We start from the raw sequence: 139,071 nt of genomic DNA on the forward strand, positions 1-139,071 counted from the left end.
TTGCTAATGTGGCATTAAGTATGTGCTATGCCAAAGGCTCCACATGTTCCTAGAGGAAATGTGCAAAGAGCAGTGGGACAGTTGAGAGACTTGCAGCTGCTGGAACCCCTTTAATCCTCTGCTGAGCAGGCCATGGGGATGCAGTCAGGCTGCACTTGACAGCGTGCACTGCTCAGGGACGGGCCCCAGCCATGCTGCGCTGGGGACTGTGCAGCAGGATGCACTGCGTGGTACTTGAGAGCACTTGTGCTAGTACTTGTATGCATGTCACATTCGTTTTCAGGGCTTGGTTGAGGATTGTTTATTTTTACCAAAGGAAGGGTCAATTTAAATGTAAATCACAGTCACTCTGCCCAAGGGATGTGGAGTGCTGTAGCAGTGACCTCGGAAGATTGCTTTTTGGTTTCTGATACTTTAATACAACAATCTAGCATAGCTGCAGATTCAGACTCAAGAAAATATGTAAAGACTGAAGCACAGACAGACCAAACTCCCAACTGAATTTGCACTTGTAACCCTCCTATTTTCCCTAACTCACCAATGACGGAAAAAGGATGGTATCCACCCTCCTGATTTTTCCTTTCTCCTCCTGCCATTGATCCATACAACCTTTCTTTTTTTCTCATTTCCTTTCACTCCCATCCCTCTGTCAGTCTACCAGAAAATTTGTGACAATTTTAAACTTGGATCCAATCTAACATTTAGTTCTTTCCCCATCTTGCCTTGTGCTGTGCAGCTCCATTCCTCCCATATGTAAATAAACACTTGCCCAGTTGTTACCAGGGGCCTCAGACAAGAATGCACCCAAGGACACAGTTCTCGCAACTGTGACTGGTACGTCCTGAAGGAGTACAGATAAACCAGCAGAAGCCAGTTGAAACCAAGATAAGGAACTAGACAGCTTTTGCAAACAAAGAGGTGAGTCAAGCCAAGACCATATATGGAAGAGGAGCTCAAAGTTCATGGAAAGACACTAAGAGGCACCTCTTAAGCAACCACTAGGGACCACCAGAGGCCCCATAGAAGCCCCTCGGAGACTCAGGACTCCATGCATAATGACTATGCAAATATGATAATTAGTTCCAGGAAATAGAATGAATATGTATAATCATTCCAGGAAATTTAATGCATATGTATGTAACGGAGCAATATGAACTTTGGCTGATGCAACATACGGCATGCACGTTGGGTGGAGCGATCCCCCGTGAATCCGGCGCTGTAATAAAGAGAATGCCTGCTTCTTAATGCTACATTGGTGTTAAGGAGTTTTACTCCCGATTTCAGTGACACAGTTATCAAAATTTCTAGGAAAGCTTGTGCATCCTCAGTTGTGTTTCAGGCACTGAACTCTAGCTGTTCATCTGCACAGATATGCCCTGCTGCTGGAGCTCACTATTTTTCAAGAATGCTACATTTGCATCCATATTACAGTGGTTACTGGGCATTAAATCTGTTTGTGGGGCTTGAAGTTCTAGGTTCTGAGGGTTTTGTGGATTGGGGTTTTTCCTTTTTTTGCAAAAGCTTCTGGGACTGGCTGACAGTGACAAATACATTGTGGTTTTGTGCAAAAACATGTTGAGCTTGCAGCATGACTTCATCTAGACAGAGACTATACAATATAATGTCTCAAGTCAATACACTATGTAATTTAGTCATATAAATCTATCACTGATTTGAGATGTCACAAGCAGGAGGCAAGGGAATGAATGAACAGTACCAAGAGCATAGTCGGCCAGTGGGGGAACTGCAGTGAGCCACCAGGCCTGCCACCCTTCATTCCATACATACAGTAAATACCTTAATTTCCTTCACCTGAATAGTCCTTCTTCCAACAGTTAAAAGAATGATCCAAGTCAACTTGGCACAGGCCCTTGACAGATTCACTGGGTGCTAGTGACTTTCCAGGTACTTCAGCAGCCTTCATTTAACCCCAGCTTTCCTCCATAGCGCATGCGGTAATCTTCATCTAAATGTCATGTTGCTAGCTCCCTATGCCGTGATCACAAGCCTCCGTCGGATTCTCTCCCGGAGACTCAATTTGCCATTAGCAATGAGTAAATCTGAAAAAAGGCTTCTGTATTTATTTCCAGTTATTGTGCGTGACTGCTAGGCAAGTACTAATGCTGTCTGTACTATACTGTAACTGTACTACTATCATGGACTCCGGAATTCTTCCTCTATTCTTGCTTTAGCATCAGACAAGTAGCAGAAATGTATTTTTCAGTCACTGTTTCACTGACGCAGTGCTCCTGCCTTTGCGGGAGCAAAGATCTTAGGTGGGGCAAGATCTGAATAGCCACAACCTGATGTACTGTAGTCTCTAATTCGGAGACTTTCATAATGAAAACCAGGTCAAAACTAAAAAGTGTCAGCAGGATCGGAGCAAGCTATTCCACACTACGAGAACAGATGAAAAAAAGGATTTCTTTAAAAGCCATGCATTTTTTTGTGGGTCATATAGTTCACACGTACAGAAGTATCTGCTGGTTGTTTGAGGGGTGTCATACAACTGTCTGATCTTCGCTGCGGAGCCAGTGAGACATGAAAGCAACTTTAGGGATCCCCTTTGAAGGGCAGAGGTGCCCTGCGGGCTCCAAAGCCACTTACCAGTGTGCATGGCTGAACTTGTCTCCTTCCGGGGCACTTTTAGAAATATTTACTTGCTTGCTTCGGCTGCTGTAGCACCTCTGCCAGGCAAAGAGGGCAGGGTGTTTGGCTGGGTACCGCGCATTGGTGAAAAATTAGGTTAAATACAACTTAAAGGGATTAAGCAAGAAGCCGGGGAGCCGGCCCCGACGTGGAGGGGCCGTGTGAGGCACCATGACCGCCCCTCCCCGCCTCGGCGGGGGGGTTGAACTACAACTCCCGTCGTGCTCCGCCGGGAGCGTGGCGGGAACAACCTCTGCGCTGATTGGTTCCTCCCTCCCGCCAGTCAGCTGTGCCGCTGGAGCGGGGACGCGCTCTCCGCGCGTGAGGCGGGCTAGCGGCGTTGCGGGAACCATGGAGCAGGAGCGGGGGGAGGTGAGAGGCGCCGCGCCGGGGCCGGGGCCGGGGCCGGGGCCGGAGCCGGAGCCGGGCCAAGGAAAGGCTGCCGGTCCCGCAGCTGCGGTGCGGCCTGCCGGGTGCTGGGGGAAGCCCTGGAGCAGCGGGCGGGGAGGCCTGGGCCACGCGGTACCCTGAGGGAGGGGGCGAGGCCTGGGCCGTGGTGGCGGGGTAACGGCTGCCCGGAGCCGGGGCGAGCAGGCCTCCTTTTCCTCCTCCTCCTCCTCCTCCTCGTGGCCGCCGTATTGTTGTGGTAACCGGCGTGGCTCTTCGCCCCGCCCCCGCCTTCGCGCTGCCTGGGGCCGGGCTGCTGCTGGGGGCGGGAGGAGCGGGGCCTGTCCGACCCCGGGCAGGACCGGCCTCTGCGCCTGCCTCCCCTCTCTGAGGAGATGGGATTACGGGTGGTGCTGTCCTCGCCTGTCGGCCCTGGGAGTCTGTAAGACGCCTGCAAGTTCTCAGTCACGTTTTGTGGAAGAGTAACGATCCAGAGATACTCGTTTCTTATGAGCTAAATGAAGGTGAGCACCCAGAAAGGGGCAAGATAGAGACGAATGTGCTCTCTGAGAGAGTCCAGTCCCCTTTAGACATCAGGAACACCACCTGAGGATGCGGACCTGCAGGAAAGCAGCCCTGACGTTCAGGGAACAACCTAGGCAGCTTGGGTTTGTTTTTTGTGAAAGCAAAGGAGGATGTGGGGAGACAGCAGTGAGTGAAGTCTGTTATCTTCCTGTTTATGTCTCTGTAATACTATGCAGGAGCCATGAACTGGTGGGAATTTAGCACTGAAAAGGGATGGATTTGCTGCTGATCCTTAGTTGCTGCCTACTTGGATGAACAGCTGTCTCCTGGTGCCTCACCTTGCTGCTGTAATCCATCTTTCTCTTCCCTCACTCCCTGTGCTGATGCTGACTTCTTGCTGCTCTTTCCTGAACTGCTAACACCTTTTGCCAGCTTCTTTTGCCCTTATTTGGAGCCCAGTTCAGGATTCTTCTAGTCTGAAAAATAGTCACCGGACTTCTGAGCCTTTTGGTCAATCGCTGCCTCTCTGCTCTCTTGCTGTAACAGGGTGGGACTTGTCCTTGGATTGGATCGATTAGTATGAAGAGCTTGTGAAGATGTGTAGGTGCAGACAGATCTGGTTATAGGAAAAGACTGTTAACAAAAGTTGTTCTGTCTTCCTGCTGATACAGCTTCTGAACTTAGGTCAGTTCTGGACTAAGTCATTTCCCTAGCACACGAACTTTGGAGAAAGTCGGGTTTGTTTTGTTGACACCCAAGCTGAACTGGTTTTGTGGGCTACAGTCGCCAGAGTTTGAAGCTTTGTCTTCTGTGCTGGAAGCTTGTGGTGACCTTAGCTGTTATTGTTGATGGTGTCTGCACTGCTGTGTTGCTTTTGGGAGAGGCAGTGCCTGGAAGGGCATAGTCTCATCTGTTCCTCAAGCCTTTTTCCATGTAGCTGCAGCTGTGTTTGTTTGCCCCGTAAAAGCAAAATGCATCATGTGAAATACCTGTAAAGGAACCTGTGTGAGGGGAAATAACTTCCCTGCTATGGATTCAGACTCTTGCATCTGAGTTTGTTACATGGACTCCTCGCTCACCAAGGTCTGTCCCTGGTCCAGGGGGTCCTGGCAGCGAAGGCAGGCTTGTTGTGGGGTGTAAAATGCGTGTTTTAAAGCAGACTGGTTCTTTTGCTAGTTGGTGTCTCCCTTCTGCCACAAGACTTCACCTTTGGAGCGGATGGAGGAGGAAGACGATGACGATGAGGATGACAACTTGGACATCTTTGGAGGTTACGACAGCTTCCGGGGCTACAACAGCAGCATGGGCAGTGACAGCAGTTCATGCCTGGATGAGTCTAGTGATGACGAGGTGGTGGACCGGGAAGCTGGAGAGCTTCCAACCTCCCCTCTGCACCAGCACCCTCCATCCACAGGCCGGCTAACAGAGGACAGTGGCTCTGAGCCAGGTACTGTGCTGCCTTCCCACTCCTAAAGCATATGTGTGATAGAGAGGAAAAGGACTGGAATTTTTGCTGGGGGAAGCCAAAGGGCATGTGACTGCATCTTGACTATGGTTTGGGAGCAGAACTGGGTTGAAGCTGCATTTTCTGGGTTACCCGGGGGAACTGCTAGGTGCAAAGAGGGTTACCTGGGCTTAGTCTACTAGATCAGACTACTGGTCTTTGTAGTTCATCAGCCCTGCCAGCTGCTCACATATTTTTGTGCCTTCCCTCTTCTGCCAGCTGTATGTGAGATGTGTGGGATCGTGGGCACCAGGGAGGCTTTCTTCTCCAAGACCAAACGCTTCTGCAGTGTCTCCTGCTCCAGAAGCTACTCTTCAAACTCCAAGAAGGCCAGCATCCTGGCCAGGCTGCAGGTGAGTCAAAATCTTTCCTTTTTTCCTGGGAATGGAAAGGGATGTGCCTGTGCACAGCAGAGGTGCTTGCTGTCTAGCCAGATAGCTGACAGCCATTACCAGTGGCTTGTTATTCTGGCCTGTGATCCCCAAAGAAAACGTGCCAGCTGAAAAGTGGCACTTCTTAGAAGGAAGGGCACAGTTTTGTTTTACCTGCTGTTTCTTCTTGTTTCTTTGAGCATTAGTAAAAATTGTAATGATCTTAAAATCATCCCAAGATAGAGGTTTACCCCCTGCTGGCCAGCTGCAGGGCCTGGCTTCCTTTTCCCTCCTTTGCCTCGTGGTTCTAATTTTCCTTCTTTTGTAGGGGAAGCCACCAACAAAGAAAGCTAAAGTCCTGCACAAGGCAGCCTGGTCTGCCAAGATTGGGGCCTTCCTCCATTCGCAGGGCACAGGGCAGCTGGCAGATGGGACGCTGACAGGCCAGGATGGTGAGTGTAGGCAATGCAGGAGGAGATGCACTCTAAGAGCTGCAAAAACAGGGACTCCTTGAGGGCTGCAAATTCTGCAGTCCTTTCCCTCCCCTCTGCATACAGCCTTATGCCAAAACCATTTGTGTGGATCACTCTGATGCAGGGCATGTCCCCATTCCCTCTCCCTGCCTGTGCTAACAGAGCATTAGTGGGTTGCTGCCCATTCACTGTTGCAGCCCCATCCTTGCTCGTTGCGTTTCCTTGACCAGAGCTTGTCCTGGTGTGTTAGCTCTGTAGTCGCAGTCCCATGAGATGTTGGCGCCTGCTGGCAAAGCTGATTTAAAGGTGTGCCACTGCACCCCACCGTTCACTGCCCCATTGCCTGTGGGGGAGTTGTTATTAACCAGTCATTCACTGGTCAGCTTTATAGACCCTGTGTTGCTACAGCTCAAAGAGTAGCAAACCGCCACCTTGGTAAAAGAGAGTCCCTGGGCTGGCAGCAGGGACTGCTCCCTGGGCTGACTTTGCAGCTGGAGCAAAGCTGTGGCCTTGAGTCAGAAATGTCTGTGGGAATAATATCAGAGTGCTTCACTGCAATTTCCCCAGCACCCTCTGGGGAAGCAAGCACTGCTGATGTGGCTCTGCAGTGAAGGCACTGAGAAGCAAAGCTGCAGAGTGGTTTAGAGCAGACAGGATGCGGTTCCTACTCTCCCTAGAGTACTTCAGCCCTGGACTGGATTCTGACCCCTTTTATTATCCTCCCAGAAGAGCAAGAGATGGCAGGGATTAATAATTACTTTGACCTCTGTAGGGGCTGGTCCCCATGGGTTTGTGGGATCTAGTTCCCCTCCAGAGAAAATACACTGGAATCCAGAGCCCCTGTGTGCTGGGGCAGAGCGCTCTGCTCCCAGAGCAGCGCCCCCAGTGTGGTCGTAAGCCTCAGTCCATGTGCTCAGTGCCTCTCCTACAACCCCCTCACCTGATGTTCTTCTCTCATGTCCGCTCACAGCACTCGTCCTGGGCTTTGACTGGGGAAAGTACCTGCAAGAGCATGGCTTTAAGGCAGCTCCCGTCAGCTGCTTCAAACACGTGAGTCCTCCTTCCTCACTGTGCCTTGCATTGTGCATGGGATATGTATGTATGGGGCTCTCCTGTCCTCCTCCTGTGACAAGTGGTGGGGAGAGACTGGGGAAGCTAGTTATTGGGCCCCAGCTGATGCAAGGAAGGAAGCTGGCGGCTCTTCCCAGCTGAGGATGGGGATCCCACAGAGGGCTCATGAGTTTTGGAGAGGAAGCAGACAGGGACTTGACAGAAGCACTGCCAGTGGCGATGGGTCAGTGCTGGCTGGGGACAGAACCAGTTCTGGTGCCTGGGGGGGGGCGTGTCAGGTAGCAGAAAGCTCCCAACTGCCTTTGCATGTTGTGTGGGTGGGGACACCCCAGGGTGATGTGCAGGGAGGAACTCAGCTCATCTGGACCTGGCAGCAGCTGCCCCTCCAACATGTCCATTTGCTGTCACATTGATTTACAATCCTTGTGGGCCAAGTGGCCAAGGCAATTCAATGGAAGAATGGTGATTTCTAGGTATTATAGCAGCCTGTCCTCTCTGCATATTAAAACTCACTTCTCCCACTCCTTTTGAGTTGCAATCTGTGATAGTATTGACAAAACTTGTGCATCTTGAGGATATGTCAGGAAAACATGGCAGTTTTCCTGATGATTAAGGACTTGGATACTGTAGAGGAATGGCAACAGCTACTTTGGGATAATAGGACAGTTGGCAGTGAAGTGTTGCTATACAGTTTTCTGGCTTTTGGGATCCTACACTAACACTCCTCTGAGATGACCGGGACAGTTCAGTTGTGTTTCAGGCTGTCTGCAGATTCAGAAAGGGTAAGGCATACAAACTTGGTGAAAGCATAGCTGCCTAAAACGTGGCTTTGAAAGCTAGAACAAAGGTCTGAGCCCTGCTCTGACTGTGAATGCCTCCCTCCCTTCATGGCTGCCTCAATTCTTCAGGTGCCACTCTTTGATCAGTGGGACGATGTGGTGAAAGGTATGAAAGTAGAAGTGCTGAACAGTGACGCTGTGCTCCCCAGTCGAGTATATTGGATTGCCTCCGTCATCCAGACTGCAGGTATGCCTCCAATATAGCTCCTGGTGGCCAGGACAGCTAACTTCGAAGAGAAGCTTTAGAGAGCTGAGTATAGCTGGTCAGGCAAAATATTAGCTCTTTGAAGCTCTGCAGCTGCTGAGAAGTCTTGGAGCTGGAAATATCATGGTTTGGGGTGGGAGTAAACCAGCATCTGGATGTTTTTCCAGTTGCTGGGCTCTTTGTGGGGATGACTTTGCCTCCAGGAGAAGGGTTGGAGAAGCCCTGATAAACTATGCAAAGCTAAAAGCCATGTTGTAGGGAATAAGCCTGTGGTACCCAATGGGGAGGGGAGAAATGCTTGGTGTTTAATGCCTTTCTCTGGTTGTCTGCTCTGTCCTGGCAGGGTACAGGGCCCTTCTGCGATATGAGGGCTTTGAGAACGATGGTGGCCACGATTTCTGGTGCAATTTGGGCACAGTGGATATTCATCCCATTGGCTGGTGTGCCATCAACAGCAAAATCCTGGTGCCACCACAGAGTGAGTGTGGGATGAGAGAGGTCAGCATGTATCTCGGTGTGGAGAAACCTTGGTTTATCTCTAGTACAGTGGGGCAGACATTCCCATCATATGTGGGACTGCAGCTCCATCTGTGCTCTGAGTTATAAGAGGCTTTAGTCTTCCGGGAAGCAGGGGAAATTCTGCTGCATCTCCTTGTGACTGTCCCAAAGGGTGCTGGATGCAGAGCTGGTGTCAGGCCTGTGGACAGAGGCTGATGCAGGTTCCTCCTGACCAACACAGCGGCCAGACAGCCTTTGGGGGAACTCCATGGCCCTACATCCTGGGCAGTTGTCTCTGGGAGTACATTAGCCACAGTCCCTGCTCAGTGAGCAGGAGAGGGATGCTAATTTAGCAGGATTCTGGCAACACTGAGATTTGTTAGGTATAACTTGTGTGTTTTTCTGTAATACCACTTCCACATCTCGATCAGTGGAGTTGGATGTCTGCTTGGCACAGTCGGTTCTGTAACAATGGTCCCTTACAGCCTGTTGCTGGGGCCAGCTCACAGAATCTGTCTGCCTGAGAGCCAGGTACGGGGTCTGAATGTGAAGAAGGCCTTTTAATGCAGATGGACTCTCTTCAGAGAGGAAGAAATGTCTAGTACAGTGCTGAAACTCTGATTGCCATAAAGATGCACTTTTTATGCTGTGCCTGTATAGGTATCCATGCCAAGTACACTGACTGGAGGGGTTACCTCATGAAAAAGCTGGTGGGAGCCAGGACCATCCCTGTGGATTTCCACATCAAGGTAAATGCAGAAGGCTGTTTTGTGTGGAAACAAAGCCAGGAGATGTGTGGAACATCTCTCCTCATTCTGATCTGCGCAACTCCTGGACAGGAGAGCAGTTGCAGGGAAGGATGGGGGGCAGTGAGTGCTTGGCTGTGCTCAGAATACGTCTGTCACAATGCTGTGGGTAATGGCACAGTCCCCCGGCCCTGTTAGCACACCAGTTTCCCCTTTGGGTCATAGAAGGGTGTAAAAGCTGTTGTCACATAGTTGCTGCAAAATACTGGGGATAAATTTTCTTTTGCTGAAGGTAGAGGCCAAGGAAGCTCCACCTGGTGTTATTCTGCCGTGTTTCAGGGCTATGCAAGTCAAAAAACCTTTCCTTCAGCCCTGGTAAGAGAGCAGCCTGCTAGGGAATGAGGGGCACAGGCTCCCTCAAAGTGCACAGAAACAGTTGTGCAAGTGGCCCTGGAAGCTTTGCAGCTCTTGTGGTTGTTTCATGTAGTCTGCACTGAGGTTAGACATTCTCCAGGCAGAAGTGGGAGGAGAGATTCTCCCCTGGCTGGCAGCTTCGGCGAACTGCAGATAAGGAAGATGATCCCAGAGCTGGCAGGCAAGAAGACAGGTGATGGGATTTGTCTCTGTGCAGGGTAACTGGTAACTCTGAGCTTGGTGTAGTTTGTGCTTCCTTTGTTGCTTCTCAGGAAGTTGGGAGGTTTTTAGGAGCTGTTTGTTCCTAAGCCGCACTGCGTACCTGAGAGCTCCCATCATGGCAGGGAAGTGCTAGAGGGAGACTGATGTTGTCAGTATCTTTCTTCTTCGAACTTCCTCACTCCCACCTGATGAAAAACAGGAGGTGGAAGAGGGGAACCTTCCCTTAAAGACTTTTCTGGACTCAAATGTGGGCCTATTCATGTGTCCATTGAATCCATTTTGAGCTGTGGTTCTCAGTGCCTCCACAGCATTCTGGGATCTCCAGTGCCAAAATGTCAGGTGTTCTATAAATGCCTTTGAGTATTTATGGATCAGTAGGCCTATGCTATATTAATAAACCAAAGGTCTCCAAAAATCTGTCAGAAGGCAGCCAGTGACTTTATGTGCTTGGGCCTTTAGGTCAGTCTGTAGAGCAGCTTTGGCATTGGAGGTGGAGTGGCAGATAGGATTATCTTCTTGTTCAACACTTGATCACAGTGAAAAGGTGAAAGCAAGGGCCTGACCTCTTTTAAAGACTACTGAAAATCCCGTTGCCCGTTGGGAAACTAGATCTCTCTGACCACTGCCAATGTTAAAACTCTTACGGCTGCTTTCATGACTGAAAAAGGCACCTAATTCCCCACCCAGTTCCTGCTAAACAGAAATGATGCTTATGACTTCTTCAGATGAGCTATTCATCACTTCTCACCTTCCAGAACATTTACTCAGGGCATTGGCCAAGCATAGCTGCTGCGCAAGAATGGGGAGAGCTGTTGTGAAGCCGTAGGACAGGGGAGACTTGGGGTGCAAGTGTCCAGCCGTGCTGTTGTGCGTGGGGCTAGCAGTTCCCCATCCCCTTGATGAGTCTGCTTCCATACATCTTTTCCCAGAGGTGTCTCCCAGTCAGCTTTGGGCAGTGCAGGAAGTCAGTCAGGATGTCTGTGGGGAAAGCTGCACTCTGAGGTGTTTGGAGGAAGAAGACACCAGGGGTGATTGATCTCCCCTCCTTTGTTGATTGTTGCCAGATGGCGGAGAGCATGAAATACTCGTTCCGGCAAGGCATGCGGGTGGAGGTGGTGGACAAGAACCACGTGTCCCGGACACGCATGGCAGTGGTGGACACAGTGATCGGGGGCCGACTGAGGCTCCTCTACGAGGACGGTGACAGCGATGACGACTTCTGGTGCCACATGTGGAGCCCTCTCATCCATCCTGTGGGCTGGTCACGGAGGGTGGGCCACAGCATGAAGAAGACAGGTAGGGACCAGGCCACCACAGGCATCTCCTGGTTTGCTATGAGCTGCCTGGTCCCTGCTGTTGGCACCAGTCTTGACATGCTGGGAGCCAGGCAGTTACTTTGGGACCAGATGGATAAGGTCTGCACAGCCACACATTTGCCACTTTATCCCCTGGATAGACAAAAGCTGAGCAGTTCATTGTCACAGGTTTGGACACAGAGATTGTAGGGTTTCTCACCTGAAGCAGGTAGTCTGTCCCTGCAGTGTGAGAGTGCATAGTCTGCAACATCAGATGTTTATGGTCTTTTTAAGAAAATTCATGCTGGTTTCTGTAAGATTGGATACCACCAGGTTGTGTTTTTCTGAGATTTTTGTCTGGACTTAACACAAGAATTCTTGCTTAGCTTAGCTTAGTCTGCCAGAAAAAGCAAGACTTGAGCTCTGGAGCTGCTCACCTTGTTGATCCTTTTTGTTTTGTCTCTCCTGCTTCCTTGCTGCCTCTCCCTGGTGATTACAACTGCATATAGTGGTGTTATCACTGGTGCTCAGGAAGATCAGCCATCTTTTTCTCAGCAAGCTCTGCCTCCCAGCCCATGTTATGGGAAGCTGTAGATGGACTGACCTGCTTGTTCTTTTTATCACTCTTACCATGGTCTCTGATCTAGCTTTTATAGCTGTCAAACTCTCACCAGATAAATAATAGTCAGGATATTTTCTTACTGCAGTTGCTTCAGGTTTCTCACCTCTTTCTTCTGTTCCTCACAGAAGAAAAGCGCAGTGACATGGCGAACCATCCGACTTTCCGGAAGATTTACTGCGATGCTGTCCCCTATCTCTTCAAGAAGGTAGGACAACCCTCCCTTTCTGTGGCCACAGCAAAGGAAGCAATGATACCACTTCCTCCTTGGGTATATGATGCTCTGTGGGTTGTTGAGGGTGACTTGCTTGTCCCCCTTACAGCTATGGGGCAGTGAGGTAATTGCGGTGTGAAGGCTGAGATTTGGCAGGGTAAGAGAAAATAGAAAGATGGAAGAACCAAAAGACAATACCAGACTGAGGGACTCAACTGGAGGGTGAGCAGTTGCTTGGAGCTCTGAGTGGGTGAGGGAAGATGGTTGCATGGGAGAGACCAGTTCCAACAAGGGGTTGGATCATATTGGTAAGCATTAAGATTGGGAGGAGGTTTGCTTTGCTGTGGAGCAGAGACTGGGTGCTGGGCCTAGCTCTGTGACTGGCCAAGGCCTTGGCAGGGGCTGGCTAGCACAGAGACAGCATTGGGCTGGTTCTCTCTTTGTATTTCTTGTTTTTTTTGTTCTTTCTCTCCCTTTCCAGCTTGGGCTGAGCCAACTAAAGAAGCTCTAATCCTATTTACGCTTGGGGCGGTTGGTGTCAGGATGGGACTTTCCCATAGCACATGATATGCCTATGGTCTCCCTTAGGTACGGGCTGTCTATGCTGAAGGCGGATGGTTTGAGGAAGGCATGAAACTGGAGGCCATTGACCCCCTCAATCTGGGCAACATTTGTGTGGCCACTGTTTGTAAGGTAAGGTTGATTGGGGGCAGGGAAGGGGCTCTGCTGTGTTTACCTGAGACATCCCAGCCTCTCCTCAGACCTTTGCAAACAGACAAGACTGGGTAGGAGTTCCTCTGAGAGAGGAGAGGGCTGTAAAGAGGGGCTATCAGACAGAGGTAGGCAGCAGGTGTGTGGACGAGACTGGGGTGTTAGCTCAGTGGTCTGACAGGCTGATGAGACCAGCAGTTGTCCATGCATGCCTCAGAGGACAACATGAAGATGAACATGTTTGGCCTGCAAGCTACCTCTCCAGCATGTGGTTGGCAACCACCTCTCCCTCACCCTTGGACACTCAGTAGGAAAGATCTGCTCTCACAGGAGACTTATGGCAATTCCTGGAGGGCCTAAAGAGAGGCCTCTGCAGTTCTGCCTTGAGAAGAGAAAGGACTGGGGGAAGGTTTGTGAAGTGAGCTTTGTGTGGGGAGTGGTGTGTAAGTTAATGGGCGGCATTCCTCTGTGTGGGAAGCTGAGGATGGGTGCCTCTTCTGCTGTATTTGCTCATGAGGTGGTGATGAGCTCTGCTCCTGTGCTAGTGTAGGGAGTAAATGGTTCAGCCAGCTTTTCTCAATGAGATGCTTTGCATGTCTTGAAGTGTAGTATTGCTGTGAGCTTTTTCTGCTCCCTCAAGAAGCTGTCTGCTCTTGTAGAGCCCACAACAGAGGACTCTGATGCACAAGGTTTGGCAAGGGGATGCTAGGAAAGTCCTTTGTCCAGAAAACGTTTTCTTCAGCTGCTGCTCTGAAATGTGAAGGTGTTAGGACAGTCATGCCTATCACGTTTGATAGGCACCAATTACCAGTGAGTGGCAGGGTGGGACAAGTCCTGATGCAGTTGAAAGTGGTGCCCTTCCTTTCAGCCCTCTAACAAACCCATCACCTGGCTGGTGTAGAGGGACTCTGGGCTGCCAGTAGAGTCCCTCTCTGAGAGAGGACAGAGCTCCTGACCATTTATATCTTCCTTCTTTTTACAAGATCATTGATGTTAGTCCCAGTCCTGCAGGAACAGCTGCTTTGGGGATTAGCTTGTGCTGACTAACATACCACAAGAAGCTGCTACACATCCTGGTGCATATAATATTGCTTTGTACTACCTAGGGGCAATTGTGATCCAGCCATGGGGACTCTTGGGGGATCCTTTGAGAAGAGAGGCTTTAGAGCAAGCTAAGCTCTACTCGTGCCCTTTCACTTCTGTCACAGGTCCTCTTGGATGGGTATCTTATGATCAGCATTGATGGAGCCACATCTGCAGATGGCTCTGACTGGTTCTGCTACCATGCCTCTTCGCATGCCATCTTCCCCGTCAACTTCTGCCAGAAGAACAGCATCGATCTGACCCCTCCAAAAGGTGAGGTTTGGACCTGTCTGCCCTCAGGAATAAACCTGCACACAGAAGCCACTGGGCTGTGCTTTTCTGAGAGGTGTCAGGTTTGGATGAACCAGAACCACAATGTCCCAACCTGCCTGTTTTTTTGGGAGATAGAGCTGGTTCAGAAGGCCAGTCCACTTGAGCTTGGCCTATATACCAAATCTTGGTACTCAGTGGAAGGAAGTAACATCTCCAGAGGGCATTAATGACCTGTGGGCTAGCTCCTGGAGGATGAGCAGGACAAATGTACGGTCCCCAAATTTAAGGACAAAGAGGGTGGGAAGGGTTAAGCAGAGCCATTGCTGCATGACTTCATTTTACAAATGGCAGGAGTCACCTCTGTTCTTGTATGAATAAATGTGAGACTGACTTATTCCTGAAAAATCTGGAGTTACAGTCAGTTTAGGAGCTTTTTTACTGTCTTATCTGACCGTCCAAAAAGGTTTGCTCTGACTTTCTGTGTGACAGCATTTTCAGTCAAGTATTCTCCTGCTCTTCTGCTTTCCTTTTGATGTTTCTGCTGGTGGGAGAAAGAGTGTTCTTAGTGGTGTGTTTTTCACATACTTCTTGTCTGTCTCTTCCTTCCCTTTCTCGGGGGCCTGGATATATGATGAATGTGGGTATTCAGTGTTTGCAGCTTGTGCTTTTCTCAGTTTTCCCACTGGGTGGGGGTGCTGGACTTCCATGGAATCTGTGCAGTAGATTTATGTTCAACATCAGGCTGTATGTGCTGATTAATTAAATGCTTGCAAGTGGTTGCTGTGTTTCCTTCCTGCCCGTTCTGTCTTTTCCTCCACTTTTCTGCCCAGTGACTGCATTTTTCCCTCTGACCATTTCTTCCTGCTGCAGGGCAAGATGCAAAGACCTTCAGCTGGGAAAGTTACCTGGAAAGGACAAAGTCAAGACCTGTTCCAGCACGGCTCTTCAACACGGTGAGTGGTGCCTGAGAGAAGAGATATGCAGGGATGCCTGCAATCAGCAAGGAGAAGCACAGGAGGTCTGGGTGTTTCTCCTGGGCTCCTCTGTGCCAGCAGTCAGCACTTCTGAGGAGAGTCCAAGGCAGAGAAGTGTGTACTGTCTTTATTAAAGTTTTTGTTTGGCTGGTTGTGACGAGCAGGGTCATCCATTCATGGGCGTAACAGTGTGTTGGTTGCTCTGAGGGTAACTTGCCATTCTCTAGTATTTCTAAGAGCTCTAGGCTACTGGTGGGTTCTGCGCCACTTTTTTCCTTTTGGAAATGCAGCTGACACTTGGGTAGAGGAGGTCTGCTTTGCATCAGCAAAACTGTGCTGCAGCACTCAGGCCGGTGCCTCTTTTTCTGACTTCCTGGCACTGTCTCAGGTTAGGGGTTTGATCAGATGTCCTTTAACTGCTGCAATGCTGCTCCTTCTAGTTTAGGCTCTCGTTTCTCAACACTGCGCTGAGATTCACTAAGGACACGGCTGGCCTTGGATCTGTTCATATGCTCACTTCTGCTATAAAACTGGATGGGGGAGTTGAAGTCCCTAGCATTGCTTGGATGTGGGCTTGTTCTTTCTCTACTTGCTTTAGACTGGAGGCAAGTCTGTAGCTGTTCTAGGGCACTGGTGTCTGGTTGGGGGCTTGGACTGGATGCGATTGCCTTGGGTGTTCTGTTTTATTTTTTTTCTGCGCCCAGGACTGCCCAAACCACGGCTTCAAGGCGGGCATGAAAGTGGAAGCAGTGGACTTGATGGAGCCCCGGCTCATCTGCGTGGCCACAGTGAAGCGTGTGGTTCACCGTCTCCTCAGCATTCATTTTGATGGCTGGGACAGCGAATATGACCAGTGGGTGGACTGCGAGTCTCCAGACATTTATCCTGTGGGGTGGTGTGAGCTGACGGGTTACCAGCTTCAACCACCTGTTTCTGCAGGTGAGTGAAGGCTTGACTATGGTTTCCTACACCTCAAGCCTAGAGGCAAAGGTTTCCTTCCTCCTACTCTGTGAGTTGCTCCTGCTTTTCGGAGCCTTGTGGAGAGGAGAAGCTCACCTCTTTTATCTGTGCTGGCTACTGCAAGTCCTTCTCTGATGCCACGCAGCCTAGCAGCTGGCAGAGAAGAATCTGTGGTGGGGAGAAGACAGCCTGAGGCTTTGGTTTCCCTCTGTTTCCCCACCTGCATGCCAACAGAGAATTGCTCCTGCTGAAGTTGGGTAGGAGTTCCAGGTGGTCCTATCCCTGTGCAGCCTCCCTTTTATTGAGCATACCTACAACCTCAGCCAGCTAGCAGGGGCAGCTCTGCCCCCACTCCCTTTTCTCTGTCCATCAATTCTCTGACTAAGTCTGTAAAGGTAAGAGCATCCCTCTCAAGAGTTTATTACTTCCCTTGTCATGTAGGGGGCCACTGCCTAACCTTCGCAGATGTTTTTCTTCTTGTCCCAAACTACAAAACTTGTCTCTTTGCTGCCCCTGCCAAATCTCTGTTGGGCCTCTCTCCCCTATGTTGCCCCAGCCTGCTGCCCTGGGCCCTCACCTGGAAGCAGAGCACAGCCACAGCACTAGGGCCCTGCCTTCCCCTCAGCTGGTTGTCTTGGGGAGAGGGCGTTGGCTCGGGGGGAACGGGTATATCTTGTTTCTCGCTTATGTCACTTCATCCCAGTTACCTACTGGTTATGGGACTTGGCTTTCGTTTCCCTCTCGTCTCCATGACAGAGCCCACAGCTCCAGTGAAGGCCAAGGAGGTGCCCAAGAAGAAGAAGAAACCCTATGGAAAGAAGAGTGAGTGATGTTTGATTAGCGCCCTCCCGCTCGCTCGCAGGCTGGGCCCAGTTAGAGGAACCCTGTCCATGTCCTGTCAGAGCAGGAGAGAGAGGCCTTGTCTTGCTGTGGATGCCCTCAGCCAGCTGTGGGTTTGATAACACAGCTTCGTCCTTCTTAGTTTCCCCCATTGCCTAGGAGAGCTGAGAGCTGTTTGTGTGGGAAGGATCTGTTTTGTAGTCTGTTTTCTGTCAGCTGAGGTGTAGATGGAGCTTGCTTCCAGGCATGAGGTGTGCTGCTTTCCCAACCATGTCCATGGTCAGAGGGAGATTCTTTGCCATAGCTGCCGGGTAGCTAGAGAACAGCCTTGGCCGCTTTGTGCTGAGGGAAAGAAGGTCTTAAGATGGCTGAAGATGCTGGTGGTGGGGCTGGATGATGTTATTGTTCCATTTGTTGTTGTTGTTGTTGTCGTCACTGTTGTCATATTTGGGGTTAGCTGTGGCAAATCATGTGTAGACAGGCAAGAAATTCCTTGCCAGGGGTTAGAGAGGAAAAGACATCTAAAGACATTCAACCAAAATAAAGTCTGTTATCTAAAAATGAAAATAATATTGCTTACAGTATCCATGCCTTGGAGCCACCATGCCCATTTCCTAGGGCTAGGCCAGACAGGTAAGCAAAGCTATTAACAGACTCCAGCAGGACCTGCTCCTTGGAAGTTAAGCACATGCTGAAGTACCTTGCCTTTAATGAGGGAGAAGACGAAGGAGCATATTTTGAGATGATGAATGTAGAGGTTTTTCTTCATTAGACCATTTTTTTTGAGTAACAAGTTGGCAGATAATGACGATGCAGTTGGCTGGTCAGTCATGCTGGCCTCTGGTTTCTCAGTGGAGCAGGGTTGCTGATTTTTTCTAGGGAAAAGAAACACGCTTTTCCCCATACTCTGTTATCTTTTTGTTAAGGAAAAAAGATACCTGCTAAAACCCGCACCATCAAGCAGACAATCAAGAAGCCTCCTGGCCCCAAGACAAAACGAGAAGCGAAAGCTGCCAGCAAGGCTTTGCCGGAGCCAGCCCCCGATGAGAGTAAGGGAGCGAGCGACTCTACCCTGCAAGCACATACAGCTCTCCCACGTGTGCCTGCACACCACCAGCCATCTTGAGGCCTGTGCTGCCTCTTAGCAGCTAAGTCATGGGTGCCCCCAGGCAGGGAAAGGCAGCATGCTGACAGCTATGCCATGTCCTTCTCCACTTTTCCAAAGGCAGGGACTCTTTGCTGCCTTGGCTGAGGAGAGAGTGGATGAAAGCCTTCACCTGCTCTCCTTGGGGTGTTTTGCCTCCTAGGAGGTTCAATGGCACCAGTATAGCTAGATGCCTTGGCACTGCTGATGCCTGCTGAGGGCCTGGCTGCCCTACTGAGCAGTCTGTGCCTATGCAAGGTCAATTAGGGAGGAGAGACAACATGGAGGTGTCAGAAGATGTGCTGTCCCATCCCAGTTCCTATAGGGGCTGTCACAGCGTGTGAGCACAGCCCACCGCGCTGAGCACTGAGGGAGGCAGTGACCAGAAAAGCATTTGGCAGCTGGGTCACTTGCCAAACCTGGGAGGTAGTGGGGAGGAGTGAGGTGCTTCACATGCATGTGGACAGAGCCTCATGAGGGTCCAAGTTGCTCATAGAGGTTTAATTTCCCCTGTGTGGACCCATGCAGGTATGGAATGGACCACACTGGCATTTCCTCCCTCAGCCCTAGGAGAGGTCATTTTGGGGAGCTGAATGCTGCCAGAGTTCAGTCCCATCCTGATTGCTGCTGTGACCACCAACTGGTTTGTTCCAACAGGACGGGGCTGCTTTCTCTAAGGGATCTGCAAGAAATAGCCTGGAAACTAGAGGCATTTGAGTATCTGTATGAACAGAACTGGTGCTAGGGTGCTGCAGATAAAGCATGGCAGCATGGGTTGATTTGTCTCTCTTTCTATCTTTTGCTAGTCATTGCTGTACAGGTGAAAGAGGAAACCATCGACCCCTCCATGGCAGAGTTTGGAGCCTCAGAGCTTCCCATTCCTGTCAGCAGCATAAAGCAGGAGGTCACAGACTGAACCTGGAGCGTCCCCCAGCTGTCCTCAGCAGCCTGGGCTTCACCTTGTGGCTCTTTGGGGAAGGCCTTGACAAAGCGGAGCAGGAGACCAAAAGGGCCCTCCCTTGTCAAGGCAGATCACCTTGCAACATCGCAGCTCTGCTTTCTTGGTGTGCAAGAGGATTTCCCCTAGACTTGTAATTTTAAGCCCTGGGAAATGGACTCCAGAAAGGCAGCAGGCTTACTGACAAACATGACTGGAGCGACTGCTGAGGTGGTGTTTGCCTGGTTCCGAAGGTGTATTTCAGAGCGGGAGACCCCTGTGGGGCTGCCACAGCACGGAGGGGCAGTTTGGGATGTCAGCTGTGGCTGGAGGTGGTGAGCTGCAATCTTGAGAAGCTGTGTGCAAGTCCTGTGAGTCAGGAAATCAGCTGCTGTCATCAAAGGACATCTGTGCTGTGCCCCCTGCTCTAGGCCATGCAACCTCTGAGAGAGCTGGGATAGGAAGAACAAAAGGAGGTGAAAAACAAAGAAAAAGAAAGGATGATGCCTCTTGGGGGAGTGAGAGACTTTTTTGATTAACATAATTTCTTGCTGTTGACCCCAGAACTGCAGAGCACATGATGCACAGTTTGAATTTTTTCTTTTATAGCAGGCCCTCTGTAAGTTTGACCAATGATCTGTACCCTAAAGCCCTGTGGATTAAACTGAGGAAGAGGCCAAAGGCTTGTATATTGCTTTCTGGGTCAGCAGAATACCAGGATTAGCCAAGATGGGGAGAAGAGGGCTGAAAGTGAAGACGTTAGAGAGTGAGTGTCAGAGTGCCATTGAGCTCAGGTACAGGATGGCAAGACAGGGCACAAGTCTCAGTCCAGAGTCTGTCCAGGTGAGCAAAGAATGTCATGTTTCCTGAATCTCCCTAAAACCCATCTCTGATCCTGACTGAGCTTCTTCTGGTTACCATCCTCTCCCCCCATATATGTTTCCTCCTGCTGCGTAGGTGAGAAAGTGCTGTGCCTGCCCAAGCCACATCTGGACACTGGCTGGCTGTTGCAGAAGTGCCTCGTGGAAGCCCCCAGGAAAACACCATCTCTGAGCAGGGGGATTGCCACAAAGTGTCTGCCTTTGGCCATCCTCCCCTCACAAATTTCCAGGCAAGAATGACAGCTGGCCCAGGAAGCTCAGGTCCTGGCAGTTGCTGGCAGAGGCTGAGCTTGCTGCTTCCTGCAGGAAACCAGTTTAAACTGTTATGGCCCCAGAGTGGGGGAGACTGGAGGTAGAACCTGGTTGTGTGGTTGCCACAGCAAAGGGTCATGCATAAGTGCCCCCACTACTGAGACCAGCCACCATGCAAGATGTCCCTAGTCCCTGCGTTTTTTCTCAAAGGAGATGGAAGAGAAAGGGGGAAAAGAAAGAAAAAAGCCAGGTCAGTCAAAAAGGAAGGAATGGATATTTATTGGAGATGTGTACACAAACATACAAATAGGGCAAGAGGCTTCTCCAAGGGGAAGTCATGATAAATTCTTGAAGCTAAAAATAAAAAATAGCACCAGTGCCCAAAGGACATGTATTTCTGTTTGAAAGTTCTTCTGGAAGTTAGTGTAGGGTAGGAAAAGAAAAAGGGGGAAGAAAAATACTTTGATATAGATCTTGTATATATTCTTTTATATGCACTCTGACATTCTATTATATTATATGCATTCATATACAATTCATTTACACAGTTTACTTCCCCAACTTCATTATTCTTTCCCCCTGGAAAAGAGAGAGGAGAGCAGGGTCGTATCACTGACACGTCACTGAGGTGAGCTATTCTTGGGCTGTCTGGCTAGTGCCTTCCCTGAGCTCTCAGCAGCTGGGGGCTTTGAGGGCCCTCAGCGCCTGCAGCTCTGCACCCACACCTGGAAGGGGTGCGTGGAGCAGGTACAGCGCATGGGCTGAGAGGGGTCCTGAGGACAGGGGGGACCCCGTGATCCTGCAGCATGGGGCCCTTGCATAGGAAAACAGAGGGGTGTTTGTCTGTGCTGGATGATTAGCTGTGGAAACAGCATTTGAAGAGTGGGAACGGTGTTTGCAAGAACTGGAGTGCCTGGGAGAAGGTATCTCCAAGTGGAAAAAGAAACCTCCTGGTCCCTGATGCACAGATTGGCTGCAATGTATGGTAGTAATGAAAAAAGCAGGGCCAGAGAGTCAAGAACTTAAAGCAGCCTAAGTGATTTCTGATAGCGAAAAACTTGCTTTTTCAGCCCTGTTGGCCAAGGAGGGTCCCGGAGTAAAGACTCAGGAGGTTGGTTCCCCCTGTTCTCTTGGGGATGTTACTAACGTACAGCAACTGAGCGAGATGAATAGTACCAGTACTGGTGGGGGAGCTGCAATGAAAACAGAGAGGCCCCCTGGGAGTAGATCCTGGTGCTTCAGTGAGTATTTTGCAGGAAGGATGGGTATGTAGAGAGGCAGCTCTCCTGCAGCGGAGAGGAGCATACCGCTGTCAAGGCTGCACCATGCTATGGGCTTGATTGTTTTCTGCGTTCAGCATCATGAACACAGCACCAGGGAGAAAACGGGACTCAATGCAGCCTGTTTCTTAAAGGAAGTGGCCTTGTTTGGGGATCTAGCTAATACTTGTTTGTGGAGAGGAAACAGAAACAGAGACCCATAATCATTTTAGCTGCACCGTGGCATCTGCAATAAAAGCCTCTGAAGTGATACCCCTCAGGGAGAGCAGCCAGATAGCTTCCCTTCCTTCTAGGCAAGTCACAGCACTTTTTTTTAATTAATGGGGACTGATCCAAAACCTTGGAAACAAAGGAAGTATCCAAGTAATGCCCAGAAAGGACTGTTACCCACAGCTTGTAACCTGGGGCCTCAGGGGGTGCTAGTGCAGCTGCCTGGTGCGTGTCAGTAAAAGCACTTGGAAAGACATCCCTCTGACTGGCCATTTCCGAGGTGCAGGCTCGTGACAAAAGTCAGAGACACCTATCTGCAGTCAGAGAGAGGGAAGCAGGGCCTTTGCAGGAGGCTGTGAACGCACTGGGAGCATCACCAAGCTGGAGGGAAAGGGTGGAAAGGCGATGGTGAGCTGTGGTTCGGGTAGGCACACGGTGCTGGGCAACGCTCACAGAGAAGGTGCAGGTGGGGAGCTAGGAGCCCAGATGCCGTAGCTGCTCTGGAGGCTGGAGGGAAGGCAGGAATGAGCCTGCAGCAAAGGAATGCGACTTTTAGAGGTAATTGGACAAGAAGAACAAGTTACCTGTCATTACACAGCATACGGCTTTCCACACTGCTGTGGTGGCCCATCGAGGCCACCAGCAGTTTCAAAGGCCGTGGGGAGCCAGGCTAGGTCTGCAGAGACAGTCCGTGGGGTCCTGGCCCCACGAGGTGCCACGCCAGGGGCACAGGTATTGATGCGAGGGGGCTCCGGATGCGAAGAGGTGGCCCCGAGGCAGGGACTGAAGCAGCGCTGGCGACTGGGGTGGGTGGGGTGAGAGGGCGGTGGCAACGTTTTTTAACAGTCCTGTGAGGACACCCTGTACATGCAGGTATGCGTCATACAGAGGAGCAGCAACGTAGGCGGGCTGGGGAAGCTTGAGAGTTGTTTTTGAACAGTCACCGTGTGCGTCTGACCCACGGTGGGTGCGCTGAAGCCCTGGGAAGGCAATGGAGGAAGGGGGGAATTATGCGGGCAGTGCGGTTTTTTTGAAGCCTGAGCTGAGGGCTTTGCTGCGCGTTCATGTCTGCTCAGCAGCACTGTAAGCTCTGACTATCGCCAGCATCCAAGAGCTGTCTTGGGGCGGGAGGATCCTGTTGGTGGGTTTAGGACAAAACTGTAGCTCTTCTCTCTCTCTCTCTCTCTCTCTCCCCAGACAGGCCACCGGAGTTCAGGACAGAAATGAGAAGGGTCAGTGTGGCAGAAGTGATGCAAACCAGTTAGTCTTTTAACTCTCCTGTGAGAGGCTCCTGTGGGCTTTCTCCAGGTGAGAAAGTGCCCTGCCCGTGGGTGCTGCAGCCAGGCCCTGGCCAGCTGCAGTGCAAGGGCCTCCTCAAAGCCTGCGAGAAAACGGTGGCTACCCTTGGCAACCCGTTTGTAACGGAAAGGCTGCCCAAGGCCACGCTCTCTGCTCAGGTTTCTAGGTGAGAGCCTGTAGTGTAAAAAATAGGCTGAACAATGACGAAACAGTAGTTGAAGAATGGGGACAGTTTTGTCAAGTCAGCTCTGTGGGAACCACCAGCCGAGGGCTCATCCCTGCACTGCCCTGGGCCTAGGAGGTGCCTAAAAGGGGCCTGGCAGGGGCAGTGGAGCTTGGGACACGAGGATGGAGGTGGCAGACAGCCGAGGAGCAGTCAGTGCAGGGAAGTGGCTTCTCCAACAGGAGTGACGATAAATTCCTGAAGCTAAATAATAAATAACAGCACCAGTCCCAAAGGACACACCTTTTTTGGTTGAAACTTCTTCTAGAAGGTAGTGTAGAGAAGAAGTGAATAGAAAAAGGGAAAGAAAAATACTTCCATTTAGAATTTTGTATATATTCTTTTATCTGCACTTTTATATTCTGTTACATTAGTAAAAAGTAAACTGTATAAATGATTTTTATATAAACTTATATAAACTCTCTTATTCCCTTTCCTCCCAGCAGATGGAGAGAAGTGTCTCTCCTTCCAAAAATATCTGCATGAGGTACTTGTGTCTGGTTTTGCCTGAGGCATGTAGTAAGGCTTGCCTGCATGCCTGCCTGTGCCCGCTTGCCAGCTCTCTGGTCTGAGTAACAAGCCTGCAATAGATGCTTTAGGGCATTTCTCTCTTTCCTTCCCTCTGTGATTTCACCTTTCTGCATGCTTGTGATAAGGCCAGCTGTCTTCGTGGCACATTACCTTTCAAAGGACTTCAGCCTTTCTTCTGCTGTTCTTTGCTACATCTGTTCCACACCCCTTGTGCTTATTTAATGGCTGAGTGTTTACCTTCAAAGTCTTCCCAATTTGAGCAAAATGCTGATTTTTGACTTAAAAAAAGGAATCCTCTTGTGTTCCCCCTGAGAAAGGGGAAAGGAGAGCGCAGCTAACAGAGGCAGCGAACAGACGCAGCAGTTTGTGCAGCAGTTTGTGCAGCAGGGCACACAAAGGCACCTTCGTTTCTGTTCCCTGTGGTGTACGCTTCCTCAAGTATGGTCGTGACACACCGCAGAGCACATTCCCCAGTGGCTGTTGGAGTTGCTGTGTCAGAGGCTGCGACCCAGACCGACCCTCTGACAGCTGATGCAGCTCTCCAGGTCTCAGGCTGCAGGGAGTGCTTGGGGCCTCTCCGGGAGGCCTGGGCTGGCAGCCAGCTCTCCTGCAGGAGGTGTGCTGCTGTTGACGAGCTGTGTCGTCAGGTAAGGGAGTTACGGGAGGAGGTCAGTAGGCTGCGCAGCATCCGAGAAGCAGAGCAAGAGATAGACAGGGTATTCTCGGAGACTGTACGGCTCCAGGAGTCCCAACCCCCCACAGCAGCAGAGTTGCCGGAGGGCTCTGTGCCATGTGAAACGGTACATCATGACACCGTAGAAGAAGGCTGGAAACTGGTCACTGCTCGTGGGAGGAGAAAGGCTCCTACTCCTCCCAAAGACTTGCAGCTGAAGAACAGGTTTAGTGCCCTCCAGGATGAGGAGGAGATGGGCATGGCTGCAAGGGAAGTACCTGGGACAACAGACCCTGTGCCCTGCCGGAGCGCCCGGAAGAAGTGGTGGGCGATTGTTGTGGGGGACTCCCTGCTGCAGGGGACGGAGGCATCTATCTGCTGACCTGACCTCGGGTCTAGAGAGGTTTGTGGCCTGCCAGGGGCTCGCGTGCGAGACGTCATGGAAAGGCTGCCAAGGCTTGTCCATGCTTCGGACTATTACCCACTGCTGCTCTTCCATGTGGGCTCTAATGACACCAAGGGCAAACTGGAGACCATCAAGCAGGATTTCAGAGCTCTGGGGATGGTGGTCAAGGGTCTGGGAGCCCAGGTCATCTTCTCTTCAATCCTGCCAGTGAGGGGGATGGATGAGAGGAGGAGGAGACAGACTTTCCAGGTTAACGACTGGCTGCGCCGCTGGTGTTGGCCACAGGGTTTTGGTTTCTACGACCATGGGACCCTGTTTGAAGATCGACAACTGCTGGGGAGAGATGGGATCCGCCTCACTAAGCGGGGCACACGTGTCTGCCAACAGGTTGGCCAACCTGGTAAGGAGGGCTTTAAACTAGGAAAGATGGGGGAAGGGGAGAGTTATAGTGACAGGGTAGTTGGCAAAAGACAGCTCAAGTCAGGACGCCTCCAGCAGGTGAATGCAGCCAGGGAAGTGCGCATGGGATGTGGCTATGGAGGACCCTCTTGTATCCCTCCTGGGAAACCTGCATGCTCGATCGCCTCCCTGAAATGCCTGTACACCAATGCACGCAGCTTGGGGAACAAACAGGAAGAACTAGAGATGTGTGTGCGGTCGCAGGGCCACGATCTCATTGCCATTACAGAGACATGGTGGGATAGCTCGCATGACTGGAGTGCTGTCATGGATGGCTACGTGCTTTTTAGGAAAGACAGGCCAGGAAAGCGAGGTGGTGGAGTTGCTCTTTATGTGAGGGAGCAACTGGAATGTATTGAGCTGTGCCTAGGGGTGGATGAAGAGCGAGTCGAGAGCTTATGGGTAAGGATCAAAGGGCAGGCTAGCATGGGTGACACTGTTGTGGGTGTTTACTACAGGCCACCTGATCAGGAAGAGGAAGTCTACAGCCAGCTGAAAGTAGCCTCACGATCCCAGGCCCTGGTTCTCATGGGGGACTTCAACCACCCCGATATCTGCTGGAAAGACAACACAGCTAGGCACAAACAGTCCCAGAGGTTCCTGCAGAGCATTGGTGACAACTTCTTGACCCAGGTGGTGGAGGAGCCAACAAGGAGAGGTGTGCTGCTGGACCTCGTACTAACAAACAAAGAAGGACTGGTGGAAGATGTGAAGGTCGGGGGCTGCCTTGGCTGCAGTGACCATGAGATGGTGGAGTTCAGGATCCTGCGAGGAGGAGGCAGGGCACCAAGTAGGATCGCAACCCTGGACTTCAGGAGAGCAAACTTTGGCCTCTTCAGGGACCTACTTGGAGGAATCCCATGGGTGAGGGCCCTAGAAGGAAGGGGGGTCCAAGAGAGCTGGTTAATATTCAAACATCACTTCCTCCAGGCTCAAGAGCGGTGCATCCCTAGGAGTAGGAAGTCAAGCAAAGGAGGTAGGAGACCTGTATGGATGAGCAAGGAGCTCCTGGCAAAACTCAACCAGAAGAAGGAAGTATAAAGTTGAAAGGGGGACAGGCCACTTGGGAGGAATATAGGAACGTTGTCAGAGTATGCAGGGATGTGACGAGGAAGACTAAGGCCCGTTTGGAATTAAATCTGGCAAGAGATGTCAAGGACAACAAGAAGGGCTTCTTCAAATACATCAGTAGCAAGAGGAAGACTGGGGAGAATGTGGGCCCTTTGCTGAATGGGGTGGGTGCCCTGGTGACGAAGGATGCAGAGAAGGCAGAGTTACTGAATGCCTTCTTTGCTTCAGTCTTTACTGCTCAGGCCAGCCCTCAGGAACCCCAGACCCTGGAGGCAAGAGGGAAAGTCTGGAGAAAGGAAGACTTTCCCTTGGTGGAGGAGGAGTGGGTTAGAGATCATTTAAGCAAACTTGACACCCACAAATCCATGGGCCCTGATGGGATGCACCCACGAGTGCTGAGGGAGCTGGCGGACATTATTGCTAAGCCACTCTCCATCATCTTTGAAAGGTCGTGGAGAACAGGAGAGGTGCCTGAAGATTGGAAGAAAGCCAATGTCACCCCAGTCTTCAAAAAGGGCAAGAAGGAGCACCCAGGGAACTACAGGCCAGTCAGCCTCACCTCCATCCCTGGAAAGGTGATGGAGCAGCTCATCCTAGAGGCCATCTCCAAGCATGTGGAGGACAAGAAAGTGATCAGGAGTAGTCAGCATGGCTTCACCAAGGGGAAATCATGCTTAACCAATCTGATAGCCTTCTATGATGGAATGACTGGCTGGGTAGATGAGGGGAAAGCAGTGGATGTTGTCTACCTTGACTTCAGCAAGGCTTTTTGACACTGTCTCCCATAACATCCTCATAGACAAGCTCAGGAAGTGTGGTTTAGATGAGTGGCCAGTGAGGTGGATTGAGAACCGGCTGAATGGCAGAGCTCAGAGAGTTGTGATCAGCGGTGCAGAGTCTAGCTGGAGGCCTGTAGCTAGCGGTGTCCCCCAGGGGTCAGTACTGGCTCCAGTCTTGTTCAACTTCTTCATCAATGACCTGGATGAAGGGACAGAGTGCACCCTCAGCAAGTTTGCCGACGATACAAAACTGGGAGGAGTGGCTGATACACCAGAGGGCTGTGCTGCCATTCAGAGAGACCTGGACAGGCTGGAGAGGTGGGCAGAGAGGAACCTCATGAAGTTCAACAAAGGCAAGTGCAGGGTTCTGCACCTGGGGAGGAATAACCCCATGCAGCAGTACAGGTTGGGGGTTGACCTGCTGGAAAGCAGCTCTGCTGAGAAGGACCTGGGAGTGCTGGTGGACACCAAGTTAAGCATGAGGCAGCAATGTGCACTTGTGGCCAAGAAGGCCAATGGTATCCTGGGGTGCATCAGGAAGGGTGTTGCCAGCAGGTCGAGGGAGGTGATTCTCCCCCTCTACTCAGCCCTGGTGAGGCCACACCTGGAGTACTGCGTCCAGTTCTGGGCTCCCCAGTACAAGAGGGACGAGGCACTACTGGAGCAAGTCCAGCGAAGGGCCACAAAGATGATTAGGGGACTGGGGTATCTCTCTTATGAGGAAAGGCTGAGAGAGCTGGGCCTGTTTAGCATGGAGAAGAGAAGGCTGAGAGGAGATCTTATCAACGTGTACAAGTATCTGAAGGGAGGGTGTCGAGAGGATGGAGCCAGACTCTTTTCAGTGGTGCCCAGCGACAGGACGCGAGGCAATGGGCACAAACTGAAACACAGACACTTCCATCTGAACATGAGGAAAAACTTTTTCACTGTGAGGGTGACAGAGCACTGGAACAGGTTGCCCAGAGAGGTTGTGGAGTCTCCTTCTCTGGAGATATTCAAAAGCTGCCTGGACGCGATCCTGTGCAACGTGCTCCAGGTGACCCTGCTTGAACAGGGGGGTTGGACTAGATGATCTCCAGAGGTCCCTTCCAACCTCAACCATTCTGTGATTCTGTGAAATGCAAACCTGGCAGCCCTGCGATGCTATGGAGAGTAGGTTGGGCACATCACTTAGGAGTGGGATGTGGGAACAACTAATCTAATCTTGCAGAAAAACAGAAAGTTCTTTATCTGCTTTTGTTTTAATTCTTAATAGCTTCTGAGAATTCAGGAAATGTTTTCTCTGGTGATTATTTTTAAGTTTTGAGCCAGTGCAGGATATTATGTCAGTGCTTTTTGCAGTCCTCTTCAGGGCTCTTCAATGTTTTCTGAAGCTGCTAAAGCACAAACATCAATATCCCTAAAAGCAATTTAAAGAAAAACCTGCTGTGGATTACACCTGTCCTACAAAGGTGAAGAAAAAAACCCACACAGTTGGGCATTACACTTGTCCTGTGTGGATGGAGAAACCTTGTGAAAATAATTATCTTTTTGTCTGACTCAGTTTGAGTCACTAGATGAAGCGTGTTGCAAATACTACCAAAACTTCTGACCTACTTCTTTCCAGGTTATTGCGCCTCTGTCTTGTCCTGCACGAACAAGACCTAGGTCCCAGATCCTTGGTCAGGACAAATCAGCATCGGTCCAGTTGTGCCAGGCTCTCTCCTTTGCACCTTGTACAATATCTGGGAGGCTGTGGCGGAGACAAGTCCAGGAAAATTGCTCTCACTAAATTGCTTCCTGGTAGGCATGGCCCCGTTGCATCTTGCGCTCTTTTCCTAAGCTTTGCTCTTCTTGGAGCCCCTGGCTGATGATTTTCCCAATCTCTTTTGCTTGCTGGGCTTGCTCGCAGCCGTGGCCTTGTCAGGACTGGCTCCTGTGGCCTTGTCCCGGCCCCAGCCAGGGCAGGTTTGGAAGATGGTGGAAAACTTCACCTTCTGGCCCCGAGCTTTGGCAGGGGACCCGCAGGTGGCCCCCACACGGAGATTGAGTTTGTCGATCCACCTGGAAAGGTGGCAGGAAATCAGAGAAAGGAACAGGAAGGTGTGAAGGCAGAGGTGAAACTTTGTGCCTGTGACCTGGTGCGGGCTGGGGCTGGATCCAGCTGTGCTATGACCTCTCATCAGTGTTAAGGGGAGTCCGTGCTGGACCCGTAGCCCTGGGGCTGACAAAGGAGCAGGTGGCCCATGCAGGGCATGGGGAGGTCTGCCCCACGTGCGGACCACCAGAAGGCTCTCGTGTCTGGGCATGGCCCAGAGTGAACACAAGGGCACAGAGCCGTTGTCCTTCTTGAGCTGACACCTCCCATTTAAAACCACAGAGAGGTTTTGGTCAGCCAGGACCAATGGGGGGTCTCTGGTCCAACCCCTGCTCAGAGAAGGGCTCACTTCAAAGCCAGATGAGGTTGCTCAGGGCTTTGGCCAGGTGAGTTTTGAGTGTCTCCAAGGATGCAGATCCCACAGCTGCTCTGGGCCATTGAGCCAGTGTGTGACCACCCTCCCAGGGAAGGTTTTTTTCCTTATTTCCTTATATCTTTATCCTTCCCTATTTCCCATGGGCCCCATGGGCCCTGACACCTCACAGAGCTCACCTGTGCAGTGGAAGGAGCTGGCAGTCGCAGTGGAAAGGGATGTCTCTCAGGTTGAGGATTTCCAGCCCTGTGAAGCTGTGCATGTCAGGGATATGGCTCATTTTGTTGTTCTCCAGGTAGAGACTTTTGATCTTGGGCCCAAGGCCAGCAAAAGCACCTGAGGAAATCTGCAATGAAGCAAGGGTAAGTCAAAGGTAGTCCCTGTGGGAGCAGGTGAGCAAATCTGTGCACATGCACTGCTAATCCCTACAGCCTGGGGAGACTGTGAAAGCCTGTGCTGGGTCTGGGGGTCCCGTGAAAAGGCTGTTTTGAATAGCAGTATGTGGGCTTAATACACTGAAAGGAAGGGATGGTTTGATTAACTTAACCAGTTTCGGTCACATTTTGGGAATCACTACAGTGATCCCTTGGTGATGTAAAAGGGGCCTGGTCCTTAAGAGGATGGTGATAATATCAGTTTCTTGAGAGGAAGGAGAAATTCAGGATAATAGCAGTGAAGAGTCCTGGATAATAGGTGACAAGAGAAGGAGGCATATGGCCAGGCAAGTGGGAAGGGGATTCTTTGGGGAAGAGGGGCTGCGGGCATGATCTCAAGTCCATTTGTTTGTTTTCATTAAGGAACTGTGGACAGAGAGGCAAGGGATGTGGGAGGACCCATGACTGCCCAGGTGGCCAGGCGGAGGAAGAGAGACCATCTCTGGAGAGCTGAGCGTTGGACCAAGACAACATTCAGGCTGAGCTCAAGGCAGCATCTCCTCTTGGCTGGACTGTGGAGCATCTCCCAAAGTGAACAGTGGCATTTTGGGGATGTCCACAGGGCAGAAGCTCCTAGAGGGGGCCTGGCCCTGCAGGGAGGGATGAGATGGGACCCCATGGCAATCTCTAACTGCATCAGCTTTATGGGGCCGACCTGGCCCCTTTCTTTAGGGTTCCCCCCTCTCATGCACACCTGCTCCAGGCCCATGTTGTCCAGGTAGAGGTGCTGCAGGGTGCTGGCCACTGGCAGGAAGGCACCAATCCCCATGGACTTGATGGGGTTCTTGGACAGCTTCAGCTCACTGAGGGCAGGCAGGCCCCGGAGAGACCCTGTGGGCACTTCCCCCAGGCGGTTTTCATCTAGGTACAGTTTCTCCAACATCTTGGTGTGACTCAGGGCTGCGGGGGATATGCTGCTGATGGCATTGCCTGTCAGGTAGAGCCAGCGCAGCTTCTCCAGCCCCGCTAGGTCGCCCTCAGACAGTTGCCCGATGGCATTGTGCTGCAGGTGGAGGGAGAAGAGGCTGGGAAGGAGCCTGAAGGTGCCCCGGGGTACCCGGGTGAAGCTGTTGTGGTCCAGGTACAGGTAGGCAAGCTGTGGAACACCGTCAAAGGCAGCGGCCTCCAAGGCAGAGAGGTTGTTGTCGGAGAGGTAGAGGTAGACCAACTTCTCCAGGCCCTGGAGTGCACCGGGCTGCAGCATGGCAATTTTGCAGCTCTGCAGGTGGAGTGAGACCAGGCCCTTCAAACCGGGGAAGGAGCCCCGGGGCACAGCCCGGAAGTTGTTTCGGCGCAGGTCAAGGAGCTGGGTGTTGCTGGAAAAGCCCTGGGGGATCTCCCGGAGGTTTCTGTTCTCGCAGTTGCCATGCTGGAAATCCAGGGAGCAGGCGCAGTTCTCTGGGCACTTTCTTCTTGCAGCCTTCTTCGGCTGCCCTGCAGGAGGACCAGGGCTGGGGGATGGCTGGGCCCCTATTGGGTGATCTCCGCACCTCATATCGAGGGGCCTGAGCAACTCCAGCTGCTGTCCCCGGAGTGCAGGGGGGCCAGCGCACACTGCCTCCACGTGAACCCGTGCCCTCCTCATCCACTCCCGAAAGGGGCACAGGTGGCAGGAGCAGAGCAGGGGGTTCCCAGCCAACCTGATTTTTGCTACGCTGCCTGGTCCGGCCAGCGGCTGGAGCCCCTGCAGCTGGTTGTTGCGGAGGTCCAGCATGCGCAGCTGGGGGCTCTTCACGAAGGCTTCATGTGAAATGTCCTGGAGGGCTGCGTTATCCAAGAAGAGGTGCTTCAATGAAGCCATGTCAATGGCCTCTTCAGTGATATAGGTGATGGGGTTGTGGCCCAGATCAAGCCGTGTTGTCCCAGACAGCCTTGACAGAGCCTCGCTGGGCAGTGCCTGCAGTTCGTTGTGGTCCAGGCTCAGCCTCCTCAGGGTAGGCAAGCCAGCGAAGGCCTCGTTGCCCAAGACATGAAGGGCGTTATGGGACAGGCGGAGCCACTTGATCACCTGCAGGCCCTGGAAGACCATATCTGGGAGATAGACCAGGGCATTCTCACCGAGGTTGAGGAAGTTGAGGAATCCCAGTTGGCTGAAAGCACCCAGCTGGATCTCCTCAATGCGATTCTTCTCCAGGATGAGCTGCTGGAGGGAAGACAGCCCATCCAGAGACTCCTGGTAGATGAAGGCTATACTGTTGGAGGCCAGGTTGAGGTAGACCAGTCTTCCCAGTCCCCGGAAAGCTCCTTCCTTGATGCTCTCCACCTTGCAGTGCTGCAGATTTAAGTGTGTGAGGTAGGGGATATTGAGGAAAGCTCCTGCAGGGATGACCTTGAAGCTGTTGCCCCGGAGATCCAACTTTTTGGTGATCTGTAGGTAACACAAGTGTGGATTTATTCCAGAGCTAAAATCCCAACCTTCCCCCACTTCATTTCCTGTCCCCAACTGGCCTAACATCTTGGCTCTGGGCTCATTATGGCAGTATCAGTGTGGTCCCTACACCCTGCTGTCCTAGGCTTATTTTATCATCCACCTCATAACAGCAGGGTTAAGTTAGGGCCGTGATGTCCCACGACATGGAAAGTGGTGAGTTGTCTTTTTGGTTCAGCTGAATTATGTGCCTGTTGCCAGCATTTTATGAGCCTGGTCCTGGCTGAACCTGGCTGGTCTCATGCCCTCCATCTCCCTAGCCCTGCATGTGTCAAATGCAGAGCGCGAGGTGAGGAGGCTTGCCAGGTACCCCAATACTCTGGGATAAGGACCACGGTGGCATGTGGTGTGATTGCCCAGAGGCTGCATGTGCCTCCGTCCTCCCCCCTGCCTTCGCCAGCCGACCTGCGGGATGGTGCTGGGTATCCCCGTGAGGTTCCTGTTTAGGCACAGGACGTGGGTCCTGATGTTGTCACAGACGCAAGCTGGAGGGCAGCGGTTGGCAGCTGTTTCCCGGAGCACGAGCATGGCTGTGAGCAGGAGGATGCCCAGGGAAAGCCACATCGCAGATATCACCTATGGCCAGAGGAGATGTGCCGTGAGGCAGGACACATGAGGGGGAAGGATCCCTCCTGACAGCAGTGAAATCTGTGCAGGTCTGTTATTTGCCAAATCCTACAGCAGCAGGCCTAGGGGGCACTAGCAGGGCATGGTTTCAACCAAACAAAAGAAAGTACTTTTTACATTGCTGGCGACCGGAAACTTCTGGACTTTGCTGTCCCAGGAGGCAGTGGAGGCAGCCAGTGTCAGTAGGATCAAAAGGGACTGGATAAACTCATGAGCAAAGGGCCATGCTATTAAAGGGAAGAGGCAGGGATGTCTCTGCCATTCCTAGCCCTGTGGTTGCTGGTGGGGCACCGGGCAGGGACTGCAGAGTGAAGCCAGGCTCACACGCTCTCCCAAAATAGCATCAGCTAGTGCCACTGTGGGTCACCGAGTGCTGGGACATGCGGATAATTACTCGGAGCCATGGGGCAGCTCTGATAGCCTGTTGTTCTAGAACTGTGTTTTTATGGATAATAAATGAGAAAGAAAGCAGAAGAAAGAGGAAATAAATATTTAGTGTCAAAATCTAAGCTTTATCTTGAAGATCGCTGATAGCAGGTCCCCTTTTGGAAAGAGGTTTTGCCTAGGTTGTTTAGATTCACTTAAGGAGGGGATCAGCACGAGCCCAGGGTCAGTGGTGGGGAAGGGGCTTGGAGCAGAGCCCCTCTTTCTTCCTTGTCACTAGCATAAAATTCTCTTGATCTGTACGCGATAACAATATTATTAACACAACTTGATCTTGTTCTTTGTAAGGCAAGCAGGTTCATGATTTGTAATCAAGCTGGCTTTCTGAGCTTCAGCCCTTCTCTTAATTGTAAATCTCCCCTCTCCCACATCCCCTGGTCACCTCACTCCCTCGGGGCTGGCTGCAAGCCAAGCCGGACATACGCTGCTGGCAGGCTGCATGCAGACTGTGCTAAGCTAATGCCAAAATTACCTTAAGCTATTCAGACTGTTTTGGACTAATGGTATCCACTGTTAAACTGACTAAAGCAAATTGAGTCTATGCAGGAAGGACGAGGTTGGTTTTGGCTAGGCTGAGTTTGAGGTGGCAGCAAGCCCCCCCCCCCCCCCCCCCCCCCCCAGGAGGAGGTGCCGGAGAGGGGCTGAGGCTGCAGCAGTGCGAGGCTGGAGGTGACACTGGGAAGCGTGGCCATGGCCAAGGCCCCCCAGGTATGGGGTGCAGCAGCAGCAGGGCCTGGCATAGCTAAAAGCCACCAAAGTGGGGGTCGCATGCCCCAGCTGCCCTGGCCACATGCCCCTGGCTCTGTCCTCCCACTGCATTTGACGGGCTGCACCGACACAGAGCCAGCGGTGTGTGGCCACCGGTGAGTGTCGCCGGACTGGTCCCCACGGCTTGACCTGCGTCCCAGCTGCTGCTGCCACCCGCCATGCACCCACCGCCCCCTCCCACTCACCTGGGGCTGGGGGTACATCATCCCCAGGAGGCGGCAAAGAGAGAGCAGAGAGCTGCCCCACTGTCCAGCGGCTGCCAGGCTCCTGCGACCTCCCCCGTGCCTGCACTGGTATTTACTTTTCCATGAAGAAGTGAGAGCTGAATGGGCCGTTGTGCCGCTTTCACAGCAGTGCTCCCTGGATGGAGCCAGCAAAAGGGGGAGGAGGAGGCTGGGGGAAAGGAAGGGACAAGCCCCTTGGGGAGAGGGCAGCCACCCCGTGGGTACATCCTGCTGGTCTGATGGAGGGGACCTGCGCCCCCAGAGCAGCCAGCGTGGCATGCTGCAGTGCCAGCCCAGGGAGCGGATATCGGATTTAAGCTCACCATTTTTTGCGCCCTGCCTTTTCTTTCCTGTCTGCATAATTCACAGGAAATATAACTGTCCAGTGCCGAAAGTCAACATCCATCCAACAGTGCAATTGCTGCAGTAAGGCTGAGCAAAAGAAGTGATGCGTCTCACAAGCCTCGGACGTTGCTACCTCACATCCCCTCCTAAATAGTAGCACACAGCATCTGCAATCAGTGTGGGCAACTGGCTGTGCAGGCACACATCCATTCTACATTTACACTCTCTAGTTTTCCTAATTTTGTTTATTTGCTTGTTTCAAAGAGGCTAAGGGTGGTAGTGCATGCGTGAAATGTCATTTCCTTGCAGAATGCAGCGGGGGCCTTTGTTTTCCTCTCTGGCTCTGTTATTTCATTTTTTTCAGCGATGTATTTCATTCTCCTGGGGAACGTGAGCAGATCTGCAGCCTGAAAAAAAACTGCAAAGGATTTGATATTAATATCTCTGTCCCCCTTCAAACCCTTCATCTAGTTGGGGGGAAGAGAAAAGAAACCCTAAATCTGAGCTGAACAGCAGCAGCTTGCTCTCCCTGCAGCTCAGGAACAAACTCTCCAGTGGGGACAGTCTTCACTGCAATCCCTCTAGGAGGTTTAGCTCCACTAATCCCAATGCTAGGTATGGGTACAACACCCACCTGATGCTGCCTGGTGTCTCTGAAAGGATGCAAGAAACGCACAGTGGCAGCTGCCCCGCATAACCCACTTGAAGGGGCTGCACTCTCCGTTTGCTGGCATTTGCCCTGGGCAAATAGCTGCTCCTGTCTGCCTGGCAGTGAGCTGGAACGAGTGCCTGGGAGGCCTGGAGCCGGGTCTGCCCAGGGAAGAGGTGGTGGGTCAGAGGCAGGAGGAATTTTCCACCTCCTCTTCTCTGGCCAGCACTTTTCTGTTGCAATGGTGTGAACAGGCATGTGTCAACCCAGGCTGGGGGAGGGAGACACAGCTCAACCTGTGCAGCCAGCAGACGTGCACTGCCCTGGCTGTGGGCCTGCCACTTTCCTGCTACTCCTCCTGCCAGCGCTGGTCCCGTCCCAGTGCGCCTGCAAGGGATGAACCCTCCTGCCAGGGGCTGTGAGCTGCTCGCTCCCGACTGCTGGAGGGCCAGAGTCTCCCCAGCCCTGGCTTCAGGCGGATGTCCCCTCTGTCCCATCCCCACAGGCTCAGCCAGGCTTCCAGGAGTGCAGGCTCCAGGGATGGGGAGCGATTATTGCCCCTGTGATGCAGGTGATGTTTCCAGTCCTGGTGAGACATCCCAGGAGCTGCTGATGGGCGAGGGGAGAGTGTCCCAGTTGTGCAGGCCTGGAAGGAGAATTGGGGCACAATGGTGGCCTGGTCTCGCCATCTGACCTTACAGATATGGCGGGCAACTCATAGGCACCTGCTTTGACATTTGACATCAGTCCTGGGAGCTCGCTGCCTGCATCAAATCACTGAGACCTCTTTTTTGGGGTCGTGGCCAGCTGGCTGACCACATTTGGTGCTGAGGTTGGGGGCAAACCAAGGAGCTGTGTTAGGCAACAGCTCGATGGCATGGCTTCTGGCCAACTCAGCGAGACCGAAGCAGCAAGGGGAAGTGCAGTGGAAGGGAGCCAGGCGCTTGTGGCCATGCCCAAGCCTCATGTCTCTCCCGGTGCCCTTCACTTTCTCCCTGTTCATCTGCATCCTTTCTCACCGCACACAATAGGAGGAAGCCACTGGCTCAGGCTCTGCTTCCTCGTGGGCTGCACCAGAGTGGAGGGGAGGAAAACTGCAGTGCACCATCGCCGAACTCATTAGGAGAAGGGCGAAGGCATGCTGTGAGCACCAACCAAACCCAGACTGCTCCCATAGCAGGTAAAGCTTGGGCACCAGCCAGCAGTGGTGCCCCTTATGGTGCTGCTTGGGAGGGCAACAGGCAGCAAGTCAGGATTTGGGGGAGACGTGATGGGCCCTGGGAAATACCTGCTGCAAGAGGGTTTTGTCAGAGGCAGTGATGGCAAACGCAGCAAGGGAGAAGCAGGAGTTGCATCCACTGACCAAGAGAGTTGGCAGAAGTCAGCAAGGCTGGGGAAAGGGTTGTGGGGTTGCTGCCCACCTTCTGGTCCTGAGGAATGGGAGAAACAAGAGCCAGAAAGGGCAGGGATTTGTTAACACATAAGCTGTAGTGTGGGGAATGGAGTGTGCGGGGTGGACTATGGATTGCCATCAGTGCTGGTTTCCTTTGGGTATGATCCTTTTTATTTATTTTTTAATTGCCTCCTGAAAAAAACAGAGCATAAAGGCAAAAGTGGTCTTTGCACTACAGTGAAGCACTGCAGGCTGTATGTCACAGGGCAAAGCCCGGGGAATCAGGCTCCCAGCATGCCCTGACATCGGGGCGCACCCTCCAGCTCTGCCTCTGGTGGCCCCTCTGAGGCAGGGGCCTTGTGCCCTGGTCTCCTTTCCCTTCAGGTGGCCAAAACCAGGGAGCAGTAAAGGGATTCCCGCAGTGGAAAGAAAGACATGGAGAATGCGTTCCTAGCACCCTCCTTTTGGAGAGCCTGGGGTTATGTTTCTCCACGGTGCTAAAAGGAGTGTGGGATGGTGCTGTCAGTGGTCTGATGGGGAGTGCCTTCCTGGGCCTCCTGCTGCTGGTGCAGGGCAAACAGCCCCAGTGATGAATGCTGCTCACTCGCTCCTTCTCCCCAGCCCTGAGTGTTGGATGAGCTGCCAGAGCGAGCTGGAGTGTTTGTCCAGCTGTGGGGATGGATCAAATGGGAACGAGGCGGGGAGAGGCAGCTGCCTGCGCAGCACATCCTGCCAGCCACATTGCTAGTTCAGGGTTTTCCTCCAAGTCCTTTTTTTTTTTTTTTCCAAGAGGGAACCAAAGGAGGAAGTGGAGGCTGAGCCGATCTGGGCTGCTCCAGCTGCACAAGGTGGGGACATGGTTGGGGGTGATGGGAGGCAGTGCAGGCAGGGGCCGGACCATGGCCAGTGGGAGGAGGGAGCACGCCAGAGGCCAAAGCACTGCTGATGTCCATTGTCCAGCAATGCCCGCAGGGCGGGAGCTGCTCTGGGAGCGGGGTGGTTGAAGCAGCCCAAGTCCAGTGAGAAGGAGGTGCTTTACAGGCACAACAGCTGACAGCATGAAGTCCTGGCCAGGAAAGAGTATATTTATTTGCTGCTATGGAGAAAGCAAAAATGAAGGCTGTGGGTTTGGGGATTAAGCGCAATCTGGCGCTGTCATGCATTGGGTGGGGGGGGGGGGGAATGGACTGGACTGGACAAGCTCTTCCCTGTGCCCAGCTCTGACCAGGTGCTGTGGGCTGTTTCGCTGCATGTTTTGGGTTGCAGCTGAAGGCCCTGTGCTGGCGCTCTGGCTCGCGATCCTTGCCCTGCCTCTGCTCTGCACCTCGCCAGCTCCCGGTGCCAACATGGCCTTGTGTCCCTCGAACTGCTCCTGCGCTGCCTTGCAGCAGTTTGTCAGCTGCGCCAATGCCAGCCTGGCGTGGCTGCCTGTGGGCCTCCCCCACGCCGCCGTGGAGCTCGACTTGCAGCACAACCTCTTCCCCACCCTTGAGGCCGGCTTCTTCCCTGACCTGCCAGCCCTCACCACCCTCTACCTGGGGAGCAGCAGGGTGGAGTGGCTGGAGACCGGTGCTTTCGGGGGGCTGGGGAGCCTGTATCACCGCCACCTGGACCACAACCTCCTGCGGGCTGTCCCCACGGGCGCCTTCACCAACCTGAGCAGCCTCATCTTTCTGCACCTGGAGCACAACCAGATCGCTCACCTCCTGCCAGGTACCCCCGCAGCCGCCGCGTTGGCAATGGGACATGCCAGCCTTGTCGCTCAGCCCCTTCCCCAACACAGGACCTCTTGGGAAGCTGCCAGCGGCTCCACGTGCAGCCAAACCAGCCTCTGCACTGAGAAAAAAACATGGGGTGAGTGGCTTGGGGGCGGAGAGGGCTCAGAGGCTGGTCCAAATAAGCCTCCCTCCCCCCCGGTCTCTCCAGGCACCTTCTCCTCCCTGAAGCACCTCCTCTGCTGGACCTGAGCCACAACGAGCTGCAGGAGCTCTCAGACCAGGCGCTCGGCAGCCTGCTGCGGCTCTGGCACCTGCACCTCAGTGCAAACCGCCTGGCCAACCTCTCTGGGCAGGCGCTGCCACGTGGGCTGCGCACCCTGTGACTCGACGGCAACCAGCTGGTGAGTGTGCCCTGGGCCGTGCGCGGCGCCCTGCTGCTGGCCACCCTCCACCTGAGCAGCAACCCCATCCGCCAGCTGACATCGTTGTCGTTCAGGAGGGGGCCGCGGGCCCTTGGCAAGCTCTTCCTCGATGGCATGGCCCTGGAGAGGGTGATGGCACTGGCGTTCAGCCGGCTGCACCAGCTGGAGGTGCTGAGCCTCAGGGACAACGGCCTGGAGATGCTGCCCTTGCTGGTGTCGCTGTGGGCCCTGTCAGGGCTCTACCTGATGGGCAACAAGTGGTGCTGCGACTGCAGCCTGGTCTGGCTCTGGACGTGGCAGAGGAAGCGGCCGCGGGGCGAGCGGGGCCCCGCTGCCTGCAGCTCTCCTGGGGCACTGCTAGGGCAGCTGCTGGCGGACGTGGAGGTACGGCTCCGGCCAGGGCTCCGTGGTTTGCGCCTGGGCAGGTGTCCCCGGCGAGAGCGGGGGCAGCTCCCATACACCCTCGTGGGGAGCCACCCCGAGGGCAAGCTGTCACCACCCTGTTCAACCTCAGCTCAGAAAATGGCTTTTTAACCCCTGGCACGGGTCCTGAGGGCCCGGGGAGGTGACACGCGAGCAGGGGAGAAGGGGGAGTGAGCAAGGCTCAGAGGCTGCCTCCACTGCTGGGGCCCTGGCAGGGGTCAGGGGAAAAGGCAGCCCATGCAGCCGTGTGCTTGTTCCTTTTCTTTTTGCCCCATGCTTTCGCATCTGCTCATTCCTTCCCTTCCTGCCTTTCCTCTTCCCCATTTCCTTCCTTCATCCTCATCAGCGTCATTACTGGCTGATGCTGTGGCAACAAAAACTAAAGGTGTGGGGAGGTGCTGAGTACTGGGGCTGCCATCACACAGAGAGAGGCTGAGGCGTTGCTCGGGGCTGAGGTCCCCCCCAGACCGCTGCCTGCAGATGTGCTGGCAAAGGGGGCCGTGTGGGGAGGGTGCGTGACCGTGGCGGTGGCACGGCTCTGTCACAGGGCCTGACACAGACCTGTGACACCTTCTCTCACCATTCCCCTCTCCTTTTATTTTTTCCAGTTGCAGAAGCTGACTTGCCCACCTTTTGGCACAAGCTCCACCATCACCAACCCCACGGAGGGCAGCAGACCCATGGCCACACCAACAGCAAGAGGCAAGCCTCTTCCCAGCATGGTGACCACCATCACTGCCACTATCACAGCCCTGGCCACCATCAGGACCACCCTGCTCCCCACTGCCCGGCCACTCACGACCTCACAGGGCCATGCGCCCGAGAGCCCTGATCCCTGCCTGGCCGATGGCATCAGCGGCCTTCACGTCAGCACTGGGAGTGACACGTCCCTGACTGTGGCCTGGGCTTTTTCAGGGGACCACAAGGAGTTTGAGGTGCGGTACCAGGCCTCCGGGGCACCCGAGCAGGCGCTGCAGGTGATCGGGAGCCCACCGGAGCTGCAGCTCCACAGCCTCCACCCAGGCACTGAGTACCGCATCTGCATTGTCCCCTGGAGCAGAGGGCTGTTGGCGTGCTTGAGCCCAGCGCCTGGGCAGTGCACCATGGGGCACACCGCTGACACTGCCTGGCCTGTGGGCACCTGGCCGGTGCCAGGCCCCTGGGCTCTGGGCATCGGCACCACCGCCACCCTCCTCGTCCTAGCGGGCCTGGCCATCAGGCCATGCTGCGGCTGCAGAGGCAGCCAGTCTCTTTCCAGAGGTACTACAACGATGATGAGCCGCCCCTGCACCACAGGGGCACTGAGCTATCAGCTGCCTGCAGTGAGGATGACGACCGCCATGGCTATGTGCTGGCTGCCAGCCAGCAGCCCAAAGAATCGTTGGATTGCACTTGCTCCCCACCACCAAGGAGCCCCATGACACCCACATATGTGCCCCTATGAGTCTCACCCTGTTGCTGAGGTTTTCCTCACCCTCCAGAGGTTCAGATCTCTCTTTGTGATGCACATGAAAACTGAAGTTGCCAGACTGGCGGATGAAGGCTCAGTCAGTGCACAGCCTCATGATTGCTCATCAGAAATGAGGAATTTTCCCAGCCTCCCTGCAGGCAATTTTTTTGTTTGTTTCTTTACCCATAAATGTACTTACCTGCTTTGGCATCTTCCAAAGATGTGGGAAGGGAGTAGTTTTTTGCTCTCTCTGGTCAAGCACAGGACATGAGGTGAGCACACTTCAACGTGGATGGTTTTAATCCACCAAAGGCTACCTCTACCAGGCCAATGCACCTGAGGAGCTACAACAGCTAGAGGAAGGCCAGGTGGCAGCTGTCAGAAGGAAAACACTGACACAGAGGATGTGTTTCTGTCCTCCCCCTATCACTCCTCCTCTCCTTGCAATCAAGCCCTCATTGCCCATCCAAGGAGCAGGCCCTAACCTCAGGCTACCACTACAGTGCAAGCGGCAGCCTGCCATTTCAGCCTTGTTAGGCAGAGGGAGGCTGGTGTCAGCAGGGGGACATCAATCCTAGTAGCTGGCTCTGAAGAAGCAGAGCAGAGCTCTGAAGAAGCTCAGTGTGAGCTCTAGGATCCCTTGGGAGAGATTGGCCAGATGCCTTCAGGCAGCACAAGGACTAGTGCTGGCCTGTGGCCCCCAAGCTGGTCATCTGAGGGTTGACGCCTTCACAGCCAGCTTAGTTAGCTGCTCTTGCAGTGGCAGCAAGACACGGTCCAGCTCCAGAGCTACTCAGGTGTACCCAAAGGGTGACCCTGGGCAAAGGGGACTGGTCCCTATAGGCATCATCCTGCAGCAATTGCCCAGAAGTACAAACCATGGGAGCCTCGCTGCCAGGGAAGCCTGCCGGGCAGCGGGTGACTGCTAGGGCCCTGTGGCACGTTCCTGTTTCTAAGCAGTTTTTCAGCTTTTTCAAGTCCATTAAGTGCTTTGGGGGCACTGGGATTACACCCCAGGACAAGAGGCAAGAGGCTATGTAATTACCTTCCAAAACCAATAAAAGCCATCCAGTATTTCTGAAGTGCCCAATGCAGATAATTTCAGATGCCTTCTGTTCTGCACAACCCCTTTTACAGGAGGAAATGGAGCAGGAATGACTCCCCCAAAACAGCAAGACAAAATACATAGAAAGTGAGAGGCATAAACAGCTCATTTTCATTCTTAATTTCCATTAAAGGAAATACCTTTGCTTTCCATTAAAGAAACCATTTTACCTTTGCCTGCAAGAAGACCTGTCCTCTTCTATTTTCTCATCGCTTGCTCCCACTGAAGTGATTCACTGCTCATAGATTCCCCCAAAGACTGCTAGACACTAATATAGTATCTCTTTCTCTTTACTACCACTGCTTTGCTGGACTAATAAAGTTCAAATTAAAAATACTTCCTGCAGTAGTGGTGCTCTTGGGGTGAATTGGTTGCACAAGACAAGCTGAACCAACACTGGAATGAACCTGCAGTCCTTCAGTGCAACACTAGGAATTTATCATCCTTTAGGAGCAATTCCTAATACAAACTAAAGTTAGAAATTCTCATTCTCTTTTTTGCTGAGACAGAAGACATAAGCCCACTGCAAGGGAGTTCAGTCTCCATGTCCTACCTAGAGGCAAATCTGTTGTCTGCACACTGTCACTTCCAGACACCAAATGGAGTGGGGCAAAGTAGGGAAGGAAGGACCCTTAGGAGAAAGAATTGGCGGGAGGGCAATTGACAAAAATAACTGTGACATAGGAATATGACCCACTGCAGATAAGTCACCCCTTAGGGTTGACTCCCTGCCTTGGTTTATACACCTCTACACTACATCATGTCCTTTTTCTCCATGACCATCCCCTCTGGGGAAGGGGCAATAAGAGTAGCAAGAGGCCAGGGAGCTTCAAGGAAAGCTATACCAGGCTCAAGATTTAAGGAAAATACAGATCCTTTTGTCTTGATTTTCCCCCTCAAGCTTATGGCAACACTTAACACACTTGCTTCTGTAACACACTGCTGAAGAATAGGGACAGGATTAGGCAAAGGAGGCAGGGCTCAGTCCGAGAGCAGGGGCTGAACGCAGTGACCAAAGCACTTTCCGTAGGTGTAGGTACCTTTACTTCAGTTGATTTTACCAGTTTAGAAACAGGATTTCTAGCTTCCGTCACAGAAATTGTGAGAAAATGGACTTTGTCCTTAGCCTTAGGACAGCCTTTGTTACAAGGGGACACTGCTCCTATATGAAGGGCAGCTCTTCCCTGAGAAGCAAAGAGACATTGCTTTCCAGAGATTGCTGGATCATAGCCACTCACAACTTCCTATACCCTCCCCCTTCTACCCCATGGTTGCCTTGAACAGGCCCACAACCTGGAAGAATTTAAGCAGAGATTATATGTAAGTAGGTCTTGCACATACCATACAGTTTATTTAATACAGAGACCCAAATTCTTTCTTCTGTCAATGCTGCCTGCAAACTTTGAGCAAACACCAGTGTTTCCTGCACTTAGGGTCAGCATGTGTACCCTCGCCAGCTGTGGCACATGCTGCCTCTCACAATGAAGGGACAACTAGCTCTCTCTCATAGAGGCCACTGGGTGCTAGCCCTATTTATGCTGCACATCAGTTTTAAGGTCTGGTAAGAGAAGATGAACAACCTCCTCTAACCAAAAATAGAGGGGAAGACCAGTATTAGTTCAAGGACAAACTCTTTGTTACCTGAAGAGAAACAGATGTATGGATTCTCAGAGGCTTGAAACTGTACATGAAAGAAGTGGGAACAGGACCAGCCTATGAATCACCTTCTTGTGTGCTTGTAAGTCATGCAGGTAGGTGCCATCAATACATGTGCAGGCACACAAACAGTACTCTGTGTACAGAGATCTAGAGGCATCAGCTACTCCTTCAGTGCAAGAAAAGGTGCAGTTCTACCCGAGGACAATCAGCACAGCCCTAATTCTTTGTGCTCTTACAGGTGCTTGGCTTTCAAATACGTGAACAGCCCACACAGTCACACTGTTTTATCAGAGGGGGAACAGAAGGGAGGAGAAAGGGAACACATTCCACAGGGATTTCATGGATTGTATTCACTTCCAAACCAAGCCTATTTTAATTAGGAAGAGAGGGGTAAGGGAGAAGGAAAGGAAGGGAAGAGGGAAACACCACAGGCACTAGGCAAAAAAAAAATAAAAATCATTACAATAAAAATATGCTTGCTCCCTTAAGCAATGGCCACCGGAGTCAGCTACACTACACGGATATCCAAACCACAGCAGCAGGGGAGTAGTACACTAAAATAGAAATAGGCCACACTGTGCCTTGAACAAATGGACTTGAAAACAAGAAACAAAGGGGAGCACACCTTGCCCTTCTGACTCAGCAGCAGCAGAAGGGGATCAAGCACTCCCCTGGCCTGGAGAAGCAGCAGCAGCATTGTAGCCTCCCTCCTGCACAGTGCAGAAGAGCATCAGGCAGGAGCCACAGTCCAGTAAAATAAAATGGATAACTTGGTTGATCCTGAGGACAGCGTTCCTGGACCCGATGTTAGTCTTGGCATACCCTTGCCAATGCTACAGAAGTGGAGGAGGACTCTTCTTTTTGATTCATGCAGAGCTCAGAACAGCACAGACTTATTCTAGCACAAGCACCTGCCCTGCAGACAAGAGAATCATTTCACAGAGAGAATTAAAAAAAAAAAACAGTAGGATTTGTCCAAGTTTATGAAAGCAAAATGAAGGACAGACCTCCTGTAAGGGAGGGGGAAGTTTAAAAAAAAAAGAAGAAAAAAAAAGACAGTATGTCTGCATGGGCTCTAGGATTCTCTCCCACCAAGCAGCTCCGAGTTCCCTGCTGACGACAGTCCAATGAGGAGGGAAGGGCACAGAAGCACATCTGTTACAGCTGATGGAGGGTTTGTAAGAGCATGTGGCGGGCAAAAGAACAGGAGTCAAGAGCACGGTTTGGTCTGTGGAAAGAGGAGAAATATTTAGTTTTAAAATACTGAATATAGGAACTGCTTTGCAACTGACTTTGAATGACCAAATAAACACTATTTCAAATGCACTAAGGTTGCATGCCCAAAAGCTTACATTTTTTTGCTTCAGTTATCTCTTCTTAAACCACTTCCTGATCTCTAGTACTGATCTGTACAGAGCTCACAGTGGAGAATAACACCCCCGTTGCAGAGTAGGAGCCAAAAAGACAACAGCCAGCAATCAGAAAATTTATTTCCACAGGTACAAAAAAACTCAGCTGGCAGAATCAGATTGTTCATCTCTGCAATCTGGTGTCTCAATCTGGGTAGCAGGAAGCAGCAGCAGTGGAACCCCACTTCCCTCTCTCCCCCAAGGGATGGAAGTTTCCATATGCATTATCTGTTTAGGGCCCCAAAACAGAAAGGATGAGTACTCAATTCTTTCCTCCTTTCCTTGCCAAACCATCTGCTATCTGTGACCAGAACAGTGGCTTTGGCATTCCTTGATTCATAGGGCTTTTTCAAGTCTTTGAAGAGAAGCAATATAACCTCCCACCCCCTTAAATCAAGTAACAGCTGAATGGTTTTGCTCAGCTGCCTTTCAGGGTGCCTTAGAAATAGTCCACAGAACCTGCAGACCATCAGCTGAAAGTGCCTGGCACAGAGACTGCAATAGCAAGATCTACCTTACACAGAGTACCCTGCCCTTGAAACTGGATGATTGAACTACACAATCACAGAAGGATTAATGGGGGGCTAAATGCCTCTAGCATTCCTATCACTTCCTAGAAATGTATTTTTCCCCTGTTTCCACAGGCTAATCATTTGATAAGCCTTACTGAAACTTCCAGCATTTTGTATCCATTAGGGAAACTTCCTCAAAGAAAACTGAATCCAATTTTACCTCTCTCTCAGCCCCAAATGAGAATAGAGACTTTAGCAAATAATAATAGTGAGATCTATTTGATTGGTGAAAGAAGAGGGAAGCTGAAATAAAGATTGGAATCTCTCTAGGTGAGAGAGAAAAAAAAATTCATTTCTGGATTTATAGGATATAGCCAACAGCTTAGCAGAGGCTCCTTGTATACTACAGTTTATCAGAACCACATTCTGGAGAAGAGTTAACCACTTTTATTTCCACAAGAGCCATTCAGCGATCTCCCACTGAAGAACATACAGGACAATTACAATCTGCATTTTATCTTTAAAGTGTCTGGGTGAGGTATTTCAGTCATCATTTTTTGGGAGACCCAGCCCTGTTTGTATTGAGTAGGCCAATTTTGTCGAGGCAGCTCCATATTAAGTCTGTTTGGCCCTGTTTCTGGAAATAGCAAACCTGAACTGCTGACACTGATCACAGCCGAGCTCCCTCAGCCTCCATTGCAGCTCAAACACCAAGAATCTCCCCCACTTGCTGTAGAGTTAGACTGCCTGCCACTCTGTGGTACAGGCTGGTGAAAGTGATGCAATCCAAGCCAAAAGCAAAAGAGTACAGTCCAGTCACAAGAGGGCGGGCAGGCAGGCATCCAGATACATGCAGTGTGCTCGCCTAACGAATTATGGAGAAAGCCCATGTGGACTCACAGCACCCTCTTGTGTCCAAAAGAAAACCGGCACAGACTTCAGCAGAATAAGATGGATGCTGCTTACAGTCCACAGCCCTGTTTTTATTAATTAATAGTAATTAAAAAATCCCACTACCCAACACCATCAAACTGCCACAGTGCAAGCCCCTTGCAGCAGGAGACAGCAGAGCTCTAGCCTAGGCAGCTAGAACTTTACAGCTCCGAAGTCCAAAGGAGGTAATTGTGATCCTAAAGGAAAAGCTAGAAAACGCTGCCATGGAAATGCATGCTGTTTAGCTGCAAATAAAGGGCTCACAGGCTTGACAGACCAGGAGTAGACACATTGCAGAAACTGACCCAGAAGAGCTTGGCAGGTTACTAGGTTTACAAGTTAGGTTTGGTTTAAGGTTAGGATGTGATTTTGTTTGGAGTCAGTTCTGAACAAAAACAAGTTGGGGTGCAGATTAGTCCAGAACTTTAAGGAAGCCAATTTAATTGGACTTTGTGGTTATTGAACTGATCTTGTTCTGTTCTCCAGGCACTTGTAAAGGATTTAACATTTGTTCCCCCTGTTCCCTTAGGGAAAGGGTTTTTAAGAAACATATTACACACACAACCTTTTTTCCCATGAAACACAGAAGTACATTGCTTATATGTCCTGTACAGCATGGTGAAGTCAACACTACATAAGTTCTTATTATAACATCACACACTGTCTACCTTGCAACAGAGGGGTTTGCAGATCAAAGCTTTGGCTCTGAAAATTTCATAGCGTAAGTGACATTCTGCAGATTTGGCATTAGCACCCTTACATGCTGAAGGAAGGCAGACAAATTGCTTCTGACTGTGAGAGTCTCTTGGCTCTTGCAGTTCTTACATGATCTCCAAGAGACCTCACTTACACTTTCAGGAACAGGCTTTCCCCTCTTCCTGCATTTGTAACAAAATGCTGGCTATGGATTCAATGGAATTTTTGTTGATGACTTCAGCAGGACCAGAGTTTTACTCTGTTATCATTTTGTCTACATAAAGCATCACTTACAGATGAAGAACATTTACTGGTATTTTGCAGACCGACAGCCTGGGAGAGGCCTGCAGGGAACATACAGGGAAAGGGAGGCGGTGTCTGTTGCAAGCAAGTTTGTTTAGAAGGACATATCAAGCTGAGTTATGAGGCTGCTCTAGACACCAGGATGTGATATAAACAGTCAGAAGGGTCAAACGCATGGAACCAAAGCCCCCTGATTCTGTATCCCCAAGTTCAGATGATTTAAATCCTCTGTTTGGCTGGCATCAGATGGACACTAAGTGATACTTGTTTTGATCAAGCTGTCCGTCTGTACATTTAGTGCCTGATGGGAGAAGCAAGCCATCATCTTCTCTTATTTTAGGGCTGGTACTGAACTCTGACACTGCAGGCATCTGTTTGATTGACAGACAAGGTCACAGGCACAGGTAGCAGTGCAAGAAACAGAAATCCAAAGATCTGTTTGAACAGCTTCACATGGCACCTCCCAATACTTCTTGCTTAAACCTATGAAGGCCAAGTGGGAAGTGTATCTACTTAGCGGGAAGTGTATCTACTTAGCGGGAAGTGTATCTACTTAGCGGGAAGTGTATCTACTTAGCGGGAAGTGTATCTACTTAGCGGGAAGTGTATCTACTTAGCTGTTAAAGCACACGTTCACCGGCTTGTATACTGCTTAATTCTTAGTCTGATCAAGCCAAGAAGAGGATACACGAGTACACAGGCCATCCAGACTGAAACTGTTCCACCGTTAGGGCCTTTAGGTTAGTGCTTGCACATGTGTAAAGGAAGGTAGTTATATGGTTTTATTTTCAAAAGCTGATACTAGCATGGCTGTTTGCTGGATATGTACCACTACTATATCAGCTTTGACAACCTCAACTGCACCAACATTTGCAAAAACACCTCTCCCCTTTCACAGCTCTACTGGGATTGGAAGCAAGCCAGTTAAGAGGAGCATGACTACTGGTATTTGACTACATCCCTCTTGCCCATGTTTCATACCAGTCACAAGTACTTGATGTCTCTGCCTTTCATCAGCACAAGCTCCCAAGCTTTCACATATTCCCTATATCATAGAAATCAGGAAGGCTGTTCAGTGTTACAGAACGTAACAAGTCAGGTGAAGCTCTGCTGACCTTCATACACAGCAGGGCCATTTGGAGGGCTTGGTTAGATCCAGTGTACTCATAGTTCACTCAAGCAGTAAAGGAAACCTGCTGGGTTTCTAGCAAGTTCAAAACACTCTGCTGTAACTGGCAGCAGCAGTCTGTGCTTCAGAGCCAGTTAGTTTTGAGCTGTTTTTTTCCCACCATTTCTTCAAGATTCAAGACTTTTTATTCTAAACCTTACAAACTTTTCAGAACAAATATTTATTGCGCTTTAACAGAACAGGCTGCATGTAGCTATTAACCCTCAAACCATTTCACTAGCTCCCATGGAGAGGGCTGCATAGCAAGTACAATACTCACTTTGTCACAAAAGCTGAAAGAACTGGGGCCAAGGATTTGGGGAAGTAATCCTGTTGGACCATATGGTTCAAGGTCATAAGAATACCATAAAGGCTTGGGACAGCTTTGATCTTCTCTTCACTCTGAGAAGAGGAAAAGACAGAAGACAGACATCAAGACAAGTCACAATCACTATTTTATCTAATCCACTACAACTCACAGAGGCAATGACTTCTGTTGAAAGAAGCACTCCCATCCACAGTAGGAGAGAAAGCTCCCTGTTGTATTAAGTGCCCTGTTCCTTAGGAGAAAAGTAACCAACCCTGTGGCCTTGTAGCACCAGCATCTCAAAACCAGGAGTAATCAGGAATATTCTAGTATGTGTCAATTAGGACTTAGTCAGAAGCAATGGGGAAGGGAAGTAACGGACGTGCATCAAACAGGGAAACAGCCATACCTTCTCAAAGGCCCCCTGTTCAAGTGTTCTCCTAGGGAATCCAACACTACTTCAATTTATCAAAAACTGAGTGCTTTAGTTACACATTTTACCTTGTACTACTATAATTTTTACACCATCTCCAGTTCTTCAGCATGCTTCCTCCAGAATGTGATGCATTACCAGGACTGGTAGCACAACTGATGTATCAGGTAAAGTTAGTCATTTCTATTGCTGTTCCCCTGCTTACATGATGACTTCTTCTTGTGCCTAAGATGACGCTAATCTATGTGCCCCAACTCTTAAACCATTTTTAGTTATTTCTCCACTACCATCCCAACTAAAGCCCTTCATCCTGTAGATAGGATCTAGAACTGTTCCGAGAGTGTGACCTTGTATTTGATGTTGCTAAGAATATCTGTTGTTTTTGTGCCTCCAGATATGTTGGACAGAAAATTATGGACGCTGCTCCCTCTCCACACATGCCTAATTCATCAGTGGACTCCTTCTACACCACAAACAGCCTGTTGGCTGATCCTCAGAGGCATTATCATCAATACCACTTCATGGTTTGAAAGGGTTCCTGTGGAGTACGCATCTGTGCTTTAGACCTCATGGCGCATATTTAGCGGTTTTTGTATGGGATAAGAGGTAGGTGGTAGTCCCTAAAATAAGTATTCTGCAGAACAGAAAGCTATCTTGGGTTCTGTGGATCTGTCTGAGAAGTGGGATGCTTAGGATTTGGTCCTACGTCCAACAACACAGGGACAGGATAAATCGATTTTTAGAAAATTCAGATACATCCAGCATGTCACAGCTGTCTGCCTTCCAAGTTGGATATTACCATAAGGTGATCCACAAACTCAATTAAAAGCAGGCACCTATAATATAGACTATATTCTGTGGTGTCTTGGAACTGGCTTGGTACAAGCTTCCATTCTCAGTTTCTAGGTTGAAGTGGTGAGAAATATTGACCCTTGCACCACAAATGCACAAAAGCACTCCTTTAGTTTGTGGACAGAGCTTCTCCCTCTTCTCAGTCATCTCAATGGAAGCAAAGCAACAGGTATTCTAATGCAATTAGCAGGTTTCCTACTGACCCTCCCATCCTTTCTCATTGAGAAGTTTTCTTCCATGTCACTACTCATTTGTCACTAGTAGTTTGCAAAGATACTTCAATGGATGAAGTTGAATGCTTCTGATCAAATGCGAGTGGTTGGATATTTGTTTCTGACCCTTGCTACTAGAGGATGTCCTAAAGGATCAAGTTAATAACAAATACTATATATTAGACTCCTGAACACAGCTTTTTACAGGCATCTGTAAGACCTCATAGTCCAGCAGCAGCTCAGTTTCCTTGCATGACCATCCCTACCTTCAGAGGATGACTTTGAGAATGCAGAGTACATTAAGTAGAACAGAGGCAAAGAGCTGACACCTATTTCATCCTAGTGTGATCTTGCAATCTGCAATTTCTGCTGGACCCGCAGACCTCCATTGTCCCTGGGCATCAGGCACACATAGGCACCCAGCTGCTTCCATGGCAATGTAATTACCCACAACCCAGCCAGTCTGGTCTTCAGCCTAACCAGAGCATAACTTAGCTCTTTCCTGCTTCCTCACCTTAAGCAGTCCCATGTGGATCAAGAGGCTTGTGATGAATGCATCAGAATTAAATGTGGCAGAAGTGAAGGCTTTTTTCATCAAGGCATCTAAAAAGAAGTAAACATATCATGTTAAGCACAATATTCTCCTGCTTGCTCTATTTCTCAGCAAGTACAGTCTGATTTGTAATTTCAGGTCCCTCAGGTGACACTATGGAGCTAACTACAGAAAGAGGTCTTGTTACAGATTTTAAGATCAAAACTGATCCACACAGGATCTCATGGAGTATCAGCTGCTAAGGGATATTACCTCTCAAAACTACTTTAACACCCCAGATGTCTCTGCAGAGGCTGGCTGTAACCTCTAACACACAGACAGATGAAGCCTTAAATGTAAGGACTGTATTTTATACAAAGGCCTACAGGAAGAGCCTCACCCATTGCCTAGCTTCAGATGTAATTTGACCTCAGTCCTATGCACCACAAAATGCCTTAATGCATTTGAACATACATACATACGTATGTATGTATGTGTATATATGTGTGTGTGTATATATATATATATATATATATATATATATGGCATGCATGCACACACTGGATGAGCTAATATCCTAGCAGGGCAGCAAGAGTTGGAGCCTTGCAATTTTAAGGCCAGCAAGAATTTACCTTTCATTTGAAACCAAAAGGAATGAGAATATAATGAGAAAGCTTGTTCACTTGTTTTCAGGGCTCCCTCACAACTAACTGCTGCAAACTATGGCAAACCTGTGCTTAAACCCCTTGCGTCCACAAGAAAGGCAAGGCACCCATTCTGACCCTTGACCATTCTGGTTTCTTGGAACGAGCAGAACTCACTGTGGTGGCTGTAGAACCACTGTCAGACATTAACTGGAGACTTCATTACCAATTGATACCTTTCTCAGAGAAAAGTAACTAATTGCCAGGTACTCTCTTTCCTAGGAAGAGAGAGTGGTAAGGAATAGCTATCAAGATAAATACATGCACAAGCACACTTAAGTCAACAGGACTATCCTGTGCTGCATCTTTTGTTGAAGTTGGAGACTACTCATAATGGGCATTAGCCAAGTCCAACAGCAGTTCCTGAAATGCCAGCTGACTATTTTTGGCTAAGTTGGCTCCATAAGCAAGTACAGTGAACTGTGTACTTTATTACTGATTCACAGATAACAGCTAACATAGCTCAGAATACATAGACGTGATGAAACTAATAAATTGCTAACTAGGAAACTGCACATTTGTTTGCAATAAATCACACCAAATGGTCTTAAAAATAATTGATCCAGTTCTTTCGCACTGCTTTGCTAGGTAGCTTGTGCATGAGAGAACAGTTCTGTTGGGGGATTTGAAAGAGATGAGACAAAGTCCTTCTCCTTAAGGAGTGGCCAGATGCCAAGTAGATGCTTGAAAGCTCCTGTTTCCAAATGAGAAAGTGAAGTGATAATGTTAATCTATGCAGAAGTCAGACCTAACTCAAGTCACTGCACTACAATATAGTGAGGAACAGTCCCTTGCCTGTACATTGGCTTCTGTGCCTTGTCTCATGTCGTAATGCAATCTTCACTCCCTGAACTAAACAGGCATCGCACTGATAAGAAGGGACACTAAATAAGAGGTCCCTCTTTACAGTTTCTCAGTACTAAACCGGAGAGGCTACTTTCTGCAAAATACTTTTTTTCTTTTTCCCCTTCCAATAAGCAGCCTTGAGAAAGTAACTGACCTTGGAGCACAGTGCTCCTGGCTATTGACAGCACAGCATCAGAGATGCAAGTAGGGACAGCACAGTTCCAGTAAGACAGCAACTACACGGGATATTGAGCTTCAAGCTTTGGAAGTACCAGATCTGCTAATTTCAGAATGAGTCCCTATTTTTACTCCACACAATAGCTTCTCACTGCCTCATATTTTATCATCTTGGGTTTCCTGCATCCTGTCAATAACAAGACAGCCAAATGACCTGGTCCACCAGGGGCCTGACCACAGGGGTGTTCTCCTACATTGCCCTGGGTGCCCTGATACTGGAGCATGTCACACCATGAAATGAAGAGAGACCCAGTCACCTGTTGTTTCATGCACTGCTGTTTTCACTGGGGCTTCATCTTTGAAGACTGAAGATATCCTTAGGAGAGTTGTAACTACTTTCTCTACATCAGATGCATCTGTCTGAAAGACAAGGAAAATCGTGAGCCGTTCAGCTCATTGCTAGGCAGACACAGGTAACAGGCTTCTGTTATGGCAGTGACAACGATCACAGTCTCCAGCAGACTGACGTCAGCATTGTCTTGGCCATAGCACAAGGCATAAGAAATACTACAATACACAGCTACTCTGTGGAGAGCCTTTGGTGCCAGCATAAGCATCAGCTCAATCACTTGCTTCCTAGGTTCCTTAGAAGGAAAGAAAGCAAATCCAGGTCTTCAGACAGAAAGGAATCACACCTCTGGGGATCAAGTGACCCTCACAGAGAATCAAGTACTGAAAACCACTGGCTCACCTACCTGCTGAGCTATCAGCACAGAACACTTCGGTCCTAACCGCAGCAGCTTCTCCGGTGATGGGAAAGCAAGGAATGTGGCAACATCCACAGGAGGAGATGGCACTGGAGTTGAATCCTGAAACAGACAAAATCCATCTCAAGTTTACTCTTGGAAATAAGCAAATAAATTGGTACAGCAAAGGCACAAAGGACTGACTTGTGGGGGTGCAATAAGGTCAGGATTTGTCCCATCTGAAAACTGTTTGTGGTTGCGATGAGCCCAGAATTGGCATAAACATGATATGATAAAACAACTGCATGGCATTGCACGTACAAGGTTCCCACCATTTTCCAGAGCTGGGGAGACATTTTCTAACTGTGTTTGTTACAATTGCCACTCAGCTTTTCTCTCCATGCATGTGTGCGCATGCACACATTAAACATGTTTCCAAGTCATCTGCTTTCTTTTGTTATTTCCTGCGTTTTATCTCCCTGCCTGCTACCAAAAAGCCAGCCCACAGAAGAATATGAACTCCTGCCAGAATTCAAGTTCAGACTCACTCCAGATCTTATTTCCTCATATGGAGGAGAATAAAGGAGGAAACAGGACAACATCCCAAAGTAAGCTTACCTGTGAATCAAGTATCTTCTTAGGAGTCATTGACTCCTTTTCTCCCTGTCCTCTCTCCTTCAACTGCTGCTGTTCCTCCTCCTCTTCCTCCTCCTCTTCTTCTTCTTCCTCCTCCTCTTCTTCTTCATCCTCCTCCTCTTCTTCTTCATCCCCTTCATCATCACTATGATTTGAGAATTTTTATGTAAAGTAGGCCCTCATTACATGCTCACAACTCTAATACACAGGAATTCAGAAACATTTTTTCAGGAGCACAGAAAAGCAACCTCCCAAGTGTTACTGGAAGAAGCATATCTCAGGGACCCACTGGCCTACAATAAATTATGAAGTCACTCAGACTTAGGTCACCCAGTTGAGACATTGGCAAGCAAAGAGCCCGAAGTGCAGTCTATAACTAACACTAAGACAAGGCCACAGATTAAAATGAGGTACAACACTCTGTTTTTCGTTATGGAATCCTCCATATCACACAGGCAGACCAACATCCATCTGCAATGTTACAGTTTTCATTTTAGATCAGATAGGTGAATGAAAGCATCAATAGTTGTGGGAAAACTTCTGGTGCCTTGCCTACCTCAAAGATCCCAGGACAGCTGCCATATTGAAGCCTTCAAGGATCTCCTGGAGTTGCTCACATCCTTCTTCTCCAAGACAGTTACCTAGGTTATTGTAGAAAGCGAACAGATTTAAGATACACACAAGTTTGCTCTTAGGGTCTCTACTATAGATTCTTGTCCACCTTTTATTTCTGGAAATTGAACAATTGTCAGCCATTTCTACACAACATTTTAGAGGCAGCAGTGCAGACTTCAGTTTTCATAATCAAACAGCTGTTAGACAATTTTTAGCAACATTACACAAGGACTGGAGACAGACAAAAACTGTAATTGGTCAGAGCATCTTTGAGAGACATCCTGCTAGTTCTGTAAACAGCTCTTGTTCTCAATGATTCTGAAACAAGTACATGTGGCACAGTACCATTGAAATAAAGTGACCTAAGGTGTGAATGGCAAAAGTCAATACTGGTCAAAGATTCCCACTCTACTGCAGAGGTGTGCAAGGAGGCTTTTATTTACAAGTATGAAATATCTGAGATCACACTGAACCATTAAAAGTTTTTTTGGGGGGGGAAACAGATATGGGTATCAGTCCAATCTTTCCACCTTATGAGATGTATTGAAACTGCTTAGCTTTAACCATTGACCAGGTTTGTGGCTTAAGACTTTCGAGATCTAAGTTGTTTCCTGCCCCAAGGTCATCTGAGTTCAGCTATTCTCAGACACCGTTTTTCACACGCTGACAATTGCAAGACTAGAACACATGATACTGTCATTCTTCCTAAAGGTTTCTAGTTAGGGTCAGGCTAGATGTGCTTTGATTTAACAAACTTACATACCATTGAGATCCAACTTCTCCAACTCTGACTTGTCTTCAATAGCCTCAGCAACAGTCAAAGCAGCATCTCGTTTGATCTCACAAAAGGACAGATTCAGTTCCTAAGAAGCAGAAGAGCATTCATCTGCAGAATTCCTATAACATTTACCACCCCATTAGCTTCATGTGCTCACAAGCTTTCTGTAAAGATTTTCATTTGAAGGGGCTCTTAGCAAAAAAGTATTTTTAATGGGGGGGAAGCTTGACAGATACTTACTTCTACTCATATACCTAAAAGGGGTAATTTGAAACATACCATCATGAGGAGCAGCATTACTGAAGTTAACCCCTTTAGAACAGCCGCCACAGAGAACATTGACTGCTCATCTAAAGCCTGGAGTATCTGCTACCTTTTATCAGCTAACTGGAGATCTTCACATATCTAAGAGGCACAAGACACTGCACATTTTAAAAACCAAGGGAAAGAAATTCTGGAAGTGCTTACAGGCAGGAAGGAGCTGTAGCTCCTCAGGGCTCCTGTCACACCACTGCAGCATGAGATAGGCTACCCTGGGATTCAGCAGCATGTCCAGACTGCTGAGTTCAACAGTGACAGCCCTATTGGTTTCTTCCTCTCCAAAACGAGGGATTTTTGTTTCCTAGCAACCTCTATACCAGCACAGCCCTGCCACTAGCCACGTGACTACTTCAGAATTCACATACTGGTAAGTTTTGCTGAAGAAGGACAGGATAGCACATTTGCCTTTCAACACCTATTGTGCAAGTTTAGGCCTCCAAAAGACGGGCTATGAGTGAAATTATTCCTGATAAACATGGCCAGCAGAGGAAAAAATATGGACAGACTAGTAAGAGTAAAGTTATTCAACTGCCAGCCACCATCCCCCTGCATCCTGCATTGTACTTTATCAATTCACTCCTGAGAAGAGATTTAATATTAACAACAGAAGGGAGGTAGTCCTTGAACAGAATGAATTAGCTATTATTGCTTAATGCCACCCTCCCTTAACTACCTTTGCTCTGGAAAAAAAGATTTAATTTCTGGGTGTTCATCTCAACACTCCTGTTAGAATCTTATTTAAGAGGAAGTTTTCCTGGAAGATTCAGAAACAAGTCTCAGTGGAACCAGTAAAAGTCTAAGCAAGGGATCCTGCACTGCTCACCACAAAGCAGCTATTTCTTTCCATACCAGATTCATACACAAGTAAATAATGTTAACACTCAGATGGATTTTTGTTTGACTGTAAGCTTGCAAGAGTAGGAACCATGCATGTTCAGGATGAATTCTGATGCAGTTATGATCCATGACTGGTGTTTCTAGAGATCATAGTTTACTTATATTACTGATTGGATTTAGGCCCAACTTGAACGTTGCCAAATGCCAGTCTTATGCAAATACTGGTTCAGGAGGCTGCGGTACTTCCAAGCAGCTAGAAATATTTGGACCTTTGATACAAGCTCTAACAAAAACACATTAAACATATGAGCTCTGAAGTGTTAAACAGACTACAGGCCATTCATGAACACCTCAGACCCCCCTCTCATAACCCTCTGAGAGGCTCTAAAGGCAGATACTTCCATTATCAGACTCCTGAACAGCACTTGTTGAGCAGAATCAGCAGCTTTAAAAACCCCACATGGAAACTAAACAGATCACTGGTACAACTCAACTTGGAGTACTCTTACCTGGATGTAGATTCCAGTGATCTACAACATAGTTTATTGCTTTGAGTTGTGCAGACAAAGCCTGCACTCAGGTGAACCCCATTTGAAAATGATCAATAGCGGTAGAAGAATGTACAAAAAAAACACGGAATGGGTGAAAAAGCGTTCTCAAAAGAGATTCAAAGCTGAACAGCAGAAGGCAATACCTTTAATTTATGAAGCCCTTCTTTGACAGCTTCAGCAATAGCAACAGCACCCTTTGAACGCACCAGGCAGTCTCCAAAGTTGATCACTTCAATCTGCCGAAGAGCCTTCAGAGTCTGCAAGACAGCACAAATTTGAGAGTACAGACATGCAAGTAAATCAGTGTCAAATCACTCCTGGAAGGTCATCTTTCCTCTATTCCTCCGCCTCAGTGCGGCATGTGGCTCCATGAACCCAGAGGTGCTGACACTAACTACATCTGAGGAAGCTGGGAGGGAGAAGACAAAAACCCAAAGCAGCCATGTGTAACTACTCACCTCTGCCATGGCCACAGCTCCTTTCTCTGTGAACGTGTTGTCATTCAAGTTTATAACCTTAAGCAGTGGGTTAACAGAAAAGGCCTGGGCCAGCGCTGTGATGCCAGGATGATTGATTCCATTCTGTGGCATATGGACCTCTTCTAGAGTCCCAATGATCTGGCAAAGGACACAGATGAAAAACTGTTAGGAGACATACTTCAACTCAAGAATACAGTGCCCCACTCTTCATGATTTGCTCACAATTGTTTTCTTGCAACTCAAGTCGATGAGCTCTTCTGCATAGAATTATTCATCAGTAATCATGTCACAAATCTAAGTGAAATTGCAGGCTTGTGGCCAGTGACAGATTAACAAAAAGCCTCTGATTCCAAGAGTCGTGGATAGCATCCCCTAGTGTCTCTGCTCTAGATTCCTTTAAAACAAGGGTTCTCTATCTGTGGTTCAACCCTGAAACAGACCAAGCAGTGTCATTTGATATGATATTCTTCTACTTAAGGTCTGCATTTTGCCTTGACTGCAGAAGCAGACATGGGGTGGGGGGAAGGGAAGGGGAGCAGAAATCAAGATGAGAACTCTTGGGGGGCTTGATAGCATGTCACACAACACAGTAAAGAATCCCATCTTGGTAGTGCCATTCAGTCCAAATTTCTCATTAATTATCTTTTTATGTACCTTTCAAGTATTTAAGTAGTCTTATTTTTGCCATCATTACTGATTAGTCAAGACTGCATCCATACAGCTCTTCACAAAAAGAAAAATCTGTAATCTTGCAATATCTTTGCTAATACATTTGACAATATGCATTATAATTCAGAAATTATTTTCCACAGCAAGAGAGGAATGAAAGAGTGGGTGGCCCCAACCACACTGAATTCTGCTCCTCCAAATAAGAATGTAGTTTGATCAGCAAGAGCTGGCAAAAGCTAGGAACCATCTAACAGCCTTCACAGGATGTTCCTAGAGAAAACACTAGGTGGCTTTTGCCAGATGATTGAACAAGTAGATAGAGAAACACTCAAGAGGTCACCTGGTACACCTACTCCAGTGCCAGATTACCTCCATTAGCACAGACAGGAGGAGAAATATGACCAATATTAAATTACTCAGGAGGTGCCTGTTTCTTCCTCAAGTAGCTACTTCACACAGCAACTAGTTATGTGTTTGAGAACAGGTCACCGAAACATTCAGTCATCAATTCTAATTGCACTTGTAGAAGACTCCAATAGGAGTCTTCATAAAAGGGGGCCCAGCTGCACACTTAAATCTCCAACCTACGACAGCAAACAGCATCATGACATTAGTGAACTGATGGCCAGCACTGTCTCCAAGTTGGAGCGCTATATGTGCATTCCTTCAGCATCTGCACTTAAGTACCCCTTGCTCCAATTTGCTGTCATGAAGCTCTGGTTTGGTACTTACCCCAAAGGCTTCAGCCAGGGCAGTGGCACCATCATTCTCCAGACGGTTTCTGCCAGCCACAAATATTTTCAAAGCAAGAGGTTTGCCCTGGGCACTTGATTTCCTGTGACACTCTTTCATGGCAGCTGCCAATATCTAAAGATAATACAAGCAGTTTATACTACCTCAGCATCTCATTCTGAAGGAATCCAAACACATTTTGTATATCCAGTTCTCAAGAAACACTTGGGTCACCGTTGAAATACATCTGCTTCTATAGAAGAGTGTGCAGAACCATGTGTTGCTACAACACTCATGCTACAGTCTTAGGCACAAAGTGATAATTTTGCAGCACTAAAAATGCATTGCCCCTATTAACAACATTTGACTCATAACTAGACAAAGATAGGGTCTTATTGACAATGACAGTCAGTCCTGGTTTTCCATTTCATCCAACAGGCATCCTTCAATGCCAGCCTTGTTCTCTCAACCTCAATGCTGTTAGCTCTCTTGAGAGGGGAATTAAGGTCTAAAATAGACCTCTTTCTCTAGCCTGGAAAATTTGACAAGAATATTATTTTTCAGGAGTTTAATCAATGCAGTCGTGCCGAGGGAAGAAACCTCAGACTGGAGAAACAGGCCTACAAGAATCTTACATAGTTCAAAGGGAAATGCAAAGTCCTGTACCTGGGGATGAATAACCCCATCTGCCAGTACAGGCTGGAGGCTGACCAGCTGGAAATCAGCTGGCAGAGAAGTTGACCATGAGCCAGCAGTGTGACCCTGCTGCAAAGAAAGCTTCCTGGGTAGCATTAGGAAGAACATCAGCAGCAGGTTGAGGGAAGTGATCCTTCCACCCTATTCAGGACTGGTGAGGCCACATCTTGAGTGCTGGATCCACTTCTGGGTTCCCCAGACGTGGACATACTGGAGTGAGTCCAGCAAAGGGCCACAAAGGAATTGGAGAATCTTACATACAGGGAGAGACTGAAAGAGCTGGGATTGTTCAGCCTGGCTGAGGGGGGGATATTATCAACATGTATAAACAGACAGTGGGGGACAGGGAGGGGAACTAAAGATGACAGAGATAGACCCTTTTAAGTGGTGCCCAGTGAAAGGACAAGCAGGAACAGGCACATTGAAATACATGAAACATACATTGAATTTAATACATTTCAATACATTGAAATCCCATTTAAACAAAGAAACAAAAAAAAAAGCTTTTTTTTTTTTTTTACTGTAAGGGTGTTTAAAAACTGGAATAGGTTGCCCAAAGAGGTTGTAAAGTCTCCATCTTTCAAGATATTCAAAACTGACTGGACAAGGCCCTGAGCAACCTGGTCTAGTTGACTCTGAGCAGGGGGGTTGGACTAGACAGCCTATAGAGCTGCCTTCCATCCGCAGTGATTCTGTGTAGGAAAGTCTGAAGCAGAGTCCTGGCTCTAACCCCATTCCCAATGCAGAGACAACCCTTACCTTGCCACCTCCAATGCCCATGCCACAGTTATTGAGCTTGAGTTCTTGCAAGGTGTAACATGCTGGGCTCTTCAGCAGCGCCTCAAAGCCACGCACACCATCTGGCCCAAAGGCGTTGTCACTCAGGTCCAGCTCCACCAGCTGGACTCCAGCAGTGATGAGTGCATCTCCCAAAGAGATCTGTGAGGAGACAGATGGCAGGAGAGGTGTGGAGAGAATGAATTGTCTTTCAGTAACAGCATGACTGCAGTGGCTAGTGATGCTGCAATGGAATTTCTGCTTTGAAGGCATTCTGCAAAGCTGCATGGGGAAATAAAGCTCTATGGCTAAAGCCAGAGAGGAGCTGAGCAAATTACTAAGGATAACAGCAAGACAGTTATCAAGAAGCTTTCCGATCCTTTTAGGTCAAATATACATTTTTTTTTTTTTTTCCAAAGTGACTTTCCCCTCTACACTGCTTAAAGGAACATATCTTCCTTCTGTTGAGTTTATCATGTTCTTGCTCTGCAGAATTCAGTGGTGGCAGGTTTCTGTAATGTTCTTGGAAGAGAAGGCCATATGCTTTTATTTAGAAAGCTTAGTTCCCACACCACCTATAAGAGCATGAAGACGTTGTTTTTTCCAGGATAAACTTCTTCACTAGTTTGGACCTGTGTTTGGCCTTTTATCAACTCTTCTCCATCTCGTACAGAAGGAGCACAAAGCCACTCACCTATTCTGAGACACCTAGTGTTAGCAGCATAGAGAAGATCATCTCTGTGCTAACAAAGCTTTAGAAACCTACTCCCACAGAAAGCATGACAGGTGAGAAAAGAAGTTATATTAGTCAAAGTCTCCGATCTAGTTTTTACTTACCAAAGCAGGAGGGATCTCAGACCTTAGCCTCCCTGTGAACATATCGCTCCAATGACACCTCTAAAAGAAGAAACACATACAGATAGAAGAGAAGCCATTAAAATATTTAGAACACAGTTGTACAGAGGTTTACACATAAGCTGCATTGCGCCACTAGGGACAACTTAGCACTGTCTGCATTCCCTTGGGTTTGTCATTTGATTATACTGAAGAGCTACAAGAACTAACATTATAATTACTTCACTTGTAAGGAAATAAAGCCATTGAAATGAATATTGTAAATAACACTACACAAGAATTCTTGCTTGCATTCGACTTGTAATTCTTTTCTGCTAAGAAAATTCCCACAGGAAAAAGTAGCAGGAAACTGAAGGATATATTAGGAATGTGGATTTTCTTAAGGTATAGAGCCCAACAATCTGGACTTACTCAAAAAGCCACACTTGGGTAATTAATGAGAATCGACATTTCACACCCCTTTTCTGCAAAGGACAGTGCCTCTAGCAGCACAGTGCCCTTCTAACATTAGGCTAGAACAGCAGTAGGAAGCATAGCAAGGGCACAGAAAAATCTTCTTGTGCCTTTCCTCCATTATTTCTTCAACATTTAGGCATTCTTTGAAGACTCCCTCTTAAGAAGTCAGAAGATCCAACCCAGCTTTTCCATTAGAATATTAAGTTCTCTTGGTCTTTTATTACACAGTTCTTTGTTTACAGATGCTGCCTCTCCTGAGAAGCTCTTCCTTGGACAGCTTCTCAGCTTTAAGATTGGAAGCCTTCTGAAACAGGATCAGTTCAGAATACATAACATGTTCCCACTATCCCAAAGTCCCCAAGTTCTGCCACATTGTCATATGGTTGTTCTTCCTACTGGAAGAACAAAGTGAGTTTTGAGGCTAACTCAAGGCAAGCTGCTGTGGGAAGAGTGTAGATAGGCCTTTAGTATTTCTACAGTACTTCTCCCCTTTCACGACCCACTTGAGGATCTCACCTTGAGCTCCGACTTCTTTTCCAAGGCTTTGGCAATGATTTTTGCTGCCTCCACACCTACTGTGTTGCCTTCTAGGCGTAATGCTTCCAGGCCATGAAATTCCTCAATTTGTTTGATCACTTCTTCAGCTGCAAAGAGCAGACAGTCTTAGGTACCACAGTAACACTCTGATGCACTTGCTCAACTCTACCCTCAGCCAAAACTGCTGAGCAACATTATCTGAAAGAATCCTGAAACAGTAATGGAGAACAGAGCTGAAGTGTCAGGTCACCAGAGAGAATGTGTTCCTTGTTCCCCATTCTCCCTTTTCATAATTTATTTCTAGTTCTGTTATCAGATAACCATCTTCATATTTGCAAAATAAGTCTGATTCATTTGCTATCCAGCACATAATCTAGGAGTTGGAGTGCATACCTCTACAAAGATGCAAGGACCAGGCTAAAAAGAGATGGGGATAGGTGTCCCATCAACAATAAAAAGTTCCCAATGACTGATAAAAGTAGATGCCTGTTCAGTAAACACAGGGGCAGGGAAAAGCAATTTAACTCAAGAGTAATCTTATGTTAAAAAAGTACACACTACACCAAAGAATAGTCCCTCAAAAAACACAGTTTCTTGATGTGGTAGGAACGTTGACCTGTATATATACAGCTATATTCCAGGGGTTTACAACACTAGCAGCCACTGTAAGACAGACATTGTTCCTTGGGAAACACACACAACAGCAAGAGACAGGCTCCAGAAAAACCATGAGTCTAAAACTGGATTGTAGTTTGCTGCTATAGTCCCTTTTTTTTCCAGACTAATATATCAACCCATTCCTCTGTGCAGGTCTTCATAGTACTTGGAGCAACTGCATACTTTGATGTTGCTCTGTGTTTTTAAAAAGAGAACTGACATCTAACACAGCAGTTGTCAAAAGCACTTGACAAGAATATCAAGAAAACAAGAACTATACATTAGAGAGCCAAACCCCAAGTCCCCCAGCAAGTAGCACTGCCAGAGTACCAGGCTGAAGCAGCTTGGGAGAAGGGAAGGAAATATTTCCATCAGAAGTAGCTGTAACTAAATAACCCTTGCACCACAGCTAATATCACAATTTGGCCATGAGAGATGAGCTGGAGGTTTACTGCAAGACTTTAGAATTACAGGGAGACACTTCCTCAACACAAGGATATTTTCTCTTACCATCTTCTGCTGTATTGAGTTTAAGGCTCTGGCCTTTAAAGCTCAACTGTCCTCCACCCACTTTGGTTTTGGCAAGTGACTCTGCAAGCTTAGTGATGTCTTCTGACGCCATCTCTTCTGCTTTCCCAAACTTTACAAGCTGTTAATTAAAAGAAGTCATCAACATTAGAAAAGCAAACTACAATACAATCTATATTAATAATTGTCTTATATTTAAACACTAATGTATTTTTTGTTCCCAAGATATCCAATTGAATTTTCAGTGTCATTAATGTTTTTCCCCGTAGCTCACTCATGACAGCTTGGCCCAGATTAACATTTCAAAGTCAGATGCTGTTGATTTTTCCAGTCCTGAAGAGGCTTGTGTTTTGATGGAGTTGTTACACTTCATAAACAATCAATAGCTAAAACCACCTACCAAGACCACATTAAGACACTGTTTTGTGTACAACACTTTCACAATGAAAATGTAACATTCTTTTCTACCCAAACTTCATCCTTTAATTATACACGCTGCACATTTCCCCTCTTCTCCAAACCAAACTAGAATGAACAACTGTTTTCCCCTTTCAGTTATATCCCCAGTAGTGCTCATGTCAGCACAGTTCTAGAATCACTGAGCTGATGAAAAACATCATGTGTATTAGCTACAAAAGTCTCACTCAAATTTGTGGGCTTTCTTTCTTTTTAGATGCCCCGCAGAGTTATACTCAAACACATTAAACAGAATGCTACGTCAGTGATGATGGATTAGTAAACATTTCACTTCTAGGCACAAGCCTGATGCTAGCCATGGCTAGTAGCATCCATAAATCATTATTTGATGAGTATCAATCACTCTGAAGTGACTGACCCCTGTTCATTAAGTAGGATAAATAGAGCATGTTTCTTTGGTGGTTTTATGGTTTCTTTCCACCTCCACTGACATAAGGGGCTACAAGTGGCTAGTGCTTAGAAGAAACAGACTTCTGAAACAAATTTCAAGTGTTAACAGGGATGAAAGTTAATCCCTACAACAGCAGAAAATTGGACCCCTTCCATTCTTGTCTGACTGCAAGGTGGGCACAAAAGCTTGCTGCTCTTTAAGCCCCTCCAATAGGGATGGTTTTAGACACCCCCTAAGTGAAAGTTGTACACACATCCTTTCCTCCTGCTACCTGGCTGTAAAAGGACCTGCCTCCAGCTCTGCCCAGGTAGTGCCTTCTCTTCAGGTTTATGAACTTTAGTATGGCTTTTGGACACTGGGAGATGGGGGGGCAGAATCTCCAAAGTTCATCAACAACACCATTTTAGAATGATCATCCTCTCAGATAGGTGTTGCCAGCAGAAAGATGCTCAAATAAATTATTCCACTCCTATCAGGCCACTCAGGCACCATGCTGACAGACATCCCTAACCTCTTCCAATACACCAGCAAAGAGAAGGAAGAAACAGAGAGGATGTTCTCCAACCCATGAAGGCTTTACCACACAGGAACAAAAGTTAGACAGGACCCAGAGAGGTCAGTCTATTCACCTAGTTGAATTCGCAACTTTATTTTTGAGTATCTCATCACTCAACTGTTTAAAAAGGAGTTCCATCTTCTACTGTAATGTTCTTTCATGATCTACAAGCATACTCACTTCCTCCCTCTGCTTCTCTTCTCCTTAAATCCCTTTTTTCTTTCTTCATCTTATACATGGACTACTTCCTAACTTCAACATACCATTTCTCCATAACATCCTGAAGCATATTTTATTGCAAACACATCAGCCACACCCAACTGTTAACCTACCAGAGGTCTCTTCACTGCCAGCTCTTCTGCAAGGAAAGCTTTAAAAAAAAAAAAAAAAAAAGTTAGTATGCTTGGCAAATAAAAACAAGGTCTAGAAATGCCTAAAGAGAGGTTTCCTCATTACTTAACCACTGCATAATGCTGTACACTTCCTGATGGTCAAAAAAAGTTACTTTAGCTGAACACTTTATTTATAATGGTTTATCCACGCTAATGGACAAGATACCGGCTATCAAGCGTACTACCTAAGGGGGAGTCTGCTCTGCACCCCGGGCAATGCAGAGTCCCACACCCCACTCCCAGGGAAGCTCGGTGACAGCCCAAGGTTACCCTCCGGCAAGTCCCTGACAGGCTCCCTGCGCGGCTTTCCCTTAATGACGGCTAATGGCTCCTCTCTTCCCCCAAGGAAGGTGCCGCGCACCGGCCACGCCGCCACCCCACCTGCTCTCCGCGGCGGCCCCCGCGCCTCCCCCGGCCCCATATAACGGGCCCGGCCGCCCGGGGAGGCCGCGCCACCGCCCCCTCCCCCCACGTGCGGGGGCGGGCCCCGCCGCGACGCTGGGAGGGCTGAGGCCGGGCACGCGTGACCCGCACCCACAGGCCACGCACAGGAGCGTCCCCTCGGCGGGGGTAGGGGGAGGGAGAAGAGGGGCACGTGGGAGCGTCGCAAGGCCGCCCCTCCCCCCGCTGCGAGGAGCCGGCGGGGGGGGGGAAGGGGGGGAGCGGCAGGCGCGAGCTCAGCTCAGCTCAGCTCGCTCGCCTCGCGCGCCCCCGCCCGCCCCACCCAACGGCCACCAACCGCCGCGGTCCCGCCTGACCTCCGCGCCGCGAGGGGGCTGGCGTCGCCGCCGCGCGCTGGGGCCGCCGCTCGCTGCCGGTGGGGGCGACGGAGTAGCGTCACCCCAGGTCTCCAGCCGCCGCCGCCAGACTGCGGGGGGGGGGGGGGGGGAGGCGGAGGATTTGAAAGCCGGCAGTTTTGTCCTTCCCTCTCGGATTGGCTGCCCGGCGTGACGTCACAAAACCCGTCCCCGCCGCCCCGCGGGAGGCGGCGAGCGTCGGCGAGCCGCAGGCTGCCAGCCGGCCGCGCCATGCGCGGACGGAACTACGGATGCCGTGCTGCTTCGCGGAGCGCGGGGCACGCCGGGCGATGTAGTTCTGCGGAGCGGGGCGGTGGTTCCCGGCATGCCTGGCGCGCAGTCCCGCCGTGGGGTGGCGGCCTAGACCCGGGGCCTCGCTCTCCCCTCCGGTGTCCCGTGGGACGGGCGCCCCTGAGCATGTGAAAGGGGTCAGGGGGAGCGGGAAGAGCACACGTGCGTACAGACAGGCACATGGCTGCTCTCCCCATGCCATGCATGGTGTGTTGCACACATGCTGTTCCCCCTGCTGCTAGGCCACTAGGTTGTGTGTGGCATTTTTCTCTGAGCAGTGGAATAAAATTAAAAGTATATATGATAGGGCAATATAAGCTGTGCATAAACCTGCCTGCTACTGCAGCATGTTTGCACAGTGCGTCTTACCTTGATCCCTTCTGGCTAAGTTATGACCTACAGATATTTACAGCAGCTCAATTTCAGGTGGCAGCTGCAGGTATCTGGTGAGATCAGTAGGAGTGTTGAGATTGGCAATTGGCTGGATTTATTCTGCCATTTGGTCCCAAAACATCATAGAGTCATTTTTTCATTCTCTCATTATTCTATGACTGGGGTTTTAAGAAACAATATCAAATGTTGTTTATCCAGACCCAAGAAAAAACTGTCGGTAACCGGCAATGCTGAATGACACGGGAGGCCATGTTGAGGCTGAAGGGCATGCTAGTCCTTCGTCATTTGGGGAAAATAGAATAAACAAGTTTCTTTATGGAACATGACAGCCAAAAAAATAAAAGCCACCAACTGGTACAGCAACTAGATGGAAAGCTTGAGCTAAAGCTAACTCATAAGTAATAATAGGAGTTTCTCTTGCAGCTGAAGAAAATGAAGAAGCTGAGGCACTGACTAGATTATGCTTGTGTGTAAGGAACATAAAGCTATCAGAAAATGTAGAACAGATGAGGAGATAAATTAGTGTGATCTTGAGAGGGAGCCTGAACTCAGAAACTATGAGCAAGGAAATAGGCCCTTGTTATTTGTTCCTCCTGATCTTTAGCAAGAAACAGGATCACATCAAATCTATCTCATTCCATTCTCTATTTTTCTCCCGAATATTGTCTAACTACATGGGCCAAAGGGGCAAGGACAAAGTCTTCAATTGTGGATGCAGCTATACTGGACTAAAGGTGTATTATGCCATTGTAGCAGATTCTTTCTCCTTAAAGGAACAGCTTCACAACTCAAACTCACTTTTATGCAACTATAACTTAGTTCATAGTAGTAATTTGCCACCTTTTGACTCTGCTGACTATGTGCATACCAGACCTAGATAACCTCATTTGCAAATTATGAGAATTTTGATGTTAACCAGTAAGGAAAGATGTTATTCATGAGTGGGGTAATACATGTTGGATCATGACTTTATGAGACAGCCCTCACTATTATAAGCAAAGAAAAATTGGGGTGGAAGAGGGTGTAATGTGACATTCAATGAGGGAATTCAATCTTAAAAAATGAATGTTCTTGAATAAAGGAATTGTACTTATTCCAGTGTAATTCCTGATAGATTTTGGTTTTGTTCCTCCTTCTCCTCAGTTTCTGCTAATTCCTCTTGTTCCTCTCATGCAGCTGCTATGTCTTGCCTTTCAGACTTTCAACTCTCACAGCAGGGCTGGAGGCTTCTTAGGCACTGTGACTCATCTGAAGCTTACTAGCTCCATGACGCTCCCCTTCCTGTGTGATCTGACATGTCAGATCTCCCCATGTTAATCTATGTCCACCAGACCTGCTCCACCTTCCTTCTGTCTAAGGCCTCCCCTCAACAGGGATTGTCATTTAATGTACATTTTGCACAGCACCTTCTGCAGTAGAGGCCCAACTTGGCTGGACTCGTCGTTGTCACAGTATCATTGTCTAAGAATATGAGGTAACAAGTCGCTGAATAGTTAACAAAAAATAAATATCGTCCTACCTAAAAATAACAGCCATCTTTGGATCCTATCAAAGAACATAATGAATATCTAAAAAAAAGTCCGTTGTGATTAAATATTGTGAGCAGTATAAGAAAGTGTTCTCCAATGTCATATGGTTCATTATATAATTCACAGCCTATATATCATAAATTATCAGTTTATTATGTCGACAGAGCTGCCAGAAGCCAATCCTACTCGATATTATATTAAGCAGATTTAATACATTTCAGACAATACTTTCTACCCGCATCTGAACATGGGCTGAGTTACTTATCTGCAAAGCACAAAGTGACACTGTTTTGGGTCGCTGTAAATAGACAAGTGAGACACTGAGAGGTAAACATGTCACTGATTACATTTGAAAAGAGGTGATAATTTAAACCAGTGTCAGTCTGGAAATTATGATCTGAGGGTAGACAAAATCCTTAGGGAGAGGAAAACCTAGCCTACGAGGGAGGGTGGATTAGGAGCTAAGCATGTAATTCATTCCAGAGGGTTATTTGAAGTTAATGATGTTGCAGCTGGGCAGGGATGGATGAAACTCCTGTCTAAGGGGATCTGGGTTTCTCTCTGCTCACAATTATCTCCCATGACCCAAGAATAAATGATGATAAATCCATTCCTGGGGTTCTGCCTGCATGGAGTGTTGTGGACAATCAGGCCATTTCTTGGGAATATTGAAGGATTTGGGATGAAAACAACCCAAAAATCAGATTTCAAAAAAGCATCTAAATACCTAAGTATATAAACATTTTTATAAGTATATTAATATATAAATATATATGCATTATATAGGTATATATAATATTATGTAATGATATTATATACAAAATATAATTATATAATATAATAATATATACTATATATACACTGTGTATTTCTTCCACAAAAAAGGTTTATTAACTAAATATTTTTAGAATACATTGTATCCAGGAAAACTCCTCAGCAGCGTGGGATGGACTAAATAAGCTCTGTTTGTAATTGCTCTGGCCCCCCTCCAGCAAATATATATGTATGGGCAGAAGGGTCACTTCATGCATGTGATAATCCCATGAGGGTCTCATAATTCAGTTCAGTTCATTGCTGCGCCTCCCATGCATAAATTACTGTGCAAAGGCAGCTTTGGATCTTTTGCTTTCTTTTGGGGTATGTTTTACATCGACAAAGACAGACAACTGGCAACAAGGAAATTGTCTTATTAAAATAAGAATGAGCTTCAAACAGTTAAGCTTTTTTTTTTTTTAAGCTAATTCACGTAAAAAGAATTTCAAAACAACCACAAGGGAAGATGTATGAATTTTTGTAATGGAAACCGGTAGCCTCTAGGGCCCAGAGGATATGCAGGGAGGCATTTTCTCTTGCTGGTGCAGCTGAGAGAGAGAGAGAGGGAGAGGGAGAGAGAGAGAGAGAGAGAGAGAGAGACCTGGAAATGAAAGTAAAGACATCAGGAGGCACATGGAGGGAGCTGCAGGGGCAGCCGATCCAGAAGCAGAATGCCTCCTTTTATAATTAAATAACACTTACTATTATTATTACTTATAGTAATAATATTTTAATAATATTTCTAGTAATATAATACCATTTATCAAGAAAAGTTGTACATAGTGTGGGGGGGAAAACCCAAGGAGAGGTGAGTCTTTTATTATTATTATTTTGGGGGGAGGGTTATTTTTTCTTAAACCAAATATATATATGTATATAAAAATGTATTTATGTATGTATAAAGGGTGGACTTGAGAAACAAGAAAATCTTGATGTTGCTTCATTAAAAAGTAAACATTTCAAATAGTAACTGCATAGAGGAAACGTTTTGTAATTGCCAATTAAAAAAAAAAGTGGAGAAAAATTATATCGACGGGATTTTGAAGCAGCCCCCACTCTTCCGCCAAAAATGTGGGGTTTGCAAAAAAATAATTGTAAGAGATCCTAATCCCACCCCCTGGAAAAAAATGTGGTAGTAGTCTAAAAGTGAACAGCTAGCGAAAAAGCCCTTGGGTTTATATTAAAAACTTCGTATTAATTGTGTTTGTGCCGGTTTGTGGTCTTAACATTTCAAAGCTCTGTTCAAGATCTGTATTTAGCCAGCAGTTTCCCCCTCTTACTTAGTATAAACCCCATGAAGCAGCAAAGCAGCCCTTGTGGAATAGCTTTCCAGGTGCACCTTTCTTAGGGGCTTGTAAAGTTTATCAAATAAGAAGTTTTTTGGTTTTTTTGTTTGTTTGTTTTGTTTTAATTCTTTGATGCTTTATACGGTTTCCGGGTAGAAGGGGGAGGTATCTCTCCCCCCCCCCCCCTTAAAGTAGCCTCCCAGGCTCCTGGAAATGTGTGGGTTTTGTTTAAATAGGTTGGGGGGGAAGAAGAGTATGTTTGGGTTTGTTTTGCTTTTTTTCTGGGGAAAGCCTGGCTGCCTCTTGCCGCCGGAGAGGCCCCCCCCGGCCCAGCAGGCGCCGGGGGTGCCGCCGGGGCACAGGGAGGCGCCGCCGACCCCTCTCGGCGGCGGCCGGGCGAGGTGGCGCTGCCGCCCGCGGCGGCCGCCAGGCGAGGCCGGGGATCGGCGGCCTACGCCGGGGGGGGGGGGGGAGAGAGAGGGAGCCGCTGCTTCACGCGTGTGAAAACCGACCCGGGGTTTTAATTTTTTAAAATTAAAGGGAGGACTAGGGCGGGCAGGAAATAAGGAGGAAGCGGCTGAGGGAGGGGGTGCGGGCCCGGGTCCTCTCCTGAGGCCTCGGGCGCTTGTCTCCCTCCGCAGGGCGCACTGGACTGCCACTTTCATGTTCTGCTTGGTGGGGGGGAAAGGCAGGGGAGGGCTGGCTGGAGGCGAGGACCTTAATCGCAGAATTGCCCCATATTAATTGAAAGTGTCCCTGTGATAAAGCGGGTGCCACCCCATTGCCAGCTGCCCATATGGCAGGGGTGCCAGGACTGGCGCGGCAGGGAAGGAGTGGGACTAGCAAGGTGCCAGGGTATGGGAGAGCGGCAGTTCTCGGGGAACGTGGCGTGTCTCGGAGGGGGGACGTGGCGCCTGTAGGGACAAGGTAGTTAGACGTGGTGGTGGAGTGTGGCTTTGGGACCCAGGGAGTTGTTAGATATGAGAAGTGTTCAAACCCTGTGAGTGGGGAACAGTGGGGAGCAGCTCCCGAGAGCGAGCAAGAGCCCTCATTTGTAATGGGCCGCATGGCTTGTCTTCTGCTTGACATGAATCCAGTTACCTGTTCTGCTGCACCACCAAGGCAGCCGAATTGCTGCCCATTAAAGACTCCATATTTGCAGATTAGCAGATCCTGGAGCCTTTTGCTTGGAGGAACGTGCACAGAGCCTGGGGCTGAGTTCCTGTCTCGACTCTGCAGACTGCCACTTACCTCTCAGTGCACTCGTTTCTGACTGAAACATTACAATCAAAGCCTGGAAGTCAGTCAAGCAAGGACTTATTGCCATGCCACACATACATTATAAAAAACTTTGCACAAATTCAACTCTGGCAGGGTTCATAATAACAGCCGGGTCCATGGTAAGGTAGAGTCAGGTCTTTCCATTTGTTTTGTGTTGTCTCCTAGAGTGACTCTATCAAGTCTGTGATTTAGTTAGCCTACTTAACTAGCTTGTGCTTCCTTCCGAAGGCAAGGAAACAGTTTTGCTGATCTGCAGTATTTTGTTTCTGTCTGGCAAATAGTTTGTAACTCATTGACAAACAGTGAATAAAGTCCTCTCTAGATGCTGGACCAGAGAAGGATAATTATCATCCCTGTGACTCAAATGTTAGAGCTTTGTGGTGGGGATATAAGTGTTCTGGATTCAGATTCTGCTAGTGATTTGAGCAGACAAGTCTGGACAGACAGATTTGGGGAGAAAAGACTTACTACTTCATGAAATGTTTTCCACTATGTTTCTAAAAGTAATTAAAACGTCGAGAAAACAAAAGTTAAACAGGCTTTTTGCTTAAAATTAATTATGCATCAGTTGTGGTACGGTGCACAGCAGAAGTGTTGCATGTACTGGTTGTTAGTTGTGTGTTTGGGTTACTGGTGTAATGTCTGCAGTTTGATCCAAGGGTAGAATGAGACACCGTGAGGAGGCTGGAATGAAAAAGGGAGACAGAAGTAACTGAGTTTGCTAGGAGATGGCCCAGATATGAAGAGCAAAAGGTGTAAGAATGGTCAAAATGGTCAGGGGTGGGGAAGGCAGAAAGTGGAAAAGAAGCCTGTTGTGTATGGTGGAGGGGGGTGATATGGAGTCAGACTGAATGGGAAAGGTGATTGTTTCTCAGAAACACAAGAAGTTATTAGGGTTGCAGAGTGTGGTATGCATTTTGAGGGTTTTGTAATGAGAAGATGAGTCTTATGTATAAAGCTGTGACATAAACATGGACATGTGGCTGAGCTTTGCAGAGGAAGCTGGTCACCTGCTTTAAAGGGGATAGGAATGTCGGCGAGTATCAGAATGCAACAGTGTGGAGGGGAGATCAGGCCTGTGGAAGGTGAGGCTGGGACTGCAGAGAGTAAACAGCATGCAAGGGATAGAGGTCTTGGGGTGGGGGGGGGGTTGTAGCAAGGATCAAAACTGTAGTTGGGTATTATGTGACTTACTGAGGTGTAGTAGGTTGGTCAGCCCTCAAAGTGAAGTAAGGATGCATATAGGCGTGTTGGATTCAGTAGAATACAGTAGGCCAATTTGACAATAGTGATGAGGAGAAAACAAGCTGAAGGGGAGCTCCAGGATGCAAGAAGACAACTTCCTACAGCTGGATAACTGTAGGAAGGAGAAGTTTTGGAGCCTTTCCCCATAGGCCTTTGGCTTCACTCCAGCCTTTGGTCAATAGCATTTGAATGCTGTTCTCTGTGGGCAAGCAGCAGTAACCAGTTCTGGTTGTAACACATGCCCACATCCTGCTGTGTAGGATATTTTATCAGCAGGATCAGGGTAGCCATGAAAATGGGTACTGATCTTCTTTGCCTCCCTTCTTGAAGTAGTATTTTAAGAAAACAGCTGAGGTTAGTAGCAGAGGTTGGAGTAGCTTATGCCTGTTGGAAGCTTTCCAAGGTGATGTCCCTTCTTTGTGGATAAACAAAATTTTGAAGGTGTGTCACAGCATTTTTGGAGTGCAGCCACTGGCTTTGTGGTGACCAGCCAGCGTTGAACTGCTCTTCCCACTGTCACTTATAATCTTTGTGGGCCACTGCTTCACTTCTGTGCCTTTTGTTCTCTCCCATGTGGCTTGTGTCAGGGAGATGCAAGAGTCAGGCTGCTCTTCAAGGGAGGTTGAGCCAGGAGCCAAAGGTGACAACAGCACAGGCAGTGAGTGTGCCCTTGCCAACTGGGGTGCAGTCCCACTGCATCTGAACAGGTGGGCAGAGCAAGGTGCTGGTAAGAGGGTCCATCAACAGTCCTGGACAAGGTGAAATGATGAATCTGGCCCAAGGTCCACCCAGGGAGTCCAGCAGTAGGAGATGGTGCCAGAGAGAGGACTGGAGACAGCTTACCCAGAGTATAGATCCAAGGTCTAGCTAGGAGATGGTACTGAAGACAGGTGACCCTACAGTGTAGCTAAGACAAGGCCTGAGTTTAAATAGACCCCCTGAGCCATGGGCAGTGGGTGGATGGTGGGAGTCCCAGGTGAGGCTGGTCAGGGCATTTAAGGCTTCTTAGTGTCCTCAAGGCCCAGACAGCTTGAAACTCCTTTTTCCCTGTGTTTTCAGTCATGAGCCTCTATGACTGTCCCCTTGACTCTTCTACTTCCTTCCCCCCCCCCCCAAATTTATCTCTTGTTACTTCTTGTGTTGACTGTTTCCCCACCTTCATCTCCGATGACCCTCACAGTTCTCTTCTGCATTGCTCTGGTTAGCTTTGTCCTCTTTTATGGCTGTCACTACTATCTGTGTGCAGATGGTTCCTACTGCTTCTCTCCACCCTGTCTGTTCCATCTTACTTCTTCTGGCTTTACAGAATTTCATACAAAGAGAAATACCATCAAATCAAGTGGCTCTCTCTCTTTTTCTACACCCCAAGCCTTTCTGCCTGTAGCTTTAGTGATCATATTAACCTCAGTCTCCTTGTTAAATTTCCTTCTCTTCCTGATTGCTCATTATCCAGGTTATTTATAAATCATTCCAGGCCTTCTGTTGGTGTTGTACTGAAGTCTACCTGCTCTTCTCCATCACTTCTGCTAAAAGCCTTTATAGAAACCTTGATCATCACTCAGCTTGTCTGTTGGCATTCTGGCTTTCCCTTTCTTGCTGTGCCAGTCCATACCATTCCAAATGCAGCTGCTTAAAATTTTCTACCTGCTGTTTGGACCAGATTGCTCTCAAATTTACTGTCTGATGACTTACAAACTGCAGAGTGTCACTTTCAAATCCCTGCATACCTTTGCTATGATTTCTTTCTGGTCTTTATCGTGCTCCTGCCTTTTTTTTTTTTCTTCATCTTTTTCTTCCAACTCTCCTTCTTGGTAGAGGGCTGGCATCAGTTTATCTACATTTTGTATAGTGCAGAGCACAATAAATAAGGGCTTTCTAAGATGTCAAGATTGATTTTTATTTTTTTTTCTGCATACCTTAAAGGTCCCTTCACCCTGTTCCAGTCTGAATGGCCCTTATCTTAAGATACCTTAGAATGGTAAGGAAGGCCTTAATGTAAAAGGAATCTGAGTGGTAGTGGTCTCCAAGCTGTTGTAGTGTGGGTTGGGAAGAAACTTTTGTTTTCTCATAATCGCTTCAGAATTGATCCCAGGCTGGGAGCACAGTGTCATCAGCTCTGTCTCATCTGTGTATTTCTGTGCTTGATGTCTTTGTCCCCAAGTTACCATTCCTCAAATGCTGAGCATCATTTGTGATCGCAGCTGGTTGATGGCAAGACTGGGAAATTTGTGGTCACCGGCAAGTCCTTCTTGCCACATAAAGTGCCATCCCTTCTCCCCTTCCTTGTTCTTGCCTTGTATGGCAACCCTGTGTACATTGTGGGGAGGGCAGGGAGCTGTTCCAGATTTGCTCCCAAAGTGCAGGGGTTGAAGCCCATGTATCTAATGGTGTGATTCAAATCCATTTTAGTTGAGAACGGAGCTGTTGCTCCAAAATAGGTCCATCATGTTCCTAACTTGTCTGCACTTACAGAGACCCAGACTGGAGCTGGCTGAATGCAGACAAGTTACTTTGCCTGTTTGTGTCCCTGATCGGGGAAGATTATTCTCTTTTGAGTCTTCTTCAGGCACTGCCCACCCCAATTTAAAAGACTGCAGCACAGGCCCCTCTCCTCTTTTCTGGAGAGCGTTCAAAGATCTCTGCTGCCCTTGCCTATAAGGTTTGCCTGCTGATCTTCAGCCTGAAATTCCCATGGCTAATATTCATCTGTGTTCTTCTGTGTGAACCACAGCAAGCAATTCCTTCTTCCTTAGTGTTTCTCTCTGTCATATGCTTCCTGACACCCTATATAGGTTACTTGTTTTGTATGCCGTGCTGTTAACCAGTTTAAATCTGGCTCAGATAAGTAGTCAGAACTGCTTATCATGGGAGTGTCCCCGCACAAACTCCTGAAATCATTGTCAGTGCAGGGGAAATGTTGGTGTTATGACTTTTTTTCCTAGAAAGCAGTCATGATTACTGTTGGTTCCCATTGCTTTATTTACTGGCAGTCTAAATAGAGAGCTCAAACTGAAGTAATTTCTCTTTGCCCTTGTATCCTGGCAGTGGCACGTGAGAAAAAGCAGATGCTGGGTAGTGAGTTGCTTGTCATCCTGTGCCTCTGTGTGGATAAATCAAGGACTTTAGTGTTTAGGGCATCTGGTCTGGAGCATTTTGTTGGTAGTAAATTCAAGCACACACAAAATACTGTGCTGCTTAATTGCCAGCAAGACCTGTAATGACTCATTTTGTGTTGTTTTTTTTTCTTCTTCCTCTGCAGCGACTATAATGGAGAGACAGAAGAGAAAACAAGAAATAGAGAAGGGACTTCAGTTCATTCAGTAAGTGGATAAACTCATTGTTTCTTGTGGCTTTGGAGGTGCTTATCTTCATATCAAGGGCTGCAGGAACAGTTCTTCCTATTCACTGCCCTGGGGCTGCTGTGTGGGAAAGATATATTGGTCCTGAGGATTTTGACTGTGATTCTTCAAGGTGCTTTTTGTCCTACCAGCTCTCTAAACTTGAAATGGTATCATTTTAATTTCCCTGGGTTTTGCCCTCTACTGCAGATCCAGGATAATCTTTATAGTAACCATAATGCTAACAGTACTTGGACCTTCTGCTTTATCTGTAGCCCAAGGGTCTCAAAGTCTTCTACTCTCAACAATGTTATCCTGCCTTTCTTAGGAAGGAAGATAACATTTCTACTTTCCAGGTGGGGAAAACAGGGTAAATGACTTGCCAGATGTCCCATATGGTACCTGTAGCAGAAATAGATGATCTGGGCTCTTTTACAGTTGCCAAGCTGGTAGTTGCCTCAGGTCACTCTTCTGTGACTATCTTGTAGCTTTCTAGAGCTTGGGGTGAGTACTCATGTCGTAGCTAGGAGTCCAAATCACTTCTCATAAAGTACAATAGTGTTTTTCCCTCCAATGGTTGAGTTAGCAAAAGCTTCAGACTCATGGTCGTTAGGGAAGCAGCAAGATTGTAATCAGATTGTTGGTTTTCTTTTTTTTTTTTTTTTTTTTTTTAAGGTCTACTTTGGGTCCTGCAGTTATTATGGCTGAAGTGTGTGTATCTACAAGAGACAAAAAAGCCAGATCTTCTGTGTCATATATCTATATCCTGTGGCGTGGCAATGATATTTTTACCCTAGTGTGAGACTAAATGGGGCTGATAAGACCAGTTTCAGAGAGGCAGTTTTGAGGGTTTTTTTTGGGTAACATTTATAAAAATGCACAAGCTGCTTGGAAAGAAAATGAATTAGAAATACAGGGTGTTTTTTATGCTTCTGGAGTGTATCTTGGACTCTGAACCAGATTAGGTTTCATTTATTAGCTTGTTTGGAAGTGAAAGAGGGGTAGCCCAATTTTATCTGCAGCCTAAATGCTTCCTGCAAAGCCATGACATTTCTTCTAGTTAATTTTAAGGAGCAGTACTGATGAAATTTAGAAAAGTTTATTCTCTGACAAGTAAGATTGTTTATGTGATGTTGCATTTCAAGGGTGAGCAGGGCTGTGAAAGGTGCTAAGGAAGGGCTCTCTAGAGTCTGATGCTTTCTTCTTGAAGGGAAAAAATAAATACATTGTGAGCCAAACCTGGATGACCTTGTGTGGTCTGATTTAGAGGATGGAACCTTTTGCCTAAGTCTCAGTGCTCCTGTGGGATGGATGTTCTCCACACAAGAACTGCCAGTTCTGTGTTGGCCAAAACAGATCAAATTAAAGGGCCTCTGGAATTTGCGTTGTATTCTCCTTTCCTTGGCACTGTTTTTGTGGTGTAGGCCTAAAGGTGTGTAGTTGAGGTAATGCAGAGGAAGGTGATTGCGTTTATCATTGTATGTCTTTTCTGTGGTTGCACAGAGGATTTGAGGCGGTCTTGAAGTGACCAGTCCAGTGCCTCAAATGTTCAGTAACTCTCATTTAGATCAACACAGGACCATAAAAATGGTCTATTCATCAGAGAGAAGTTTGTGTTTGCATGGATGCCTGTTTCATGAGCATTTCTTCTTCTTTTTTTAGGTCCACGTTACCCCTAAGCCAAGAAGATTATGAGGTAATCAAAAATTTGTTTTCTGAAGTTGGGTACCCTTTGGTGAACAAGATTGTCACATTGCACAGCTGTTAGTTTACGTTACCAGAGGTGGAGAGCATGAAATGGTCTGTCATAATTTTTCTACAATTTAAAACATTAAGGATTCTGAGAAGAACAACTTTCAGGGAGAGGAGAAGGCAGTTAAGTGTTTAAGAAAGAAGATTTGTTTAAATTATTGTCCTCTACCAAAAGATTGGTGTTTTACAGGGGGATGGGAAGGCAGGGGAATTTTACAGGGCAAAATGCCTGCTAAAACATAGGGAAGGGAAATTGGGAAATGGTTCTGCCTTTGGGCATCTGCTTCAGTCATTTGCACTCTCCTTGCTGCCCAGGCCTTTTTGCAGAAGCTGGTGCGAAACCTGTTTGCAGAGGGCAATGACTTGTTCCGAGAGAAGGATTTCAAGCTTTCACTGGTACAGTATGTGGAAGGGCTGAACGTGGCGGATTATGCAGCCTCCGATGAGGTGACCATCCCAAAGGAACTCCTGTGCAAGCTGCATGTCAATCGAGCTGCCTGCTACTTCTCCATGGTGAGCTCTTTCCCAAGTCATCTCCAAGAACTAGGCAGAGCATCTGGGCTGCTGTGCCATGCGATTGGAAGAGGTGGCAGGAGGGGATTAAACTGAGTTTCTCCACTCCGGTCTCCAACACCAGAGGAGATGACGATACACAGAAAAATTTGCTATCTTCCCACTCTCCACACTGTGTCTTGCAAGATCAGAGGAAGGAGATGAGGGAGAGGAAGCCTGCTGTTGTTGGTCAAGCCAAAGTACTGAGAATGCAGTTTAGCTCCCTGTTTGAGAGGAATTAATATAATGTAGAGATCAGATTGGAAAGGACTAGTGCCTTCCAGAATTGACTCTTTGAGCATTGCTCTGAAAGTTTGCCTGCCTCCGCATAAACATAAAGCTTTCAACACACACGTGGAAAAGGATTCTGAAATATTCAGGCTCTAAAAGGCTGCGTGCTTCCGTTTTCTTTAGGAATCCAACAGCTGTCTTTTATGGCACAACCCCAGAGCAGGTCCATCCTGTTCATATGAGGCTGAGTACCATGAAAAAAATTAGCAAGCAGTTACATAATTAAAGACTGTCAAATGTAACATGCCCAAGGTAGAGGGGAAGGCAAGATAAAGTTGCTCAAGCTGCCTTAATTCTGGCATTTGCTAACTTTGAAGTGTTGTCGGTTTTGCAAGCCTTAACAAAATGTTCTTCTACTGTAGGTTTTGTGTGTTTGTATGTGGGTTTGTGTGAGATGTAATATATGTATTTCAACTGCCTTGTATATTCTTGTTTTCTGCTGAGAGGCAAAACACTTGCATTCAGACAGGGAGAGTAGTTAGATTCTGCAGTGCCATAACTGACTCCAGGCACTCTCTTCCATGCAGGGTTTGTACGAAAAGGCACTGGAAGACAGTGAGAAGGCTTTGGGTCTAGACAAGGAGAACATCCGAGCGCTCTTCCGGAAAGCCCGCTCCTTAAATGAACTAGGAAGACATAAAGAAGCATATGAGTGTAATAGCCGATGTTTGCTGTCCCTCCCACATGTAAGTTTTTGACATACAGCTCATCTTGACTTCTGTGACACTTCACCACTTCTCTCCTCTGTAACATAATGTTTAGTGTGAGGCCTGAGGATAGAGGAAGAGGAAAACTGGCTATACCTGGAGACATGCTTATGCCCAGCAATCTTGTCTTGCTGACTCAGAGAGGGTGTTTGAACTCCTGTGTTTTTTCAGTCCAAGTTGTCCTCTGTGGACACTACCAGCTGGAGACACTGGCTAGTGGCAGCAGGTTTGGTGGCCTCTTTGTGAAGTGCAAAAACCTGCCCTGACAAAATGTGAGTTAAGACCATTGGATTGTTTTAACTAGCTGTTTTTATATGTACGATGAGAGTTACTATCAGCATGGGACAAATGGGAAATGGAGCCCTGGAAGGAAAGCATGCATCCTGTCCTGTTTTAGATGAAAATATCTGATGCTTTATTTTGTAATTGCTAAGATAAGCTGATAAAGTTTATTATTTCTTGAGGGTCATGTGAAGGGGTCCTTGACATCACGTGACAATTATTTTTATGTTCATGTGTGTAAATTTTTACGTTCAGAGGAGACTATTGGCATATACCAGGCCCTAGATATTTTCCCAGCAATGCTTCTAGTGAGCTAGTATCCTCTGTTTGGGCCACATATTGAGCAGGAAACCAGACTGTGATTAGATAGATCCTGGCGATCACTAGTTGTCTTTGCTAAATTTGGTTCTGATCCATCACGTTAGTGTTGTTATAAGAAAAGTGCATCTGCTTCATCAGAGGAAGTTAACTTTATTGCTAGAATTACAGAAGCAGTCTTTGAAAGCAAAGCCTTTCTAACAATTAGTTACTCTTTTTGAATTCCTGGTTTCATTGGTCTGGCAGAACAAGGTGACCAAAACACATTAAAGGGATCATTTTAGGGAAGTTCCAAAGAACTGTTTTTTTAAACATACCCTTTTGTAACCAAAATGGTCTAATGTATATGTTCATGTGAAGCTCTATATAGCTATATATCCTACAGTGCAATTGAGCCACTATAGTATATGGTTGAGACATTGATTCAGTTGTGTTTACATATTTCCCATATCATCATTACAGTCATTGTGATCTACAAACTTTTTATGAAACTCCTCTTGTCAAGACAGCTCAGTCTCACAAATACTTTATCAAGACATCTGCATCCCCTAGTCTAAAAAGTCCATTCTTGTAAATTAACCTATACCATTGCCTTATTACCCAATTAACAGAAATCATATGCCTTTTCTGCATCAAAGGCAAGACGCTATCCATCATCTCACTCCCGTTTCCATTGTACCAGCTGCTAGACCTCTGGAGCACCTGGGTACTTCCAGCTTATGCTGCTGTAACAGCTGAGAACTTTGTGGTCAGTACAGAGCATGCATTAAAACTTCCAGTGATGAAAGATCTGCCACTCAGTTGACTCACTGTCTAGTAGAGTTAATTTGTTTCTGGGTGCAGGTGGTTAGTGCTGCTAGTTTGCAGAGGTTCCCAGGATGGTGAGGTTGATACTCCTTTGTTGGCTGTTTTTGGTATGGCACAAAGGGAGGCAGCATGTTTAGGATGTTGCAGGAGAACATGTTGCACTCCCTTGTTGAGCATTCTCTTGTTAAAATGGGAGGTAGTAAGCACCTGAGGGTGGGATTTGGCTGGAAGAAAGGAAAGCTTAAAGACGGATCTGGGGAATGACAAGGAGCAAATAACCCTCCCATCCCCAAACCTCAGGCCTGCTGACAAAAAAACAAAACAAAAAAGACCGATTGGCTTGATGATGGCAAGAAAGAAATTGGAGACAGTCTGGAGAAAGATGCATTCTTGATATTGTCATGATCTTTACTGGGCATCAGAGAGGACATTGCAGAGTCAGGCTGGCATGCAGAGTTAGATAGGGTAAACCCAGTAGTTATGAGTGTGAAATCAATGAAAAGTGATGGTATTAGAGGTCTTTCTGGGAAGTATTCCACAGGGAGCAGAAAAAGGGCAGATCTCATCAGAAGACACCTGAGGGAGTGTTTGGAAAACTGGAAGAACCAGCAGAGAACAGAGCATTGAAAACATGGTCAGGGTATGATGTTAATAAAGGGAGAGTGATGGTGGTGACAGTAAGATCTGAGAGTTGCAAGAGTGAGGAGGGAGCAGTGATCATGAGATTTAACCAAGAAGGGGTCTCTGGAGAGTACAGGGACAGTTTCAGCAGAGGAAGGTACACCCTGAAGGAGTGTAAAACATCTAGAGAAGAGAAAATGAACAAACTAGTTTAGATTTTGTCTACTCTGAGTTCAGAGAAGATGGTGACAAGACCAGTGTTGAGGGGGAGCAAGCACAGTCAAAAGATGGCACTCTGAATTGAAAATACATTGATAGTGTGAGGTGGAAGAGCTAGAGGCTAGTGAGAGGTTGAAAGCGAAAGGATGAACCTGCAGGGAGGAGGAAGTTGGAAAGACCAGAATTGCATTCGTAAGCAGAGAGAAGAGGGCAGGCTTCAAGATTGCAGATGAGGAGGAGATGTTGAGGCATCAAGGAAGGATATCACAATAGATTGAGCAAATTTTTTTTTCTTTTAAGAAACTGGTGAAATACCTCAATATTTTTGCAAACGGGTAGCAAGAGGAAAGCAGAAGGAAAGAGCTGCTGGTGATAAATAACTGAAGAGGGTTGAGGCAGGTTGTTAGTCCAGGTAAAACTGGAGAGGAGAGAACTGAGCAGGGGAATGGAGTATGGCCTAAAACTTTCTCCAAAGCTCCAGGTGGGTGGGAGCAGGCCTGAACCTGGGAAGTGAGGTGGAAGGATGGTTAATGGGGTGCAGAGGGGAAAGCAGAAGGATCTACTTGGTTGAGCTGAGGCTGTTTAACCAGAGCTGAAGTCAGTAGAAATGCCCTGTAACAAGTGAGTTGGAAACTAAGACTTGGTTTTAGCTTTTTTTTTTAAAAAAGAAGAAGTTAGTGAACACTGTCTGCATATCAAAATTGATTATTAGGTGATTATTAGCTCTGTGGCTGGCAGAGAGGAAAGGCACAGGCTATGTTAAGCTCCTTCTTCCCAGATACAGGGACTTTGTGGAAACTATATCAACCCCTGGCATGAGGACTGCTGGTAGCCTGTGACAGCCCCTCCAGGGCCTGTCTTGCCAATGGGGATCATGAACCCTGCATTCGGAGAGTGGGTCCTTTCTTGGAGGCAGATAATTGCTTCTCATTTTCTGCAGCATTGGAAGTGTGTGGGGAAAGGTTCTTCCTGGTATAAACTCAGTATCTCTGCCGGGCTGAATGACAAGAGTGCTCAGGTCTGCATGGGCTCTTGGAGCTGTTTCTGGCAGTTGTCTGCCTGCTGCTGGCTGCAAGTGAGGCTTCTGGCCACACCCCAGTGTGGGTAGCTGCAACCATATGCTTCTGTTTGTTGCATTATGTTGCCATGAAGGTAAAACTGAAACCATTCTTCCAATGGTTTTGTCCCTAGGATGAAAGCGTCACGCAGCTGGGACAGGAGCTGGCCCAGAAGCTGGGACTGAGGGTTCGAAAAGCGTACAAGAGGCCTCAGGTATGGCTTTTTTTTTGTTTTTTAAGAGTAACTATCTCTTGGCTCTTGCAGATTTACTTTTGCAAAAGTGGTTCTGCAGCTATGCACACACATATGCTAGCCTGTGACCCCTCCAGTGGACCCCTGGGTACCCTCCTTGTCCTGACCTTCTGACTCACTTCTGTCTTGACCCATTTTTAACCCCATCGCTGCCCTGTGTCTCCTGCTGAGATGTTTTTTGTGTCCCCAGCTAAGCAGGGTAGAGCCTGGCTGGTTTTGGAGGAGAGGCCTCCAGTGCATGGGGAGCATGTGCTTCTGCGGGGAGAGGGCCCTGTGGCCTGATCCCAAAGGAGGTTTTGCATCACGGTCTCTTCTCTGTTACGGGAGCAGAAGGGAGGGATCCTCTGCCACATCAGAGGTGTGTCTGGTTTTGTATCAGCGATGGCTGATGGGGTTGCTGTCCCATAAACCTTCTTCATGATGGGGGGAAGACCTCCCCTTTGGTAACATGACAGGTACACATCTGGTCAGATGCCAGGAAAGGAGACAGCAAAAAGTGAGTCATGAGTCCAATTAATTGACCACAATGGCTGGATGGGTAACCTGTCTGTAAAAGAAAGTTCTGCAGTATTCCCTTGTTTTTTAAATGTATACCCTGGGATGGAGCTAGAGGGCGTTGGGCTACAGCTAGCACTCTTTGACATAACCTCCTTGGTCATGTAGGATCCCAGGATGCATTTTCAGGAATAAGGGATGTTCGCTGGCAATCTTGGCTGTAGTTCACTAAGTGATTGACAGCCTGCGTCTGCAAATCTGCTCTGCCTGGTTGCACCCTCAACACTGTATGCAGTGCTCTGTTAAACAGCCAGCATGTTCCACCTCCAGAGGTGCCCCTTAGCAGTATGTGGTGAAGTGATTGGTGTGCATCCAATTTGCAGAGAGTTTTTGAGGTAACTGTGGCTGTCTGTCCATATGTAACATCATATGCCTGTCCATTACAAAGCTCATGTAGGTGATGGGCCTACCCAGAAAACCCTTGGCATTGTAGCAACTCTCAGCACTCTGAAATGATTCTATCCCCAAAAAAGGGAAGTTTTACTCAGAAATATTTTTACAGCTGCTCACTGTGTTGGCCCTGTCATATTTTTGCTGCTGTCATGTTATTCAGTGGAGATGGACTTAAACCACCTGTGTGCTAGAAAAATAAAAAATTCCAAAATGTTTTTTATTATTTGAAATGTGGTGATTGGTATTTTGATAGCAGCTTGCTATGTCTTGTTTCACTTCTATCTTTCATTCCAGGGCTTTAGTGTCCTTCCCCAAATAGTAATTTTTTAATGAAAAGGCAAAAATTTATTTTCTTGGGGGTGAATTTTCACTTTGTTGCGTTGAACAGTGTGTGTTTCACATTGAGGTGGCCAGAACAAATGTACAGCTCTTTCAGGATTCTGTAAATTGTACCCATGTGTCACAGTGGTATGCCTTTTGGGGTGGCTTTTTTTTCCCCACTAAAATGAAAAGGAATCCCATTCCCTAATATTTGTGGACAGTGCCTGAAAGGAAACCATGTTATAACCCAGTTTTACCTAGTTTACAAGCATTCAGGGGATGTCTCTGTTCTAAGACCTCTCTCTTCCTTGCAGCAGGAATTGGAAACATTCTCTTTACTCAGTAATGGCACGTCAATCAATTTATCAAATCAGGTAGAGTTCCCATCCTGTGATTCTTACTGTTCATGATGTGTGCTACTAGAATGCTTCTGGGTTTTATTTACATGCAAGTTTGTCACTGTGTTTTAAGATTTAAATATATTAATTGATGTTGCCCTTTAAGGAATATTTTCAAGGAAATTTCTTTCTTTGAAAATATTTCTAGTGAAAACACTTCTGCTGTCAGCAGTTAGGTCATTGAAGATGCTTATTTATTTTAGTTATTGTGAATGTTTGTTTTCTTTTGTATTTTAAATGAGTTTCATTTTTCTAGTTTTTGCATACTTAGGGCAACATTAAATAAAAATCAGAAAGTGCAACTGCTGAAGAAACATATAAAGTGAAATCATGTGGTCTAGTTCCCTTGTTCAGAACAGAGCAAGGTACATACAATAAATATTTATGTATTCTTTGGTTTGTCCTGTCACCACGGAGATCCAGCTTGGGCAGGACACTGTACAAATACTAAACCAAAATCTAATGAATAGCTGATTTCCTTGTTTTGCAATTGGCAAAAAAACAAACAAACAAACAAAAAACAACCTTGATGTTTTTGCGTGGTATTTGGTATTTGTCATTTCTCCTTAAAGCAAACAAACAAACTATAAAATCATAAAAATGGGCATTTGGTACAAGATGGGATAGTAGAGAATCAATTTACATGCCGCTGTTCAGTGACCTGCCTTTGCATCTTTGTAGCAGAACAAGTCACCTTTCTTTTATAGTTGTGCCTAGTTTTTGATTTGAAAATATTTCTTTCTACAAGTGAAAATACTGCAAAAACTATAGGTTGCAAAAACTACTGCAGTAGATGCATTAGTTTGAATGTAATGCTTTTCTAGTACCTTTATAAATTTAAGCCAAAAGCATGCATACTTGCCCCTGTTTATGTTTCTGTAAAATATGGGCTTATTTTATTCCTTGCCTGGAGCTCCAAGTCAGCAGTTGTTTTGGCGAAAACCTTTTCCTGTTTTGAGTTTGCTGTAAAAGTTTGTGGTTATTAGATTGCAAAATATGTGAACTAAGAAAAGGAGCGTTGTGTAAGATCAGGCTAATCAGATCTCACACTGCATGGGACTGACTGATTGATTTGTCCTGGGATTTGGGATATGGTATTTTCATCCACATGTGAAAAAACCAATTCTATGTACAGATTTGCTCACATGGTTGGATGTTATGCAGAGTTGGTATTCCTGTGCAGCAACAGGGTTTGGCCACTGCTGGAGGTAAAAATGAATAAGCTGTTTGGATTAATGGCCTTTTAGTTTGTTGGTTTTATGGCTCTTGCACTGAAAGAGGCAATAAAGGAAAAGAAAGAGCCAGAGACATTTGGGAGTAGTAAAGGGTCATCTGTGAAGTGTGAATATCTTTTAAAAGATGAACTTCTGGTGATAATTTTTTTTGCTTTCCCTACACCATCTTTGCAGACCACTTCCAATGGATTGGGTTCGATAGATGACATTGAAACAGGTAAAGACATTTCTCCTCTCTGATTTTTGTGGCTTCGGTAAGGTATCTGACCAGGCTGGAAGGTCTGAGAGGTTCATCATCTTCATGCGTGTGGGCTTGTTGTTAACTCAGATGTTTTTTCCTTGCTTCTTCCAAATTCATGGTCAGCTACTGAGACACTGTCTGAGGCGAAAATGAGTCAAAGCAGATGCTTACCTATTAGTACCTCTGACAGAAAAGCTTTTCATCCAGGCCCAGTGAGAGACACCTTTGGGAATTAAAAGAGTCTGCTGAGGTACATGGCTCCCACCAGTGGTGCTTTCCTAAAGCTGGTCTCAGCAAAGTGAGATTCTGCTTTAAACTCCCAACCAGAACTATACAGATAAAGTGAAGTTAAGGTTGTAGGCCACTGTTTGTGTGCTGCGTGCATACTGTCCTCCAAGAAGTTGAGATGGAGGAAATCAAAGGGAGTTGGGAGGGATCCAAGGAGAGCCATGTTCTCTGTTAGGAACCTAGAAGGAGCAGAATGGGGGATACGTGGTTGCTTTTCTCATGCCGGAAAACAAGTGACCTTAACTCTGCCCCTGTAGAAAGCTGTGTTTTGCCCTTCGTTGTGTGCTGGCACATTTAAATGGTGCCTCGGAGCGCGTCAGTCTTTGCTCCTTTAAAAGACAGCTGCAGTGTTAAGTATGAAGATTTACCACTGCATTAGCTATTGCTCTTTTTATAGAAAGACCCTAATTTCATAATTGGGGTGTTTTGATGTCTATTTTAGAAAACATGTTAGTTCTCTCTTGAATGCCAATTCAGTAACTGAGTGCAATCATGAGACCCAGTTTGGTGAAACAAGGAGAGTATTTCACATCATCTTGCTGTACCAAGATGAACTGGACTTTTATTGTAGAGTGATGAAGGACTGCTTCCAGTAAGCTCTTTGTCTAATCAGGATTTTGTATAAGAGCAGCATGCCAGCTCCTGTGTAGTTCAGGCAGAGAGAAGCTTTACTGCTAGGAGATATTTTCAAAGACACTGAAACTATCTTATGCTTCGTCCCGTTGCCCTCAGATTTGGTGTGCCATGAAGAGGGCTGTGGATGCAGGGTACCTTGACTGTCCCACATTCAAACATATTTGAGCAAAGGCTTTTTTGAGATGCAAATTCCTGAAACTCCTTTGCCCATGCTTTTCTTGAGGCTGACTGAGTCACTCAGCCCTGCCCTGCACAGGTAAATGCTCAGATCTGCCTCAGCATGGCCTTGGCCAGCTATTGCACTGGAGAATCGCTGTCATTTTGGGAAGCAGAGCTAGAAACAAGGCTTTTAAAAGCACTGTACTTACCTCTCTGAGTTAGGCAGGTAAGTGGCCAAACAACCTACAAAGTGTGGACATGGCCCGAGAGGCTTTCTGCTAGTTTTGGCAGGAGCTGGGTGGTTTGGGGGAATGGGTGGACAAGACCTTCACTGAGCTTATAAAAATATGTGGGGTTTAGTGTCACAGCACTGGCAGAAAGAGAGAGTGGGGAAGGAAGGCAGGTGTGTGCCTGTGACCTGCCCATCAAAGACGGCTGGTTTTTTTTTCAGTTGAAACAAATGTTAGGTGAGTGCAGGAGGTGCGTGGGCTTTTTGGAAAAAGAGTATATAACACATGGGCATGGTGGCTGGTGAGTGGGATCAGTAGATGGAGGAGTCCTGAGAAAGGCAGGAATGGGAAAGGAGGGGTAGTGGAGGAGATGGGATTGGAGAGGAAGTGGCTGAAAGTGACTTTGTGATCAGTGGCACAGAGTCTAGTTGGAGGCCTGTAGCTAGCGGTGTCCCCCAGGGGTCAGTACTGGGTCCAGTCTTGTTCAACTTCTTCATCAATGACCTGGATGAAGGCACAGAGTGCACCCTCAGCAAGTTTGCTGACGATACAAAACTGGGAGGAGTGGCCGATACACCAGAGGGCTGTGCTGCCATTCAGAGAGACCTGGACAGGCTGGAGAGGTGGGCAGAGAGGAACCTCATGAAGTTCAACAAAGGGAAGTGCAGAGTCCTGCACCTGGGGAGGAATAACCCCAGGCACCAGTACAGGTTGGGGGTTGACCTGCTGGAAAGCAGCTCTGCGGAGAAGGACCTGGGAGTGCTGGTGGACACCAAGTTAAGCATGAGGCAGCAATGTGCCCTTGTGGCCAAGAAGGCCAATGGTATCCTGGGGTGCATCAGGAAGAGTGTTGCCAGCAGGTCGAGGGAGGTGATTCTCCCCCTCTACTCAGCCCTGGTGAGGCCACATCTGGAGTACTGCGTCCAGTTCTGGGCTCCCCAGTACAAGAGGGATGTGGCACTACTGGAGCAAGTCCAGCGAAGGGCCACAAAGATGATTAGGGGACTGGAGCATCTCTCTTATGAGGAAAGGCTGAGGGAGCTTGGCCTGTTTAGCTTGGAGAAGAGAAGGCTGAGAGGAGATCTTATCAATGTGTACAAGTATGTGAAGGGAGGGTGTCGAGAGGATGGGACCAGACTCTTTTCAGTGGTGCCCAGCGACAGGACGCGAGGCAATGGGCACAAACTGAAACACAGACACTTCCATCTGAACATGAGGAAAAACTTTTTCACTGTGAGGGTGACAGAGCACTGGAACAGGTTGCCCAGAGAGGTTGTGGAGTCTCCTTCTCTGGAGATATTCAAAAGCCGCCTGGACGCGATCCTGTGCAATGTGCTCCAGGTGACCCTGCTTGAGCAGGGGGGTTGGACTAGATGATCTCCAGAGGTCCCTTCCAACCTCAGCGATTCTGTGATTCTGTGATTCTGTGAAAGGGCAGCAAGGGTTTGGATGGTCAGAGAGAGGGAAACAGTCGTCCCTGCTCTTCCCCTTGTTCATTGTGGAATCTGTTGGTCCTCTTTTCCCCTTGCCCTTCACATGCACTGAGGTGCAGGGGATACCATGTCTCTGTGCCTTTCTACCATGCTTTCAGATTTTCAGGGCTTTTAGCCTCTTAGGGTGCATGAGGGCCTCTCTCTCTGCTTCCCGGTCTGACTGGGAACTGAAGAGCCTCATTCATTCCTCAGAGAAGGTTGAAACTTCTGGATCCTTTGAGGCCATGTTATTGTGAGCCCCTTTGCTCCTCCCTGGCCCTTCTAGTGTGTCCTGAACTACTCCTTGGCCCCTGGAGGGATCTCGACAGTACTCCGGATTCAAACATCTGAAAAAATGGGAAGGCACAAGCCGTCCTTTTGTACTGAGGGAAATCTGGCTGAACTACCAGTGATGAAGCCAGCACCGAGGGGAAGCTAAATGACTAGCTTCCGAGCCCAGCTGGAGTCCGTGCTGAAGGGAGATGAGCTGAGCAGAGCAGAAGTCATAGCAAAGGGGGCATGAGGCCGGAGCTGAACCTGATTTGAGGGACAGCTTGGCCTGCATAACCAGGGAGGTTTCTGGCCTTCTTCTGAGCTGCTGCCTGTGGTAAATGTGCCCTGCTGCAGCACTGGAAAACTGAGCTGGATCCCTTAAGATACAACATGTGCTTTCATTTGATCACACTCATGAGATTCTGGAGAGGGATTCAGTATTTGTCGCTTGCCGTTTCCAGCTGCTTCCCCTGCCTTTTGTCACAGCGTGGCCTCTGGTGCCTTGCACAGTGACCTTGGCTGTGCAGAGCTGCCCCTGCCCATCCACATGCACTGGTCATGGCAAATGGAGGCGGAAAGGTTGAAGGGGGCTGCAGGGTGCTCCCGGCGGGGTTAGAGGTAAGGTGGCTCCAATGTGTATCTCAGCTCCTGCTGTCATTTTGTGCAGGACTTGGGGATTTGCAAGAATTGGGGATTTGCTGAGCTCTCTCTAAGCATGGCATCAGCATAGTCCCTAGTCAGTGAACACGGAGTGTATAGGCCAGCAACATGGCTTGCTCACTCAGAGTTGGAAGAGAATAACTGAGTTCTCATGGTGGCTCAGAAAACAGAGCTTGTATAGACAGGAAAGCAGTATCTCTTGTTGGACTGAGATTTGTGTGTTCAGAAGCTTGTCTAGTTTCTTTCTTTTTTTTAACCAGTTTCTCTCATAAAAGCTATTGCCTCTCCCTCCAAATTTTTGTCTTGCTTATAGCCTTAGACCATCACAGCTACAGTGCAACCACTGCTACATGGGTGGAGCAGGTAGCATCTTTTTCTGATTTCTGTTCTTTTATTCCAGGACATCTGCACAGGGGCAGAATTAAGGTAGTTTGGGTGCTTGGTTTGAGAACTGCAAACATAACGCTGCGTTTCTGGAATTTCTAACATTTGAACTTTTTTTTTAACCTATAATTTTTTTGGAGAATAAAATGCTCTTCTGTGAAGAACACGTGCTTGTAACCTTAACTTCACTTAACAGAGGTTTATTTTGCATGTTGGGAACGTCTTAGCTTTTCAGTAGTGTTCCACCAGAGAGCTAAGGAAGCCTTAGGAAAAATTCCCCCCACTCTTGCTCAAACAAGTTCAGGAGGGGACGTTTGCTAACTGAGATGTTGGGGGCAGTGTGGGTAGCAGTCTGCCGCCCATAGACATATGGAGGCACTCAAGAGCAGGGAATTTACTTGGGTAAAGACAGCTCTGCGAGTCTGCCAAGGTTTGTTGGGGACACAGTATCAGCACAAACTGGTCTGAGCTCCCGATTTTTTTGCCTCTCTTTTCAGCAGCACCTTGTGTTTTTATCTTCTGCGATTTAGGATGCCTGAGGGTTCAGAGAGGGTGCGTGGGTAACAAATTTTCAGTTGAGATATTGAAGCTCCAAGGAGCAGAGAAGGCAGTGATGTCTACCAAATGCATCAGTGAGGAATGTTAAAGAAAACACCAGATGGTGGGTTACAGAGAAATTGGGTTCTGTGCCCCAGGCCTTCAGTCCTGGCCATAGCAAATTCAGTAACTGATTAGCCACAGGCTTTGTGCTGACTTGTGGTTGCTGTATGTGGTCACCAAATCATGACAGTGGGTCTGTGCACTGACCCTTAGAGCATATTTTGTCTATTGATGAGCCAATGGAGATTGAGAACCAAAATCAAAGGGGAAGAACTCTTGAAACCAGAGTCCCTTCTCTCTGAAAGCTGGACATTCTTGGTGTTTGTGACTTGATGGAGCTGTGCAGTACTGTTTTTGCCAGGCCACACTCTGCTTGCCCCCTGCAAGAGGCTCTCCTGGATGACCCTCTCTTTCTCCCCCATCACAGACTGCTCTATGGACCTGCAGTGCCTCTCGGCTCCTGTGGCCGCCTCCATCCCCATGAGCGAAGGGTTGGCCCCTTTGCCCTCCGACTCAGATGCGAAGGGCCTGCCTACCTCACTCCCTGCTGCCAGCTTGCTCCCATCTTCAGACTGCGTGTCCCTGCCAGTGCCTGAAAGCGTGGAGGACTTCACAGATGGTGACATCATTGGGGAAGAACTGGACTCCCTCCTTGACTCCCTCGCTGAGGGATCACAGTACCCTCTAGTAAGAGTGGGCGCTGCACGAGTCGCTTGCTTTTTGTTCCAAATAGGTCCTTGGAGCATGTGTATATGCTGCCTCTCTCTGTTACTCTTTCCTCCTAGCTGTTCCTCTGGCAAAACTTATTCACTCCTTCCTTTATTTCTGCAACGGGCTTGTGAGTATCTAAAGAGGCCCCCTCCAAGCCTTCTTTGCTGTGTGGCACATACAGCTACATGGAGCTGCCCCTCAAAAGGTACTCAAGGTAGCCCTCACCCATCACCACCTTCTCCCTGGCTCCTGGTATCTGTGGATTTGAAACAGGTGTGAAGGTAGAAATGAGTGTGCTGCAACAGGAAAGCTGATCTAATTGCCTAGTATTTTGTGCAGGCTGCATTCAGCCTGAGCTCTTCAAGCAGGTCTGTGTGCTGTAGAGACAATCTGTATTGATGCTTTTGCTGGATTTTAGTTGCCAGTGTTACTGAAGTTCTGTGAGCCAGCTTGAGTCTGAAAGCAATATAATCATATCCATGCAGGAAGCCTCTTGAGCCGAAAAGCTCTTCTGAGAGGTGCCAAGAGCAATGGTCATTACTGTGACCTCCGTGCTGTGTGTGCTCAGCTGTACTGTTGCTCAACCTGAGCTGCTTCAAGTGCTCAGCACAGAGCTGCCTGGCAGACTGACTAGCTCAGGTAGCCTGACACCTCCTCAGAGACCTTGGTGCAGACTGTTTGCAGTGTAGATAGATTGGAAGATCTGTGGGAAGATGGCGGGCAGATGTTGCTGTTGGGCATCCTTTTCTCCAGATAATACAGTGTGCTCTTGAGTGGGAGCCTCTTGCTCTCTCTGTGCTCTGTGCACTCATTCTCTGCTCCTCATTTTTAACATGCTGTTTATCTTCCCCTTTCCCAATTCCCTGAAGTCTCTGGTTCAGGGCACCATTCCCACCAACCTGCCAACAGAGATGCCCCAGCTGATTCCTGTGTTTCCGGGGGGAACCCCACTGCTGCCCCCAGTTGTGACAGCCAGCATCCCTGTCTCCACCCCACTGCCACCTGCCTCCTTCGGCCTGGTGATGGATCCCACCAAGCAGCTCTCCTCCTCCTCTGTCCTGGATGCCTTCGAGCCCCCGCCGGGGGGAAGTGGTGGCTCCACCTTAGATTCTCTGGATTCCCTGGATCTGCTCCCCTACACAGACTCACGGCTTGATGCCCTAGACTCCTTTGGGACTAGAGGATCGCTGGATGCCTTGGATTCCTTTGCCATTGGTAGGTGTGGGGCAGGGGGGAAGGTTGTGCTGTTTTATCTATGGATGCATGCCAAAGTTATTTCCTTGAGTGCTGAGAAGTCTGTCATACACCTTTGTCTGCCAGTGCTGCAGAACAGGAGTACAAATCGTAGAGGGCAGAGAATTGTCTTGGACAGAGCAGCTGAATATGTCCAGCTCAGTGATAATGAGAAGGTCTATGGGTGTGTCATCCCAGACAACCAGTACATGCAGGGTGTGAAATCTCAGAGAAGAAAAGAATGTCAAAGGTATATAATGATGAACAATGAGGTCTAATCCTGGTTTGGTATCCAGGGTACTTCCCTTGGCAAAATTTGCTAGACCATGAGGTGATTCCTCTACCCTCCCCAAATGACTCTATATCATTTTGGACCAAACGGGCAAAATCCTGGTAAGGGTTTTACGTGATGTAGGACCTTCTTGCAGTGGGCAGAATGGCAGAGGCTAAGGTCTAGGAGGTCTCTCCCATTCCAGGTTTCAGGGCAGTGGGTGTCCTGTCACAAGGGGCACTGCACTCTCATGTCACAAGGAACCAAGCTGTACAGGGGTGGTGGTTAAGGAGCAGGTCCCTTCCTGTCCCAGGAGGGAAGGCAAGCTTCTTGGCTGGGTCATGCCCAACATTGCATGTTGCCAGCAAAAATATTTTGAGAGGAACAGAGATTGGCCACTCACCTCAAAGTAGGCTCAGATTTGCCTCAGGATTGGGCAAACTCAGAGCTGCTGCCTTGGAAATGCAGTCAGCTTGGAAATGGGTTCAGTGAGGTTTGGAGGACAAGAGTGTTCTTCCTGGACTCTTTCAAGACTTAGATGGATGGCTTGGGGAAAAATACTAAAAAGTTATGAAATAAATAAAGCAAATGGATTTCACAAGCAGTTGTTTGTCTTTCTGCGAGTAGAACAACTTCTGAAAGTGAAATGATTGTTTTTGTTTTGTGGAATTTTCTTTTTCTCTTCATTTGTCCAGAAGAAACCAGCCCTCAGGAACTGCGACACCCACCTGGCAGCCAAAAACCATCCCCCGTGGTGAGTGAGCAGCTTCCTCATGCTGATGTCCCAAGGTGCCCTGGAGCCAAGGTAGTAGTGACTTGGGTGATGTAGGTAATTTGGGCCCCTCTTCTTAACCTGCCCTAGTGAGTGTTGCCTCCCATCTTGTGGCGAGGCAGGTAAAGACTTCCCCAGAGGCAGCAGAAAGACACTTGTTCCATCTTTTATCTGTAACTCCAGCATATTGGCGATGTAAATTCAGTTGTAGGATCAACAGGGGGTCTTGGAGGCCAGTGTCCTGATATGTTTGGCAGCCGCATAGCACTGAAGGATGAGGCACTGTAAGCCAGCTTCGTCTTAAGACTAGTGAGATTCTTTGCTCCTCTCTGCCCCCATGAGAAGGCTTTTCCAGATGTAGTGTTCTGCCCTTGTCCCCTGTCTCCAGTCTGGAGGGTAAGGGAGAGAGCTATTCCCTGGTTAGCCAGTTTGGAACAAGAATTATTCTTCTCAGGTTTCTGTCATTCTGCTATTGCCATTATGTCACTGTAGAGCAAGGTCTCTGTTCTTCTCAGTTTCATCTGCTTCATGAAGACTAACTTGATAAGCGGTTCTTTTCACCCAGGTTTGGGTAGGGTTAGATTGAGAGTCTTCAAATGAAGAGCTGGTTGTGATGGAAGGAATGGGAAGGGAGGGCCATTGTGTTCCGTGACTGACAGTGGAAAACTGTTGTCCCTTACTGAGAAAGAAAGGGGCATCTCTTTGAAGAGAATGTCCCACATTGTTATCTTTGAAAAAATTGCACGCAGCTCTTTTGGAGATGTTATCTCAGATGTCAACATTTTGAGGGTGAAAATGAGGAAGGTTGTTGGGAGACTGGAATGGGGTGTAGAGTTGGAAAGGGGGTCTTTCTTACCCATGTGGTTGCAGAGCTTAGGAGAGAGGGGTATATGTTTTTTTTCAGGTCAGCCTAGGTGGAGTGAATCACCCGGCTGTTCCTAAAGTCACTGAGCACCTACTGTCCCAGGCAGAACCAGTAATGCCCAACACAGCCCTGCTGGTGAAGAACCCCCTGGCATCCACTCACATCTTCAAACAAGCCTGTCATATCTGCTACCCCAAAACAGGTAATGCATTTGCTGTGTCACCCAGAGCATTAGCCCTGGTTGGGGTTTGCCCTTGCCCCAGCTGATGGGGTCCTTCTCTCTTGCAGGGCCCAAGGCTGGTGATTATACCTACCGGGAAGGCTTGGAGCACAAGTGCAAACGGGACATCCTGCTGGGCAGGCTGAAGAGCTCTGAAGACAAGACCTGGAAGAGGATCCGTCCTCGCCCCACCAAAACCAACTTTGTAGGATCCTATTACCTGTGCAAAGGTGATCTGGAGGGGATAGGGCTGTCAGTGGCTGGGCAGGGGCTGTAAGGTGCATGCCAGTGAAGGCTGGGAGGGGACTTCCAGTGGGGATCACCTGCTGCCTTTGGGGTTTTCCTCTTCCATCATTAGCCCCCCCCCTCACCCCGGCAGGGCTTTGATTCTGCCTTGGGAAAAGCTCTCTCTGCCTGCTCCTCTGCTCCAGCCCATCCCTTGGTATGTGCATAAGATGTGACCAAACTGGTCTCTGAGGCAGTGTCACCTAATGAGGTGGGGAGAATGCAAGAGTCAAGATAACAGGGCTCATCTGTGCTGGGCAACTTAATCTGCCAGTCTTTTTGGGCAAACCCCAAAAAGGGTTGATTAAACCACAGTGTGTCCCTGGCCAGACACTGAATTAAAGCAGGCCTCCATTTTGAAACAGTTTTCAAAACAGATGGAATCTGCTTCAAATTTTTACTGTTCATTAGTTTGGATTGACTTCCCCAAGTGTCCTGGTGTAGACCTACTTGGGAGGGGGGGAGTGAGGGGCATCTTTAAAAAAAAAAAAAACAACCCTCTGTTTTCTTGCTTTCAGCTTCTTGTGAGGTGTGGGCAGTGGGAGAAGACGAGAGAGAGCTTAGTTTCTGACTGGGCCACCCTCCCTGTGTGGTGGTGTGTGCTGTTTGTTGCTTTGTAGATATGCTTAACAAGCAGGACTGTAAGTACGGGGATAACTGCACCTTCGCGTACCACCAGGAGGAGATCGATGTGTGGACTGAGGAGAGGAAGGGGACCCTCAACCGTGACCTCCTCTTTGACCCGCTAGGTGGGATCAAGCAGAGCAATCTCACCATTGCCAAGCTCCTGAAGGAACATCAGGGCATCTTCACCTTCCTCTGTGAGGTACAGAGCTAGGGGGAGGGAGCAGGCACTCTTCATCGTCTCCTCAGTGTGCATCTGGACTGTTGATACGTTGCAGCCAGTGCCCTGCTTCCAGAAGGGCAAAGAGCGATGGATGCAGTAGTGTAAGAAAAAGAAGATAGTTTCCTTCCTTACCTCTGCAGCTAAATGGGGTGCACACAGCCACATGGCGTTTAACTACCTGTCTTTTCTTCTATCTTGAGATATTGCTTTGAAGTGTAATTTTTTAAAAAAATCAGAACCCCATAAGGCAACAACTTCCCGCCTGGTATACATTGCTGTTATCCTGGTGTAAGCCACTGCTGAGCCACTGACTGAATCGGTGAAGGATTGGCTCTTTCTCTCTTAACACTCAGCAGCAGTGAGTTCCCCGGGCTGGCAGTGTTAGATGTAAAGGGACATGTTCTCTTGCTGTGAACTGGCTGTTCTTTCATTTCTCCCCATCGTTTCCCTTGTTCTTGCTCTGATGGCCAACTGGGAAAGAATATGTGGATCTGACCAAAATTTTCCCAACCGCAATGGAAAATATTGTTGAGAATAAGCCAAAAATGTTATCCTGAAACTTTTCCAAAAATACACTTACTATATTTTAAAGCCCTACCACTAAGTTTTCACCAGGCTTGTTCTAACTTTGAACATTAGAATAGGCTGGCTCTGGTTCTTCTTCCCCTCCCAAGCAAAATGACTCTGGTTCACTTCTCTCTAAGATTTTCCCAGCATGCTAATTTTTCTCTTCTCAGATTTGCTTTGACAGCAAACCCCGGATTATCAGCAAAGGGACCAAGGACACACCATCTGTCTGCTCCAACCTTTCTGCCAAACACAGTTTCCATGACAACAAGTGAGTGAACATTGCTTGTGTTGATGGGAGCAATCTCTCATGTGTCCAGCCAGTTTAACTCCAGGGCCATGGTTTCTTTCTTTCTTTCTTTTCTGCCCATGGGTTCCCATCATAGGGCAGCTCAAAGCATGATAAATAGCGTGGTATGCTTCACTCTGCATGTTTGCTCCTGGTGCTGAGGGATTTAAGGCATGAGCAAAGCCCTTTGGGGTCAATCTAAGTTTTCCATTGACTTAATTTGGCTTTGAGTTTGGCCTTTACATAAAGGTCAAACCAAAGATCCTTTAGCTCTGGATCCTGCTTCTTACTGGCTGGTAATGAATGTTTAGAAAAATGGGTATAAGAAACATGTCAAGTACTCAGTAATACAACCCCTTCTGGCTCCTGGCAACTTGAGACTTGGGGACTTCCTGAGCCAGATGAGTTGGTGTCTTTGCTGCATGTTTTGAAATGTGTCTTATCTCTGAACTTGAGCAGGACATCACCTGTAGGCTGGGGAGATTGAAAATATCTATCTATCTTGCTACAGAGGGGGCAGGAAGGAGTTTGGTTTTTGCAGTGGGAGTTCACCTCTGCCAGCATTGATTTTTCTGTATTTGTTGCCTGCCTGGTTGAATGTGTGGAAGTCAGATGTAAGGAGGAAGGGGTGAAGATTCAGTCCACTGATGCTTCATATTTCTCCGGCTTGGCTGCAGGTGTCTAGTCCACATTGTGCGTTCCACCTCCTTGAAGTACTCCAAGATCCGCCAGTTCCAAGAGCACTTCCAGTTCGACGTGTGCCGACACGAGGTGCGTTATGGCTGCCTGCGGGAGGACAGTTGCCACTTTGCTCATAGTTTCATCGAGCTCAAGGTCTGGCTGCTGCAGCAATATTCAGGTGAGTGTGGCTCTGGGTGCAGGGCTGGTGGTGCATATACCCAAGTTTTCTCCAGCGTGTGCATGGGACCAGCTGGGAGAGAAACAGGGTGTTTTGGGAGCACTGAAAAGCTGTTACTCTCGTGTACATGTACTTCATCTCTGAGATAGAGACAGGGCCCAGGTGTTCTGTGAGACAATTTGCTCTTTGTCCCTCTACTGGTGCTACTGTAAATTGCAAACTGGGAAACCTTACCTTTGGGACTAGCTGCATAAGTTGAAATGATTGTTAGGTAGAGCTGAATAACCAAAGGTGTTTTGGTGTTTAAATCCTGTGGAAGGCCCTAAATAGCAGTTGTGCCCCTGGATGAAAGTCTGGCCCAGTGAGAATCATAGAACTCATAGGTGACAAAGCAGTTATAAAAAGAAAACTGTGCCTCTCCAATTCCTCTGAACAAGTTCACCAAGAGTGGGAAATGACAAGATACTTTGCCTTTCCCAAAAAGCCTTTGACAAACTGCCTCTGAAGAGGCTATTACAGAAATGATATTCAGGTCACTCATATAATGACACTATATCCAGTAATTTCAGTCTTCTCTCTCTGACACGCTCGAGGATTTCTCCTGCTGTTGACTGAGTAGATGCTTTTGTTGGTCCACCCACAATGCTACTCGGATCTTTTTTCACTGTGACATCTTGTTTAGTGCAGGCCCCAGCATGGTAATTGGAGCACTTCAGAGAGAAAAGGTGTTACGAATGCTTCTCGCCATTCCTTGCTTTAATTGGGGGCAGCTTCTTTCACGTACTGTTTAAGTGCCTGCTACTGTACTTCAGTACAGTCCTCTGCCTCGGCTTGGCTTGTGAGTGACAATGATGAACAAATGAGATGTTGTGGCAGATGCCGTCTTTTACTCTTCCTGTTTGGCCTCACTTACTTGTGGCTACAGAGAATTAAGTTACACCAGTTTCTCAGGCAACATGTTGCCTGAGAGCCGTAGGCCAGGACTACTTGCCTAAATGCTTGTGAGATTGCTTGTAGTACTTTGGGCACCTTGCTGTCTTCCCCTCCCCCTGTACATAAAAAAGGAAATTTCTTCTCTCCCTTCCTCTTCAGCCTGTAAGAGAAATAGATTAGATTTTTGCTCTTGCCTTCTTTCCTTGAATGAGTGACTTCCAAAGGGGAAGCTGAGAAGATGAAACAAGTTATGAGTTTACTTGCAAAGGTGATCGGTAGGCTTTGTGTTTATTCCCATCTTTTCTAACAATCCGAGCACCATCATCTTTTTGTTTTTCCGCAGAGTTATATATATCTGCCTGCTCTCCTTGTGAGCTTTCCTTCCTGGGCTGGTAGTTTATTACCTAACTGTAGCCCTGGTTATGAAAATAGAGACAAAAGGTAGCTGTGGCCAGTCTCTGGGAAGGCTTTAACATTGCAGCAGAGGGCTTGGCCTGGGCACCATTTTCTCTGAAAGCATGGGAACAGGGCGTCATTCTTAGCATCTTCCATTTCTAAGTCAGTGGGCTGCTGTGTTAGACAGACACTTGAGCTTTTACAAGGCATGTGGCATTGTTCCTGGTGATAAAGGATTGTACTAGCAGAGAAAAGGTTCTCATGAGCTGAACATGTGGGAGGGCAGGACTGTTTCCTGGCTCACTGCATCTGTTCGCAAACATACTGTGCTATCTTCTTCCAGCAGTGGGAGTCACAGAGTCTTTGTCCTCACCAATGATGTTGCAAAAGATGCTAAAATGTTACAAGTAGTCAACACATGGGATTTTTAATTCTCAGAGCATCTCTTTGGGACAATTCATGCTTTGTGGAGATGGGGTATTAGAAAACAACCTTTCATCTTCGGGAGGGTTTTTTTCCAAGCATGACATTTCTAGACCTTGTTGAGTTAGTTTGGATTTCTGGGAGCTGGAGAAGGCAGTCACATGCCGAGGACTTAATTTGAAATTCAGTTCTTTGTCAAGAGCTGCATACAGTTCTGCCATTGGTTCTGAACCCCCAGGATCACAGCACAGGTGTGCAAAACAGAGAAGATGGAGGTTACTTTGGCCCTTTCCCTTCGAGATCCAGTGCCACATTTTAACTCTCTATATGGTTTTCCCAGACTTGTAGTTTTTGTCCCCTAAGTACAGATCAGGGCTGGCCACATGTAGTCCCCCATCACCTGAAATATATGGGCTCCCACATCAGGGACTGTATCTGTGTGCCATGCCTCAGGAACACGGCACCTTAATAAAAGCTGTTAGCGAACACAAAGCAAGTGACTTCATAGCCTCTCTGTGCTAGGGGAGCTGTATTAAGGCAGCCTTCAGCACCCCACTTGTTGCCATCAGCTGACAGTTATAGGATACTTCTCAGTTTCTTCTGGCTGCCATCTCAGATCTTTATAGCACTCAAATAACATGGCTTTTCTCTACCAGAGCCAATCCACACCATTAGCAGCCAGAGTTTCTATTACTCTTACATACTTTTCTCTTGTTTAGTGCTCTGAGATTCCTAGTGCCCATCTAGCTGGGTTTGTGCTGGCAGGGGCTGTTCCCTCAACACTTGATTTGATTGGGAGCTAATTCCTTAGATAATCTCTGATAGTTTTGTTTGTTGGCTGATGTTACCTTGCTGATTCATGAGACCTTGTAGATCTTTCCCTGCAGGTTACGTGCAAGCAGCTGTTTCTTGGTTGGTTTTGCACATTTTGTCTTTCCTTGCTACCTTGGCACACTTTGTGTTTGTCTTGATTGAATTTCATATTTTCTCTTCACTTGTTGATTGGTGACCCCACACACAACCAGAAGTATGTAACAGGCTAATTAATCCCAGCACGAATTAGATGAGACTTCTGGGGTCTTGGAGAGGCTGGATATCTCAGACAGTGGGATATCTGTAATCTCCCATGCCAGTGGCAAAAACTCTGATATACAGTAGATCAACAGTAACAAACCATTATCTTCAGGGCCCTAGGTGGGATCTGTTGATTTGGGTTTGGGGGAAAGACTTGGTCAAGGTCTTAATTCCTAGTCAAGAATCGGCAACATTTGTGTCCTTTGCATGCAGCCTGAGCAGAGCACCAGATCTGAGTGAGCCCTGGTGGCTGAACTCTTCCCCTCTTGCCTGGCTCAAGCGAAAAAGCAGGAGTGCTGGAGTTAGGAGATTCCCTAGCCTGTGCTTGAACACATTCTGTGGTGGTGTCAGGTCCCCTGACAACCCATGTGCATAAGTTACCTGTGGGACTGTCAAGACTTGTCAGCCACACAAGAGCTCCCAAGCCCCAGTGCCAGAAGCTCTGCAACCCTTCCCTTCATCTCTTACGTTGACCAAAGCAGGATAGTTCAGTCATGTCTCTGCCTTATTCCCAGGAATGACCCATGAAGATATTGTGCAGGAATCTAAGAAGTATTGGCAGCAGATGGAGGCACATGCTAGCAAACCAGCCAACAGCATGGTAAGACGCATCCAGGGTTTGCAGCCTGGTTTTGCTCCCTGCTATTCCAGCACTTTCTCTCCCTTTTCTTCTCACTGTTGTGCCTGACGAGTCACAGGCAGACCAGGCTGGTCATTGAGGAGGAGGACGGCTGAGAGCTTTCCTGTTTGCTGTGCTAGTGATGAGCTTTGTACCTTGTTTTGCAGTGTTTTATCTGCTCTGTTCAGTGGTGGGGACAAGCTGCCAGGGTTGGGAGGGCAAGGCATGGAGAATGGTGCTTTCTGCCGTAGCCTGGTAGTGAAACCAGGAGACTTTGGGGACCATGGTCACACAGTGTGGAAATCAAAGAAGTCCTGCTGCCCTTTAGTGGCCAAGGGACAATACGGCAGTTTGCATGGTTCCTCTTAATAAATGACTCATGACACACAGGACTAATCTGAACACAGGAGTGGGTGGAACTTGCAGCTCAGGGACCACCTGAGGCTAATCAAAGATCTTCGTGGCTCTTTGCCGGGAGAAGGCTGAGAGCTTTGTGTCTGCTTTGTGCCACCAGTCTCTCGGTACGAGAGCACATGCTGCTGGCTGCACCCTCTGGCACTGCCAAGAGCTTGCTCTGGAGAGGTGAGTTATAAGCAAAGGGCACCTCTCTGTTTGCTTTCTTCCAACCTATTGGTTACGGGTGGTGCTGTTTTACCATCTTTTTCACTGAAGGAGGTGTTCTCTAGTGTGGGAGCAGAGCCCAGTGAAGACGATGCCCAGCCCAGCCCTGGGTTGAACTAAAGCAGCTTTGCCATTAGAACAAGGAGTTTTCCTTCAAAAGATATGGCCAATGAGATGAGAAGCTTCATGCCTCCCAGCAAGCTCTGAGGTGCAGGAGCAGCCCTCTCCCCTCCAAAGTGGCGGGGAAAGTGTGAATCCCTCTCGTTTCCACCTGACAGCTTTCTTTGCACTTGCAAAGGCCTGAGCTCACCACCCCTAGGCCTGTGTCTCACTGTCAGAGAAAGGGTGTTTCATCTTTGTTTGGGGTCTCTCACCCAAGAGTTTCCTTTGCAGGGACAGCCACCGAGTCCAGCTTTTGAGCACCCTTGTAGAGGTGTTTTGCAGGATCGTGGTGTAAACCACCCACATGATGCGTGGCAGTTTTTTTGGACTGGCAATGTGACAGCAGAAGTATTATGAAAGCTGTAGGGAGCTGAGGCTGGGCAAAGCAGGTGCAATCAGCATGGCTTAGCCCAATGGGAAGGACTCAGGTGACCTGCACTGATATTCGCAGTAGGCTCTGTACCCATCTACTGGTTGTGCTGCATGAGATGAAGCCAACTTTGAAAAAACCCTCGATGACATATGTGCACATCCCATTACTGCTCCTGTGGTCTGAAATGGCCAGGGGAGAAGGTGCTGGCTGAGGAATGGGAAGCAGTAGCTGTCCAGAGCAACCAAGTTCTAGTCCCCAAAGCTGTCTGACTTCCTAAGCAATTTGCTCTAGCCTCTCAGGAAGCTGTAGGATTGATCCCAAAGGTATGGGGCAAGTTTCTACAGCCTATGTTATATGAAAAGTGAGCTCAGATGATCCGAATGGTCCATTCAGGCAGAATTGACTAGGATCTCTTTCTAGCCTGGCATGGGGACAGAGGCAACTGTCTGCATTTCCACAGTGGAGAAAATTTTAGTATTAATCTGCCACATTTAGTGACAATAGTTGGATTTATATCAGCAGAGTCTAGTGACTGGTTCTGTCCTGCCTGCTGTGGATCTGCCTGCATTTTCCAGTCTTGCCATTCTCTGTGTGGAGTCTGGGGATAGAAAAGATAGTTGGACAACTGTTTTCCTGTAAGCCTTGCAGCTTCAAATTCACCTTTGTCTGGAGGTGCTGCTGTTGGAAGAATAAGTTGTTTCCTGAGGTAGGCCATTAATTCGTTGTTTCCTGGCTTTTGCCATGCTGTCTAACTTTGTGTAATGCCCTAAAGACCCTGAGATGGGGAATCTGCTAGGCAAAGGCCTGGGAGCAGCAGATCCATGCTGGAGAATCTACCCTTCTTGGCTGGTTTTCACTGTTCTCTGGAGCCCGTGGGAGCACTCCTGTTGGGCCTGATCCAGGTGTACCAAAAGGACAGGAGAAGGTGAACTGTAGATAGATGGTTGGCACCAAGCTGAAGGTTCGTTCAAGGGGTGAGGATGGCATGTTCAGTGGTGCCAGCCGCAGCATTGCTGCAGTATCATGACTCATTTTCTCCCTTCTCTTGTCTGGTTTTATGCAGCTCATGGGGCCACGCTGTGTATTTGGTGTAGCCTCCTGCCTAACACAGACCATTGCCTAGCCCAGCAAGGGCAGTGGCATTTAGCAGAATAGCCTGTCCATGTTAAAAATCTCAGATATGGGACATGCTTCTGTGAGGATGCTGTCCTAGACCCACGTAGCAAATTTGCTTCTAGGGAAGCACGAAAAAGAGGATTGTCAGTGTTTCCCTTGCATTGCTCTTGCTGGTATAGAGCTGGAAAATTGAGATGGGGGAACCCAGTCACTTTATACCAGTTAAATGTGAATAATGCAAGTCACTAATGTGTAGTGCCTCAGTGTTACAATCCTCTCCCATGGAAAGTGCTGTTAAAAAGTACTGAGTTTCTTTCCATTTCAGTGGGGAAGCAAACTGCTATTCAGGTTTATATATATGTTCAGATTTTTGTATATGTTTGCTTTGTATGTATTGTTAGGAATATCTGTATATTTTAACTGTAGTCTTAGTGGAAAAAAATGTCTCTCAGACAGCAGGCCTTCAAGCACATCCTCTGAAGCACTTGAGGCCTAGGCAGGTTAGTACAGGAGGAATGAGGGTTTCATTTCTGACTGTTGAGGCTTGCAGGGGGGCAGAGGATCAGGAAGAAAAATGTCAGTGCCTGCTGCATCTGCCCATAGGGAGTGGGCAGAGAGATATGTTCTGTGCCATTTGGGCAGCGTTCAGGGTTCATGGCCCATGGCAAAGCCTGGTTTCACCCCACAAATGCCTGTCAGAGCTGGACTGCACTGTTGGCCTTTCCAAGGCCTCGCTTTGTGATGAGGCAAAGCAACAGACTTGTTGGTGTGGTGGGAAAGGGCCTACTGGCTGCACCATTGGTTGTCTGTAGCAGTTGACAGCTGGGCACTGGCACCGTGCAGGGAGCTGGAGAGAGTCAGTCAGAGCCATATGTGTTTGCAACTGCAAACCGTGGCTTTGGCATTGGCACATACTCAGCCAGAGGGCTGGGCTCCAGCATGAGATGTTGGCTTGCTGCCAAAGACCCTGGGGGCAGGAATAATGTGATCTGTTGAGAAAAGTTTACTTTTGCTATTATTTTCTCCAGTCCAAGCAGGCTCATATGACTCAGAGTTTTCTCAGCATCCCTCCAGCTTTCGAACTTGGCTGCCTGGCAAAGACAACTTCCCAGGAGTACTGTAAAAGCAGACCCCTTCTTCCCACTGTTCTGTGTGATCTGCACTTGACTTGGCACCTTCCGGTCTTCAGAAGCAAAGTCGCTCCCAGGGATTTTGCTGTGCTCTGGCATAGCTGTCAGTCAGACTCAGCAGATGGGGGCACACAGGGGAGAAAAGAGGCAGACAGCATACAGGTATCCAGCAGCCATGATGGTGCAGGTCAGGAGACCTACCAAGAAAAGGAAGATGAAGATATTCCGCTTGCAAAGCACCTACCATTGATCTCACATCCGGTCCCACATGTTTGCAGGGCTCTCAGAGAAGTGTTTGGGGACTGCTGCAATATAGGAGTAAACCCAGTAGCTGTGAATGGAAGAGGCAGGCATCAGAAGACTGTTATTGGTAGCTGGGTGCCGTCAACTCTGCCACATCCCTGGGAATTGAGGGCTTTTATCCTTCGGCTGACTTCCAAGAGCCATTGGGGCTGTTCTGTTTTACCTTACTAGCCAGCTGCAGAACCCCCATCAAAATTAGCTTCAGAATTAGCAATTTAAGCATAGAGAGGAAATAAAAACCCCTCTCTCTAATGACGGATACTTGCATCTAAGTACAGTTCACTCGGTTAGGTGGCCAAGTAGCTCAGGCTCCTCAAATAGTCCCCCAAGGACTCGTGGCTCCTCCAGAAAATGTTTCAGAATATCTAAGAAGGGAAGTGTGAGTGGCTGTGCTGGGGCTGTTGCTTTCTGTGAAACATGAAGTGGAGAACTGCCATGCCAAAGATTTTTATTTATTTGGTTGCCATGGTGCATAGCTAACACTATATTGTCTGGCTTCATAACAAGGGGTGGTGCCACAGCCTGAGGCTCTTTTGCCTGGCTTTGTCTGCCAGAGCCTCATGTGATCCTGCTTTCCACACTGTTAGTTATCAGCAACCTGCCAGGTATGTGTCTTGCCTTTACAAATACAGTCATGTAGCAGCAACAACAGCAGCTTTGATTTTCTCTTTACTCCTAATTCCCTGGAAGCATGCATGCCCTGTGGTGACCAGCAGTTTGTATTACTCTCATGAAGACATGCAGGGGGCTATTTTTGCCAGAATTTGTGGAAAAGCAGCCCAGATCACCAGGATTACCTGAGAAACACTTTCTTGATCTCTGATCTGTGGTGCCTTCTGGAGCCATTGAGTTGTAGAATAATTTTCTTTGGAGACTAAGTGGAGATTAAAACCACTTTTCAAAGGCCATGTGTTTGAAAGAGAGGCACCCTGTAAATACATTTTTGGTGAGGCTTGCTGCCCTCTGCAATATCCCAGGTCTCAACCCTGCTCAACCTGCAGCTTTGTGTTTTTATTGGTTGCCAGCATTGGTGAAAGGTGACAGACGAGCTGGATCACGTGTCAGTTGCCACCAGAAAGGTGTCTTGCAGGTGAATAGGCTGGAATTGCTGGTGCTTTTTAAGAGAGCTGATGGTTCTCTAGAAATGTCCTCTTGCTGGGACATTTGGAGCAGTGATGGCCTCATGTAGTCAACACAATTAAAGCTCAAGTCTCTGGTTAGTTTTTCACCATGGTGGAGGATCCTTTGTTTGTCAGATCTGCTTTTTTAAAAGACTGGGTCTGGAGGATGCAGAGTGGTAGTTGAGAGCTTATGTAGCCTTTCCTGGGAGATGATTTAATTGTGCACCATCCTGTGCTTGCTGTTTTTCCTTTGCCAGATGATGTACATAAGATTCACACTGCTGCTAATCAATTAGTGGCAGAAGCCTGCTCCTCAGGGACATGGTTTGCCTGTCTGCTCTTTATAAGATGCGTAGGGTGAGAAGCCAAGGCATGGCAGCTGGTGTGGGCTGCTTATCTGGTGACAGGCAGAGAGCTGTTTTACTAGTATGTAACCTTTGGGCTTCATGGTCTGCTCCAACAGCACGATGTTCTTTTAGGCTGTGGTTTCTTGCTTGTACCCTCACCCTTCACCCTTGCTTATATCCACACCCTCCTGTGCCTGGGGTCAGTGGCTTCCAGTCAGATTTGCTATTTGGTTTGGAAATGACCTGGAGACACTAGCCTTGCGGCAGTTTTAGACTTTTATGTCTTCTGATAGTGGTACAAAATGTAAATGACTTTCCAGAGATTTGCCCAGAAAATGCGAGGCAGTGGTGATAAAGGATTCACTCCTTTTTCCTCAATCTGTGACTATTAATCCCAAAACAGCCTTTTCACAGGGACGGAGAGAAGGCCAATAAAGTTAAGTGGCCAAGAGAGCATGAAGTATGTGAATTACAGGTTGCATGTTTGTCTAGAAATCATGACTTAACCGTGACTGTGTAATACAGTGCAAAGGAACTGTGAGGGGTGGAAACCTGCCCAGAAAGGGCTTTGAGGAGTCAGCTCTGAGGACCCAGCTCAGACTTAAATATTTAAGTGTCAACTGCTAGCTGTAACGTGAGCCTGTTGCTTCAAAAGCAGGAGAGGTGGGTCCTATGCTGTGGTATGGTCTGGCTTCCTCCATCAGGTGCTCCTTTGGGCACTCTCCAGGGAGAGTGAGGGGAATGTGAATTGCTCTCCCTGCAGGAGAATAGGGGTGAAGCACTGAGGAAAGTCTCGCAGAGCTTGTCTGTACATGGAGATACACTGCAGGGGTTTTAAAACCAAGCCTGGTCAGTGCTTGAAGCTGCCAGGCTGACTGCACCATTGGCCAAATGTCAAAAACCAAGAAATGCTGAAGCAAGGAGTGGTTTTGCTCCAGTCTGGTATCTTGATGGGCCACCAGCTAACACTGGCGAAGGAAAGCTCTGCTGTGTCACTGGGGAGACAGATATCTGGTTGCTGGCACATGCGTGTGCTGGAAGCTGCTGTTTGGGGGGTGCAGCTTGGCTCTGTTCATCTGAGGTGGTAGTTCTCTTTTCCAGGCTTCCACCCGGGCTCCCACATCAAGCACCTTTGACCTCCAGATGAAATTTGTGTGTGGCCAGTGCTGGAGGAACGGACAGCTGGTGGAGCCAGATAAAGACCTCAAGTACTGTAGTGCCAAAGCCCCCCACTGGTGAGCAATGCAACTTGTTCCCTCCACCCCTCCTTAAGGTCAGGAATTTCTCCCCGTATGTTCTCCGGGGCTTCATTTGGCCTTTTTGGAAGAGCCTGTGAGGTTTTCTAGCAGCCTCTCCGTGCTCAGGGTGATATTTGTTGCCAGCATTGTGCATGACGCATTACAGCTAGACTGTTGCTCCTGGCACTTTCAGTCTAACTCCTGCAGTTCCCTTTTTTTCCAGCTCTATCATTTCTTCTCAGCAAGATCACTTAAGACAGTTCTCCTCTGCTCTTGTTTATACTCCTTGCTGTTTGAAGATGTCTGTCATCTTGCTATTAGTGATGATTCAAGGCATTCTACTTCCTTTTAAATTAGTTTCCTAAGGGTTTACAGGATTTCACTTCCCATAACCCAAGCCACAAATGCTGTCTAGAGTCTTATTGCAAATATAAGACCTATAATTCAAAAGAGAGAGAAACAGCAGTTGCTGGAGGAAGTGAGATGGGGAGGATCGCTTCCTGGAAAGGGAAGATAATACCTCTTTGCAACTGCTGAATAGAGCTGGGTTTTTTGGCCAGGGTATCCCCTTCTGATCCCTTGCTAGTGCTGCAGGAGAATTAGTACTTGCTGGCACCTGTTCATAAGACAGTGCTTGTCATAACTTGCATTTCTACTGCACCTTGCAAGCAGAAAATATTCCCAGATGTTTTTCATGGACTTGATTACACAAGAATTGGCTATGTCAGAGAGTGGAATGCAGTTGTTTAGTACCACGCGGTAATGTCACGCAACAGTTAGAGGAATCCTTTTGTGGCTTTATGGGAAGAGATACTCCAGGAAATATGCGAGAAATAGTGGGAGAAATCCTCCTAAAACACCCTTCTGCTGACTTCTCTGCCGCACATGTGAATGTTTAGGAGCAGCCAGATAGTGGTGTGGACAAGCTGGGCTAGAGAATTTGGTCATCTTTGAATATTCAGGGTCTCTGAGGAAAACAGAACCTTGTTCTACCCTTCCTTTTCCTCTCTTGATTTATTCTCTCTTCTTTAGTTGGACAAAGGAACGTCGTGTTCTGCTGGTGATGTCCAAAGCAAAGAAGAAGTGGGTGTCTGTCCGACCACTGCCTTCCATCCGCAACTTCCCACAGCAATATGACGTAAGACCCTCGTCCTACGCAGCTGGGTGCCCCTTTTCCTTCTCTCCCAGCATGGCACAGCACTTTGAGGGCAGGTTTCTTGTAGACCTGGCAGAGAAGCAGGCAAGTGTTGGCTGAGGTGGGAGGCAAGGACAAACTGAAGGCAGCGAGATTGCAAACACATCCAGCAACAGGGGTGGAGCATGAAAAGGAGCAGCACTTGTTTAAACCGCTCTGTGCACATACACAAGTTTCTGGCGCTGCTGATAATGCAGTCAGCATCTCAATAACTGGCTGGCACAGGGTTTGGGAACAAGATTTAAGTCTCCCCTCAGGTCAGGGTTTCTCAATGTGGATGAGAGGCAAGACAGGGCACTTGAGAGAAGCCAATCCCTGCTTTTGCTGTGGCTGTTCTGCTGTTAATTGTGAAACTTGCTCACAATGTATTTTGAAAGCAAAATTAAGAACTCAGCAAAAAGCCATATGCTGTGAGGAAAACTACAGATATCCAACCCCAGCCCAGAATGTGGTAATTGATAATTTCTCTTGTCCTCTCTTTTCCTTTCTCCCTAAAAGGAGAAAGCTGCTCTCCCTCCTACCACAAGGGGTCTGCTGTCACTTAATCCATGTGCAGGCACAAGGCCCTGTGTGAAGCCTTGAGTGCTCTGCAGTTGCAGGCCTGTTGTTAGAAGCTGGGAAGGGGGGGAGCAGATTTGAGCAGGATACAGTTATTAATAGCTGCTGAAGTAGGAGATATGACCAGCAGGTGGGTTGCAGATCATGCAGCAAAGGCGGGTTGCCGGAGCTCCCACCCAGCCCCAGCCAGAGAAGAAGAGTGTTGTCTCCTCTTTCCAGTTGACATGGGCCAGCTGGTGTCTACACTTCTGTCCTACCTGGTGAAAGAAGTGGAGGAGGACAGATGACAAGTAAATAGGATATTTGGAAAGCTTCTTGTTTTCCCTAGCAATGAGGCTGTTGGGAACTGTGAGGCAAAGTTGTGGTGTGTGTGGTTGTGGGGTCTAAACACCCCCTAAGGGCACTCTTTACCAGGTTGGAGGTAGTTGGAGAATGAGTCCCCTTTGGGGATCAGCAACATGACCAGCAGGAGACACTGTTGGGTCAATCCAGTTGCACCCTGCTATCTCCCCTGGGACCACTACTAAGCTAACTGTGCCCCAGGAGAGGCCAGATGCCAAACTGAGCTGCCTGTGTGTTTATAGGGAAATCTTACCTTTTGTGTCATCAGGAGGTTCAGGAAAAGAAGCATGAGTTGATGATGTATGATGTGTCCTGTTTGCTTCCTCTCCTGTGTGCAATTTCACACCCCTGCTGGTTTTTTGAACCCATTTTCCTTCCATCCCTCTAACAAGGAGGGTTTATGCGAACCCTGAATTTTGTTTTTTGTCTTTTGACAGTTGTGTATCCATGCACAAAATGGCAGGAAATGCCAGTATGTGGGCAACTGCTCCTTTGCCCACAGCCCTGAGGAGAGAGACATGTGGACCTTCATGAAGGAAAATAAAAGTGAGTGGGGGAAACATGCATCAAGGAGTTTGGGGAGAGGGAAAGAGAACATTTGGGCAGTGGATGCAGGATCTGTTAAGGCACATTGTTGACTACAGAGGCTGAGCCAGACAGAGCTCCTGGTACGCCAGACTTAGGTGGGATTATGGTAAAGGTCTGTCTACAGTAGCTTAGAGCTGCTTCTCTCTCAAACATGCCTATATATATCTTCAGTCCCATACACTGGGTCTAGGGTAGTTCCACGTCTTGCATTGCTCCATTGCTGCCCTCCCTCTTCTGCGACTTTGCAAATCCACCCTGTGCCATCCCTCCTGTTGCCTGTACTGTCCCAGGCCTGGATGCATCTGGAGCTCCACCAAAGCACTAGTCCTGACCTGTAGCTACTCCTGTATCTTTCTTGTCTGGCATGTATCTCTCTTGGCTTTCTTGCCCAGTTCTGATCATATCCCTTGCTCCTGGGCTGCAGCACTCCCTGCTCATGGCATTGTATGCAAAGGGGTGGATTTGAGATCCTGAATGAGAACATTGTTGGGTGGTGCCTTTGTGGAGAAGCCTCTCTGAAATTAATTACACAGGCCTTCAACTTACCTTTTGGGAAAAACCTGGGGGGACACCCAGGTCACAGTCGTCCTCCTCAGGATCCCATGATCCCACTCCTCTCAAGGCAAGGCCTCAAACTGTTGCCCTGGCAGTTCCCTGAAATTGCTTCAGTTGCTCCAACATCAGCTGGGCCCCATGGAGCTCTGTGCCTGTGCAGGCAGTGATGGGGCTGGTGGAAGAACCACCAGCTCTCTGTCAGCAATCCTTGTTTATTCAGGCCAACAGCAAGCTGGGGGGAAAAAACTTTTTTGCAGTGCCCAGTTGTCCAGGTGGTCATCTATCTCTGTTGGGAGATCCTGAAAAATCTGAAGTATCTCAGGCCTGCCCTGAGGTTGGGTTTTGTGCTTAGGTGGAGGATGTCTTTCTCTCTGCTGGGCCACATGTTTCTATTTGGTACATTTCAAGTCTTTCTGTTGCTGAAGCCTTTCAAGCACATCAGACCAGTCTGGGTGTGTTCCTTAAGCAGAAGGGTGAATCTTCAAATGACAACGTTGTCATTTTGGGGGAATTTGCATTAATTATCCCCCATTGCTTTGAGTTCCTCAATTACCCATTTAGCGAGGAGTAAATCACTAACGCATTGCACTTACAGCATCACATTGCTGTTTGCAACCACTTTGTGTTTCCCTAGCCTTTCTCACAAGTTGATCTTGATCTTGGAAAGGCAAACATGTAGGCAAAGCTTCCAGCCAAAATTTACCTTTCCACTAGCATTCTGAGTGGGTCTTAAACCAAAAGCACCAAGAGATGTTGACTGCACTTTTCTGGGCAGACTGTGAACTTGGGACAGGCTAACATTGGGCCCTCCTCCCCTCCTTAACACTTCCTGTAGCTAGCTCGCATATGGGCTCTCCTCCCTCTTGAGTGCTGTGGATGAACCATAGGCATGGAGGAAAGGGATGGATCCAGATCCACCCTAATGCCTTGCTGTGGCTGGAGTGAGATGTCTACTGAGGTCAAGCAGAGCCAGGTGATTCTTGATTGAGAATCACCTTATAGGTTGAAGTCCATGGAGATCTTGAAGTGCATTCCCTCCTTCTTGAGTACTTTGTGTGAGCTGCTATTATGGTTGCCCCTCAACTCACAGATGACACCTCCCCTGGCCAGGCTTTGTGAATTTGGCTCCTCTCCCCATGGTCCTCATTTGAGGAGGTGACACTGGGCCTTCTGAGCATAGACCTTCACTCTGATTGCAGGTGCTGCTGCACTGGAGAGGGGAGGGAAGGGTTGCCCCAGTATTCGTCCTTTTCTTGTAGTTTGTGCACAGTGCGAGAGGTTGTCTGAGTGACTTCACGGGTCGCCTTTGTGCAGTACTAGATATGCAGCAGACCTATGACATGTGGCTAAAGAAACACAATCCTGGGAAGCCTGGAGAGGGGACACCACTCACGTCTCGAGAAGGGGAGAAACAAATCCAGATGCCCACCGACTATGCTGACATCATGGTAATAGCTGATCTATTGTCCTTCCTCCCTGGCAGTGCTGCCAGCTTGCACCTCTCTTGTGCTGCTAGCAGGGACTGAGTTCCTCTCCTGGGAAAGGGTTTGTGCTAGTATAGGTTAAATTGACAGCTAGGAGCAGCACAGCAAGGGCAGCACAGATGAGGTGGGAAGGGATTGACCTGCTCAGCAAGGCTCTGCAGAGGCTTTTCTGTTAATCCTGGAGTCTGTAGAAGTGTACCTGAGATTCCCATTTGCATGGGCCCAGCCTCTTCCCAGGGTTACTGCTTGCTCTTGGGAAAGCTGGCAAAGCCATTGCTGGTCTGTTAGAAAAGAGGGGGAGGCTTGGAGCACAGAGCACAGAGGCCTGGGAAATCTGGATGCAGATGTGTCTCCTGAGCCCAGGGATAGTGGCCAGCGTAAGGGCTCGTGCTTCTGAGGAGTTCTGTATTGCCAGTGCTCTGCAGCTGGACCCTATGGACTATGTCAGTTTACTGAGCTGTCCTGTCCTCTGAAGCTTAGTTTGAACTGTAGATAGGCCTAAACAGAGCACCTCTTCTGCTCCCCATTAGCAGCAGCATGATGCCCCTGAAGATGATGTTGCAGGGAAGCACGGGAGGCCATAGACTGAGTGGAGCATCCAAGGTGCTGTGGGAGGAACGAGGGAGAGGGAATGCCAACATGGGGAAGGCCGATGAGCGTGAATATTAATGCACTGACTGGTGCTTTGGCATGTCTGCACCGATTAGATGGGCTACCATTGCTGGCTCTGCGGGAAGAACAGCAACAGCAAGAAGCAATGGCAGCAGCACATCCAGTCGGAGAAGCACAAGGAGAAGGTCTTCACCTCAGACAGTGACTCCAGCTGCTGGAACTACCGCTTCCCCATGGGCGAGTTCCGGCTCTGCGAAAGGTACCGCACGTGCTGCCTTGTTTTCCTTGCATGCCGCTGCTGCAGGGAAGGTGGGGACAGGCCCAGGGCCTCCATCATCCCTCCTCCTCCCCCTCCTGCCCCTCCTCCTCCTCCCTCTCCCATGGAGTCCCCAGGGACTTCAGCTTGGAGGAATGGTGGGACAAGCTGCCAGTTTGGGGTAACAGAGAGGTTATGTTGTTGGATCCCAGAGATGCTCAGCCACACTACTTGATGGTTTAAAAAAAAAAAAAAAAGAAATCCCTGAGCATGTGTCTTTAGAAAATGAGAGAGAACTTCATGTCTGCACCTGTGCCCTCTGTTGCCAGGATGCTCTCATCTCTCTCAGTCTAAACAGAGTCTGTTTGGCCCAGTTCTTGGGGGAATCCCAGGTGCTTTATTAAATGGTTCGAATGTTTCACACCCTCTGAATCAGTGCCTTAAGGTGTCTTCAGAAGGCTTGTGATGGCTAGAAATGCCATTTTGGTTAGAGAGAAGGCTGTGGCTGTTTAGAGTTACATAGCATTTCCTCTCTTGTGTAGTTGTTTCTTCTCATGCCTGCTGGTCCGGTTCTAGCTCACATCCTTTCTGTTGACTAAATCCCCCCATAGACTGTTCACTGCCCTATTTCTGTGCCCATCCTCCATATTGCCTTCTGCTGGCTGCACACTGGTTGTAGGAGAATCATTTCTCCCTTAGAAGGGACAGTTTGCAGCATGTTTTGGCGGGATGCACTTGAGCATCACACACGGGGAACTCAAAGCCCTGCCCTTGGCAGGGGTAGCCTCCTGAAAGGCACTCCTTGTACTGGCAGGTTTCAGAAGAGCAAGGCCTGTCCTGAAGGAGAAGAGTGTCGTTATGCTCATGGCCAAGATGAGCTGACGGAGTGGCTAGACCGGAGAGAGGTGCTGAAACAGAAACTGGCCAAAGCCCGCAAGGACATGCTGCTCTGCCCCAGGGATGACGACTTCGGGAAATACAACTTCCTATTGCGGGATGGTGTATAGTAAGAGTTAGGGGAAGCCTGTCAGCTGGAGAAACACGAGGCGGGTTTTCTGAGAGTGGTGGTAGCAGGGAGAGTGAGATCCATATCTCGCAAAGAGAACTTTTCTTTTGTTTTAAGATTACGAGACGATGATTTATTAGTGGTGAATGAAATCGTGAATTTGGTTCTCCTTGGCCAGCGAACGCCAGGCTTGCTGAGTTCATGTTCCATTTTCTCTCTCTTACCCCCCACAATTCTTTTTCCTCTCCATCTTTCTGTTTTCTCTGTCCTTTATTTAAGGAATTAATTCTGTTTGTACTAGGGTGTGAATTGGAGAATTTTTCCTTGTCATTCCCCTGCCCTTCAATTCAGAGTGTGGCTGCAGAGGTGAGGAGGACAAACAGGGAGGGAAAGCTGAAAGAAAGGGCTAGACATCTGGTAAAAGGGTGACCATGAAGTTCATGTGCTCCTTTTTTCAGAGCTGCAGAGCAAGCCCCATTTACATGGCTGCAACTGGCCCACTCTCCTGGGAGTTCAGTACCAGAAGAACTGGGAACTGAGATATAGAGGAGGGAAGCCACTAGATCTGGCTTAAAACATCTAGGCGTAAGCCCCTATTGTATGTGTTCCCCTGAGGCATCAGCTGGAGCTGAGGAAGGTATCAGCCATTTGGTGTAGAGCGCAGCTAAAAGCAATGGTGTGCTGCAGTGTTGCAGCAGTGGGAACTTAATGGTAGGTGACTTTAGTCTGTTTTGATTGACTATATCCAGAAAGCAAACTGATGACCCCTCATTAGGTATCTTTCTCAAATATGTAGCAGGTATCTGGGGTTGGTAGTTTTGGTTTGGTTTTTTGGCTGATGTGACTGGTCCAAATAAGTCTGAAGCCATCTAGAAGGTGTAGTGGAGACTGACACACTGTGTCACTGTACTCCACACTGGAATATCAGTCAGGTAAAAAGGCTGTAACCAAAAGGAGCTTGTATTTCTCTGTCAGCTTCTGTCCTGAAGAGAGGGAGGGAGGTAATGGGGTTCCCTTCTTGTTCTTTAAATGGGGTGTGTGTGTGTGTGTGTGTGTGTGTAACTGGTTATTTAGAGCTGCATTGTTCCTGCACTGCCAGAGGAACTGGGTAGGAATCCATTTAAAAGGACACTGTTGAGCAGCATGGGTCTAACACGGAGGGCTTGGTTCTAGCGATGCTTTGCTGCAGGGAATCCAACTGGAAGTCACCTATGGGTGCTGGGGCTATGGGTGCAGCCCCCTCCTTCTCTGAGCCGGGACTGGGAGCTGGCAGGCACACAGCACAGCGGTGGGGAGAGGGAGCCAGGATACGGCCCCAGGCAGGGACCATAGCTGTGGGCAGAGGGCAAGTGGCACAGCAGGACCCAGCTGTGCGCCTGCTCCTGTCCCACCTGACGTATGCTCTGTGGTGAAACAGGCCAGCCCCGACAGGGAACTCTGGGCCAGGACTTTTGGCTTTTATAAAGGCAGCAGTGAGAGGCAATACTTCTCCATATGCCGGCCTTGTTCTTTCTGGCAGTCCCATCCTGTAAGCAGTAAATGTGTCCTATCTTGAGCTTCCCTCTCCTCTCTGACTGCAGCCTGATGGTGCTCTGCAGTTTTGTATGCATGGATGGCACCATCCGCTCAAACACAAATACATCTCCCCCTCTGCATTTGTGGGCCATGTCTTTTTGTATGGAGTCTCCCAGGACTTTGAGCTCAGAGCCCTCGGGGTTGGCAGTGCTGTATCCATAGCAAATACAATCTGGCCATGTATTGTGTGGTGGTTTGGCAATGCTGGGTCCCTTTTCTCCTTTTCTCCCTCCCTGCTCCAATATCTTTGGGATCCCCAGCTTCAAGAGAGGGCAGATGTGGAAATATGCAGATGCTGTGGAGGCAGCTGGCAGCTTTCTAAACCAGCCTCCAGGTATCTGCCTCAGCTCCACCGGAGCAGTTATGGCCCAGGAGCAGGGTGAGCTGCATTCTGGTCTTGGGTCTTTCCAGTGATATTATGTGCTCCAGAGAAGCTGCTGCCTCTGAGCTTGTTTCCTCTCTTGTGAAATGTGGATGGTGTTTACTGGTGTAGTATGAGCTTCCCTTCTTGGCTGTACAACACTTTGGGGTCTGGACTGGAAGGGGCCAGGACTGTAACATCTGCTCATATACTGGTGGTTTATGATAAATTCATGAGAAGAGGGAAGTGGTTATTCCCACATCTGACAGTGTGCAGGAGAAGGAAGAGATGTGGAAGGATCCTTATTGCCCATAGCACTGCCAGGCACGACAGTTTTTGAGCGGACAGGTGCTGTATTTTCTCCTTTGCCCTTTGTTGTAGCTGTCTGGATTGTACCTTCTCCTAGTGCTCTTTGTGCTGAACTGGCCAACTTTATAAACTGTGAGAGATTGGGAGGAGGAAGTAGGCATCAGCTTCGGGGATTATCGTGTTCTGTTGTTCTTGGACAGAGATGCCAAGGAAGTGAATCCAGATTGGGGAATGTTGGAATGTGTTTTTATTTTTAAGACAAATCCACATCTCTAGTGTCACTCTAGCATTTGCTGCACCGTGATTTCTAATACGATAACTTGTTTAGGTTACCAAGCGGGTTGCTGTCCCCTCTCCTTGTCTCCCGGAGACATCAGGTGCTCATCAGGCCCTCCACCCCACGCTGACAGAGGTTTGGAGTGGGGCCAAGATGAGGGGAGGACGAGCATGCCTGAGGCGAGGGAGGCCCACGGTCATGGGTGTTGCATTGAGTATCTCTTTTTGTTTTCCCTGATATGATAACCTGGTCTGTGGTCTTGCAGTACTTTGTCATCAGACTTGTTTTAGTGTGTATATATGTGACCCCTCCCATAAAGCATATATACACAGGTATTAAATATATTGCTCTATATAATATTATATGTGTGTGGTATCGAAGGAATCTTTTTAATGAGGGTAAAGGAAAAGGACTCGGGCAAGGAAACGCAGCATCTTCAGTTTAAATATGAAGACTTTTATTTGGGTTAGGGAAAGGGAGTTATTAAAGAGGGGAGGGTTTTATATAGATAGGTATAAATTCTGAGATGGGACAGGTTTCCCTGTTCATACTTTTGAAAGCCCCTGGGATGTTCTTGCAGTCCCATCTCAGTGAAAGAGTATTATACTGCTAAGCTTGTGAATAAAGTTTTAATGGTAAGTCTTTGCTTATGTTATTTAAAGGGACATTGTGAACGGCAGGAAGCTTCACACTTGGCTTCCTAGGCTCACTTTATCAAGTCAAGGGGATTTTCTTTGGCATGTTATGTACTCTCACCAGAAATGCTCAGTGCTAACAGCTCTACAGCAATTAAACCTGAAGTAAGTTGTAGGACTGCTTTAGTGGTGCATTTGTGAGACCCTGCAGTAACTCTCCCTTTTCTGTATTCATGTAAGGGGAGAGGAAAATTTTACAACGCAGAACCAAATCTGAGGGTAATTAACAACAGAAGTCATGCTTTAATTTTATAGCTTTAGAAGAAAATCTCATATCCCTTAAAATAACCACATATATACTCACACAAAATAGAGACTTTGGTTTAGCTCAGCTTGTTAAAAGCTGAAGTTCTTATAGTAAAAATCCTTTCACATATCCTGGGAGGGATTTATGTGACACTGGTGTTGGGGTTAACCTGACCTTTACGGGGGGAAGAAAAAAAGCAAAAGATACCCTACTTAGCTTATATGAAATTTTGTATGTCAAAAGTGGATGGGTTTTAGCAAGTGAAAGGAGAAGATAGCAAGGGGATGCTGCAGTTCTGAGCTAGGTAGTAATGATTTTGAGTCCTTTAATATGTCTTTGTATTAATATAATTTAAGAATACCACGCTTTACTATTAAAAAAAAAACTTAGTATCTTTCATAAGGTCTAGTATCGGGATAATAATGTAGATGTTTTAACAACATTTTTGGTTTTGTTCTTAAATAAAAAAAAACAAACCTGCTTCTTTTAGCCTTTGTAATAGAAAATAAAAGTGTGCACTTTAAACCCTCTCCTGATACAGTGTGTGTTTGCATTTTTCAAATAGCCTGCAATGGCTTTATCCAGGTTTCAGATTTCCCTACTCTGAGGAAAATAAAGAGGTAGAAGAAAAGGGGGACTTCAGGCATTGAATCAATTACACCTGGTACCATCCTTCAGTCTAATCTACTGCTCTTCTTGGTGAATGGAAAATTGCATGTGTGTGCATGTGTATATAAACAGATGTGCTGTAGTTCTTCATTAGACCCATAGTTCTTGTGAATTTAAAGAGTTTAAAATTTTTGTTTCTGTCTCCCAAGCCACAGGAACCTACAGGCTCTGTATTAACACACAGATCCAGGTATTTGGGTAACTTGTGTTTTGAAACCTCCGGTAATCAAGTCTTGTAATCATCTCAATCTAAAAGTTGTTCTGCTGTGTAGGCCGGTCTGTTCAACAGGGTCAGCCAGTTCTTTTGCCTGACATAGTGCGCTCTGTGAGGGAAAATGCCCTTAGTCTTAGCCAACACGTCTCATGCAGGTCGGGCCATGAGAAGTATCTGTGCAGATTCCTGGAGAGGATGTTGTGCGGTGGGGATCACACTTGGGGCAAGAAGTCAGTGTGAAAACATTTATTAATAACACTTCTTTCACTAATCCATCCTGATGCAAATTACTCTCGGATTCCCAATGAAGCCAAAATGTGGCAAAGACAAGGAAGTCCCATGGGGACACCCTACTACTGCTGTATAAATTGCTAGAGTGACCAGAAGGTCATATCCAAAGAGACCTGAGCAGAGGAGGTTTGTTATGCATCTCCCTGCTGTGCCTGGCTACAAACACGGCAACTCAGATCCTTCTGGTCTAAGGAGGAGATGCTTGAATACAAGCTTGTAGCACAGAGGGAATAAGGAGCAAGATGCACTGTCAAGGTTCATCTACTGAGCGTTTTGTACATACAACTTGAGAGGCATTCGTTTTACCCTCTGCAGAGTTACTGAGCAAGAGTGCAGCTTTACCAGTACAATGGAGACCAAAACTGACAAATTGCAAAGCACACAAAGCATGAGGAAAAAAACGGACAGTACTAACACTGCCATGCATCTGTGCAGATTTGAGCCTCAGCTGTGAACACTTCACAGGTGTTTCTTCATTGATGAGCTAAATAGTAATAAAACAGAGGGACAGGTCTGGGTGGGAGTGACTGGTATGAGGGGAAAGTGGAAGCAGAAGGGTTGCAGGAACACAGGCTCGAGCAAGCAGCCATTTGGTGGGGGGCAGAGGATGGTGTTGAACAGACTTGGCCTGGTGCCTCTGGTATGGCTCAGGGTGGAGATCCTGTGCACAGCTAGCTTCTGGGGCTTCCTGGAAAGCTGTGGGAACTGCTCAGGAGCTCTGCTCTGCATCCTCATCTGGCTTCATCCCTTGCTCCCCAGGCCTGGAGGGGAAGGGCCAGGGCCCATCCCTTCCTGGTAGTCTCTCCCTCTTGCCTCCTGCTACTCTGCAGTTCCTCAAGGCAGGAGCAGCAGGTCCTGGTGCCCCCTGGGGCAGGGGTGTTTCCCCAATTCAGATCCAAGTGCAACAAGGATGAGAGAAGGGATCGGAGGAGGGATCAGACAGGATGCCAGCTCCAATTAACTCATTCCCCCACTGCAGCAGTCCCAGCCCTGGTTGCTCTTGGAACTGTCCCTTTCATGGGTGCTCCTCTCTGTAGTTTGGCTTACGGATGGCAGCACCTTGAAAAGCTTTACTTTTTCCTGAGAGCCTTGGGAAGTGCTGAATAGGAGAGAGTCCCAGGAAATAGGCTTGTTACCATCTGGATTGATGCTCCCAGAATGACATTTACCCACAGCTGGGGTGGAAACCTCTAAACCTAGATGCCAGGGTAGACTTGGCTTGCTTGGAACCAGAGAAACGTTTGATGCTGGAGGCGCTCTTTGGTGCATTTTGTTCTCTGTGGATTTCCTCTCTCTGCCTTAACTGTGGGCCTTCAGTAGTGCTGGGGCCCTCCAGGCATACAGTCGGGAAGGATGAAGAGCCGCATAGTTTCTTTGAATACCAAGACACACTCCCCCCTTAGTACTCCAGCAAAGCTCAGAGGGAGAAAGGGCAAGTCCTCTCTTCCATAGGAATGTGGTGGCCTCAACTTTCCTCAGCTGAGTGGCTTGAGGATAACTGCAACATGACTGGAGGAGGTGATGGGAATTGAGTTCTGAAGCAGTGTTTCAGAGGAGACTTTCAGCTGGCTGGGCTGGTTCAAGACCCAGGCATTCAGAGTTTGGCCTTTCAGGATCAGCTGCAGATGAGCTGCCAAGGCTTCTCGGGTGATCGGTCGTTTTCTTTGGACCCAAATCCCTCATGCAGACTCAGATGACTCCTGTATCTGTCTGTCCAATTCTGACCTCTTGAGCTGTGGTGCTGCAGGATGCCTGCTCCTGCTGGGGTCAGCATTGCTCTTGGGACAGGTGAGTGACACAGCCTGAAAAGGGATGGCTGAGGAATGGCTGAGATCACTGACACCCAGCCTCTTCATTTTGAGGAGGAAGTGTCCAGAGGAGCGTATATCTTCCTTCACCTGGTCTTCTTGCTGACCTGTCCAATGGTCTCCCATGGACCCTGGCAATTGTCCAGCAATTGCTCTCCTTGGATTTCCCCATCCTGCTTTAAATGCCTTAGTTTATTGCTACTCTTTGCAGGTTCTGGACTCTGCCCCTTGCCAGGGGTCTGGTAAAGCTTGTTCAGAGAGCTCCCAAAGCAGGCTCTGCCCAGGCTCACAGAGTGTTTTGGGAGCAGGGAGATGCACAAAGACAGCTCTAGATGTCCTTCCTGCCCAGGGCAGCACAACTTCTGGCAATCCAGCCTCTCACATTACCTCCCTGCCTACCACCTAGATTTTTGGCAAATGGCACCTCACAGGGGAAGGCCATATGCAGAGAGGAGCTGCCATGAGTCTGGCTGCCACGTGAGCACCCTGAGAGGGAGGGGGAAGTCTTGGGGAGGGGGGAGAAGGAAAGCTCATTAGCTTTTGGCACTCATTTGGGGGAATTAGTTTTTAGAAGTCCTTTTGCCTCGGGTGGAAGGTGCAGGTGGTTCCTTCCGCGGAGCTGCACTGCTCAGGGGATCCTGGGCGCTGTGAGCGGGGCCCTCTCACCCCAGTAGGCACTGGTCCTGGCTGCCAGGACTTGTTTGCAGCAAAAGCAAGCTGCCGGCTGCCTCAGATGAAGGGCCGTATCTCTGCAGCATGGAGGGAGCAAGAGCCCATGGGTCCTCTGAGGGCCGTGCTGGGACGAAGGGCTGGCCACCCCGCAGGGATGCTGGCGGAGGGGTGGGCAGAGCAAAGGGCGCCAGGGGTGAGCCCTGTCCTCTGTCCTTTCTGCCCATCCTTCCTTCTCCACTGCATGGTCACCAGGAGTGGGGCTAACCCCGACCGCCCCTGCAGCGCTGTGCTAAGCTCTCAAAGGAGGGGATTATGAGATGGCAAAGGGTCTGCTCCTGATGTGAGGGCTGTCTCCCAGTTCCTGTCAGTGGCCTGTCACTGGGGATTAAGGCTTAATTCTCTGTCCGCATTAAACCTGGATCTGACCCATGCTTGTTGTGACAGGACTAATCAGTTCAGCCTTAGCCTTTTCTGCTGGGCAAAGCTGTGAAGGAGGAGGCTGTTCTTCTCCCACTCCTTTCTTTGTAGTTAAGCCTTTCTTTAATGGTAGCGAAAGGCATGAGAGAGTACAGCTTAGTGGTCACGCTCCCTGTCCCTTCTCCAGATACAAGAGGCACAGACTCTCCATAGCACACGTGCATGCTTGAATATATACATATACATGCGTATGCATGCATTCTGCCCTGGGAAAAGGCAGCCCTTTCAGAGGTGAGAAGGGGGTTCAGTGCAAGGCCTGGTCAAGCATGAGTGTCCGTGCTGCACATCGCCACTGTCAAAAGTACCTGAGGGGTTCTACGGTCCTGTTTCAGACACTAGGCTGGGTCTTCAGTGACTCAGCCAACACAGAGCTCCAGCCCTGCTTTTAACACACTCAGCTGTCCAGCCTCCTGTGCTGGCTTCTTCGCTCCTTCCCCACCTCCTTTTCTTTTAAAGTACTCTGCTCTGCACAGAGGTGGCTGCAGACCCACCTGCTCTAGCTGCAACCTTCCCCACTGCTGCAGTTGTGGGTGCCCTTGCAGCTCCACCAACGCCCATCATTGCTAGCAGCAGCATTTTGACCCCATAGAAAAAGAGGTGCCGGGATACAGGGCAAGTGTTCTTTCAGAAAGGCTGTGGCGAAACAGCCTGCCAGCTTTGGCCAAGGTGATAAAAATCCCCTATCAAGCCCAATGCACTGTGTAAATAAATTGGTAAATCCTCCACTGGAATCTGTCATTGGAATCTGTTTTTATTTGTCCAAGGAGCTAGTAAAAGAACAAATAAAATTACGGATGTGTGGTACGAGGCAGTGACTGACCTCCAGCAAATGGTTTGCCTGGATAAAAGGAAAAAGAAGAAACCGTTTACCACTCTGGGTTTAGTGTGAGAACTGGGCCCGGCGCCTTCACAGAGACCATGAGGAGCAAGTCTGATTTATTGGACCTGCAGCAGAAGATGTCCCTGTATGAGGCGATACGGAAATTTCCAAATAATGGCTGTGCAGCCAAAGTGAATGGTCTTAGGTGACTGAAAAAAAAAAAAAAGGCTGTTTTGAGAGCAGCAAGACTGGTAAAGCTTCTACAGGTTTCTACAGATTTTTGTCCTTATTTCTGGATACACCTTAGTGCAGTAACTCACCTTCTCCCTTGCCACACAGTCCCCTCAGTACTGCCAGCTTCTGCCTGTCCCCTAACTCTTGGATGCTGGGGCAGTACATGCTTTGGGGTCCCAGATACCAATGTACAAGCCTCAAAATCAAACAGAATAAGAGCAGGCTTTCTTTCTGAGGAGGCATTCATTTGATTTTCTCATCCATCTTTCCAGCCTATAAGATATTTCAAATTTAGATAGAAATAAACATTTAAATATATTTATCCCTTTGCCAAATTGGGTAGTAGGTTCAAAAATGGGTAGGGGAGAGATGGATAGATAGACAGATAGATAATCCTGTTGTGTAAGCTTTGTATTCTTAGAAAATCAGACCAAAAATGTTATCTATTTTCTAGGAGGAAACATTCCATTGGATTACCAAGCCAAGCTTCCATCTCATTTGAAGAAGCTGAGATAATAACAGTTACTAATAATAACAATTAATGCCTTATTTTGGTCAAATATCACTGCTGCTGGTGGGTTCCCCAAAGCCTTGCTTTAAGTTATCCATAAGAGACAATTAAGTTCCAGAGGTCAGAAAAATCAGTACGCAGCCTGGCGTCACCACCTGTACAAGACCCGTAGCACCAATTTGCAGGAGTTTCTGCCTGAGAAGGCACAGGCACGTCGCCGTCTCTTGGTTTGGGATGGAGGGTGGGTGCAAGAGACTGGCACAAGGAGGGTGCAACAGAAAGGCAGCTGCAGAAGCGCTGCTGACGTGGTCCTTGGAAGGAGCTGAGGGAGCAGGCCTGGGACTGAGAGAAAGAAGGAGACTTGGAGATGCGCACATCTCCAGGTCTGCACAAGGAGTCCCCCCTCGCCCAGCTCCCAGTAATAAATGGTGTGGTGTGGAAAAAGTCTGAATGTCCCAGCACTTCTGGGTGGTACAGGTAGCCACATAGGGAGACCTAAAGAAAAGATATTGAACATAACCCTGGCCTCTACCATTTGAATTGGCATTCCTGGAGTTTAGCTCTCTCTGTCACATTCAATGCACCTTTCTGTTTGCAACCAATTTAGGGCCAGTGTAAGTGGATTATGGCTGATCAAGTCTGTAAAAAAATGTGATGTTAAGGGCTGACTAGGCTTCTGAGTGATGAAGAGAAGCTGCTGAGACCTCTGCTAATAAGGGATTACAATAATAATAAATAACGATCTGATCTGATAACAGTGCAGCCAGCACAAACGATGCAATCTATGGCCATGCCTGCAGCTTTCCATGCTGACACAGGGCCAACACTTCAACTCCAGTCACTAAACCAGCTCAAGTGCTCTTCATGGCAGGGACACAAGGGAGGATGGATGCTTCCCACTGCTATGACTCTACTCCGTAGCAAGGTTTCTGCTTCCCCAGGGCCTAAAGTCAGGGCAGTGTTGATACATCCTAGTGATGTCGCTTGAGCATTTCTCCTGGGCAGGAGCTCAATTTTCAGGGATTATGAATCAAGAAAGATACACAGCATTGGCAGGGGACTTTGTGGACATGGTGAACACAAGCTGAGAAGTGTGCTCTTAGATCTCTAGAAAATAACTTGTAAATGTCCATTGACAGCTAATAATTAGAAATGTTAAGTGACAATTTCATGTTTCCTTTCAATAAACTCCTTCATTTGCTGAAGTAATAAATGTCAGTCAATTGCTGCAGCAGCTACTGTGAAGTCCTGGGGTGCCTCCAGACGTGCGGCCAGGAGTGTGCACAAGAACCCTCTTCTCCCTAACCAGGTCCATCCAACTTTAAAGACAGGTTTGAGCCTGAGGCAAGAATAGTCTGTCCAGCTGCACCTGGCACTGGACAGTTACCGTATTCCCATTCACTTTACCTTGTCAGTGAGCAACTGAGCCTTGGTAAAGGCCATCAGTCACCACCCTTTGGTGAGAAGCAGGCCTAGAGATGTGTGAAGATACTAGTTGCTCTCCCAAACGTTAGCAGTGCTTGGCAGCATTGAGTAACCCCACTCCCTTTGCCTTAACCAGCCAGAATGGCCAAGAAGATTTCAGGAAAGGCCACAACCCTCCTGGCTGGCAGGCTGAGCTGCAGGAACAAGAGACGTGGTTGTGCTTCCCTTGCTCCAAGCAGCCAGAATCCACTGATCTTTGAGACGCTCTGCTGGGTCTGCCCGCTATCTCCAGCTTTGGGCAAGTAAAGGACACCATAATGGACTGGAGTCTGTAGAAGAGTATTCTCCCAAAATGTTTTAACAGCTAATTGTTAGCACTGGTTCACTGTTTTCTTATGCTCTGTCGGGGGGGGGGGGGGGGGAAGCAAACCACATGGAAAATCCCAAGAGGTTTTAATGTAATTGTATCATAACTAAGAATTCTACCAAAGCATCTACCTTGTGATTCCTGAGCCCGGTTAGATTGGGATCTAGATCACAAAACTTCCCCAGCTAATTTGAAATTCCCAACCACCCAGACTAGCTAGGTAATTCTTTCTTCTTGTTTTCTATTGGATTAGATCAAACACATTTCATTATGGGACCAAACAGAAACACAGTGCTATTGGGGGTGAGCAAAACCTTATCAGTTTTTAAGACTCTAAATGCTGGGCCAGTGAAATACTTCAAGCATGAGAAAAGTCCTAATGACTTCCCTCAGGCCACTTCCATATTTAGCGTCAAGTATGGTTTTCAGACTTCTGTTGGACTGTCCCCAATAGCAGGGACTCAGAGACCGTGGTAGGAATACCCTGCTCCTAACAACTCATGCTGGCGCAGTAAGGCTGCGCTCAGCAAAGTGGACAGGAGCAAACTGAGAAATAAAGGCAGTTCTGTTCTAATTATCCCGCCCATCAAAAGGGAAGTCCCCGGCATGTGTAAGATGCTCCTTCCCAAGCCAGAGCCCTACAACAAACCAGATGAAAGATCGGACCTTTATCCTCCTGTCTCCAGATCACCCCTCCAACCTAAAAAGCTTTACTAACAGGAGGACTTTTGCATGCTCAAGACCTTACTTAACCAGGCTGTTTTCAGAGTATTTGCAGGGCACATGAACTCACTTGCATTAAATCACTGCTTGGGGAGGAGACTGCTAGATTTCTGATATAACTTTGTGTCACTTCTGAAGAGAAATTCTGCATTTTGGGGACAATGCAAACTTAATGAGAAAGATGCCTTACGTTGTTATCAGTATTCACTTAGGAGAGACAGACAATAAGTCTCATACCATATACAACAATAGTCACTATCTGCATCTCAGAGAGCTGAAAAGTTAGCAGGCAGATGCAAACAACATCTGTACATCTCCATGGGACAGTCTGTGCAGCTCAGAGCTCCTCTTCTCAGAGCCTCCTGAGAGCCCTTCAGAGGATCCGCTTGCTGTCATGTTTGCAGCTGATGTGCGTACCCCTGACTGTGTGTGTGCTTTTTCTTTTCACAGCATGTATATTTGTTATAACACCTTGGGAAGGAAAAGGGTGCTGCCTTTGCAAAGTTAGATAACTGGCCCAGTTCTTTGCAGCCGGATTGGTTGTGAGAGGCCCTGTAAAACCATGCTGGCCAGCAGCCCGGCCCAGCCCTGCTAGGCTGCGAGCTATTTCCACAATTGGCCACTTCAGAGTGGGAGCGGGGGAGGTGAAGACAGCTGGGCAAACTGCATCTCCACCAGGCTGCTTCCCTTCCTCCTCGGTTTTTCTCAGCTGGAGTTGTTTGGCAAGCCTGCTCCAGGCGCCTCCGAACCCCTCTCGCAACTCCCAGGAAAGCGGGTTGTGACGTCGGCAGCCAGGCACCTGGTCCTCCCTTAGCGTTACTAGTGTAGTCCCGGGACAGGCCATGTCAAGCTGCAACAGCTCTGGGGGCCCCGCTGCCCTGGATTTTCCCGAAGTCCTGAAGTCCCTGCTGGAGTACTCCTTACCCTGGACCAACAAAATGCCAGGTAGGATTGAAGTAACACATGCCTGTTTTTTTTTTCTCCTTCCCCTCCTTAAATAGCAAGGCGGGAAGGGGGTAGAAGTGCTTGTCTGCTGCAAGCCTTTCGAGGGTGTGCTTCCTCCAAGAGTCCAAGACAGATGGGGAGTTCTGGCACTGAGCATGTTGTGCAGCTAGGAGGAAAAAAGGCAGCAGTGGACTGATTACAAAATCAGTCAGGAGTGCTGAGCTCCTGATCCTTTTAATCTCTGTGCTCAGCTACTTCTTGGAAACCCTCAAAGCTTTGTGCACAGAGGTTTGGGCACAAATCTCTGTGCTCATGTAGCAGTGACTTTCAGGATTCCCAACCAGGTTGTCCCTTGGTTAATAACTTCTGATCTTCTAGACGTTGCCACTCCCTAGATGTGGACTGTCAAGGGAATCTGGCCCATGTGGGCAAGGTGATTCTGCGCAAGCTTTGTGTTTGATGCTCCAGTTGCTAATCAGTGGAAAGCTGGGGTAGGGAACAAAATGAATGTCGTGGGTTTTTTGCAAGAGCACTTCTGTCTTCCTAGGCTTTCCTGCTCTCTGTGCAGTGTTGTGGAAAACAAATGGAAATGACCTAGGAGATTATTTAGTCTGGGCTTCTGCTGTGCCTCGGCAGTGTTGGGCACATCTCTCTTGCTGGATATGCCCCAAGTGCCCCTCATGTAACCTAGGGACTCTCTTGCTTTTGCATGGGATGCCACATGCCCCTCTCAGACTGCTTTTTGGTTGCTGTGTTTTAATGTTTGTTGCTGAGTGCTGAGGAGGTGTGTGGGAACACCTTGGCACAACAAGCTCATGTCTAGGCATGAGTGAGTCAAACTCACAGAAACGAATGTGCACTGAGTCGCTGTTCTGTAGGGAATTGCTACCAGGACACACAGACAGCTCTGCAGTCTCACAGGGCAGTGTGACCAGGAGGTGGGAGCAGAAAAGCCAGCCACACGATGAAGAGGGATCCCTGCTTTTGCCCTGGGGTTGACAGTAGAGAAGGATGCTGCTGTGACAGTAAAGTATTTATGGCAGGAAAGGCAGCTGCCTAGACTCAGTGAAATACAGCAAGCCCTGTGGCACTGGCATGGCTCCCTATGGGAAAAGGGTTATTAGGACATGGGGAGATTCCTATACCTCCTAAGGGGCTCATTTTGTCACATTGCTCTGCTGTTACCTATGAGTTGGCTCTCTTCTTTGCTGAGACTTTGCACATTAATTGGGTTGTTTACATATCATATGGCATGAAGCTGGGTGTCTGGACCAGGGCATGTTTTCAGAGCTGACTGATGCCCAGGTGGAAAGTTGACCTGGCTGGAAGGAAGCAGTAATGACCAAGGGAGGCTCACATGGTGCAGAGCCTTGCTGTGCCTAAGCAGAAGTTAGGCTGGCTCTCCTAGATCTCTGGTCTTCAGAGCCAAGTGGATTGAATTAATCCAAGGGAGGAACATTGGCAAGATTTATCTGTTTGGCAGTGAGTTGGAGTGTGTATGTTGGGGGGGGGGGGAAGGGTGTCAGGGAAATCAATGGTTTGCAGAGGGAATAATTTAGTCCTAACTGAATGTGGCTTATTTGGCAGCTTTCTTCCTCAGCCCCAGGACCACCCTGCCTCTCGGCCCTACCTCCTGTAACTCTTAGAAATGTCTTTATTATACTGCTTGCCTCCCAGGGCCAGTGCTCCCGTCACAATGCCTTCCCACAGAGCTCAATTCCTTCTTTCTAGGTCTTCATACCTACACATTAGCCTCCTGGATTTGCTGGGTCTGTGGTCTCCATCTGACACACATTCTTCTATCCAAAAAAGCCTCCCAGTGAGGCTAGCTGTATGTGTCCCCCCGTGCCTAGGGCTGAGCTGCTTCTTGCTTGGCTCCCTGCTGCATCAGAGCTGGGCTGTTCAGCATCATCTGGCCCTGACAAAACTCCCAGCAATAACAGCCAAAGTCACTGCATTCCTCTCCTCACATCTCATTGTCTTCCTCTCCTTCTCACCCCCAGAACAAAATAAAAAGTGTACAAGTCTTAGGCAAATTCCAACTCAATCAAGAAGGTACAACTGATGACGCAATGTCCACTTTGTGCTGGCAGTGACTTGAATACTTAATCCCTGGAGGCAACAAGGAAGAGCTCTCAGAGTAACCTCCCTCCTTGCTGGCAGGGCAGAGCTGTTGCCCGGGCAGGGTGCTGTGAGAGGCAAACCACAGGAATGCTCCCCAGGATCTCCCGCCTTTGAGCCGAGCAACTAACGCTGTACAAGTTAAACCATCTCCAGGCAGTCACATCGCAGTGATGGTGCAAAGTGAATCCTGATGTTCAGCACCATTGAGTGGAAACGTGCAGGAGAAAGGGGAGGGAAAAGCCCTGGAGGTGAAGGTTGCTGAGTGGGTGTAATAACCTCCATTCATATAGACATTCACCAGCAAAGTAGTTGCCATTTAGATCTGCGATGTGGGGGAAGCACACGCAGTGTGTTCCTTGAAGGAGCTATGTACAGTACTGAGACACAGTGTCATCCCCGGGGGCTTCCAGCATTGACAACAATGGAACAAAGCAACCATGAGAGCTGCAACTGAATGGGAAGCCTGCAGCCAGCCCCACTTTGGCAAAATCCCCTCTCCCTGTTCCTAGAAGCTGCTCCTTCTCAGCTTCAGTAGGTTGTGTTCTCTTGTTAGCATTTAGGACTAGCTGTTTTCTCTATAAAAATTTCACTATGAATCAGTTGCCCCTTGTTGAGCTATGTGTGCTGCCTCTGCCATGTGTGGTCTGACATCTGTGTTTCATTGCCCCATGTGAAATGGCATCTCTGTTTCACGTATATGCCTATTTCTTCTGCCAGCTGAGCTAGGCAAGACAGATGGAGCCCACGGAGGGCAAGTAGCAGCCAGAAGCATGACCTGCTCTGTGTGCTTCTTGCAGCTGGGTTTATCAAATTAAGCCCCTTGCAATGATACATTGACCCAGGCTGTTCCAACTTCCTGGACAGCATCCTATTTTAACAAGGTGGCCATTTCCAGCTCAATGGCAGGCAGAATATGCACAGGAGTTGTGTCTCCAGTTCCACCCCTGTCCACACATGGCAGCAGCTTCTGCCTCCCAGGCTACATGGGAGAATGAGTAGTTGGCTGTTAGTGAGTGTGCATTCCCTGAACAGCTTCCCTGCCCACCCTGAAGGAAAAGGAGGTGGTTGGATGAGGGCATGCACTGGGCCACACTGTAATAAAACAAGGGGGAAAGCACCTGCCACATGTGACTTCCAATCCATTCCTTTTCCCGGGGTGTGCAGGGAGGAATTCAGATCTGATTTTGTGTCATGACAGACCACTAGTGTTTATTAGCAAGGGTCAGGTCAAATTGTGCCACGCAACTGAGATGAAATGTCTGAGGTATTTTGGGAGTCTTGTTGAGGGAGGTTTGTGGAGGGACAGCTGAAACAAGCAAATGTTTAACTGAGCATCTACCCTGGAGGAAGAGGTGCCTGAGCATAGAAAACTCTCCCCAGTGGACTGCACACATGGCTTCTCTGGGTGAAGATGGGGTTATCCCAGTTAGGTTGTGCACCCTTTCCTTTCACTGCTTGCAATGCTATGCAGTAGGATCTCTGGGGCCAGCCCTTCTGCGGCAAGAGGCAACTGCTGATGGGAAAAGCCTGTGGTTGCAGCGTCTGTCACTTCTGTGAGCTTGTTCATTCTGCAGGAGAACCTCCTTACTATCTGCCTGCGCTCTTGGGGATGAATTTGGCAAAATGTACTCCCTTTTTGTGTTCAGAAGCATAAATCCCAGCACAGCATCCCTGTCACTGGAACAGGGGGATACTTGGGGAATCAGAAGGAACAGTGCTGAGGACTTGCGTGCCCCAGATTCACATGAGCACAGGAACTCAAAACGACCCTCTGTGCACAGCACGGGGATCCCCATATCTTGAGCAGCCCAGCCACGTCAGCCCTCCAGCCTGAATCCTGGCCATCCTCCCCTCGAGTCACAGGCTGGGAGCAGCCGCAGTGAAGTTTCTCCCCTCTCGCTGCTAACGTTATATAGGGCACACAGCTGCTGCTGGCGCGATGTAGGACAGAGGAAGATTAAATCCAGGTCATGTGGGAGAGGTGATCTCTGGATCCAAATAAGGATATTTTAAAATCAGCTGAAGCGCTGACCCCGGCTGCGGAGCGGCGGGCGCTCCCGCCCCAACGCGTGCTGCCACCAACGGCCGCGGCGATTACGCAACCGCCGTAACGGCGGCCCCACCGGCGCCGGCGGCCGTGGCGGCCGAGCCCAACGGGAGGCGGGAAGAGCTGGGGCTGAGACGGGGCTCATAAACGCCGCACGGCACCGGTTGCCGCCGCCTAAGCAGAGTCCCGGTATCCTCACGCGGCCCCTCGGCCAGCCGGGGTGGGGGAGGGGCAGGAGCGCCCGCTCGCGCAGGCGCAGAGGCGGAGCGGCCTGTAGCCCTGCCCCCCTCCCCCTCCAGGGAGGCGAGACTCGTGCGCGAGCGGGCGCGCGCGCCGCGGCAGGCGCTGCTCCTCCGCCGCCCACGCGCGGGCTCGACTCCCCACCCCGCCCCCCGCGGCCCTCCATGAGAGGGAGCAGCTGGCAGTGACGCAGCGCCCCGGAGGAGGTGCGGAGCGGGCGGGGTCTCGCCATGCTAATGAGCCGCCGGAGCCTGCCCCTGCACGTGCCCCGGCGGGCGAGGGGCGCGTGCCCGCGCGGGCCGCGGAGGGGAGGGGAGGGCGGGGCTGGCCCGCCCGGGACCGCCCTTCGCGAGGCGCGAGCCAATCCGAGGGGCGGGGAGGGCGGGGCGAGGCGAGGCGATTTGGACGGGGCGGGCGCTCGCGCTCATGAATAGTGAAAGAGCCGAAGAGCGTCAGCTGGGCGCGCATGCGCTATCGCCCTCTCGGGCGCTGTCTTCTCGGGCTCGTCGGTGTAGACGAGTCCCTGGGAGCTGTCGCAGCCTCGCGCCGCAGCCGTGGACGACCGTTGACAGACGTTCAGCCGCCCGCCAGCTTGCGGGGAGTATGCCCGGCCGCGCCGCGCACCAGGAGGCGGCGGCGGCGGGAGGAACAGAGCCCACTGCAGCCGGGGGGAGCGCGGGGGCCGCCGCGCAGCAGGAGCAGCGGGGCCTGGCGGGAACCTTCCCGCTGGTGCTGAAGAAACTGATGGAGAACCCGCCGCGGGACGCGCGCCTGGGTGAGAGCGGGAGCGCGCGCGGGGCCGGCGGGATCGTGCGACACCCTCTTTCCCTCCCCCCCTTTCTCCCCGCCTCCCTGCCGTCTTCCCCGCCCCGTGCTTCGGAGGGCGGGACCGCCGGGTCACGGTGGGACTGGCTCGGGGGGGGGGGACACCCACGGGAGAGGCCTGCGGGCCGAGCGCGCGCCGCGCGGGCGCCCGGGGAGCGCGCGGGCCCGACCCACGCGCGTGCTGCCACCGGCCCGGGCGTGCCCGGTACAGCCTGTACGCCCTGGCCTAGCGCCCTTCCCGGCGTGCCTTAAGCCTCCCCCGTTCTGCGCGCCAGCATCCGTTCTCTCTGCCGCCCCCCGCGCAAGCATCTGTGCGAAGGTGCCGGCGGCACGAGCTTCCAGCCCGCTGGGAAGGGCTCGTCCTCCCGGGCCGCGCGGCCACCAGCCCTGCTGCGCTCCGGCCTGTCCGGCTGGGGCGGGCCGCACCGGCTTGCCTTTTCGGAGGCGCAGAGCAGCAGTGGCTGCCCCCCGCGGCAGGATCTCTCCTCAACTGGCCAATGCCACCGAAGAATTAAAGTGCCGCGATTTGCCTTTCAGGTGTCTGCTTTGCACAAAGTATGCCTCAGATATGAGGACTAGGTAGAATTCACAATCTGGCACTCTTATTTTATTCACTTAGCTGTCTGGTGGCTTCCTTACTTTGGGACATACAGTAATAGTCAGGGGCAGCATTGGAAAGGTTTCTGGTCTTCCTTGGCCTCAATTGCTGAAAAGTTGTATGACAACGTGCCTAAAATGCAAATCTCTTCCCTTCAGATTAGGTTTGGTGATAATCCATGAGGGTGTAACTGATGATCTGCACATGCAATCCTGTATGGGCTGGAGCGCGTGTGCTCGCTCGCTCGCTCTCTCTCTCCCCCTCTCACCGATTATGCAGGTGACAGTTGTGTAAATAAACAGTGCTGGTGTTTATAGTCTTCATTCCCAATGGCACACTGATTTTTTTTTTTCACCTGACAGTAGTTTTGCATTTCTGAATATCAATTTGATCTTGAGTGAGCTTGAGGTTTATCTTCATTGCTGTAATGCCGTGTGCTGGTTTGTAATACAAATGAATCCTTACATCTAGGTATTTTGAGACTGACAATTGTTTTTGGAACATCAGACTGTATCCAGGGTAGACAACAGTTCAGGGTTAGCAAGATTGTTCCTAACTAAGATCCTTTTATTTTGTATGTCTGACATTACACAATACTTTGTTGATGTATCCATCTTGTGATTCTGCCAAACGCTTTTTCCTCCTTTCTATTCAAAAAATTCTCAGCCTCTAATAAAGGTTTTGATTACGTTGCTATGGTACAGGATGGTGTGATAGATAGAATCTTGAATCTCCAGTGTTATGAGAGTTCTTAAGATATTTTCTTCACCAAATCATTTTTAAACGACAGTGCTAGTGGCAGTGCTACCAGGAACAATTTAAGTAAGTATGTGAAATTATAATGGTAGCTGAATGGGATATGGAGGCTTTATTTTAGGGGTGGTGTTTCTGTTGCCCACACCTGTGTGATTTAGTATGTGGAGATGTAGAATTTTTAAGATTAATATGAGCTTGCGATCTTGCATTGTTATCAAATTAGAAACTTTTGATGTTCTTGCTTTCACTAGATGACCCTGTTCCTGCTTGGGAAAGTACTCAATATTCTAACACTTGATAGTGAGTCCATTGAATCTTGATTACTCCTCTCCATTCATGCTGCAATCAAGTTCAAATTGCTATCATTCTTAAAACTATCCATGGTCTTCCTTAGCCCATCTCATACTGTTTCATTTCACACTGTGCAACTTATTGTTTTCTGTTTATTTTGACATCTGTGGCTTTTTTTTGTTTGCATATTTGCAAAACAAAAAAAAGACAAACGGTGAAACCTGTGTTAACAGGTAGTTAATGTCACAAAAGACCTCTCAGTAGAACTATGACTGTGCTAACTTCAAATGATCTTTGCTGTATCTTCTGCGCCTTTGCATTCTACAGACAGAACCAAAGTGTTAGAGATGCACTAATTCACTTAATACAGTGGTGTGTTTTCAGCAGACTTTCTGAGAAAGGGCCATATGCCTTTTGTCTGGTTTGCCTGTTGACAAAATATAATTTCCTGCATTATTCTGAGAGAAAGAGTATCGGCTAGCTGCAGTGTCCATTTATAGTCTCCACCATGGGTTTTGCGACTGCCTTAGGTAATTTGATTACCCATAAGCAAGCAGGTTTTCTAATCCTTCAGAGCAATGGAGGAAGACATCCAGTCCCAACTGAATGCCATCATCTTGAATACCCTGCCTTATACCAAGTATATCTGACCAGCCTTGCAGTAAACTATTGCTATGGACATTATATGTATTGAAAAAAATAAAAAAAATAAAGACACCTTCGATGAGGTAAGGGAAGGGAATTAATATTCTGGAGCAGGAGTATAGGTCTGTCCTATCAGTAATAAGCTACTGCATGCTCTCCAATCTAAGGCATGTCCTAATCGCCAGTTGCATGCTACTGTGGCAGGAGGAGCACCTCAGCAAACATCACAGTAATGGGCATCAGGAATTCATAACCCTATAACCTATTTTGTTCCACTGCCAAAAGTTGCACTGAAGACATATGGAAAAATCAGCCTTAGTCTGCATAGTGTTTTTAATATAGTATTATCGTGTGTGTGTGTGTGTGTGTCTGATGAAGAAGAGGAGGAATTTTGTCAACTATTTCTTCTGGGCTGGATACCACTTGAATGGCCTAAATATCTGTTTTTCCTTGGGAGAAAAACCAGCAGGGTGTAGAATAAAACTCTTTCCAGGTTGTTGCTTTTGTCTAAAACTCCAGTATTTTCCAGCCTTTCATGAACTGGAATGCTCAGTTGTTGTTGTCTAAATTATTTAGCATAGACTGCTGATCTCTCTGTTAATAGCAGATGTATGGACTAGTTAACAGGCCACAGTAGCAGAATGAGGGGACTAAATCAGACATGAGCTATCAGCTACAGAAGTACAGTCCAGATTTATCAGGGTGACCTTGAATCACTGCAAATGGAACCTCTTAGGATACTGCAGCTCTGTCAGGTAATACCTGTTTACCCTATAAATATCTTGAGAGAATTAATGTTTCAGGTCCCTGTGCTGGGGCAGGCGGAAGCTCCCCCTCAAGATGCAAGAAGTTAATTAATGTTTCATTAGATATTGTGCACCCAGCAGGATGTTGTGCAGCAGGAATAAAGATAAAATGAATTGAAAGAAAGCCAGTGGGAAAATGTCAATGTAAAAATGATTGTACAACAGTTTTATCTTTATATGTGCCGTATTTGAAATACATGGGCACTCAATATGCCTGTTAACTCTTGCTATTTTAATCTGTTTCAGATATTGCTGTTAGAAGTGAGGGGGGAGAGAGAGACAGCATAGCTAAACAAAGACAATGTTGGGGGCCCAGTGTTTGTCCGGTTCTCAACATATAGTAAAAGGAAAAAAAATTCAGATGATCTTCTCACAGGAAGAAAGGATCTAACCTGGTGTGAGCCAGGGAAGACAGCAAGAGGAAGTTGGAAAGACCACAGTCTTTTGGGGTTACTGAAGTACAGTGGGATGATGGTGCACATCTAAAAGGCATTAAAAGATTTGAGAAGAGACAGACCTGTCAACAATATAGTCTTTGGGCATCTATCTTCTGAAAAATATTCTTAAGCTTTGTATTTAGTCCACTAACTGTTAAGGTTTCCTTTCTCCTCTGTTGTCTGAGGTGTTGCATTAGATGCTGCAAAACAAAAGCACTGTTGTCTTGTGTTAAAACTGGCATAGTTTATAATGGAATACTGTTGTTTTTAAGACTAAAGTATGTTTTTTTTTCTTTTAATTAATAGGCATTTTGAGTCAACATTCACAAGATGTTTTCTCTACCACATTGATCAAAATAAAGTGATTTACAAAGTCATTATTGTCCCTGTGTTTGTCTTGCTGTTGTCTTTATTAGGTTACTGTCCACAATTGCCAGTCAGAATCTGGGTTCCGTTATGCTGGGCACTATGCAAACTGTATGCTCCTTAAAGTTTGATATAAAATGGCAGTTCCAGTTTGGTGGGATGTGCTTCACTAGTAAGTGACATCATGGTGCAGAGCAGGAAGAAAACTTAGGCTGTGCATTTACTGGCTTCGGTGAGGAGCTGTTTGAGAAACAGTAATTGGATCATGCCTGTTAGCCTGCACATCTTGCAGTCACTGACCAAGGAAATGGTAGGAGAGTTAGTGGAAAGGAGTTCATAACAAAGATAGAAGTTGGGAGGTTGGAGTGTAGAGGCAGCAATGGGAGGTGGCAAGGGGAAAAGCCCAAAGCTGCAAGATGTTGTCAATAGCAAAGCTCAGGTCCAGGACCCTCTGATCGAATTTAACGTGCTCTTTAGGTACTCACTGTTAGTCCCAAGTCTGTGGCTGGTAAGTATTTTTTCAGCTGTTCATTTTGAAATCTGTATCTTCTTTGGTTGTAAAATGTTCAGAGTATGGTAGATTGAAATGATATAGAACGGAAAGCTATACAAAGTAAATTATGCTTTTCTGTTCTTTAAACCATAAAAAGCTCATTCTGCCTCAGTTCTATACCTGCTAAGGCAGCAGTTGAAGGAATGCTGGTTTTATCAGAATAGGGTTTATATAAGTAGGCTTTTCTGATTTACAGCAGAATTTAAAACTCCCTATAAAGTAAAGTACTCTTTTAAATGTACGATAGCCACTCTAGAATATCCTAATGCCTGAAGTTTGTGCATTTTATTGGGTTGACCTGTGTGAATATTGGAGATCGTAACTGGTCCAGTATACGTCTCTGGACTCCTCCTTCTGTTGAACTAAATGTTTGTCTGCTTCCACAGTAAGACCCAATTTGCCACTGATTAGAGTTCAACTGGTGGCCTTTCCTTTTGATGGCAGTGCTGGCTCAAGTAGTCCCAGCCCCCTGCTTCTGCAGTGCATCCTTGGCTGTGCTGGTAAAACTGCATGGTTACGTACAGAACTGGATTGGGAAACTGACTTGGATTTTTTTCTTTTTTTTTTTCATCTTATTGCCTAAATTAAAGAATTATTCTCTAACTTGAATTTTCTGCTGGGATTCTGTTCCAGACAATTGTTAAGATTCAGTAACTATGGCAAGCATAAAGACTGCCGTTTTTCTATAATGCATGACCTGCAGCATAGTAAATGGAGAAAATTTCATCCGTCTTTTGGGGCTCTGGGGTGTTAAAATGTTCCTTTAAAAGCTCATCTTCCACTACCTTATTAGACAGCTCCCCAAAGAGTGAAAATTGTATATAGGGATTCTGAGCTATCTACAATGAAGAGCATTTGAAGCTATTACTTTGTGTGAACATGCTGAGTCACTTTAGAAAGAAATGCTTCTAAAATACTGAGCAATAGTGGTTCAGGTCTTCTGATGTTATGTGGGCCTTCTGACTAAATTTCAAATCCAATCTGAAAACCCGTATTCCTTTCTTGTTTGTACTGAAATATTTCTCTGTACATCCTTTCTCTTGTACCTAGAATAAAGTACACTGCTTCCTCAGTGTTTTCTTAATGGCTTCCACTGTAATCCTACTTATCCACAGTCACTTTCCCTGTCTTCCAGGATGAGTCTGTGGAAAAAGAGGCTAATTTGCAGTGCCTAGTTGTTAATAAGCTAGCTGCAATATTATGTCACTCCTTGGTAAGTTATCGCAGCAAAGATACTAATCTCCAAGGCTACTCAAATGTCTGTGGTCTAGCTGTCACAGGGAGACAGAACACTCAGGACTGAGTTACATATGAATGCTGCCTTTAATGTTTGTTTCCTCAGACCATGTCATGAGGCAAAAAAAAAAAAAAGCTTACTAAATTTCCTTTCATGAGATCTTTGTTAATTCTTAAACTTTGAGTCTTTCCTGTGCTGCAGCTTGTACAGTGACCACTTGTATCTTACAGATAAAGAGAAAGAGAAGATAAAACTTGAGGAAGATGAAGCAGCAGCTGCCAGCACTATGGCAGTCTCAGCTTCCCTTATGCCACCCATTTGGGACAAAACTATTCCTTATGATGGAGAGTCTTTCCACCTGGAGTACATGGATCTTGATGAGTTCCTTCTGGAGAATGGAATTCCTTCCAGCCCTACTCACCTGGATTTGAACCAGAATCCACTCTTGCCTGTGGCTGAGCTGGAAGGAAAGGAGTCTGCCAGTGCTTCCACTGGTTCACCTGCATCATCATCATCTACTGCAGTTTACCAGCAATCTGAAGCGGCCTCCAGCACAGGTAGATGGAACAGTTTGGGGCTCTGTGAGGGATTTTTCTTGTATCAAAAGGCCCCTCCTCAGACTGAAGAGGGGACATGTTAACATATCCATGTTAGCTGTTGCAGGTTAAACAGCACAAACATACTTGGTTTAGAGCCTTAGTCCACGTGTCAGTTCATGAAGATGCTGCCTCTCCCTGTCTCTCAAAAATGAGTTGGTGTCCCTGAGTGTGCAGTTTTTCTCCTTTGAAAGCAGAAGAGCTGAAACACCAACAGCTGCTTTCTTGTGATTGCCAATCTAGTGAGAAGCTGGATGTGTGGAGAACATAGTTTCTCAGATTATAGGTTATTTTACAACAGGTTTGATAGTTTGTGATAGGTCATTCACTCTACCTTGGTGGTTCAGTCTGCTTGGGTAAACTTATGCCCACTTAATGTACCTCAAATAACAATGCTTGACAGAAAAATAATGAAGCAGTCTTTCCTTGCTAGCTTGTGAAATGTGATGTGTCTTTTGGAAGAGGTTTGTTTATGGTGCAGTTTGATGTTTTGTGGCGCTTTGAAGTGGGTATGGTGGAAATGAGAAAAACAAAACTGTGTAGTTAAATGGTGC

The 139,071-nt window shown here is 48.2% G+C and overlaps 6 protein-coding genes across 15 annotated transcripts in view; 4 read left to right on the top strand and 2 right to left on the bottom strand.

The window, feature by feature from the left end:
- The first annotated feature begins 2,945 nt into the window (after positions 1 to 2,945).
- On the top strand, positions 2,946 to 19,635 carry L3MBTL2 (L3MBTL histone methyl-lysine binding protein 2). Of its 4 annotated transcripts, none has more exons than XM_013947783.2 (17): positions 2,946 to 3,021; positions 4,738 to 5,008; positions 5,285 to 5,418; positions 5,765 to 5,888; positions 6,880 to 6,959; positions 7,889 to 8,006; positions 8,368 to 8,502; positions 9,183 to 9,271; positions 10,969 to 11,200; positions 11,947 to 12,026; positions 12,621 to 12,725; positions 13,952 to 14,099; positions 14,970 to 15,052; positions 15,778 to 16,012; positions 16,790 to 16,855; positions 17,800 to 17,922; positions 18,824 to 19,635. In XM_013947783.2, the coding sequence occupies exons 1-17, from the start codon at positions 3,001 to 3,003 to the stop codon at positions 18,931 to 18,933; spliced, it is 2,154 nt and encodes a 717-aa protein (XP_013803237.1). In that variant the 5' UTR covers positions 2,946 to 3,000; the 3' UTR covers positions 18,934 to 19,635. The 4 variants fall into 4 exon arrangements, with proteins under 4 accessions (XP_013803237.1, XP_067166619.1, XP_067166624.1 ...); XM_013947784.2 differs by lacking the exon at positions 2,946 to 3,021 and adding an exon at positions 3,410 to 3,560; XM_067310518.1 differs by lacking the exon at positions 16,790 to 16,855.
- Positions 19,636 to 28,638: 9,003 nt separating this feature from the next.
- Positions 28,639 to 33,006, bottom strand: CHADL (chondroadherin like). Its single transcript, XM_013947399.2, has 4 exons — positions 32,736 to 33,006; positions 30,597 to 32,270; positions 29,648 to 29,814; positions 28,639 to 29,061 (listed from the first exon to the last, which is right to left on the bottom strand). The coding sequence occupies exons 1-4, from the start codon at positions 32,892 to 32,894 to the stop codon at positions 28,836 to 28,838; spliced, it is 2,226 nt and encodes a 741-aa protein (XP_013802853.1). The 5' UTR covers positions 32,895 to 33,006; the 3' UTR covers positions 28,639 to 28,835.
- Positions 33,007 to 38,889: 5,883 nt separating this feature from the next.
- On the top strand, positions 38,890 to 44,424 carry LOC136994194 (uncharacterized). Its single transcript, XM_067310544.1, has 2 exons — positions 38,890 to 38,899; positions 39,952 to 44,424. Exon 2 carries the CDS (start codon positions 40,024 to 40,026, stop codon positions 40,762 to 40,764), a length of 741 nt encoding a protein of 246 aa, XP_067166645.1. The 5' UTR covers positions 38,890 to 38,899; positions 39,952 to 40,023; the 3' UTR covers positions 40,765 to 44,424.
- Positions 44,425 to 44,522: 98 nt separating this feature from the next.
- On the bottom strand, positions 44,523 to 66,180 carry RANGAP1 (Ran GTPase activating protein 1). Of its 2 annotated transcripts, XM_067310528.1 has the most exons (17): positions 66,086 to 66,180; positions 65,268 to 65,305; positions 63,494 to 63,632; positions 62,306 to 62,433; positions 61,316 to 61,375; positions 60,461 to 60,640; positions 59,006 to 59,140; positions 57,584 to 57,742; positions 57,269 to 57,382; positions 55,402 to 55,501; positions 54,580 to 54,664; positions 54,006 to 54,168; positions 53,397 to 53,510; positions 52,959 to 53,061; positions 50,897 to 50,985; positions 48,859 to 48,980; positions 44,523 to 44,785 (listed from the first exon to the last, which is right to left on the bottom strand). In XM_067310528.1, exons 3-17 carry the CDS (start codon positions 63,603 to 63,605, stop codon positions 44,716 to 44,718), a joined length of 1,734 nt encoding a protein of 577 aa, XP_067166629.1. In that variant the 5' UTR covers positions 63,606 to 63,632; positions 65,268 to 65,305; positions 66,086 to 66,180; the 3' UTR covers positions 44,523 to 44,715. The 2 variants fall into 2 exon arrangements, with proteins under 2 accessions (XP_067166629.1, XP_067166637.1); XM_067310536.1 differs by lacking the exon at positions 59,006 to 59,140.
- Positions 66,181 to 69,771: 3,591 nt separating this feature from the next.
- Positions 69,772 to 118,376, top strand: ZC3H7B (zinc finger CCCH-type containing 7B). 5 transcript variants are annotated; one of them, XM_067310554.1, is made up of 23 exons: positions 69,772 to 69,958; positions 76,222 to 76,282; positions 77,963 to 77,996; positions 78,368 to 78,565; positions 79,423 to 79,581; positions 83,041 to 83,121; positions 84,744 to 84,803; positions 86,237 to 86,279; positions 91,433 to 91,692; positions 92,586 to 92,931; positions 93,916 to 94,025; positions 94,897 to 95,059; positions 95,146 to 95,307; positions 95,983 to 96,188; positions 96,947 to 97,047; positions 97,743 to 97,924; positions 101,266 to 101,351; positions 107,644 to 107,777; positions 108,813 to 108,918; positions 110,313 to 110,421; positions 112,333 to 112,466; positions 113,210 to 113,373; positions 114,185 to 118,376. In XM_067310554.1, the coding sequence occupies exons 2-23, from the start codon at positions 76,230 to 76,232 to the stop codon at positions 114,375 to 114,377; spliced, it is 3,084 nt and encodes a 1,027-aa protein (XP_067166655.1). In that variant the 5' UTR covers positions 69,772 to 69,958; positions 76,222 to 76,229; the 3' UTR covers positions 114,378 to 118,376. The 5 variants fall into 5 exon arrangements, with proteins under 5 accessions (XP_067166655.1, XP_067166672.1, XP_067166664.1 ...); XM_067310571.1 differs by having other exon boundaries at positions 93,916 to 93,974; XM_067310563.1 differs by having other exon boundaries at positions 93,919 to 94,025.
- Positions 118,377 to 126,774: 8,398 nt separating this feature from the next.
- Positions 126,775 to 139,071, top strand: part of TEF (TEF transcription factor, PAR bZIP family member) — a 16,640-nt gene continuing 4,343 nt past the window's right edge. Inside the window, exons 1-2 of one of the 2 annotated variants that reach the window (XM_013947970.2) lie at positions 126,775 to 126,996; positions 138,152 to 138,478. In XM_013947970.2, the coding sequence (XP_013803424.1) occupies positions 126,894 to 126,996; positions 138,152 to 138,478 (430 nt within the window). In that variant the 5' untranslated portion in view covers positions 126,775 to 126,893. Of the gene's footprint in view, positions 126,997 to 131,858; positions 132,183 to 138,151; positions 138,479 to 139,071 lie in introns of those variants that run through there. The other variant, XM_067310588.1, reaches the window with a different exon arrangement.

This window comes from Apteryx mantelli, chromosome 1 (genome assembly GCF_036417845.1).
Source record: "Apteryx mantelli isolate bAptMan1 chromosome 1, bAptMan1.hap1, whole genome shotgun sequence".
In the NCBI taxonomy this organism is placed as follows: domain Eukaryota; kingdom Metazoa; phylum Chordata; class Aves; order Apterygiformes; family Apterygidae; genus Apteryx; species Apteryx mantelli.

Bases quoted from the DNA above. Each gene is read 5' to 3' on its own strand.
- RANGAP1 (XM_067310528.1), bottom strand. From the start codon at position 63,605: ATGGCGTCAGAAGACATCACTAAGCTTGCAGAGTCACTTGCCAAAACC. The intron at 62,434-63,493 runs GTAAGAGAAAAT...TGCTCTTTGCAG, and splicing joins ACTCAATACAGCAGAAGATG to CTGAAGAAGTGATCAAACAA. The intron at 48,981-50,896 runs GTGAGGAAGCAG...TCCTCTTCTCAG, and splicing joins TCCACATGGGACTGCTTAAG to AGTGAAGAGAAGATCAAAGC.
- CHADL (XM_013947399.2), bottom strand. From the start codon at position 32,894: ATGTGGCTTTCCCTGGGCATCCTCCTGCTCACAGCCATGCTCGTGCTC. The intron at 32,271-32,735 runs GTCGGCTGGCGA...TGTTACCTACAG, and splicing joins TACCCAGCACCATCCCGCAG to ATCACCAAAAAGTTGGATCT. The intron at 29,062-29,647 runs GTGAGCTCTGTG...CCACCTTTCCAG, and splicing joins CAGCTCCTTCCACTGCACAG to GTGGATCGACAAACTCAATC.
- ZC3H7B (XM_067310554.1), top strand. From the start codon at position 76,230: ATGGAGAGACAGAAGAGAAAACAAGAAATAGAGAAGGGACTTCAGTTC. The intron at 95,308-95,982 runs GTGATCTGGAGG...GTTGCTTTGTAG, and splicing joins ATCCTATTACCTGTGCAAAG to ATATGCTTAACAAGCAGGAC. The intron at 96,189-96,946 runs GTACAGAGCTAG...TTCTCTTCTCAG, and splicing joins TCTTCACCTTCCTCTGTGAG to ATTTGCTTTGACAGCAAACC.
- LOC136994194 (XM_067310544.1), top strand. From the start codon at position 40,024: ATGGCCACACCAACAGCAAGAGGCAAGCCTCTTCCCAGCATGGTGACC.
- L3MBTL2 (XM_013947783.2), top strand. From the start codon at position 3,001: ATGGAGCAGGAGCGGGGGGAG. The intron at 8,007-8,367 runs GTATGCCTCCAA...CTGTCCTGGCAG, and splicing joins CTCCGTCATCCAGACTGCAG to GGTACAGGGCCCTTCTGCGA. The intron at 9,272-10,968 runs GTAAATGCAGAA...GATTGTTGCCAG, and splicing joins CTGTGGATTTCCACATCAAG to ATGGCGGAGAGCATGAAATA.